This window comes from Oncorhynchus gorbuscha, linkage group LG18, assembly GCF_021184085.1.
Source record: "Oncorhynchus gorbuscha isolate QuinsamMale2020 ecotype Even-year linkage group LG18, OgorEven_v1.0, whole genome shotgun sequence".
Lineage (NCBI taxonomy): Eukaryota > Metazoa > Chordata > Actinopteri > Salmoniformes > Salmonidae > Oncorhynchus > Oncorhynchus gorbuscha.
The window spans coordinates 81,608,587-81,746,072 of record NC_060190.1 but is presented as its reverse complement, the minus strand read 5'-3'; the positions used below and the strand labels follow the sequence as shown (position 1 = coordinate 81,746,072).

Here is a 137,486-nt window from a genome sequence, read left to right as displayed (position 1 = left end):
CAAGCTGTTTAAAGGCACAGTCAACTTAGTGTATGTCAACTTCTGACCCACTGGAATTGTGATACAGTGAATTATAAGTGAAATAATCTGTCTGTAAAAAATTGTTGGAAAAATGACTTGTGTCATGCACACAGTAGATGTCCTAACCGACTTGCCAAAACTATAGTTTGTTAACAAGAAATTTGTGGACTGGTTGAAAAACGAGTTTTAATGACTCCAACCTATGTGTTAGTAAACTTCCGACTTCAACTGTATATATACATAATATGACATTTGAAATGTCTTTATTATTTTGGACCTTCTGTGAGTGTAGTGTTTACTGTTTATTTCTATTGTATTATGTACTTCCTTTGCTTTGGCAATGTTAATGTTTCCCATCACAATAAAGTGCCTTGAATTGAGAGAGAGAGAGAGAGAGAGAGAGAGAGAGAGAGAGAGAGAGAGAGAGAGAGAGAGAGAGAGAGAGAAAGAGAGAGAGAGAGAGAGAGAGAGAGAGAGAGAGAGAGAGAGAGAGAGAGAGAGAGAACCAGAAGAGAGAGAGAGAGAGAGAGAGAGAGAGAGAGAGAGAGAGAGAGAGAGAACCAGAAAGAGAGAGAGAGAGAGAGAGAGAGAGAGAGAGAGAGAGAGAGAGAGAGAGAGAGAGAGAGAGAGAGAGAGAGAGAGAGAGAGAGAGAGAGAGAGAGAGAGAGAACCAGAAAGAGAGAGAGAGAGAGAGAGAGAGAGAGAGAGAGAGAGAGAGAGAGAGAGAGAGAGAGAGAGAGAGAGAGAGAGAGAGAGAGAGAGAGAGAGAGAGAGAGAGAGAGAGAGAGAGAGAGAGAGAGAGAGCGAGAGAGAGAGAGAGAGAGAGAGAGAGAGAGAGAGAACCAGAAAGAGAGAGAGAGAGAGAGAGAGAGAGAGAGAGAGAGAGAGAGAGAGAACCAGAAAGAGAGAGAGAGAGAGAGAGAGAGAGAGAGAGAGAGAGAGAGAGAGAGAGAGAGAGAGAGAGAGAGAGAGAGAGAGAGAGAGAGAGAGAGAGAAGAGAGAGAGAGAGAGAGAGAGAGAGAGAGAGAGAGAGAGAGAGAACCAGAAAGAGAGAGAGAGAGAGAGAGAGAGAGAGAGAGAGAACCAGAAAGAGAGAAAGTGAAGAACAAACGCCATTATAAATACAACTAATTGTTATGTTTATTTATTTATTTTTATTTTTATTTATTTTTTATTTCCTTTTCGTACTTTAACCATTTGCACATCATTACAACACTGTACAGTTGAAGTCGGAAGTTTACATAAACCTTAGCCAAGTACATTTGAAATCAGTTTTTACAATTCCTGACAATAAATCCTAGTAACAAGCTGGTGTAACTGAGTCAGGTTTGTAGGCCTCCTTGCTCGCATGCTTTTTTCAGTTCTGCCCAAAAATTTTCTATGGGATTGAGGTCAGGGCTTTGTGATGGCCACTCCAATACCTTGACCTTTTTGCCACAACTTTGGAAGTATGCTTGGGGTCATTGTCCATTTGGAAGACCCATTTGCAACCAAGCTTTAACTTCCTGACTGATGTCTTGAGATGTTGCTTCAATATATCCACATCATTTTCTTTCCTCATGATGCCATCTATTTTGTGAAGTACACCAGACCCTCCTGCAGCAAAGCACCCCCACAACATGATGCTGCCACCCCTGTTCTTCATGGTTGGAGTATGGTGTCTTCGGGCTTGCAAGCCTCCCCCTTTTTCCTCCAAACATAACGATGATCATTATGGCCAAACAGCTCTATTTTTGTTTCATCAGACCAGAGGACATTTCTCCAAAAAGTACTATCTTTGTCCCCATGTTCAGTTGCAAACTAGTCTGGCTTGTTTACGACTGTTTTGGAGCAGTGACTTCTACCTTGCTGAGTGGCCTTTCAGGTTATGTTGATATAGCAGTGACTTCTACCTTGCTGAGTGGCCTTTCAGGTTATGTTGATATAGCAGTGACTTCTACCTTGCTGAGCGGCCTTTCAGGTTATGTCGATATAGGACTCGTTTTACTGTGGATAGTGATCATTTTGATTCTGTTTCCTCCAGCATCTTCACAGGGTCCTTTGCTGTTATTCTGGGACTGATTTGCACTTTTTGCACCAAAGTACATTCATCTCTAGGAGACAGAACGCGTCTCCTTCCTGAGTGGTATGACGGCTGCGTAGTCCCATGGTGTTAATACTTGCTTACTATTGTTTGTACAGATAAACGTGATACCTTCAGGCATTTGGAAATTGATCCCAAGGATGAACCAGACTTGTGGAGATCTACAATTACTTTTTTGAGGTGTTGGCTGATTTCTTTTGATTTTCCCATGATGTCAAGCAAAGAGGCACTGAGTTTGAAGGTAGGCCTTGAAATACATGCACAGGTACACCTCCAATTGACTCAAATTATGTCCATTAGCCTATCAGAGGCTTCTAAAGCCATGACATAATTTTCTGGAATTTTCCAAGCTGTTTAAAGGCACAGTCAACTTAGTGTATGTCAACTTCTGACCCACTGGAATTGTGATACAGTGAATTATAAGTGAAATAATCTGTCTGTAAAAAATTGTTGGAAAAATGACTTGTGTCATGCACAAAGTAGATGTCCTAACCGACTTGCCAAAACTATAGTTTGTTAACAAGAAATTTGTGGACTGGTTGAAAAACGAGTTTTAATGACTCCAACCTATGTGTTAGTAAACTTCCGACTTCAACTGTATATATACATAATATGACATTTGAAATGTCTTTATTATTTTGGACCTTCTGTGAGTGTAGTGTTTACTGTTTATTTCTATTGTATTATGTACTTCCTTTGCTTTGGCAATGTTAATGTTTCCCATCACAATAAAGTGCCTTGAATTGAGAGAGAGAGAGAGAGAGAGAGAGAGAGAGAGAGAGAGAGAGAGAGAGAGAGAGAGAGAGAGAGAGAGAGAGAGAGAGAGAGAGAGAGAGAGAGAGAGAGAGAGAGAGAGAGAGAGAGAGAGAGAGAGAGAGAGAGAACCAGAAAGAGAGAGAGAGAGAGAGAGAGAGAGAGAGAGAGAGAGAGAGAGAGAGAGAGAGAGAGAGAGAGAGAGAGAGAGAGAGAGAGAGAGAGAGAGAGAGACCAGAAAGAGAGAGAGAGAGAGAGAGAGAGAGAGAGAGAGAGAGAGAGAGAGAGAGAGAGAGAGAGAGAGAGAGAGAGAGAGAGAGAGAGAGAGAGAGAGAGAGAGAGAGAGAACCAGAAAGAGAGAGAGAGAGAGAGAGAGAGAGAGAGAGAGAGAGAGAGAGAGAGAGAGAGAACCAGAAAGAGAGAGAGAGAGAGAGAGAGAGAGAGAGAGAGAGAGAGAGAGAGAGAGAGAGAGAGAGAGAGAGAGAGAGAACCAGAAAGAGAGAGAGAGAGAGAGAGAGAGAGAGAGAGAGAGAGAGAGAGAGAGAGAGAGAGAGAGAGAGAGAGAGAGAGAACCAGAAAGAGAGAGAGAGAGAGAGAGAGAGAGAGAGAGAGAGAGAGAGAGAGAGAGAGAACCAGAAAGAGAGAAAGTGAAGAACAAACGCCATTATAAATACAACTAATTGTTATGTTTATTTATTTATTTTTATTTTTATTTATTTTTTATTTCCTTTTCGTACTTTAACCATTTGCACATCATTACAACACTGTACAGTTGAAGTCGGAAGTTTACATAAACCTTAGCCAAGTACATTTGAAATCAGTTTTTACAATTCCTGACAATAAATCCTAGTAACAAGCTGGTGTAACTGAGTCAGGTTTGTAGGCCTCCTTGCTCGCACATGCTTTTTCAGTTCTGCCCAAAAATTTTCTATGGGATTGAGGTCAGGGCTTTGTGATGGCCACTCCAATACCTTGACCTTTTTGCCACAACTTTGGAAGTATGCTTGGGGTCATTGTCCATTTGGAAGACCCATTTGCAACCAAGCTTTAACTTCCTGACTGATGTCTTGAGATGTTGCTTCAATATATCCACATCATTTTCTTTCCTCATGATGCCATCTATTTTGTGAAGTACACCACACCCTCCTGCAGCAAAGCACCCCCACAACATGATGCTGCCACCCCTGTTCTTCATGGTTGGAGTATGGTGTCTTCGGGCTTGCAAGCCTCCCCCTTTTTCCTCCAAACATAACGATGATCATTATGGCCAAACAGCTCTATTTTTGTTTCATCAGACCAGAGGACATTTCTCCAAAAAGTACTATCTTTGTCCCCATGTTCAGTTGCAAACTAGTCTGGCTTGTTTACGACTGTTTTGGAGCAGTGACTTCTACCTTGCTGAGTGGCCTTTCAGGTTATGTTGATATAGCAGTGACTTCTACCTTGCTGAGTGGCCTTTCAGGTTATGTTGATATAGCAGTGACTTCTACCTTGCTGAGCGGCCTTTCAGGTTATGTCGATATAGGACTCGTTTTACTGTGGATAGTGATCATTTTGATTCTGTTTCCTCCAGCATCTTCACAGGGTCCTTTGCTGTTATTCTGGGACTGATTTGCACTTTTTGCACCAAAGTACGTTCATCTCTAGGAGACAGAACGCGTCTCCTTCCTGAGTGGTATGACGGCTGCGTAGTCCCATGGTGTTAATACTTGCTTACTATTGTTTGTACAGATAAACGTGATACCTTCAGGCATTTGGAAATTGATCCCAAGGATGAACCAGACTTGTGGAGATCTACAATTACTTTTTTGAGGTGTTGGCTGATTTCTTTTGATTTTCCCATGATGTCAAGCAAAGAGGCACTGAGTTTGAAGGTAGGCCTTGAAATACATGCACAGGTACACCTCCAATTGACTCAAATTATGTCCATTAGCCTATCAGAGGCTTCTAAAGCCATGACATAATTTTCTGGAATTTTCCAAGCTGTTTAAAGGCACAGTCAACTTAGTGTATGTCAACTTCTGACCCACTGGAATTGTGATACAGTGAATTATAAGTGAAATAATCTGTCTGTAAAAAATTGTTGGAAAAATGACTTGTGTCATGCACACAGTAGATGTCCTAACCGACTTGCCAAAACTATAGTTTGTTAACAAGAAATTTGTGGACTGGTTGAAAAACGAGTTTTAATGACTCCAACCTATGTGTTAGTAAACTTCCGACTTCAACTGTATATATACATAATATGACATTTGAAATGTCTTTATTATTTTGGACCTTCTGTGAGTGTAGTGTTTACTGTTTATTTCTATTGTATTATGTACTTCCTTTGCTTTGGCAATGTTAATGTTTCCCATCACAATAAAGTGCCTTGAATTGAGAGAGAGAGAGAGAGAGAGAGAGAGAGAGAGAGAGAGAGAGAGAGAGAGAGAGAGAGAGAGAGAGAGAGAGAGAGAGAGAGAGAGAGAGAGAGAGAGAGAGAGAGAGAGAAGAGAGAGAGAGAGAGAGAGAGAGAGAGAGAGAGAGAGAGAGAGAGAGAGAGAGAGAACCAGAAAGAGAGAGAGAGAGAGAGAGAGAGAGAGAGAGAGAGAGAGAGAGAGAGAGAGAGAGAGAGAGAGAGAGAGAGAGAGAGAGAGAGAGAGAGAGAGAGAGAGAGAGAGAGAGAGAGAACCAGAAAGAGAGAGAGAGAGAGAGAGAGAGAGAGAGAGAGAGAGAGAGAGAGAGAGAGAGAGAGAGAGAGAGAGAGAGAGAGAGAGAGAGAGAGAGAGAGAGAGAACCAGAAAGAGAGAGAGAGAGAGAGAGAGAGAGAGAGAGAGAGAGAGAGAGAGAGAGAGAACCAGAAAGAGAGAGAGAGAGAACCAGAAAGAGAGAAAGTGAAGAACAAAACGCCATTATAAATACAACTAATTGTTATGTTTATTTATTTATTTTTATTTTTATTTATTTTTTATTTCCTTTTCGTACTTTAACCATTTGCACATCATTACAACACTGTACAGTTGAAGTCGGAAGTTTACATAAACCTTAGCCAAGTACATTTGAAATCAGTTTTTTACAATTCCTGACAATAAATCCTAGTAACAAGCTGGTGTAACTGAGTCAGGTTTGTAGGCCTCCTTGCTCGCACATGCTTTTTCAGTTCTGCCCAAAAATTTTCTATGGGATTGAGGTCAGGGCTTTGTGATGGCCACTCCAATACCTTGACCTTTTTGCCACAACTTTGGAAGTATGCTTGGGGTCATTGTCCATTTGGAAGACCCATTTGCAACCAAGCTTTAACTTCCTGACTGATGTCTTGAGATGTTGCTTCAATATATCCACATCATTTTCTTTCCTCATGATGCCATCTATTTTGTGAAGTACACCAGACCCTCCTGCAGCAAAGCACCCCCACAACATGATGCTGCCACCCCTGTTCTTCATGGTTGGAGTATGGTGTCTTCGGGCTTGCAAGCCTCCCCCTTTTTCCTCCAAACATAACGATGATCATTATGGCCAAACAGCTCTATTTTTGTTTCATCAGACCAGAGGACATTTCTCCAAAAAGTACTATCTTTGTCCCCATGTTCAGTTGCAAACTAGTCTGGCTTGTTTACGACTGTTTTGGAGCAGTGACTTCTACCTTGCTGAGTGGCCTTTCAGGTTATGTTGATATAGCAGTGACTTCTACCTTGCTGAGTGGCCTTTCAGGTTATGTTGATATAGCAGTGACTTCTACCTTGCTGAGCGGCCTTTCAGGTTATGTCGATATAGGACTCGTTTTACTGTGGATAGTGATCATTTTGATTCTGTTTCCTCCAGCATCTTCACAGGGTCCTTTGCTGTTATTCTGGGACTGATTTGCACTTTTTGCACCAAAGTACGTTCATCTCTAGGAGACAGAACGCGTCTCCTTCCTGAGTGGTATGACGGCTGCGTAGTCCCATGGTGTTAATACTTGCTTACTATTGTTTGTACAGATAAACGTGATACCTTCAGGCATTTGGAAATTTCTCCCAAGGATGAACCAGACTTGTGGAGATCTACAATTACTTTTTTGAGGTGTTGGCTGATTTCTTTTGATTTTCCCATGATATCAAGCAAAGAGGCACTGAGTTTGAAGGTAGGCCTTGAAATACATGCACAGGTATCCTCCAATTGACTCAAATTATGTCCATTAGCCTATCAGAGGCTTCCCATGACATAATTTTCTGGAATTTTCCAAGCTGTTTAAAGGCACAGTCAACTTAGTGTATGTAAACTTCTGACCCACTGGAATTGTGATACAGTGAATTATAAGTGAAATAATCTGTCTGTAAAAAATTGTTGGAAAAATGACTTGTGTCCTGCAGAAAGTAGATGTCCTAACCGACTTGCCAAAACTATAGTTTGTTAACAAGAAATGTGTAGAGTAGTTGAAATCACTCCAACCTAAGTGTATGTAAACAAAAACACAGAGCAAACTAGAATGCTATTTGGTCCTAAACAGCGAGTACACAGTGGCCACTCTGACCACTCTGACTGACCCAAACTTAAGGAAAGCTTTGACTATGTACAGATTATAACTGACTAGGTATCCCACTTTACAACGGACTAAGTATCCCACTTTACAACTGACTAGGTATCCCCCTTTACAACGGACTAGGTATCCCCCTTTACAACTGACTAGGTATCCCACTTTACAACGGACTAGGTATCCCCCTTTACAACTGACTAGGTATCCCACTTTACAACGGACTAGGTATCCCACTTTACAACGGACTAGGTATCCCACTTTACAACGGACTAGGTATCCCACTTTACAACTGACTAGGTATCCCCCTTTACAACGGACTAGGTATCCTCCTTTACAACGGACTAGGTATCCTCCTTTACAACGGACTAGGTATCCTCCTTAACAACGGACTAGGTATCCCCCTTAACAACGGACTAGGTATCCCCCTTAACAACAGACTAGGTATCCCCCTTAACAACGGACTAGGTATCCCCCTTAACAACGGACTAGGTATCCCCCTTAACAACGGACTAGGTATCCCCCTTTACAACTGACTAGGTATCCCCTTTAACAACGGACTAGGTATCCCCCTTAACAACGGACTAGGTATCCCCCTTAACAATGGACTAGGTATCCCCTTTTACAACGGACTAGGTATCCCCCTTAACAACGGACTAGGTATCCCCCTTAACAACGGACTAGGTATCCCCCTTAACAACGGACTAGGTATCCTCCTTAACAACGGACTAGGTATCCCCCTTAACAACTGACTAGGTATCCCCCTTAACAACAGACTAGGTATCCCCCTTTACAACGGACTAGGTATCCCCCTTAACAACTGACTAGGTATCCCCCTTTACAACGGACTAGGTATCCCCTTTCCCCTTCTTCCACTGTATAATCTCTGTTTAGGTCCAAATTGCATTCTAGTCTGCTCTGTCTTTGGTTTTCATTCCAATGTGTCAAGTAATTATATTCTTTCTTTCTCTCTTGTTCTCTTTCACTTTCTCTGTGTCTTTGTCTTTCCCCATCCCTCTCCTCTGGCTCCTAACTCAATTGCTTTGCAATCAGATACTTGGGTAACAGTAGCTAGCCAGGTTAAACCCGTCTAGATATTGTTACATGTTATGGGAGGACACATCAGAGGCCAAATGAGGCAACCAGAAGAGGAATAATGTTCACAGGAAGCAGTGTCCGTTTTCAGGTCATTAGGCCTAGTAATAATATGACTAATAGACGTTTATTTAAACCATACACATCACACTCACATTACATCAAACCAAAATCACCTCTATTTCACATCGGGTATTTCTACAAAGACATAGTTCCTTTTTTTCGTTGTTTTAAAGAGATGTTGAAGCAACCTTGAAACTGTAACCTTACACAATGTTAACCATCAGAGATGAAGGAAGTTAAGCCATCTCCTGGTTTGACACTGTGGTGCCCTAATCCAGCACGTTTCAGATATCCAGTATTTGAATTGAGCCTGGTGAGTTTCCCTGCATTTCAACACGGTGTTCTCTCAACATTTAAACACCCCAATTCAGCTTCTTATCTACTTAAACAGTTGTATTGTTAATAGCCTTGTTAATTCAGTCCAGTGCTTGTGTTATGTTTGTGAGCCAGATCATGGAGGCCAGACAGACAGGTCGTGGAGGACAGACAGATAGGTAGTGGAGGACAGACAGATAGGTAGTGGAGGACAGACAGACAGACAGACAGGTCGTGGAGGACAGACAGACAGGTAGCGGAGGACAGACAGACAGGTAGTGGAGGACAGACAGACAGGTCGTGGAGGACAGACAGACAGGTCGTGGAGGACAGACAGACAGGTAGCGGAGGACAGACAGACAGGTAGCGGAGGACAGACAGACAGGTAGCGGAGGACAGACAGACAGGTAGTGGAGGACAGACAGACGGGTAGTGGAGGACGGACAGACAGGTAGCGGAGGACAGACAGGTAGTGGAGGACAGACAGACAGGTAGTGGAGGACAGACAGACAGACAGGTAGTGGAGGACAGACAGACAGGTCGTGGAGGACAGACAGACAGGTAGTGGAGGACAGACAGACAGGTAGCGGAGGACAGACAGACAGGTAGTGGAGGACAGACAGACAGACAGACAGGTAGCGGAGGACAGACAGACAGGTAGTGGAGGACAGACAGACAGACAGGTAGTGGAGGACAGACAGACAGGTCGTGGAGGACAGACAAACAGGTCATGGAGGACGACAGACAGACAGGTCGTGGAGGACAGACAGACAGGTTGTGGAGGACGACAGACAGACAGGTCGTGGAGGACAGACAGACAGGAGGACAGACAGACAGGTAGCGGAGGACAGACAGACGGGTAGTGGAGGACATACAGACAGACAGGTAGTGGAGGACAGACAGACAGACAGGTCATGGAGGACAGACAGGTAGTGGAGGACAGACAGACAGGTAGCGGAGGACAGACAGACGGGTAGTGGAGGATAGACAGACAGACAGACAGGTAGTGGAAGACAGACAGACAGGTAGTGGAGGACAGACAGACAGACAGACAGACAGACAGACAGACAGACAGACAGACAGACAGACAGACAGACAGACAGACAGACAGACAGACAGACAGACAGGTAGCGGAGGACATACAGACAGGTACTGGAGGACAGACAGACAGACAGACAGGTAGTGGAGGACAGACAGACAGGTAGCAGAGGAGGACAGACAGACAGGTAGCAGAGGACAGACAGACAGACAGACAGACAGACAGACAGACAGACAGACAGACAGACAGACAGACAGACAGACAGACAGACAGACAGACAGACAGGTAGTGGAGGACAGACAGACAGGTAGTGGAGGACAGACAGACAGACAGACAGACAGACAGACAGACAGACAGACAGACAGACAGACAGACAGACAGACAGACAGACAGACAGACAGACAGACAGACAGACAGACAGACAGACAGACAGACAGACAGACAGACAGACAGACAGACAGACAGACAGACAGACAGGTCGTGGATCCCTTTCAGAGACAGTAGAGCTGCCAAGCCAGGCAGCATTTCTGGTATGATGAACACACTCCACCAATGGCTGTGTTTTGATACACAGTTCATTAAGAAGCTGCCCTACATTTCAGACTGAGAACTGTTTTTTATGGTGTGATATTGCTGTTGTGTAAAGGTGGTGTTGTGTTGATTCTGGCCCACTATGTTTTCACTTTGAATCTGGGTCATCTTATATATCAGGGGTTGGCAGAATGGCCTAGTGGTTAGAGTGTAGAGGTGATAGGTAGCCTAGTGGTTAGAGTGTAGAGGTGATAGGTAGCCTAGTGGTTAGAGTGTAGAGGTGATAGGTAGCCTAGTGGTTAGAGTGTAGAGGAGGCAGTTAGCCTAGTGGTTAGAGTGTAGAGGAGGCAGGTAGCCTAGTGGTTAGAGTGTAGAGGTGGCAGTTAGCCTAGTGGTTAGAGTGTAGAGGTGGCAGGTAGCCTAGTGGTTAGAGTGTGGAGGTGGCAGGTAGCCTAGTGGTTAGAGTGTAGAGGAGGCAGGTAGCCTAGTGGTTAGAGTGTAGAGGTGATAGGTAGCTTAGTGGTTAGAGTGTAGAGGTGATAGGTAGCCTAGTGGTTAGAGCGTTGGACTAGTAACCGGAAGGTTGTTGGATCAAATCCCTGAGCTGACAAGGTAAAAATCTGTCGTTCTGCCCCTGAACAAGGCAGTTAACACACTGTTCCCCTGTGGTCTGTCATTGTAAATAAGAATTTGTTCTTAACTGACATGCCTAGTTAAATGAAGGTCTGTGTCAATTACATATATTCTGTGCTTCATTAGTTGAGTAAACTCTCTCCCTAGAAACAGGCTTCTTGGTCAGTATCACCAATAGAACATGGTGGAAAACCAGTGTCTCCTGTTCTTCAGCTATATACTGTCAGAATAAGGCCGGAACCTCCGGTTCCAGTAATGGTCCACGGCCCAATCCCTGAGCCCAGTCCACAAGCGCCCAGTCCGGGCACGGCCGGATCCGCGGTCTCATTGAAATAAGGGTCCTGCGTCCTGCACCGGAACCGACGCTAGTTTCCCACCTAACCCTCCCCATCTAGTTTCAGGTTTTGTGGTCAGTCTGCACCTTTTTGGGGGGGGGGGTTACTGTCACGCCCTGACCATAGAGTTGGAGAATACATAGAGAATACCTCGGGGTGTTTTTCAGTGCCTATGTGCGTTATGTATTTCAGAAATATCTTTGTTGTTTTGGAACTCTATAGCTGCGCCTTGGTCCAATTATTTAGATGTCTCACTGTCTAGTCAGCTAAGCCCCCACTGTCAGTTAAGGTTCTTCTGGTCATCTTGACTTGCTTCTATTCTAACAGACAGAGCACCTCTCCAGATTGTCCCAGTGTGTGTGATGATTGGTCTCTCAGCATCCCCAGGCTTAGAGGAAATTTGAAGCACCGTGGTCTCCTAGCAACAGGTCGTTGAACAGATCCTAGTTCCTGTTTCTCCAGGTCCCCAAGGAGGGTTAAGCAACAACCTCAACCACCTGATTCGAGCCCAGACATCTGCTTCGTCTCGGGGTTTCAGATAAACAAAGACTGGTTCAGCGATGTGAATGGAACATGGACAAATCTGGAAGTTGTCTAGGAGACGGGCAGTTTTCAACTAGAACTGAATGGAGGACAAAGCAGGAATTCCTCATTTTTCAGGACAAATCACATCCCTGATTTGTAAAGCCAAGTCAATAGACTTGAAGGGTTAAACATAATTCCCTGGGCCCCATTTTGCTTGTTATTTGGTACTGACCCAGTGTTCCAGAGATGATGTCCATCTTGTGCATGATGCCGTCTCGCTCCCGATACCTGACTCCCCTGGCGCCGTACAGCCCCACCGCATGCACCTCGTCAACAAACGTGATGGCTCCAAACTCATGGGCCACATCACACAACTCATCCAGAGGACACCTCCAAGAAACAAACCATTAATATCATATAATCCTTTCATAGAGGTTGGAATGTATAGAACAACATTATCTAAACAAGGCAGTGTTCATTTGGGAACAAGTTTTAGTCTTAAAATATATAAACTCAGCAAAAAAAGAAACGTCCCTGAACCTCCAGCGGCTTTAAGGACCCTGTCTTTCAGAGGTAATTAGTCTAAACCCAAATAACTTCACAGATCTTCATTGTAAGGGTTTAAACACTGTTTCCCATGCTTGTTCAATGAACCATAAACAATTAATGAACATGCACCTGTGGAACAGTCCGTTAAGACACTCAGCTTACAGACGGTATGCAATTAAGGTCACAGTTATGAACACTTAGGACACTAAAGAGACCTTTCTACAGACTCTGAAAAAACATCAAAAGAAAGATGCCCAGGGTCCCTGCTCATCTGCGTGACTGTGCATTAGGCATGATGCAAGGAGGCATGAGGACTGCAGATGTGGCCAGGGCAATACATTCCAATGTCCGTACTGTGAGACGCCTCGCAGTGGCAGACCACATGTAACAACACCTGCACAGGATCGGTACATCCGAACATCACACCTGCGGGACAGGTACAGGATGGCAACAACAACTGCCCGAGTTACACCAGGAACACACAATCCCTCCATCAGTGCTCAGACTGTCCACAATAGGCTGAGAGAGAGTGGACTGAGGGCTTGTAGGCCTGTTGTAAGGCAGGTCCTCACCAGACATCACCGACAACAATGTCGCCTATGGACACAAACCCACCGTTGCTGGACCAGACAGGACTGGAAAAAAGTGCTCTTCACTGATGAATCGCAGTTTTGTCTCACCAGGGGTGATGGTCGGATTCGCGTTTATCGTCAAAGGAATGAGCATTACACCGAGGCCTGTACTCTGGAGCGGGATCGGTTTGGAGGTGAAGGGTCCGTCATGGTCTGGGGCGGTGTGTCACAGCATCATCGAACTGAGCTTGTTGTCATTGCAGGCAATCTCAACGCTGTGCGTTACAGGGAAGACATCTTCCTCCCTCATGTGGTACCCTTCCTGCAGGCTCATCCTGACATGACCCTCCAGCATGACAATGCCACCAGCCATACAAATCTGTGTGTGATTTCCTGCAAGACAGGAATGTCAGTGTTCTGCCATGGCCAGTGAAGAGCCCGGATCTCAATCCCATTGAGCACGTCTGGGACCTGTTGGAATGGAGGGTGAGGGCTAGGGCCATTCAGAAATGTCCGGGAACTTGCAGGTGCCTTGGTGGAAGAGTGGGGTAACATCTCATAGCAAGATCTGGCAAATCTGGTGCAGTCCATGAGGAGATGCAGCTGGTGGCCACACCAGATACTGACTGTTACTTTTGATGTTGACCCCCCATTGCTCAGTGACACATTATTCAATTTCTGTTAGTCACATGTCTGTGGAACTTGTTCAGTTTATGTCTGTTGAATCTTATGTTCATACAAATATTTACACATGTTAAGTTTGCAGAGTTTTTTATATAGATTGCTCAAAAAATTTAAGGGAACACTTCAACACAATGACACAGCAAACCTTTTCAAAGCTCGCATTGATGTACCATCCTGGATGAGCTGCACTACCTGAGTGAAAGCACCGCCAGTATTCAAAAGTGACCAAAACATCAGCCAGGAAGCATAGGAACTGAGAAGTGGTCTGTGGTCCCCACCTGCAGAACCACTCCTTTATTGCTAATTGCCTATAATTTCCACCTGTTGTCTAACCATTTGCACAACAGCATGTGAAATTTGGCCATCAGTGTTGCTTCCTACGTGGACAGTTTGATTTCACAGAAGTGTGATTGACTTGGAGTTACATTTTGTTGTTTAAGTGTTGCCTTTATTTTTTTTGAGCAGTATATTTATTCCATGTCAGATTATATTTTATATAACAAAATCGAACTGTTATATTTATACAAAGAGAACAGTGTAGACAGTGCACACAGTCTTACCGGGCACGATCTGCTTTGACCCTTTTATTTAACCTTTAACGAGGAGTCAGTTAAGAACACATTCTTATTTACAATGACGGCCTAGGAACAGTGGGTTAACTGCCTTGTTCAGGAGCAGAACGGCCTAGGAACAGTGAGTTAACTGGCCTAGGAACAGTAGGTTAACTGGCCTAGGAACAGTGGGTTAACTGGTCTAGGAACAGTGGGTTAACTGGCCTAGGAACAGTGGGTTAACTGGTCTAGGAACAGTGGGTTAACTGGTCTAGGAACAGTGGGTTAACTGGTCTAGGAACAGTGGGTTAACGGGTCTAGGAACAGTGGGTTAACTGGCCTAGGAACAGTAGGTTAACTGGCCTAGGAACAGTGGGTTAACTGGTCTAGGAACAGTGGGTTAACTGGCCTAGGAACAGTGGGTTAACTGGTCTAGGAACAGTGGGTTAACTGGTCTAGGAACAGTGGGTTAACGGGTCTAGGAACAGTGGGTTAACTGGTCTGGGAACGGTGGGTTAACTGGCCTGGGAACGGTGGGTTAACTGGTCTGGGAACGATGGGTTAACTGGTCTGGGAACGGTGGGTTAACTGGTCTGGGAACGGTGGGTTAACTGGCCTGGGAACGGTGGGTTAACTGGCCTGGGAACGGTGGGTTAACTGGCCTGGGAACGGTGGGTTAACTGGCCTGGGAACGGTGGGTTAACTGGTCTGGGAACGGTGGGTTAACTGGCCTAGGAACAGTGGGTTAACTGGTCTAGGAACAGTGGGTTAACTGGTCTAGGAACAGTGGGTTAACTGGGTCTAGGAACAGTGGGTTAACTGGTCTAACGGAACTGGTCTGGGAACGGTGGGTTAACTGGTCTGGGAACGGTGGGTTAACTGGTCTGGGAACGGTGGGTTAACTGGCCTGGGAACGGTGGGTTAACTGGCCTGGGAACGGAACTGGCCTGGGAACGTGGGTTAACTGGCCTGGGAACAGTGGGTTAACTGGTCTGGGAACAGTGGGTTAACTGGCCTAGGAACAGTGGGTTAACTGGTCTAGGAACAGTGGGTTAACTGGCCTAGGAACAGTGGGTTAACTGGTCTAGGAACAGTGGGTTAACTGGCCTAGGAACAGTGGGTTAACTGGCCTAGGAACAGTGGGTTAACTGGCCTAGGAACAGTGGGTTAACTGGCCTAGGAACAGGAAGTGGGTTAACAGTGGGTTAACTGGCCTAGGAACAGTGGGTTAACTGGCCTAGGAACAGTGGGTTAACTGGCCTAGGAACAGTGGGTTAACTGGCCTAGGAACAGTGGATTAACTGGCCTAGGAACAGTGGGTTACCTGCCCTAGGAACACTGCCTTGTTCAGGGGAACAGTGGGTTAACTGCCTTGTTCAGGGGAACAGTGGGTTAACTGCCTTGTTCAGGGGAACAGTGGGTTAACTGCCTTGTTCAGGGGAACAGTGGGTTAACTGCCTTGTTCAGGGGAACAGTGGGTTAACTGCCTTGTTCAGGGGAACAGTGGGTTAACTGCCTTGTTCAGGGGAACAGTGGGTTAACTGCCTTGTTCAGGGGAACAGTGGGTTAACTGCCTTGTTCAGGGGAACAGTGGGTTAACTGCCTTGTTCAGGGGAACAGTGGGTTAAATGCCTTGTTCAGGGGCAGAACGACAGATTGTTTATCAGCTCGGGGATTTGATCTAGCAACCCAACTCAGTACTGCTATCCCTTTCATATAGCCGAGTTATTAAACAATGTGTATGTATTATTACGTGGTTTAATTGATTATTGCTCTAGTTTCTCTCTGCATTGGGAAGGTCTCGTAAGTAAGCATTTCACTGTTACTCTACACCAGTTTAAAGCCTGCGACTAACAATTTGTTTTTCATTCATTGGATGCATTTAGACAGGCAGTCCAATTCATATTTTTCCTCACTAAATTGGTATTTTGACCAGTGCATTGGACAGACAAATTCAGTGCCAAGGAGTTGGCACTAAAGTACTAAGACTGGTACTCTGGTTAAGCATATAGGACACTATTGGTTATAGCCTCCTCATTGGGGTGGACTTATGTTCAAACCAAACAACCTTAAAAATGTGACAATAACACAACAGGAAAACATTAAAGTTATATTTATTTTGACAATCTAGTGCCCATGGAATACTCAATAATAAGTTATGACACTTATAAAATACAAATATACAGTCTATGATGTCACAAACGGTACCCTCTTCCCTTGCTAGTGTGCTACTTTAGACGAGAGCCCTACTACGACCCCGTGGTGGATAAAATAGCGCACTAGCAAGGTAATAAAAAAGGTGCCAGTGACCGTGACGGAGGAATGGGGTGTCGTGTATTCCCAGGTGTCATCATGCGTGAGCCGAGATGGGGTGGCTCAGGCCTCTGAAGTAAGACTGTTCTCCCTCAGTCATCAGCTCAAAGTGCAGCGGCTGCCGACAGAAGTTACACCCTGCCGAAGATCGGGACTTCAGAGGTAGACCGGACTCCTTCCACGTCTGAACCAACTTCTCTGAAAGAGGGGGGGACAATATTGTTTTTAAAAGGGATGTACTTGGCCATTTCAGTAGGTTTCATGCTTACTGAAAACCACCAAGGGGTTTTACAAAACATCAAGTTTATCTTTTACTACCGGGGTCTTCGAAACAAATATTATTTGTCCAGCCACAGAAGTATACTTTAATTGTATATCTGGATAAACATGTTGTTAAAGTGAGAGTTGATCCATTGACAACCCCCTAATACTGAACACGGCTAGAGGTTCACAACAAAAACAACGTTTTGAGAAACCATTGACCGCAGTCACTTCCTGTTTACTTGCCAGCTAGACCGAACATGTCTCTTACCAACAAAATAGCTCATCATCTGAGGGGTGTGGTGTGGCGTGGGGGCGATGCGAAGCAGCTCCTCCCCCCTGGCGACCGTGGGATAGTTGATGGCCTGGACGTAGATGTTGTAACGACTCATCATGATGTCAGAGATCTCCGTGTTCTTCTCCGCGTCGGACACCTGCAATAAATCAACCCGTCCATGTGAGACCACGTTGAGTACGTCCAGAGTAACAATGTTGAGGTCTATCAACATTAATAATAATAATAACAATAATAATGGTGTTTCAGGTCAAAGTGTCGTAACGCTGAAGTTGTCAATAAACAGTGACAAGGCTGATGGAGAACACTATGCTCTCTAGGTGTGAGAATATGCAGGGCCAGGAGTTCTGGTCCGGGATAACTCTGGGCTCTAGCCAGGGATAACTCTAGCGTTTACCGTGAGTCTCAATGAAAGGGGAAACATTGCCTTTAAAATGTCATTCACGCTATAGTGCTGAACCCTAAGATGTAGTGATTCTCACCCTGACAGGGATGATGTGAGAGGGACAGTGGACGACGGGCAGTCCGGAGTCCATGAGCATCTGTCTCAGCAGCTTGACGTTGCGCTGGTGTTTCCTCCGGAGGGCGCGGCCCTCCTCCCCTTTAAGGGTCTGGATGGACTCGCGGGCGCCCGCCAGCAGCATGGGGGGCAGAGACGTGGTGAATATGAAGCCTGCAGCGTAACTACGCACCGTGTCCACCAGGGCGTCGGTACTGGCGATGTAGCCTCCAACACAGCCATACGCCTTGCCTGGAAGAAAATAGCAATAACACTAATTAGGACAAAATAAGTAATTAAACACGTTTTGGGGGGCGTTAAAGGAGACTTTCTAGTCCTTTAGAAAGCCCCCAGCGTGGTGTTCACCAGCTGTTCTGTCTGGTCATCTTGACTTGCTTCTATTCTAACAGACAAAGCACCTCCAGATTGTCCCAGTGTGTGTGATGATTGGTCTCTCAGCAGTCCCCAGGCTTAGAGGAAATTTAAGAAGCACCGTGGTCTCCTAGCAACAGGTCGTGAACAGATCCTAGTTCCTGTTTCTCCAGGGCCCCAAGGAGGGTTAAGCAACAACCTCAACCACCTGTATTCGAGCCCAGACATCTGCTTCGTCTCGGGGTTTCAGATAAACAAAGACTGGTTCAGCGATGTGAATGGAACATGGACAAATCTGGAAGTTGTCTAGGAGACGGGGCAGTTTTCAACTAGAACTGAATGGAGGACAAAGCAGGAATTCCTCATTTTTCAGGACAAATCACATCCCTGATTTGTAAAGCCAAGTCAATAGACTTGAAGGTTTAAACATAATTCCCTGGGGCCCATTTTGCTTGTTATTTGAGTACTGACCCAGTGTTCCAGAGATGATGTCCATCTTGTGCATGATGCAGTCTCGCTCCCCGATACCTCCTCCCCTGGCGCCGTACAGCCCCACTGCATGCACCTCGTCAACAAACGTGATGGCTCCAAACTCATGGGCCACATCACACAACTCATCCAGAGGACACACCGCTCCTTTAAGACAAGATATTATATTTCAACAGGAGGCATTTTAAACAAGATTACAGTAGAACACACCGCTCCTTTAACAAACAAATGATTAAAATCATATAATCCGTTTCATAGAGGTTGGAAAAATATACAAAAATATTTTCAGCTGGTGAATACATACATATAATTTTTTTGTTAATGGAAGCATAGAATACACATAAAAACATGTCTACCACTTCTTAGACCTGGTTTCAATTAGAAAGAGATCTACATAACCCATTCCTATGTTAGTTTGGTCAGGTCAAATGTGTTCCAAATGTCAACCTATATAATGCACTACTTTTGACCAGAGACCTATGGGGTAGAAGTAGGGCACTATATAGGGAATAGGGTACCCTTTGGGGCACATTACAAGAACTACACTCACCATCCATGGAGTGGACCGTCTCGAAGGCCACGATCTTCGGAGAGGAGGGGTCTGATTTCAGCAGCAGCTCTCTCAAGTGTTCGGGGTCATTGTGACGGAAGATGAACTTCTTGGCTCCACTGTTCCTGATGCCTTGGATCATGGAGGCGTGATTACCTGCATCAGAGTAGATCTCACATCCTGGAGAGAGAGGAGAATAAACAGGCTGTTCGGTACCATAACCCAGATTAACTCTCAAATGTACAAACTCTGCTCACCTGGGCGACACAAAAAAAAACATTAACTAGCCCATTGTTATCTGGAAGTACAGTTTATGGTGCAAGAGAAGGTGAGTAATGGGGTTACCTGGCATCATCTTGGCCAGGGTGAACAAGGTGGAGTCATTGGCTACGAAGCAGGAAGTGAAGAGGAGCGCAGCGTCCTTCCTGTGGAGGTCTGCTAGTTCCTGTTCCAGCTCCACGTGGAACTTACTGGTCCCAGAGATGTTCCTGGTTCCTCCAGCCCCACTGCCATGCTTACGCAACGTCTCCCTGGAAACAACAGTGGGTCAAGTCAACAGCTGCCCCGGATACCATGATACCATGATCCCCCAGATACCATGATCCCCCCCAGATACCATGATCCACCCCCGATACCATGATCACCCCCAGATACCATGATCACCCCCAGATACCATGATCCACCCCCCAGATACCATGATCACCCCAACGTCTGACAACACCACAGGTAAACAAGCCAATTAACAAGCTCACACCTACATGGAGTCATGACCAGACCGCCCTTTGTGGGTATCCACATACAACCCAAGAGATATTTGATTGGTCCTCAGGGGGGGGGGAACAGTGAAACAGTGTCTGTTCTGTCATCTCCCCTCAGGGATCAATTAAGCTTCTGCTTGTTTCCATGGCTGTGTTCAGTAGGTAGCATGAGAGAAAAAAACATGTTCTGAAATTGAATGAAATGAGGGAGGTTGCCAATTACTAATCTGGGGAAAAGAAATGCAATTTGTGTGTTTCAAATGAGTTTTCCTACTGTGTGTTCTACTAAACACAACCCATCAAACCACCGGTCTTGTTCACCTCATTTATCGATTCAGCCAACTAGCCACTCATCGCCAGTTGTCCGGCTACTTACGTGATGGAGTTGACGACCCGCGGGTGTCTGCTCATGCCCAGGTAGTCATTGGAGCACCACACAGACACGTCTCTCCTGTCGCTAAGGGAATCGGTGTAGTCGTCACCCATGGGGAAGTCCGTGGCTCGCCGGTTTACCGTCTTAAAGACACGGTAAGTGTGATCACTCTTCTTCTCCTCAATCTTCCTCTCAAAGAACTCATCGTAGCGGAAGTTAGAGACTGTAGGGAGAGGAAGGAAACATGATTACAAGGTAAAAGATAGTTTCCCGTTTCAGCAAAAATGGAACATTTCGAAACTTAAGTATCCCGTCAACTTTATATCTGCAAGGCAGATGGTTTTATTTCCTCCAACCAACCAGGCCATGATTGGGGTAATTTAAAAGTCCTGACAACCCCTCAGTATGCCTCACCTTTTAACTTCCCAGCTCTAATTAAATGAACATATTGTCATTATGAAAAAGTACGAACACAAAAACAGCAGTCTGTATTAACATGTCATCAGCCTGGTCCAAAATAAAAACATTACATGCTCTATTTATTTATTTTTTACACCAAAAAGGTGTCTTTAAAATGTATTTAGGATTTATGTCAATCTAGCAAGCCAGGCAACTTAAAGCAACTTTTCAGAGACAAAGATGTGGTTTGTTAGTTAACAGGCTCATTAATAATAACTAGAACAACTCTAAACATTTTGTTCAACACTTTAAAAAAAATCACCATAAATGGAAAACACATTTTTTTCTTAAAGGGTAATGATTACATCTATGGCGATGATTACATCTATGGCGATGATTACATAATAATAATAAGAAGAAGAAATTAAACGCAACGTCACCATGACATCGATCGCAACCCGTTCAAAGTGTAACGCCACTTGGGACGAGCGAGGCGATATTTAAAAAAAAGACTAACGCTGACAAGAATGGTTAACATAGTCGTTGGAAAAAGGAACCATAAACATTAACCAATTCTTTTCTTCAAGACACACAATACAAGTCCAATGAAAAACAGCCTTATATGCTTCAGGCTGCACAATTAACTTCCCCCATGGGGACAATAACAGTTTGAACGGGCCGATCTCAGGTGACTCACAACTGGGCATGTTCTCCTGCAGCAGTTGGGTCATCCTGGTTGGACGTTGCTTCAGCAGCTTCTTCATCAGATTGGAGGTGTTGACCGCACCAGAAGAGCTGGCCAGGACCTGGGCTGGAGTCACATCTGGGAGAAACACCGTGATTAGCAATGACTGAATAAAGACAAAAGTTTATTTTGTTATTTCTATGGGCTGGATCTGACAGACAAGGTCACGGCTAGACCATAGATGTACCCTACATGACCAGAAGTATGTGGACACTGTACAAAAGTATAAGCTCGTCAGACATCTCATTCTAAAATCATGGGCATTAATATAGAGTTGGTCCCCCCTTTGCTGCTATAACAGCCTCCACTCTTCTGGGAAGGCTTTCCACTAGATGTTGGAACATTGCTGCTCTAACAGCCTCCACTCTTCTGGGAAGGCTTTCCACTAGATGTTGGAACATTGCTGCTCTAACAGCCTCCACTCTTCTGGGGAGGCTTTAATATAGAGTTGGTCCCCCCCTTTGCTGCTATAACAGCCTCCACTCTTCTGGGGAGGCTTTAATATAGAGTTGGTCCCCCCTTTGCTGCTTTAACAGCCTCCACTATTCTGGGAAGGCATTAATATGGAGTTGGTCCCCCCTTTGCTGCTATAACAGCCTCCACTATTCTGGGAAGGCATTAATATGGAGTTGGTCCCCCCCTTTACTGCCATAACAGCCTCCAGCTTTCTTCTAGGATGTTGGAACATTGCTTCCATTCAGGTACAAAGTACCTGTAGACTATTAGTGAGTTCAGGCACTGATGTTGGCCAAGTCAGCCTGGCTTACAGATGAGGAAGGACATTCAAAAAAAGACAATGAAAAACATGGTATTTATTTTGTATGGCTTTAAATGACCTACATCTGTATTGGTCAAATAATATCAGCTTCCAGGTTATTAGGACTGTCCTGTACCTCTGAATAATAAAGCAGAATAACCTGTATTAAAGGTTATTAGGACTGTTATGTACCTCTGAATAATAGAGTAGAATAACCTGTAGTAAAGGTTATTAGGACTGTCCTATACCTCTGAATAATAAAGTAGAATAACCTGTAGTAAAGGTTATTAGGACTGTCCTGTACCTCTGAACAAAAAGTAGAATAACCTGTAGTAAAGGTTATTAGAACTGTCCTATACCTCTGAATAAAGTAGAATAACCTGTAGTAAAGGTTATTAGAACTGTCCTGTACCTCTGAATAATAAAGTAGAATAACCTGTAGTAAAGGTTATTAGAACTGTCCTGTACCTCTGAATAAAGTAGAATAACCTGTAGTAATAAAGCCTATGATCCATCTGTATTAGTAGCAAAAGGGAATATGACTCCAGGTGGTTTAACCCCTCGTTTACCTTTCTGGATGGTGCGGACCTCCTGCACGTCCTCCTGCAGCTGGAGGCTGGCCTGGCGCACCACACCGCTGTTCTGGCCCATCTCAGCCGCCAGGAAGGGGCACTTGGAGGCCCCAGAGGCCTGGCCAAAGGGGGGCATTGGGTGGCTCTGAGGCAACTTGGTGGTAGTGCCCCCATTGGCTCCTAAAAAAAAGAACAAAAGACACTAGGGTAAGGAGATGAAGAGCAACACACAGCGGATTTAAATAATTACAGCTTTTGACGAGTTGGTTATTGGAATCGAGAGTTTCTTGCCATGAGATATAACTGTACTCCTATAGACTGTTGTAACGGCACAGAAGACAAAAACCCATGTCCCTCCTGGGCAAGAGTTTTCCCCTGATCGTGTGATCTGACCACCATGAAAACTCCTGCCTCTACATAACCCAGCAAGGTTCAGTGTTAGATTGATATCCACGCCCCTCACCTGGTGTCTGGGCTGAAGTCACGTTGTCCTCAGCCTTCTGGAAGCTAGCTGAGGAGGAGCAGAGAGCGCGGGCCAGAGGCTTAGAGGCCAGGTTCATCATCACAGGACATTTCTGGGCATAGACCACCAGGGATTTCCGGGCCTGCTGGAGGAAGGTCTGGGGCACGCGGGACAGGAACGGGCAGCGGCGAGTTAAAGTCTCCATCCTTACAGTGATTGTCAAAGCCTTGAGGGGAAACAAAAAGGTGACGGTTAGGATTGACAACATTTATTTTAGAGCCCAACCTATAGCCAGTCAGCCGTGTATCAGCAGATATGGGCCTTTTAGCGCTATGCATTGTATCGGCCGATAAGGGATACTTGATAAATGGGATGAAAAGGGGAACGTCATGGTGATCTGAACACTAGTCTCACGGATGTCCTTGGACAGTCTTCTGGATTGCAATTTATGAGAATTCAGGGTGGAAGCGTGACTCATTTCCCCGCTGTAAAACAGCGACAGATATATTGGTGTCAGAACCAAATCAACATATCGTTGGGGCTTTAATCTCCTTTGAGTCAGACTTTACAAGTTAAAAAATGTAAATAAATTAGAAATTGTGCTACTAATGCACATGGCACAAACACATCAACTTTCATAGAAAGTCATGTTTCTGTTTGGTTAGCGTTTGGCAAATTTTAAATTTAAAAAAAATTCCTTCTTTAGAAGTTCCAGCTAGGCAGGCTAATATTAGCCTATTTATTTTCTAGCTATCATACAGTAGGCCAATATTCATAATTATATATTTAATGTAAGTAGACATGCAATCACAAGTGACTTTAGCGCAAATAAACCCACAAACTACCAGTGGCTGAAAACACAATCATTGCGGAACGAACGAGTGACGAATTACCAGACAAGGGCGGTCCATTTACAATTCCTCCCTTCCTCGCCCTGCAAGTGTGTACTCATCAAATGGCATCTGACGTGGCCACCTAATTTGCGGGTGTGGCTTTTAGGTGTTTGGAATGCAGTCCACGTTTTCCTAGTCAGCCTCCCTTTCTTGGAAACACTGTTGGTACAGTTGGGAGGGAGAAGGAAACGTTGAAAAAGCAGTCTCGTCTAGGACCGTATTGTTCCAGTAGAGAGTGTAAACATTCAGGTAGCTCACAGACACTAATGAAGCTCTAAATGTAACGGATGTGAAACGGCTAGCTTAGTTAGCGGTGTGCGCTAAATAGCGTTTCAATCGGTTACGTCACTTGCTCTGAGACCTTGAAGTAGTGGTTCCCCTTGCTCTGCAAGGGCCGCGGCTTTTGTGGAGCGATGGGTAACGATGCTTCGAGGGTGACTGTTGTCGATGTGTGCAGAAGGTCCCTGGTTCGCGCCCGGGTATGGGCGAGGGGACGGTTTAAAATTATACTGTTACATAAACAGCCTCCAGCTAAAATTGTGTTTGAGATATTTTAACCAGTTAATTACAGCTTTACTCGTTTTTCCAAAACTATACACATTAATATGGAGTTGGTCTCCCCTTTGCTGCTATAACAGTCTCCACTCTTCTGGGAAGGATTTCCACTAGATGTTGGAACATTGCTGCTATAACAGCCTCCACTCTTCAGGGAAGGCTTTCCATTAGATGTTGGAACATTGCTGCTATAACAGCCTCCACTCTTCAGGGAAGGCTTTCCACTAGATGTTGGAACATTGCTGCTATAACAGCCTCCACTCTTCTGGGAAGGCTTTCCACTAGATGTTGGAACATTGCTGCTATAACAGTCTCCACTCTTCTGGGAAGGCTTTCCACTAGATGATGGAACATTGCTGCTATAACAGCCTCCACTCTTCTGGGAAGGCTTTCCACTAGATGTAGGAACATTGCTGCTATAACAACCTCCACTCTTCAGGGAAGGATTTCCACTAGATGTTGGAACATTTGTAGCTGAATGGAACTAGAGCATTAGTGAGGTCAGGCACGGATGTTGGGCAATTAGGCCTGGCTTGCAGTCATTGAAATAAGTGTAGCAACCAAGGACAGATTTTTTTTTTTACAAGCTTCAGCACTCGGCACTCCCTTTGTGTGAGCTTGCGTGGCCTTCATGGTTGTGCCATTGTTGATGCTTGACAATGCCACTTCACAATAACAGCACTTACAGTTGACCCAGGGCAGCTCTAGCAGGGCAGAAATTTGACAAACTGACTTGTTGGACAGTTGTATAATTTGTTTGAATCTAGTTGATAGAACCCTTTTTTTAAAGTACTAATTTAACAAAATAAAAGTAATATGAACAACTGTGACACATGTAATTGATAATCCCTTTACACCCCAAAATATTGTATTTTCAACTTGTGTACAAAACATAATGTAAGAGACCAACGAAACGGAAAGAATAGCACAGAACACATCTACCTCTTCTTAGACTCAATGAGAATGATCTATGGGAATTTCGTCTGGTCGCCCAAGTAGTTACATATTGCAGATGTTATTTTATTTTTAAAGTCTAAACTACCGACAGAGCCAAAAAACGTGCAGATGTATTTAGATTTTAACGAGTGAAGTGAAAATGAGTTCGTCCTGCCTTCCAGTCCATATGATTTTTTTTTTTAATCAAGGCAAAAACATTTGACATTTAAAAAGTATTTAGATTAGTTAAATTACATTGCGGTGTAATCTGACATGCCAAATTAAGTCAAGGGAGCCTAAAATACCAGCAGTGAGTTGTGAATCAAGTCAAGGGAAACATTTCATATCTACCGGGTTAAGTAGCTACACTTACATTTTAGATGTCATAACTCGCATGCTGACCACACCGTTTTACTTTTCCCTTACAAAATACATTTACATGTTATTTAATCACTGCACCCACACTTCAAAAGAGCGTCTGCGTAGCCAAATGACTTATTCAATAGTTTTCGACCTGTCCGACCCAAATGAAGTTGGTTTTGATCGCGTCTGGTGTGGAGACAAAATACGCACACGCCCGGTCCAATCAGCATGTTACCCAATTAATCACATTAGCTAAAATAGTATTTTTTTTACATTATAAAATAATAAAAGATGCATAAAAATATATTTTCACATGATCCGGAATGTTCGTCCGAAGAATCCCGGATAACACGGACAACATAATCAACGGCCCCGGTTAGAACTGGAGCTGAATTATCCCGATGCTCTATACATTCATTCGCTACATACTTCCTCGCGGATAAGAAACGTACATCCGTGAGCGTGATGTAACGTTAACATTTGACCGGATAGCCATGCAAGGTTAACCCCACTAACTAACGAAACCGGATAAATTAAAGACGAATGGCTTGTTTTCGTTTGCTTACCTCGCTCGGTGTGTTTCGGGTCACCCTCTCACGAATGATTAAAGAAATTAAAATATAACTTGGCAAGATCTTAACGCCGTTTCGGTGTAAATATATTACGATAATGCTTGGTTATCCTACACTGAGGACGAACTACAGGACCGGGATACGCAACCGGCTTATAACATCGACTGCGACTATTAAGTATCGCGAGAAGATGAGTGTGTACGTCATAGCACCCATTCCCAGATAGTCCTGGTCAGCGTCACTAATTACCACAGCCACAAAGGTTTTCAAACGTAACCTTCATTTAACTAGGCAAGTCAGTTAATTAAGAACAAATCTTATTTACAATGACGGCCAACCGGGGAACAGTAGGTTAAATAACTGCCCTTTTCAAATTTTTACCTTGTCAGCAAAGGGATTTGATCCGACACCCTTTCGGTTACTGGCCCAACGCTCTAACCTGCCCCAACGCTACCTGCCATCCCAAACGTGATTGTAAACCTACCCTTAAACCACATTGCTAACCTTAAATTATGACCAAAAAGCTCATTTTAGTTTTCATTATTTTTTAAAACAATATAGCCAATTTATATTTTGTGGCTGTGGTGACTAGTGGAAACCGCAGTCCCCCCTTGCCCTCAGATAATGTTCCATTATTTCAAAATCAACATGTATGACTCACTCATATCCTCTTGTCACCTTTTTCTATAAACAATTAGCCTACATGTAGCTAAATATTAATTTATGAAGTCTGCATGTCATTTAGAGTTTGTAAGTTAGTTTTTTTTGTAATTGATGTCTTGGGAAATACAATAACTTTATTGAAAGAGAATGGTCATATGCTGTATTTGGTAATACAGTTTAAATTGAATTGAATACACACAATTTTGACCTTCCATTGTTGGTAAGATTCAGAGAGCGTCAACTGTGTTACTGAAGATGTGGAAGTGCTGAAACAAAAAGCTTGACTATGATTTGTTGTGCGAGTGCTCCCTTTAGTGTCAGAGCTGCAACATAGCAACACTGCGTCGTGTCCTTATTTCAGCTCGATCAAATCAATTAGGCGAATGACATTCTGGATTAAGTGAAGCGTCTTTCCGTTCCACAATTTTCTGTAAATGATGTCTGTAATTTGAAGCAGAGAACTTGTGTGTTGAATGTTAAGAATGTTTAAATGCCCCCTGGGACAACCCCTGCAGTCAACAGAACAGTTTTTGTTTATATTTGTGTTTACAGCCATTATATTTGTGTTTACAGCCATTATATTTATGTTTACAGCCATTATATTTATGTTTACAGCCATTATATTTATGTTTACAGCCATTATATTTATGTTTACAGCCATTATATTTATGTTTACAGCCATTATATTTATGTTTACAGCCATTATATTTATGTTTACAGCCATTATATTTGTGTTTACAGCCATTATATTTATGTTTACAGCCATTATATTTATGTTTACAGCCATTATATTTGTGTTTACAGCCATTATATTTATGTTTACAGCCATTATATTTGTGTTTACAGCCATTATATTTATGTTTACAGCCATTATATTTATGTTTACAGCCATTATATTTATGTTTACAGCCATTATATTTATGTTTACAGCCATTATATTTATGTTTACAGCCATTATATTTGTGTTTACAGCCATTATATTTATGTTTACAGCCATTATATTTATGTTTACAGCCATTATATTTGTGTTTACAGCCATTATATTTATGTTTACAGCCATTATATTTATGTTTACAGCCATTATATTTATGTTTACAGCCATTATATTTATGTTTACAGCCATTATATTTATGTTTACAGCCATTATATTTATGTTTACAGCCATTATATTTGTGTTTACAGCCATTATATTTATGTTTACAGCCATTATATTTATGTTTACAGCCATTATATTTGTGTTTACAGCCATTATATTTATGTTTACAGCCATTATATTTATGTTTACAGCCATTATATTTGTGTTTACAGCCATTATATTTATGTTTACAGCCATTATATTTATGTTTACAGCCATTATATTTATGTTTACAGCCATTATATTTATGTTTACAGCCATTATATTTATGTTTACAGCCATTATATTTATGTTTACAGCCATTATATTTGTGTTTACAGCCATTATATTTGTGTTTACAGCCATTATATTTATGTTTACAGCCATTATATTTATGTTTACAGCCATTATATTTGTGTTTACAGCCATTATATTTATGTTTACAGCCATTATATTTATGTTTACAGCCATTATATTTATGTGAAATATTCAAAAGCAATACGCTCACATCAACTACTTACAGCTGGATTTAATGACAAGACCACCACTTACAGCTGCCACTTCTTCTGTGGATTTTTTAAATGGCACTTTAAGGTGCATTACCACCACCAACTAAACATACAACAGGTCTCCTACACGGAGGGTCAGGGTTATACAACTGGTCTCCTACACGGAGGGTCAGGGTTATACAACAGGTCTCCTACACGGAGGGTCAGGGTTATACAACAGGTCTCCTACACGGAGGGTCAGGGCTATACAACAGGTCTCCTACACGGAGGGTCAGGGTTATACAACTGGTCTCCTACACGGAGGGCCAGGGTTATACAACAGGTCTCCTACACGGAGGGTCAGGGCTATACAACAGGTCTCCTACACGGAGGGTCAGGGTTATACAAGAGATCTCCTACACGGAGGGTCAGGGCTATACAACAGGTCTCCTACATGGAGGGTCAGGGTTATACAACAGGTCTCCTACATGGAGGGTCAGGGCTATACAACAGGTCTCCTACACGGAGGGTCAGGGCTATACAACTGGTCTCCTACACGGAGGGTCAGGGTTATACAACAGGTCTCCTACACGGAGGGTCAGGGTTATACAACAGGTCTCCTACACGGAGGGTCAGGGTTATACAACAGGTCTCCTACACGGAGGGTCAGGGTTATACAACAGGTCTCCTACACGGAGGCACGTGAAAGAGTTAAAGGAGCGAGGGGAGCAGAATATCTGGTTGTAGAGGCAGACTGTTGAGATTCGGTGTTGTTCAACAGTTGAGGAAAACTGATATGTTGAAATAAATGTTATTTTCGTGACAAATCACCAATTGGCAACCCATTCCTAATGGGATTAATTGACACATAAACAGACATTACAATAATTCACTGTGGTAATTCAATGATAATTCTTCTTCTGGTGTTTTCTGTAATGCGTATCACGTTAAGAGTGAAACAAATTTAAGGTAAAAATCAATACATAACAGTAAATAAGGTTATCCAAACAATAATTATATCCCTAGAACAGTAAAATAATATACATGCACATATACACACTGTATATATACACATACTTATAAACATACAGTTGAAGTCGGAAGTTTACATACACTCAGATTGGAGTCACTAAAACTTGTTTTTCAACCACTCCACACATTTCTTGTTAACAAACTATAGTTTTGGCAAGTCGGTTAGGACATCTACTTTGTGCATTACACAAGTAATTTTTCCAACAATTGTTTACAGACAGATTATTTCACTTATAATGCAGTGTATCACAATTCCAGTGGGTCAGAGGTTTACATACACTAAGTTGACTGTGCCTTTAAACAGCTTGGAAAATTCCAGAAAATTATGTCATGACTTTAGAAGCTTCTGATAGAATAATGGACATCATTTGAGTCAATTGGAGGTGTACCTGTGGATGTATTTCAAGGCCTACCTTCAAACTCAGTGCCTCTTTGCTTGACACCATGGGAAAATCAAAAGAAATCAGCCAAAACCTCCACAAGTTTGGTTCATCCTTGGGAGCAATTTCCATATACCTGAAGGTACCACGTTCATATGTACAAACAATAGTACGCAAGTATAAAACCATGGGACCACGCAGCCGTCATACCACCCAGGAAGGAGACGCGTTCTGTCTCCTAGAGATGAAAGTACTTTGGTTGTAAACCATAATCTGAAAGGCCGCTCAGCAAGGAAGAAGCCACTGCTCCAAAACCACCATAAAAACGCCAGACTACGGTTTGCAACTGCACATGGGGACAAAGATGGTACTTTTTGGAGAAATGTCGTCTGGTCTGATGAAACAAAAATAGAGCTGTTTGGCCATAATGACCATCGTTATGTTTGGAGGAAAAAAGGGGGAGGCTTGCAAGCCGAAGAACACCATCCCAACCGTGAAGCACGGGGGTGGCAGCATCATGTTGTGGGGGTGCTTTGCTGCAGGAGGGACTGGTGCACTTCACAAATTAAATGGCATCATGAGGTAGGGAAATTATATGGATATATTGAACAACATCTCAAGACATCAGTCAGGAAGTTAGAGCTTGGTCACAAATGGGTCTTCCAAATGGACAATGACCCCAAGCATACTTCCAAAGTTAAGGCAATATTGATTAAGGACAACAAAGTCAAGGTATTGGAGTGGCCATCACAAAACCCTGACCTCAATCCTACAGAACATTTGTGGGCAGAACTGAAAAAGTGTGTGTGAGCAAGGAGGCCTACAAACCTGACTCAGTTACACCAGCTCTGTCAGGAGGAATGGGCCAAAATTCACCCAACTTTTTGTGGGATGCTTGTGGAAGGCTACCCGAAACATTTGACCCAAGTCAAAAAGAATTAAGGCAATGCTACCAATTACAAATTGAGTGTATGTAAACTTCTGGCCCACTGGGAATGTGATGAAAGAAACAAAAGCTTAAATAAACAATTCTCTCGACTATTATTCTGACATTTCACATTCTTAAAATAAAGTGGGGATCCTAACTGACCTAAAACAGGGACTTTTTTCCTTTAACTAAATGTCAGGAATTGTGAAAAACTGAGTTTAAATGTATTTGGTAAAGGTGTATGTAAACTTCCAAATTCAACTATACACACGTACCATTTAGCACATAGAAGATAAATATTTTTACCATTTAATTATAGTTTGCTCTTTTTTTCTTTGATTCCTTCTTGTACATTTTTATAAATACCCAAATGGACAAAAAACCATTTCAGTTTCTCCTCATCGCTGAACCACATAATACCAGGGTATATCTGGTGGTCTGTGTCCTCATCACTTAGCCACATAATACCAGGGTATATCTAGTGGTCTGTGTCCTCATCACTACATAATACCAGGGTATATCTGGTGTGCTTTCTGGAATAAGGGCTAGTGTATATCGTGGTAGAAAAGGCAGTAGAGGATACAATTAGTTCCATTCTCTATTTATTCGAGTTTACAATAGTTACATAGGCTTTCCTCTTCCATTTCACCACAATACCTGTTTCAATACACAGAGACAATATCCCTGATCTGACCTGTTTCAATACGCAGAGACAATATCCCTGATCTGACCTGTTTCAATACACAGAGAAAATATCCCTGATCTGACCTGTTTCAACACTCAGAGGCAATAACCCTGATCTGACCTGTTTCAATACACAGAGGCAATATCCCTGATCTGACCTGTTTCAATATCCCTGATCTGACCTGTGTCAACACTCAGAGGCAATAACCCTGATCTGACCTGTTTCAATACACAGAGGCAATATCCCTGATCTGACCTGTTTCAATATCCCTGATCTGACCTGTTTCAACACTCAGAGACAATATCCCTGATCTGACCTGTTTCAATATCCCTGATCTGACCTGTTTCAACACTCAGAGACAATATCCCTGATCTGACCTGTTTCAATATCCCTGATCGTACCTGTTTCAACACTCAGAGACAATATCCCTGATCTGACCCGTGCACATAACTATCTCTTGCTTTTAGTTAGGTTATACATAATATATCTCTCACACACCAGTTCACCCTGAATCAAACAAAAGTTTCTCAATGTGGGTTTATGATTAATCCCCTCCACCCACCCCCCCATATTGCATCAACAGTTGTTTTAAATCATATTTATGTCTCCCTTCATTTGGTTTTCGTACAGATGTTCACAGCCAGACTGTTGAAAAAGGTCAGGCATTTCAGTTGCCCAGGCTCCCCCTATGGACAGATCCCATTGAAAAACTGTCCTAGCTATTCTGGCTATTGGCTTATCCAACAGTCTGAGTGTGAAGAAGGTGGATTTTATGGTATTTATCACACATGTGATTAATTGTACTGCACAAACAAACAACAAGTCCAAGAAACAGGACATGATAGTGTCTGTTGCTGAAAGGTTTTTGGGTTTCCAGGAATTCACTACCAAAACATTGCAAAGAATACTGTCCAAAGCTACTCTTCATTCTCAGGCCCCAGAGCCTGTAGGGATGGGCGTTGGCAGTTGAATCTGAATGATGAATACATCGAATTTGGTTTTTGTTTATTTTTATTGTGTTAAATGTTTGGGCTGATATACAGCCTAAAACAGTAAATGGAGGCATTGACATATACCATTTGTTTGCTGAGCACCATAATAATCAAAGTAGACCCTGTACACTAGGTGGCGGTAGAACACCTATAGGTGTAGTCTGACATAAAACTTTAAGGAAGAAGAAGAAGAAGGATAGAAGGGGGAGGAGCTAGACAGCCTGCGGTGCCGCTTTGTGGACAACAACTCCCATTGTTGGGGCGGAGAGAGACAAGTTAGTCCTGTTGGTATATCCATTATCTTGGTTTTGAAAAGCGCGTCTGCACATTGTATCGGATTAGTATGCGTTGAATACTGCATCTTTCTCCCATCACTAGTTGGTTTGTCATTTTTAGTAGGGACTTAGAAAGTAGCTATCGTACCGGGGTTCGTGTTAAGCATCGGAATTAACGGGAGCCATGGCGAAAAGTCTGTGCCTTGTTACTGTCGTTTTGTGTGGGACTCTGATCCCCTTCGTGACAGGTGAGTTTGGCAAATCTTTACAACTTTATATCAGTCTGATATTTGTTTCCAGGAGCTAGCCTAGCTAACTAAGTGAAATGACATCATCTGCCGTTTGCATTGCTCAATGTCTGAGGTGGGGCCGAGTTTGTCTTAACTTAACACGCCGAGGACATAAATTATGACTAGTTATGGCATGACTTTTCCTTTGGAAATGTTTGAACTAAAGTGCTTTTCAGACGTCCAGTGAAATATGTACCCCGCCAAGTGCAGCACTGGTCTCTAGTCAAAGCGGCTGGTGTCCCAAAGGCGCTCCGTGGTAAATCTGAGGTCTGCATTGGCCGTATTTCCGGTGATACGGCCTCTGCAGAAGTCAGGACATGCACACTTCCTGTGCTTTCCTGGGCATGGCGGAGTTGTTGTCAAGGATGTGAGTTTGTTTTTATACAGGACCTCCAGCTATCACCTACCGTCAAAAAAACCAATCACGTCAATGCTCAGTCCTCCGCATTTTGCGTCACACCATCTGGGCGCCTCTGACCACATTTACAGATGGTTTTTATTTTTTATTTCACCTTTATTTAACCTGTGTGTGTGTGTGTGTGTGTGTGTGTGTGTGTGTGTGTGTGTGTGTGTGTGTGTGTGTGTGTGTGTGTGTGTGTGTGTGTGTGTGTGTGTGTGTGTGTGTGTGTGTGTGTGATGACAATTACAGCAATACTGAATGACCAATGAACACTTTTATTTTAACTTAATAAAATACACCAATCAAATCAATTTAGTCTCAAATAAATAATGACACATGTTCAATTTGGTTTAAATAATGGAAAAACAAAGTGTTGGAGAAGAAAGTAAAAGTGCAATATGTGCCATGTAAGAAAAGCTAACGTTTAAGTTCCTTGCTCAGAACATGAGAACATATGAAAGCTGGTGGTTCCTTTTAACATGAGTCTTCAATATTCCCAGGTAAGAAGTTTTAGGTTGTAGTTATTATAGGAATTATAGGACTATTCCTCTCTATACCATTTCTATTTCATTAACCTTTGACCATTGGATGTTCTTATAGGCACTTTAGTATTGCCAGTGTAACAGTATAGCTTCCGTCCCTCTCCTCGCTCCTCCCTGGGCTCGAACCAGCAACACAACGACAACAGCCACCCTCGAAGCAGCGTTACCCATGCAGAGCAAGGGGAACAACTACTCCAAGTCTCAGAGCGAGTGACGTTTGAAACGCTATTAGCGTGCACCCCCGCTAACTAGCTAGCCATTTCCCTTCGGTTATACCAGCCTAATCTCAGGAGTTGATAGGCTTGAAGTCATAAACAGCTCAATGCTTGAAGCACAGCGAAGAGCTTCTGGCAAAACGCATGAAAGTGCTGTTTGAATGAATGCTTACGAGCCTGCTGCTCCTACCACCGCTCAGTCAGACTGTTCTATCATATTGTAGACTTAATTATAACTTAATTATAACATAATAACACACTGAAATACGAGCCTTTGGTCATTAATATGGTCAAATCCGGAAACTATGATTTCGAAAACAAAATGTTTATTATTTCAGTGAAATACGGAACCGTTCTGTATTTTATCAGACGGGCGGCATCCATAAGTCTAAATATTGCTGTTACATTGCTGTTACATCTTCAATGTTATGTCATAATTACGTAAAATTCTGGCAAATTAGTTCGCAACGAGCCTGACGGCCCAAACTGTTGCATATACCCTGACTCTGCATGAACACAAGAGAAGTGACAATTTCCCTAGTTTAATATTGCCTGCTAACATAAAAGAAGTTCAACTAAATATGTAGGTTTAAAAATATATACTGTTGTGTATTGGTTTTAAGAAAGGAACTGATGTTTAGGGTTAGGAACATTCGTGCAACGATTGTGCTTTTTTTCGCAAATGCGCTTTTGTTAAATCATCCCCCGTTTGGCGGAGTTGGCTGTCTTTGTTAAGAAGAAATAGTCTTCACACAGTTCGCAACGAGCCAGGTGGCCCAAACTGCTGCATACACCCTGACTCTGTTGTACAGAACGCAAGAGAAGTGACACAATTTCCCTGGTTAAAAGAAATTCATGTTAGCAGGCAATATTAACTAAATATGCAGGTTTAAAAATATATACTTGTGTAGCTCGTCTTTGGTTCTTAATGGACAGAAGTTGGCATATGAGAGCAATTTTTAAGTGATATATTTGATCAAAAGTGTTGCTCCTACAAACGTATTCAGTCCGGAAGGTGGCAGGTGTTAACTGGTCTAGGAACAGTGGGTTAACGGGTCTAGGAACAGTGGGTTAACGGGTCTAGGAACAGTGGGTTAACGGGTCTAGGAACAGTGGGTTAACGGGTCTAGGAACAGTGGGTTAACGGGTCTAGGAACAGTGGGTTAACTGGTCTAGGAACAGTGGGTTAACTGGTCTAGGAACAGTGGGTTAACTGGTCTAGGAACAGTGGGTTAACTGGTCTAGGAACAGTGGGTTAACTGGTCTAGGAACAGTGGGTTAACTGGCCTAGGAACAGTGGGTTAACTGGCCTAGGAACAGTGGGTTAACTGGCCTAGGAACAGTGGGTTAACTGGCCTAGGAACAGTGGGTTAACTGGCCTAGGAACAGTGGGTTAACTGGCCTAGGAACAGTGGGTTAACTGGCCTAGGAACAGTGGGTTAACTGGCCTAGGAACAGTGGGTTAACTGGCCTAGGAACAGTGGGTTAACTGGCCTAGGAACAGTGGGTTAACTGGTCTAGGAACAGTGGGTTAACTGGTCTAGGAACAGTGGGTTAACTGGTCTAGGAACAGTGGGTTAACTGGTCTAGGAACAGTGGGTTAACTGGTCTAGGAACAGTGGGTTAACTGGTCTAGGAACAGTGGGTTAACTGGTCTAGGAACAGTGGGTTAACTGGTCTAGGAACAGTGGGTTAACTGGTCTAGGAACAGTGGGTTAACTGGTCTAGGAACAGTGGGTTAACTGGTCTAGGAACAGTGGGTTAACTGGTCTAGGAACAGTGGGTTAACTGGTCTAGGAACAGTGGGTTAACTGGTGTAGGAACAGTGGGTTAACTGGTGTAGGAACAGTGGGTTGACTGGTGTAGGAACAGTGGGTTGACTGGTGTAGGAACAGTGGGTTAACTGGTGTAGGAACAGTGGGTTAACTGGTGTAGGAACAGTGGGTTAACTGGTGTAGGAACAGTGGGTTAACTGGTGTAGGAACAGTGGGTTAACTGGTGTAGGAACAGTGGGTTAACTGGTGTAGGAACAGTGGGTTAACTGGTCTAGGAACAGTGGGTTAACTGGTGTAATGGACAGTCTTTAAGATGTGGCCCTAGTCCTAAGGACTCTGTGGTCCCAGTAGGTTAACTGGCCTAGGAACAGCGGGTTAACGGGTCTAGGAACAGCGGGTTAACGGGTCTAGGAACAGTGGGTTAACGGGTCTAGGAACAGTGGGTTAACGGGTCTAGGAACAGTGGGTTAACGGGTCTAGGAACAGTGGGTTAACGGGTCTAGGAACAGTGGGTTCACTGGTCTAGGAACAGTGGGTTCACTGGTCTAGGAACAGTGGGTTCACTGGTCTAGGAACAGTGGGTTCACTGGTCTAGGAACAGTGGGTTCACTGGTCTAGGAACAGTGGGTTCACTGGTCTAGGAACAGCGGCTTCACTGGTCTAGGAACTGCGGCTTCACTGGCCTAGGAACAGTGGGTTAACTGCCTTGTTCAGGGGCAGAATGACTGCCTACCGGGGAACAGTGGGTTAACTGCCTTGTTCAGGGGCAGAATGACGGCCTACCGGGGAACAGTGGGTTAACTGCCTTGTTCAGGGGAACAGTGGGTTAACTGCCTTGTTCAGGGGCAGAACGACAGCCCGGGGATTCGATATAGCAACCTTTTGGTTACTGGCCCAACGCTCTAACCACTAGGCTACCTGCCGCCTCTCCCCTCTAACCACCAGGCTACCTACTGCCTCTCCCCTCTAACCACCAGGCTACCTACCGCCTCTACACTCTAACCACCAGGCTACCTACCGCCTCTACACTCTAACCACTAGGCTACCTACCGCCTCTACACTCTAACCACTAGGCTACCTACCGCCTCTACACTCTAACCACTAGGCTACCTACCGCCTCTACACTCTAACTACTAGGCTACCTACCGCCTCTGCACTCTAACCACTAGGCTACCTACCGCCTCTACACTAACAGTATAACTTTAGACCGTCCCCTCGCCCATACCCGGGCGCGAACCAGGGACCCTCTGCACACATCAACAACTGACACCCACGAAGCATCGTTACCCATCGCTCCACAAAAGCCACGGCCCTTTCAGAGCAAGGGGAACTACTACTTCAAGCTGCACCACCGCTAACTAAGCTAGCCGTTTCACATCCGTTACACATCCATGTCCTATTTATATATATATATATATTCATATATTCATAGCTTTCACCCCATTCCTGGGTTGTGTAATGTTTAAACGATTACATTATTAAATCTGCGTATTGTGAGGACATTTAGTCACGAGAGTTACCCTTTTTTACAGCTGTCTTTCAGCTATTCTTCTGCCCGCCACCTCATGACGTCACCGTGTCCTCTGGTGGCTGTATGAGCATCAACCTCCATTTTTAGGCTTCAGATCATCTCCAAGCAGATCTTCTCCAACTTTTCTAAAAGCCAACTAATATCGAACTTGTCAATCCATCATCAGCCTGGGTTCCAGTCTATTTTGTGCCACTTTGCTCCTCTTTGGCATGGCAAGGAGTGGAATGATGGCACAAATGTACCTGGCATCAGGCTACATTCACCCACACCAATAACTCTGTTATTCTATTGTTCTATACGTGTCGATATTGTTGTTGCTGTTGTCTTTGCTGGGTGTCTTTGCTGTGTGTCTTTTGAACACAACTCCTACCTATAATGTATTTTCTACTCGGCTGTTTCCAACTCCCAACCTATAATGTATTTTCTACTCAGCTGTGTCCAACTCCTACCTATAATGTCTTTTCTACCCAGCTGTGTCCAACTCCTACCTATGTCTTTTCTACCCAGCTGTGTCCAACTCCTACCTATAATGTCTTTTCTACACAGCTGTGTCCAAGTCCTACCTATAATGTCTTTCTCTTTTCTACCCAGCTGGAGAGGACTGTGAAGCCTACCTAAATGCCTTCAGCCATTACAAAGCCAAACTGGACTGCAGTACATTTCAGTGGTGCTGTGGAACGTGTGAGAATAGATACTGCTGCAGCAGCCAATCTCTCAGGCTGACTGAGTCTGAACAGGAAAACTGCATATACAGGTAGGAGGACAAAAACGATGTCCCAAATCAAATGGCACCCTATGCCCCATAGGGCTCTTGTTAAAAGTAGTGCACTATGTAGGAATCGGGTGCCATTTGGGACTTACTCAAGATAAGAACCACTGACCAGGTAGTTCAGTGGACTGGGTTTATGTGATTACTAACCTTGTCCGAGACCTGAAGAACATTGACAGTCTCTGTATCGCTCTAAAGCTGAAACCCCCCGAGCCACCAACACATTAGCATGGTTGTGTTTTGACATTCTGTTATGGTGTCAACCTCAACAACACCCCACCCCCCCCCCCTTCCCTCTTTCCAACCAAGCTGAGTTCAGATCAGTGCAACAATGAAACACCGCTTGGAGTAGATGTGGGCTCTTTCAAAACCTCAGTAGAATAGAAACACACGTCGACTAGACCGCCCTCGTCAACACCACAGATGAGTTAGGACCCTAGGACTGAACACCTCTCTCTGAGACTGGATCCTGGACTTCATGACGGGCCGACCCAAGGTGGTGAGGGTAGGCAATATCACCTCTGCCAGGCTGACCCTTAACATGGGGGGGCCCCACAGGTGTGTGTGCTTAGTCCCCTGCTGTACTCCCTGTTAATCCACATCGATGAGGCTGCAGTGGTGAGGATCTAGAGCTTCCAAATACCTCGGTGTCCAAATCGGTAAGTAATTAAAATGGTCCACATTACGCGCACAGTCGTTGACGAGGTTGAAAAGGTTTCAAACCCTCAAAGTTCTACGGCTGCACCATTGAGAGGATATTGACTGGCTGCATCACCACTTGGTACGGCAACAGCGCCGTCCTTGATCGCATGGCACTACAGCGTATGGACTCTATGGCTTGTGTGGCTGGAGTCGTAACTATTTTCCAGCCCTTCATTTCACGCTGCCTGATAGAGATCCTGGATGGCAGAGAGCTCGGGGCCCAGTGGTGTACTGGGCTGCAGACTGTTCTCTCTGCTTTCACACGGCAGGCGGTACCAGAGCATCAAGTCTGACACCAACAGGCTCCTGAACTGCTTCTAACCCCAAGCTGTAAGACTGTTAAATACAGTATATCACAAAAGTGAGTACACCCCCTCACATTTTTGTAAATATTTGAGTATATCTTTTCATGTGACAACACTGAAGAAATTACACTTTGCTACAATGTAAAGTATAACAGTGTAAATTTGCTGTCCCCTCAAAATAACTCAACACCCAGCCATTTAATGTCTAAACCGCTGGGAAAAAGAGTGAGTACACCCCTAAGTGAAAATATCCAAATTGGGCCCAGAGTGTCAATTTTAAAGGACTTTTTACTAACTCTTCTCCATCCTTCACTGAGGCAGATGTCACATTCATAACAAAACCCTCTGATATTTGCCAACTTAGGCATGCCATGCAAACAAAAAATCCAGAGCCTTCATAATCATGCATGTTCCTAGGCTGTCATTGTAAATATGAATTTGTTCTTAACTGAGTTGCCTAGTTAAATAAAGGTAAAATACATAAAAATAAAAAAAGCATCATGGACTAAATTATGATAGAGCATTGTAGATATGAATTCTGCAAAGTTAGTGTGGAAAAGGTGAACAAATGATTGCTATCTAGAAATAAATATCTATAAATAACAAACCACCTGGAAGCGACAACCTAGATTGCAAAATACTGAAGATGTGGCAAATAGGAGTCACAATCTAAGCCTGGAATATAGTGTGCCCTCAGGCCTGGAAGGAGGCGAAGGTCATTCCGCTGCCCAAGTTTAGCAAAGCACATTTGTAATGGTTGAAACAGCCGACCAATCAGCCTGTTAGCAAACATTTTTGAAAAAATGGTGTTCAACCAAGTACAATGTCATGTTACAGAAAACAAACTTAAAAACAGACTTTCAGCATGCTCATAGGGAAGGGCAATCAACATCCTCAGCACAAATGACTGATGATTGGCTGAAAGAAAGTGATTGAAGATTGACCAGCTGCGTGAGTGCTTGCTTAACCTGTCTTTCAATTCCCAGACTGTTAACCCGACAACACGCCCATAAGGAAGAATCCCTGTGAGTGTTTTGTTAGACTTCAGTGCCGCCTTGGACAGTTGCCTATCCAATAGAACAGATGGTTTTCTTTAACGGAAGCTTCTCTAAATGCAAATTTGTTTGTGTTTTGTGGTGTACCGCAGGGCAGCAGGCTTGGACCATTTTGTTTTTTGTTTCTACAAATGATCTTCCACTGACCTTGAATAAAGCCTGTGTTCATGAATGCTGACGACTCAACAGTACACGTTGGCTGCAACAGTAAAATAAATAACTGACACCCATTAATATAGATAAGTCAGATTCTGAATGGGTAACTAGAAATAGGCTGGTGCTAAATATCTCAAACTAAAATCATAATTTTTGGGATCATAATCACTTGCTCAACACCTAAACCTCATCTGGATCTATTATTGAACCGTGTGGCTATTGAGCATGTTGAAGAGCCTAAACTGCTAGATAGCAAGCTAAAATATGACTGTTTTTTCTCCTCAATCTACAAACCTATCCCCAACCAAGCTGCACAGCGCCATCTAACCCGGACGACGCTAGGCCAAAGCAAAACATTTTTTTTTTAAATGCTTGCAAATGTATACAAAAATAATCAACTGAAATATCACATTTAAGGCCATTAAGTTAGTACTTTTTTGTTGTTGAATTTTACCCCTTTTTCTCCCCAATTTCGTGGTATCCAATTGTTTTTAGTTTTTAGTAGCGATCTTGTCTCATCGGGCTCGGGAGAGACAAAGGTTGAAAGTCATGCATCCTCCGATACACAACCCAACCAAGCTGCACAGCGCCATCCAACCCGGAAGCCAGCCGCACCAATGTGTCGGAGGAAACACCGTGCACCTGGCAACCTTTGTTAGCGCGCACTGCGCCCGGCCCGCCACAGGAGGCGCTGGGGACACAAGGATTTCCCTACCGGCCAAACCCTCCCTAACCTGGACGACGCTGGGCCAATTTTGCGTCGCCCCACGGACCTCCCGGTCGTGGCCAGTTACGACAGAGCCTGGGCGCGAACCCAAGGTCTCTAAAAATACTTATGTAAATAATAGGTTTCCAAAAACCTGTTTTTTGTTTTGTCATTATGGGGTATTGTGATGTCATTATGGGGTATTGTGATGTCATTATGGCGTATTGTGATGTCATTATGGGGTATTGTGATGTCATTATGGGGTATTGTGTGTAGATTGAGGCTTTAAAAAAAAAATGTAAATAGATTTAAGAATAAGGCTGTAATGTAACAAAATGTGGAGAAGGGGAAGGGGTTTGAATACTTCCCGAATGCTCTGTATTTTTCACTGCCTGATGTTATGTCTCTCTGTTCCAGTGGCAATATGAGCACTTTGACCATCACGTCATTCGTAGTGACAGCTGTCATCTTCACCATCAGTTTAATCTGTTGCTGTGTGTGTCCCTGCTGTTGCCTGTACAAAATGTGCCGGAAGTCCAGACGTAAGTCTCCTTGCACCGTCACAACATGAATACTGTCATGTTAACTCCAAGACTGATTTACATGTAAAAAAAAATAGTATATGCTTTACTTGTTTTTCTCCAGTGTGTGTGTCAATTCCACGCCTCCTGTAGCGTCTGGGGGTCAGTTCAGACTGTAGTATCTGTGTGTGTCCTTTCCACGCCTCCTGTAGTAGTCTGGGGGTCAGTTCTGACTGTAGTATCTGGGGGTCAGTTCTGACTGTAGTATCTGTGTGTAGTCTGGGGGTCAGTTCTGACTGTAGTATCTGTGTGTAGTCTGGGGGTCAGTTCTGACTGTAGCATCTGTGTGTAGTCTGGGGGTCAGTTCTGACTGTAGTATCTGTGTGTAGTCTGGGGGTCAGTTCTGACTGTAGTATCTGTGTGTAGTCTGGGGGTCAGTTCTGACTGTAGTATCTGTGTGTAGTCTGGGGGTCAGTTCTGACTGTAGTATCTGTGTGTAGTCTGGGGGTCAGTTCTGACTGTAGCATCTGTGTGTAGTCTGGGGGTCAGTTCAGACTGTAGCATCTGTGTGTAGTCTGGGGGTCAGTTCAGACTGTAGTATCTGTGTGTGTCCTTTCCATCTGCCTCCTGTAGTAGTCTGGGGGTCAGTTCTGACTGTAGCATCTGTGTGTAGTCTGGGGGTCAGTTCTGACTGTAGTATCTGTGTGTAGTCTGGGGGTCAGTTCAGACTGTAGCATCTGTGTGTAGTCTGGGGGTCAGTTCTGACTGTAGCATCTGTGTGTAGTCTGGGGGTCAGTTCTGACTGTAGTATCTGTGTGTAGTCTGGGGGTCAGTTCAGACTGTAGCATCTGTGTGTAGTCTGGGGGTCAGTTCTGACTGTAGTATCTGTGTGTAGTCTGGGGGTCAGTTCAGACTGTAGTGTCTGGGGGTCAGTTCAGACTGTAGTGTCTGTGTGTAGTCTGGGGGTCAGTTCAGACTGTAGTGTCTGTGTGTAGTCTGGGGGTCAGTTCAGACTGTAGTGTCTGTGTGTAGTCTGGGGGTCAGTTCAGACTGTAGTGTCTGTGTGTAGTCTGGGGGTCAGTTCAGACTGTAGTGTCTGTGTGTAGTCTGGGGGTCAGTTCAGACTGTAGTGTCTGTGTAGTCTGGGGGTCAGTTCAGACTGTAGTGTCTGTGTAGTCTGGGGGTCAGTTCAGACTGTAGTGTCTGTGTGTAGTCTGGGGTCAGTTCAGACTGTAGTGTCTGTGTGTAGTCTGGGGGTCAGTTCAGACTGTAGTATCTGTGTGTAGTCTGGGGGTCAGTTCAGACTGTAGTCTGGGGTCAGTTCAGACTGTAGTCTGGGGTCAGTTCAGACTGTAGTCTGGGTAGTCTGGGGTCAGTTCAGACTGTAGTCTGGGGGGGGTCAGTTCAGACTGTAGTCTGGGGGTCAGTTCAGACTGTAGTCTGGGGGTCAGTTCAGACTGTAGTCTGGGGGTCAGTTCAGACTGTAGTCTGGGGTCAGTTCAGACTGTAGTATCTGGGGTCAGTTCTGACTGTAGTATCTGTGTGTAGTCTGGGGGTCAGTTCAGACTGTAGTATCTGTGTGTAGTCTGGGGGTCAGTTCAGACTGTAGTCTGGGGTCAGTTCAGACTGTAGTCTGGGGGTCAGTTCTGACTGTAGTATCTGTGTGTAGTCTGGGGGTCAGTTCTGACTGTAGCATCTGTGTGTAGTCTGGGGGTCAGTTCAGACTGTAGCATCTGTGTGTAGTCTGGGGGTCAGTTCAGACTGTAGTCTGGGGTCAGTTCAGACTGTAGTCTGGGGGTCAGTTCAGACTGTAGTCTGGGGGTCAGTTCAGACTGTAGTCTGGGGGTCAGTTCTGACTGTAGCATCTGTGTGTAGTCTGGGGGTCAGTTCAGACTGTGGTATCTGTGTGTAGTCTGGGGGTCAGTTCAGACTGTAGTATCTGGGGGTCAGTTCTGACTGTAGTATCTGGGGGTCAGTTCTGACTGTAGTATCTGTGTGTAGTCTGGGGGTCAGTTCAGACTGTGGTATCTGTGTGTAGTCTGGGGGTCAGTTCTGACTGTAGCATCTGTGTGTAGTCTGGGGGTCAGTTCAGACTGTAGCATCTGTGTGTAGTCTGGGGGTCAGTTCAGACTGTAGTGTCTGTGTGTAGTCTGGGGGTCAGTTCAGACTGTAGTATCTGTGTGTAGTCTGGGGGTCAGTTCAGACTGTAGTCTGGGGGTCAGTTCAGACTGTAGTCTGGGGGTCAGTTCAGACTGTAGTGTCTGGGGGTCAGTTCAGACTGTAGTATCTGGGGGTCAGTTCTGACTGTAGTATCTCTGACCCTGTGTTATAAGCACTGTGTGACTATATAAGCACATCTGCTGATGTGAAAAGGGCTTCAATTAGATGTGATGATACAGGAAGTGGTTTGACCACTCCCACTTTGATCCCTGCCAGTAGGCTGTGTGTCCCAAATGTCAACCTATTCCTTTTGTAGTGCACTACCCTGATCAGAACTAGGGCACTACCCTGATCAGAACTAGGGCACTACCCTGATCAGAACTAGGGCACTACCCTGATCAGAACTAGGGCACTACCCTGATCAGAACTAGGGCACTACCCTGATCAGAACTAGGGCACTACCCTGATCAGAACTAGGGCACTACCCTGATCAGAACCAGGGCACTACCCTGATCAGAACCAGGGCACTACCCTGATCAGAACTAGGGCACTACCCTGATTAGAACTAGGGCACTACCCTGATCAGAACTAGGGCACTACCCTGATCAGAACTAGGGCACTACCCTGATCAGAACTAGGGCACTACCCTGATCAGAACTAGGGCACTACCCTGATCAGAACCAGGGCACTACCCTGATCAGAACCAGGGCACTACCCTGATCAGAACCAGGGCACTACCCTGATCAGAACTAGGGCACTACCCTGATTAGAACTAGGGCACTACCCTGAACAGAACTAGGGCACTACCCTGAACAAAACTAGGGCACTACCCTGATCAAAACTAGGGCACTACCCTGATCAAAACTAGGGCACTACCCTGATCAGAACTAGGGCACTACCCTGATCAGAACTAGGGCACTACCCTGATCAGAACTAGGGCACTACCCTGATCAGAACTAGGGCACTACCCTGATCAGAACTAGGGCACTACCCTGATCAGAACTAGGGCACTACCCTGATCAGAACTAGGGCACTACCCTGATCAGAACTAGGGCACTATATAGGGAATAGTGACATTTGGGACGCACAGGCCCAGCTGAGCTCTCCATGGAGTGGGTTGGGACATAAGGGTTGATTTTTCAAACAACACCCAATTGTGTAAACCACTTCCTCCTTACAAATGGAACAGAAATCCACTGTCAGTAACCAAACCTGGAACAAAACAGCTCTTCCTCATTTTTGAGTTCTGGAAAAAAAACTCTGTTTTCTCAACAATGCAAAAACACAGATTTCTACACTTCCTAAACATTTCTGATTCATCCAACCGAATGATTCAACAAGACATCACCAGACTGTTTTCATTTAACCTTTTATTTTGAAATGAAACACAAAGATTGGCGTAGGTACATTTGGAAACTGGCAGCATTGAGTAACAGGGTAATGGTACCAGGTTGGTTGGTAACATATATTTTTTTAAATCAATGAAACCCGCTCTATAAATGTGTGTAAGCCTGTGGCATTATGGAACAGACATCCTTCTGAAAACGGATGCTGTGCTGACGAGTTTCTCACCTCTCTTTGTGATCGTCAGGCTGTGTTGCTGCTGCCTACGTATTGCCCCTGTGTACACACACACACACACACACTCTCTCTACTGCTAGCTCCTGTCACTTGAGTATGACATGTATCTGTCAGACCTCTGCTTCCACCTACACTCTACGGTTAACACTGAGGTGTTCCAAACACACTGGGACTCGTCCGCCTCCACCAGTGAACCATAAATAAAGGAGACGTGAACTGTCTTGAGGGCGAAGGTCTGGATTTAAACTAACGTCTCTAATAGCCTGCTTGGCTGACACGTATTCCTAAAAGTTTTGTTCTAATGATTTCCCTTTTACCATCAACTACCCTGAGATCAACCCAGGTGTTCCTTTTACAGGGTACCCTATACAAGCCCAACCCTACAGGGTACCCTATACAAGCCCAGCCCTACAGGGTACCCTATACAAGCCCAGCCCTACAGGGTACCCTACAAGCCCGCCCTACAGGGTACCCTATACAAGCCCGGCCCTACAGGGTACCCTATACAAGCCCGGCCCTACAGGGTACCCGGCCCGGCCCTACAGGGTACCCTATACAAGCCCGGCCCTACAGGGTACCCAAGCCCGGCCCTACAGGGTACCCTATACAAGCCCGGCCCTACAGGGTGCCCTATACAAGCCCAGCCCTACAGGGTGCCCTATACAAGCCCAGCCCTACAGGGTACCCTATACAAGCCCTACAGGGTACCCTATACACTCCCAGCCCTACAGGGTACCCTATACACTCCCAGCCCTACAGGGTACCCTATACAGGCAGGGTACCCTGTACGAGCCTGCAGGCCCTGCAGGGCCCGGCCCTGCAGGGTACCCTGTACGAGCCCGGCCCTGCAGGGTACCCTGTACGAGCCCGGCCCTACATGCATGTATGTGATGTGTATGTGCTGTGGTGTATGATTGTAATGTCTGTCAGAATGAACCGCGTGTAATTTACTCAGAATAGGGAATGTCTGTCAGAATAGGGAACCGGTTTTACTCATTGCATTTCTATGTACCCCCCCCCCCGGTGTATCTCTCCTCCCCAGCGGTGATAGCTACGACCGCCCACACAACGGTGGTGAATACTCACTACCCCCAGCAGCCCGTCCAGCCCTACCAGGGGGCCCCCCAGTACCCTGCCTACCAGACCGTACCGGTCCAGCCTGGGTATGGGGTTCAGCCTCAACCCGGCTATGGAGGTGGCCAGCCCATACCCACAGCACCAGGCTACCAGGGACAGCCGTTCCAGCCAGGACCACCCCCTCCTTACCAAGAGACTGGTAAGTGTCAGTCTGTCGTCAGGATCGTGTTTAGTGGGGCACGCCGAAGCAAAACGTTTTACAACAGAAAATGGCACGTTATGACCATGATAGTATTAGATGTATTACTTAGTTGTGTGGTATTACTTAGTTGTGTGGTATTACTTAGTTGTGTGGTATTACTTAGTTGTGTGGTATTACTTAGTTGTGTGGTATTACTTAGTTGTGTGGTATTACTTAGTTGTGTGGTATTACTTAGTTGTGTGGTATTACTTAGTTGTGTGGTATTACTTAGTTGTGTGGTATTACTTAGTTGTGTGGTATTACTTAGTTGTGTGGTATTACTTAGTTGTGTGGTATTACTTAGTTGTGTGGTATTACTTAGTTGTGTGGTATTACTTAGTCGTGTGGTATTACTTAGTTGTGTGGTATTACTTAGTTGTGTGGTATTACTTAGTTGTGTGGTATTACTTAGTTGTGTGGTATTACTTAGTTGTGTGGTATTACTTAGTTGTACTTAGTTGTGTGGTATTACTTAGTTGTGTGGTATTACTTAGTCGTGTGGTATTACTTAGTTGTGTGGTATTACTTAGTTGTGTGGTATTACTTAGTTGTGTGGTATTACTTAGTTGTGTGGTATTACTTAGTCGTGTGGTATTACTTAGTCGTGTGGTATTACTTAGTCGTGTGGTATTACTTAGTCGTGTGGTATTACTTAGTTGTGTGGTATTACTTAGTTGTGTGGTATTACTTAGTTGTGTGGTATTACTTAGTTGTGTGGTATTACTTAGTTGTGTGGTATTACTTAGTTGTGTGGTATTACTTAGTCGTGTGGTATTACTTAGTTGTGTGGTATTACTTAGTTGTGTGGTATTACTTAGTTGTGTGGTATTACTTAGTTGTGTGGTATTACTTAGTTGTGTGGTATTACTTAGTTGTGTGGTATTACTTAGTTGTGTGGTATTACTTAGTTGTGTGGTATTACTTAGTTGTATTACTTAGTTGTGTGGTATTACTTAGTCGTGTGGTATTACTTAGTTGTGTGGTATTACTTAGTTGTGTGGTATTACTTAGTCGTGTGGTATTACTTAGTTGTGTGGTATTACTTAGTCGTGTGGTATTACTTAGTTGTGTGGTATTACTTAGTTGTGTGGTATTACTTAGTTGTGTGGTATTACTTAGTTGTGTGGTAATGTATTAATATTAGTTGAAAACAAACAGAGGAGGTGGAAAGTGAAGCTTATTTGTAAGTGAAAAGAGGAGGATCCCGATGGCAGGAACCGTCTGGTCTCGGTGTCTCTGGTGTGGTGTGTTTAATGTCCTCTCTCTCGCTCTACCAGGTCCAGCCTATCCTCCTGCTATCCCAGTGTCTTATAGTCAGGCTGGGTTCAGTCCAGGACAGCTATCTTACCCCCTCCAGGCTCCAGCCCAGCCCAGCTACCCAGCCCAGCCTCAGCCAGCCTATCCCTGTGCACCTCCCGCCCAGCCCGACTTCCTTTCTGCCCAGCCTGCTTACAACCCTGCCTTCATGGAGCCCCAGCCTCCCAAGACTGGCAACTGAAGCAGCTCCTCCCCTCCCATTCTCCATCCACCCGCTCTCATGGGAGACAGACAAACAGACGGACGGGTGTGATAGAAACTGACTGACTGACTGACTGACTGACTGACTGACTGACTGACTGACTGACTGACTGACTGACTGACTGACTGACTGACTGACTGACTGACTGACTGACTGACTGACTGACTGACTGGTGGGATAGAAACTGACTGACTGACTGACTGACTGGTGGGATAGAAACTGACTGACTGACTGACTGACTGACTGACTGACTGACTGGTGGGATAGAAACTGACTGACTGACTGACTGGTGGGATAGAAACTGACTGACTGCCTGACTGGTGCCATACATAGTCATGATCTGGTCAATTCCCTAACCTGTTCTCACCTTATCAATATGACTCCAACCTGTTCTCACCTTATCAATATGACTCCAACCTGTTCTCACACGTGGGATTGAACTGAACCATGTGTATCCGAAATGGCACCCTGTACGGTGCACTACCCTGGTCAAAAGTAGTGCACTACATAGGGAATAAGGTGCAATTTGGGACTTATCCTGTGTGTTCACTTTGTTTTAGGGCCAGGAGTTTTTCTGATTGCCTCGTAACCTGGCCAGGAGTCTTTGGTCCAGGGTATGTTTAGGACCTGGTCAAGCCTTGGGTTTCATCTCAAATGGTACCTTATTCCCTATAAAGGGCACTACTTTTAACCAGGGCCTGTGGTTGTGGTCTAAAGTGGTGCACTACATAGGGAATATGGTGCCATTTGGGAATAACTCTGGGCCCCTATGTTAAAGGTAACGTCTCATGTTGTTGGTGTTCTTGTTAGAGTATGTTCATTACAAACCACACGGAAGAAAACTACCTTGGTTTCTGTTGCAAAGCGTTTTTTCTGATGAACACAACCCAGGATAAAATGAAACCTCTTGTCATAAAGCGTTTTTTCTGATGAACACAACCCAGGATAAAATTAAACCTCTTGTCAATTCCATTAAGTTACTTTTCTTTTTACCAGCGCTTTATTTACCAGAGTAATGATGTTAAAAACTGTTTCACAGGCCGTTGTTGCTTATGTTTGTAACCTGACGGTGAAAGAACAGCGGTCCCCATCTGCTACCAGTCTTTCGTGGGCAAACCACCGGTGTTGTCAGATAAACAAAGTCATATTCTGATTTTTATTTATTTATTAAACAACAGATTTTGCACTTGTCGATAACAGCCAGAAATGAAATGTCTGAATAATACGTAAATGTAGTTTAGTGGAAAAACGTTCTATGAAAACGTCTCCTATCAAGTCCCAAAGCGGCTAAAGAAATTGAATGCAAGAAACTGGTGCCTTTTTTTAACCACAGATTCTTCACCAAATATGAGAATTGTTTTTATTTAATTTAAATTAAACGATCAGTTTTGATCTTTCTTTCTCTCTTATCTCTCATTTCCATGTCGGTTGTATTTGGACGTTAAATCAGTGTTGACCGTTATGGCTGTGTCCCTAAAGGGCACCCTAATCCCTACAAAGGGCACCCTAATCCCTACAAAGGGCACCCTAATCCCTACCAAGGGCACCCTAATCCCTACCAAGGGCACCCTAATCCCTACCAAGGGCACCCTAATCCCTACCAAGGGCACCCTAATCCCTACCAAGGGCACCCTAATCCCTACCAAGGGCACCCTAATCCCTACCAAGGGCACCGTAATCCCTACCAAGGGCACCGTAATCCCTACCAAGGGCACCGTAATCCCTACCAAGGGCACCGTAATCCCTACCGTAATCCCTACCAAATCAGGATGAAGGAATCAACGAATTTTGTTAAATCTTCACAATAAACAACCAATATGTTCACTGAAATGTTTCAGTATAGGGTGTAGTATCAGGGTAACGTTTGACACCGTTTTTAGGAATGTTAAACGTCCACTATGATCTGCCTTGTGGCTAACACTTCACACCCAGAGTCATAACACGTTGTGACATTTGTCATAACCATGTCATAACGGTTGACATGACCTGTCATAACGGTTGACATGACCTGTCATAACGGTTGACATGACCTGTCATGACGGTTGACATGACCTGTCATAACGGTTGACATGACCTGTCATAACGGTTGACATGACCTGTCATAACGGTTGACATGACCTGTCATAACGGTTGACATGACCTGTCATAACGGTTGACATGACCTGTCATAACGGTTGACATGACCTGTCATAACGGTTGACATGACCTGTCATAACCATGTCATAACATGTTCATAACACTGTCGGGACATATTTAGACCTGTTGTGACATATATTGTTTATTTTATGGCTGGTTATAACACCTACATAAGAGTTAACCTACAACACAAGGCAAAGCATTCCATCACGCCTACTGGTCAACATTGTTTGTTATATATATATATACTTTTTAAATGACAATGCTCTGCTTCTGATGACTGGGATGACTGCAGGAGCAGGACAACACCCCCCCCCCCCTCCCCTCCCCCAATGCTCTGTTTCTGATGACTGGGATGACTGCAGGAGCAGGACAACCCCCCCCCCCCCAATGCTCTGTTTCTGATGACTGGGATGACTGCAGGAGCAGGACAACCCCCCCCCCAATGCTCTGTTTCTGATGACTGGGATGAATGCAGGAGCAAGACCCCTCTAGGACAAGACCCCCTCTATGTGACTGATGACTGCAGGAACAGGACAAGACCCCCTCTATGTGACTGATGACTGCAGGAGCAGGACAAGACCCCCTCTATGTGACTGATGACTGCAGGAGCAGGACAAGACCCCCTCTATGTGACTGATGACTGCAGGAACAGGACAAGACCCCCTCTATGTGACTGATGACTGCAGGAACAGGACAAGACCCCCTCTATGTGACTGATGACTGCAGGAACAGGACAAGACCCCCTCTATGTGACTGATGACTGCAGGAACAGGACAAGACCCCCTCTATGTGACTGATGACTGCAGGAACAGGACAAGACCCCAAGACTCTATGTGACTGATGACTGCAGGAACAGGACAAGACCCCCTCTATGTGACAGATGACTGCAGATGACTGCAGGAGCGGGACAAGACCCCCTATGTGACAGATGACTGCAGGAGCGGGACAAGACCCCCCTATGTGACAGATGACTGCAGGAGCGGGACAAGACCCCCCTATGTGACTGATGACTGCAGGAGCAGGACAAGACCCCCCTATGTGACAGATGACTGCAGGAGCGGGACAAGACCCCCCTATGTGACAGATGACTGCAGGACAAGACCCCCCCCCCTATGTGACAGATGACTGACATAAGGTCATGTAGCTGATAGGCCCATCTGGCTGATATGATGATGGTGGTCGTAATGCTTCTTACCAGTGTCATAAAGAGTATTTTCTACAAGTTATTTAAAATATTTTTAAAAATGACATTAAAGCAATTCATTACAACAACAACAAAAGATTTAAGAAATGAACTTTCAAATGAAATAACTTTTTGTCAGGAAAAAAAAAACGAATTTTGAATGTGTTTTTTAACACAACTATGTAGGTGTTATAACCAGCCATAAAATAACACAATATATTTCACAACGGGACAGTGTTGTGACAGCTGTTATGGACATGTTATGACAGCTGTTATGGACATGTTATGACAGCTGTTATGGACATGTTATGACAGCTGTTATGGACATGTTATGAACATGTTATGACAGCTGTTATGAACATGTTATGACAGCTGTTATGAACATGTTATGACAGCTGTTATGAACATGTTATGACAGCTGTTATGAACATGTTATGAACATGTTATGACAGTTTTATGAACATGTTATGACAGTTTTATGAACATGTTATGACAGCTGTTAGGACAGTTTTATGAACATGTTATGACAGCTGTTATGAACATGTTATGACAGTTTTATGAACATGTTATGACAGCTGTTATGAACATGTTATGAACATGTTATGACAGTTTTATGAACATGTTATGACAGCTGTTAGGACATATGACGTGGTCATGATGTATTATGACACTGGGTGTCAAGTGAAGCGCCAGCACCTTGTGTTTCCACTGATGCTGTGAGATCATTCGACATCATTCTGCTCCAAGCCTTTACAGCTGAACTGAGCTGAATGACATTCCTTCAGATCTATTTCTATAAGAGACCTCTTCTACTTCGTTCTGCTCCAAGCCTTTACAGCTGAACCGAGCTGAATGACATTCCTTCAGATCTATTTCTATAAGAGACCTCTTCTACTTCGTTCTGCTCCAAGCCTTTACAGCTGAACCGAGCTGAATGACATGCCTTCAAATCTATTTCTATAAGAGACCTCTTCCCTTCTGCTTCTTTGTCTGTGTCGCCGCAGTCAATTTTCATGTCCCGAATGGAAACCTATTCCCTATATAGTGCACTACTTTTGACCAGGGTCCTAGTAGTGCTCTAAATGGGGAATAGGGTGCCAGTGACAAGTCAGGGGTTCTGTCCAGGAAGGAACAGTCAGATAGGGGCAAGTCAGGGGTTCTGTCCAGGAAGGAACAGTCAGATAGGGACAAGTCAGGGGTTCTGTCCAGGAAGGAACAGTCAGATAAGGACAAGTCAGGGGTTCTGTCCAGGAAGGAACAGTCAGATAAGGACAAGTCAGGGGTTCTGTCCAGGAAGGAACAGTCAGATAGGGACAAGTCAGGGGTTCCGTCCAGGAAGGAACAGTCAGATAGGGACAAGTCAGGGGTTCTGTCCAGGAAGGAACAGTCAGATAGGGACAAGTCAGGGGTTCTGTCCAGGAAGGAACAGTCAGATAGGGACAAGTCAGGGGTTCTGTCCAGGAAGGAACAGTCAGATAGGGACAAGTCAGGGGTTCTGTCCAGGAAGGAACAGTCAGATAGGGACAAGTCAGGGGTTCTGTCCAGGAAGGAACAGTCAGATAGGGACAAGTCAGGGGTTCTGTCCAGGAAGGAACTGTCAGATAGGGACAAGTCAGGGGTTCTGTCCAGGAAGGAACAGTCAGATAGTGACAAGTCAGGGGTTCTGTCCAGGAAGGAACAGTCAGTTAGTGACAAGTCAGGGGTTCTGTCCAGGAAGGAACAGTCAGATAAAGACAAGTCAGGGGTTCTGTCCAGGAAGGAACAGTCAGATAGGGACAAGTCAGGGGTTCTGTCCAGGAAGGAAAGTTTAATAGAAATATGGTGTATAGAACAGACATGTTGAGGAAATAATCATGTCATCTCCAATTGATTGCATTTCTATCTGTGTTCAATATGTTGCACTTTTTTTGAACACAACTCTCTTATTGTTGGAACTTGTTGCCCAGGATTGTTTTTGGCTGCATGTTAAATGGACCCTATTCCTATGGAGTGGTAATAGTCCACTACTGGCCTCTGGTTAAATGTAGTAGCATTATGCAGGGAAGGGTTTACCTGTCTCGGGCCTCTGGTTAAATGTAGTAGCATTATGCAGGGAAGGGTTTACCTGTCTCGGGCCTCTGGTTAAATGTAGTAGCATTATGCAGGGAAGGGTTTACCTGTCTCGGGCCTCTGGTTAAATGTAGTAGCATTATGCATGGAAGGGTTTACCTGTCTCGGACCTCGTTTTTGTTTTTGCCCTGACACCACACAGCTGATTTCAAAGCTTGATGATTTAGTTGATTCTTTGAGTTAGCTGTGTGGGTGTCAGGGCAGGAAACTAAAAGGTGCACCTCTTGGGGTCTCCAGGACCAAGTTTGGCAAAAACCCCTGCTGTTGGGATTAAGGTGCCGTTTGGCTTGTAGCCTTTGTCTGTTCACGTGACTTCAGGGTGTGAGCACCTTGTCAGCCATATTACATTTGTGTCTGCTTGTTTGACTATGAAATGAGTACATGCCTTCTGTATGTAGTTGAAAAGTGATTTTCTATCAGGAATAAATACCAGTCTGTTCTAATGGCAAATACATACTTTTTTTCCACCCCCCCCAAGCCTGTCACGATGGTACTTTTATGTAGCCTGGTCCTAGATCTGTTTGTGCTCTTGTCAACTCGATCTCATTGTCAAGCCAATGGCAAGACAAGGAGTTGGCATGATGGCACGAACAGACTGGCATTCAGGCTAGTATAATGAGAATTGTTGTTTGCTCTAAGAGGTTGTTGTTTTGTTTTGTTAGAATATATTGATGTCAATGTGATAATGTAATTTAATGGGTTGGACACAGTCAAGTAAAAACTCACTGAGAGAAATGTAATCATAGGAAAGCAACTGTTGAAAAATCACTTCTTTTTTACAGAATATGCCAACATCAAGAAAGGGTTTTCCTTCGTCAACATTCACAGAAAGTATGAAAAAAGATGTTTCCCAAATGGGACCCTATTCCTCATTTAGGACATCTTTGACCAGGGCTCTTTAGTGCCCTAAATATATGAATATGTTGAAATTTGGAACACAAACAATAGCTGTACATATAGTATAACCCCTGACCCCAACTCTCCTACCATACGACCCCTGACCCCAACTCTCCTACCATACGACCCCTGACCCCAACTCTCCTACCATACGACCCCTGACCCCAACTCTCCTACCATACGACCCCTGACCCCAACTCTCCTGACATTCAGTAAATTCTGAAAGTATCCAGACCCCTTGACTTCATCCACATTTTGTTACGTTACAGCCTCATTATAAAATTAAATAAATTGTTCATTTTCCTCATCAATACCCCATAATGACAGCAAAAACGGGTGTATTTATTTTTTTGCAAATGTATTAAATATAAAAAACTATCATATTTACATAAGTATTCAGACCCTTTGTTAAAGCAGTGATTACAGCCTCGAGTCTTCTTGGGTATGACGCTACCAGCTTGGCACACCTGTATTTGGGGAGTTTCTCCCATTCATCTCTGCAGATCCTCTCAAGCTCTGTCAGGTTGGATGGGGAGCGTCGCTGCACAGCTATGTTCAGATCTCTCCAGAGATGTTTGATCGGGTTCAAGACCGGGCCCTGACTGGGCCACTCAAGGACATTCAGAGAGCCACTCCTACATTGTCTTGGCTACTCTCCTAGTTCCTGCCGCTGAACCCCCCCCCCCCAAAGCATGATGCTACCACCACCATGCTTCACCGTAGGGATGGTGCCAGGTTTCCTCCAGACGTGACACTTGCTATTCAGGCTAAAGAGTTAAGTCTTGGTTTCATCAGACCAGAAAATCTTGTTTCTCATGGTCAGAGTCCTTTCGGTGCCTTTTGGCAAACTCCAAGTGGGCTGTCATGTGCCTTTTTACTAAGGAGTGGCTTCTGTCTGGCCACTCTACCATAAAGGCCTGATTGGTGGAGTGCTGCAGAGATGCTTGTCCTTCTGGAAGGTTCTCCCATCTCCACAGAGGAGCTCTGTCAGTAACCATCTTGGTCACCTCCCTGACCAAGGACCTTCTCCGCCGATTGCTCAGCTTGGCCGAGTCTTGAACCATGGCTGGTAACCAGTATGCCCAAACCATGACTGACCTCTTCAGCAAATGGGTGATTGCTGAACCCTTGGAGTACAAATCGGGAACTGAGATCACTTCAATAGTGACCAACAAACTTCTTGATTTTGGACAACGTCACTGACCGGGGAAACGAGTTTGCAAACGATGTACGTAGTCTTACGGTCACTGATGTCAAACATTGGTCATAAAAACAAATCAAATTATAACCATGCAAGTCTGTCACTTACGTTTCAGCTCAACAGATCCATATTTATATACACAAGGTTTGCCCAGCTGGAAACAGAAACTGAGCTAGTAGACCAAAGATGTGAATAAACAAATATATTAGAAGTGTAGTAATGTCTGTAATGTAAACATCTCTCGTACACCACTGAAACATTATCTCTCAATAAGTGAAAACACTTCCTGTGTATGCATTCGTATCCTGGTTACCCAGTTGGACCAACAGCGGACATGTCCTGGTTACCCAGTTGGACCAACAGCGGACATGTTCATGAAGGTGTCCTGTCTTGTTACCTGAAGGAATGAAATGCAGATTGACTTTACTGTCCTCTCCTGATTTGATATTTTGTCATTTATTTGTGAGGGTACTTAAATCCTTCTCAACTTATCAACCCAAACAGGATGTTCAGAGAGACAGTTAATCTCCCTTGCTGTGTGAGCTGATTCTGAGAAAGGGAACTATCCTTTAGGTGCGTGTCCACGTAATGATATACAGTGAGGAGAACAAGTATTTGATACACTGACGATTTTGCAGGTTTTCCTACTTACAAAGCATGTAGAGGTCTGTAATTTTTATCATAGGTACACTTCAACTGTGAGAGACTGAATCTAAAACAAAAATCACATTGTATGATTTTTAAGTAATTCATTTGCATTATACCTGCTCCAGCAGGTATATCTCACTGGTCATCCCCAAAGCCAATTGCTCCTTTGGTCGTCTTTCTTTCCAGTTCTCTGCTGCCCATGACTGGAACGAACTGCAAAAATCTCTGAAGCTGGAGACTCATATCTCCCTCACTAGCTTGAAGCACCAGCTGTCAGAGCAGCTCACAGATCACTGCACCTGAACATAGCCCATCTGTAAACAGCCCATCTACCTACCTCATCCCCATACTGTATTTATTTATTTATATTGCTCCTTTGCACACCAGTATCTCTACTTGCACATTCACCTCCTGCACATCTACCATTCCAGTGTTTAATTGCTAAATTGTAAATACTTCTCCACCATGGCCTATTTATTTCCTTAACTTACCTCATTTGCACTCACTGTATATAGACTTTTTGTTTTCTTTTGTTCTACTGTACTATTGACTATGTTTTGTTTATTCCATGTGTAACCCTGGCCAAGATAAAGCATAGCAGTGTGACACACAAACAACAGTTACACATGGAATAAACAAAACAGTCAATAATACAATAGAAACATCTATATACAGTGTGTGCAAATGTAGTGAGATGAGGGAGGTAAATAAAGGTAAAATAAATCAAAGGCAATAAATAAACCATAGTGGCGAAATAATTACAATGTAGCAATTTAACACTGGAGTGATAGATGTGCAGAAGCTGCATGTGCAAGTAGGCCAACATTCCATGAGACTATTGGGAAGCAAAACCTGCCGGGCTTGACATTAATAACCTGTTTCTCCACGTGTCCTTCAGACAAGGAGGTGACTGAACATGTTTGGTGAAAGAAAATATTTTACAAAATACAATGCATTCTTATTGAGAATCAGACATGATGCTAAGACCTACTGACAATGCATTATTACAGAGAATCAGACATGATGCTAAGACCTACTGACAATGCATTATTACAGAGAATCAGACATGATGCTAAGACCTACTGACAATGCATTATTACAGAGAATCAGACATGATGCTAAGACCTACTGACAATGCATTATTACAGAGAATCAGACATGATGCTAAGACCTACTGACAATGCATTATTACAGAGAATCAGACATGATGCTAAGACCTACTGACAATGCATTATTACAGAGAATCAGACATGATGCTAAGACCTACTGACAATGCATTATTACAGAGAATCAGACATGATGCTAAGACCTACTGACAATGCATTATTACAGAGAATCAGACATGATGCTAAGACCTACTGACAATGCATTATTATTCCCATACCATTATTACAGAGAATCAGACATGATGCTAAGACCTACTGACAATGCATTATTACAGAGAATCAGACATGATGCTAAGACCTACTGACAATGCATTATTACAGAGAATCAGACATGATGCTAAGACCTACTGACAATGCATTATTACAGGGAATCAGACATGATGCTAAGACCTACTGACAATGCATTATTATTCCCATACCATTATTACAGAGAATCAGACATGATGCTAAGACCTACTGACAATGCATTATTACAGAGAATCAGACATGATGCTAAGACCTACTGACAATGCATTATTATTCCCATACCATTATTACAGAGAATCAGACATGATGCTAAGACCTACTGACAATGCATTATTACAGGGAATCAGACATGATGCTAAGACCTACTGACAATGCATTATTATTCCCATACCATTATTACAGAGAATCAGACATGATGCTAAGACCTACTGACAATGCATTATTACAGAGAATCAGACATGATGCTAAGACCTACTGACAATGCATTATTACAGGGAATCAGACATGATGCTAAGACCTACTGACAATGCATTATTACAGAGAATCAGACATGATGCTAAGACCTACTGACAATGCATTATTACAGAGAATCAGACACGATGCTAAGACCTACTGACAATGCATTATTACAGAGAATCAGACATGATGCTAAGACCTACTGACAATGCATTATTACAGAGAATCAGACACGATGCTAAGACCTACTGACAATGCATTATTACAGAGAATCAGACACGATGCTAAGACCTACTGACAATGCATTATTACAGAGAATCACACATGATGCTAAGACCTACTGACAATGCATTATTACAGAGAATCAGACATGATGCTAAGACCTACTGATAATGCATTATTACAGAGAATCAGACATGATGCTAAGACCTACTGACAATGCATTATTATTCCCATACCATTATTACAGAGGAAACTCCAGAAAGTTGAGTGAAGTTGAATTTCGTGCTTCTCTGCGCTAAAAAGTCTTCTGGATGCAGTTTACAGGGAACATGTTCTGTGTGTTGCAGGTTCTGAACTAAGATGTTCAACTCAATCATATTGTTGATGATGTATTAGAGATGCTCAACTCCATCATATTGTTGCGGATGTATTAGAGATGTTCAACTCCATCATATTGTTGCGGATGTATTAGAGATGTTCAACTCCATCATATTGTTGCTGATGTATTAGAGATGTTCAACTCCATCATATTGTTGCGGATGTATTAGAGATGTTCAACTCCATCATATTGTTGATGATGTATTAGAGATGCTCAACTCCATCATATTGTTGATGATGTATTAGAGATGCTCAACGCCATCATATTGTTGCGGATGTATGAGAGATGTTCAACTCCATCATATTGTTGCGGATGTATTAGAGATGTTCAACTCCATCATATTGTTGCTGATGTATTAGAGATGTTCAACTCCATCATATTGTTGCGGATGTATTAGAGATGTTCAACTCCATCATATTGTTGCGGATGTATTAGAGATGTTCAACTCCATCATATTGTTGCGGATGTATTAGAGATGTTCAACTCCTTCATATTGTTGCGGATGTATTAGAGATGTTCAACTCCATCATATTGTTGCGGATGTATTAGAGATGTTCAACTCCATCATATTGTTGCGGATGTATTAGAGATGTTCAACTCCATCATATTGTTGCGGATGTATTAGAGATGTTCAACTCCATCATATTGTTGCGGATGTATTAGAGATGTTCAACTCCATCATATTGTTGCGGATGTATTAGAGATGTTCAACTCCATCATATTGTTGCGGATGTATTAGAGATGCTCAACTCCTTCATATTGTTGCGGATGTATTAGAGATGTTCAACTCCATCATATTGTTGCGGATGTATTAGAGATGTTCAACTCCATCATATTGTTGCGGATGTATTAGAGATGTTCAACTCCATCATATTGTTGCGGATGTATTAGAGATGTTCAACTCCATCATATTGTTGCGGATGTATTAGAGATGCTCAACTCCATCATATTGTTGCGGATGTATTAGAGATGTTCAACTCCATCATATTGTTGCTGATGTATTAGAGATGTTCAACTCCATCATATTGTTGCTGATGTATTAGAGATGTTCAACTCCATCATATTGTTGCTGATGTATTAGAGATGTTCAACTCCATCATATTGTTGCGGATGTATTAGAGATGTTCAACTCCATCATATTGTTGCGGATGTATTAGAGATGTTCAACTCCATCATATTGTTGCGGATGTATTAGAGATGGCAGAACTGGAGGTTCACCGCCTTGTGGTGGAGACACAGGAACAGCATTGTGGCATCTTCGTCGATACCATGCCGCGTTTCTGGCAGGGTATGTGGTGACGGACATGACCGGTATGTAATTGGAGTCCACCTCATAGTTGGTGCAATTGGAATATGTTTGATTATAAAAAATGAACTTTTTTTCCCCATTTTTCTTTTTCAATGTCACAGAACATTTGCTCTCTACTGCCACCTGGTTGTTGATGCCCTCACTGACGAAGGCATTGAGGTCATTTTCTTGTCTAAAGAAATTGATTGTCTTGACGAGTCTCTCAACTTCAATTAGCTTACAATTCACATGACTAATAATAACCTTCCACTTAACTATTCAATTGCATACCGAGAGCTTTTCGACGGCACAGTCACACACGACCGGATGAGCCAAGTGGCTGGATCCTCCAGGAACGTCCAGGGTGAGACCAGAAGGCTTCAGTTTGTTCCTCCTGCAGCCAACTTCCACTTTATCGCAGCGGTGGTGTTCTGTGAAGTAATGAACTGGGGTATTGAATGCTTTTGTGCGTTTTATAGGAGTATACATTTATCAGTCAACACACCATCATCCAGGTTAGTGTAGATTGTTCAGACGCATGAGGGGATCAGTTGGGCCAAGCTGTACTTTGGTTATCCTCACACACAGAACTTTATTCTATTTCACTCTTTGGTTGCATCTGCATGTTCAGTTGAGAGGCAGAGTCTAAGGGGTTAAACGGGTCATATCTGCGCTAGCCAACATTCTGCCTTGTCAGATGGACATTGTGTTCCACATCCTCAGTGTGGTTAGTTAGGTTCAACCGAAGACATGTCGTTTCTGTATTACATGGAAGTCCATGTATCTAGATAAGTATTGAATCATCTTGAAAGATAATGTCACGTCCTGACCTTAGACATCACTGTTTTCTTTATATTTTGGTTAGGTCAGGGTGTGACTAGGGTGGGTACGCTAGTTTTTGTATTGTCTAGGGGTTTTTCAGGTCTAGGTAATATGTAGGTCTATGGTGGCCTGATATGGTTCCCAATCAGAGGCAGCTGTTTATCGTTGTCTCTGATTGGGGATCATATTTAGGTTGTCATTTCCTTTTGGTGTTTTGTGGGATGTTGTCTAGGTGTAGTTGCCTGTCAATACTCGTTTGTATAGCTTCACGTTTCGCTTCGTTAGTTTGTTCAGTGTTTCGTTCTTTAAATAAGTAAGAATCCTTATAACGAACGTGACAGATAAAGTTATTCCTCCCTATTAACACGTCTGCCATTTGTTTTGTATGTATGCAAATGTCATCATCGTATTGTAATACCAGCTTTTTATTTTGTATGTATGCAATGTCGCCATCGTATTGTATCACTAGCACACCGTTCTGCACACCGTCGCTCATCATGTCAACTAAATCTCATCCGTGTGTTATTGTTGCACATAGGATTTATAACTTTGTTTCTCTTCATTAGTCTACATTTCTTATTGTTTTCTTATTGAGGTCTGCTTCTACTGAACAAAATATAAGCGCAACACGTGCGCCTCTCAAACAGGCTCCTTATCGATATGATTGGTTAACCGTGGGTGAGCAGGACGTCTCGTGTAAACAAACACAAGCTCACTTCCTTCACAACACCTCTGCGCTGCTCGGCGAACCGCAAGAAGTATGCATTTTAACCAGATAAGTTGACTGAGAGCACATTCTCATTTACAGCAACGACCTGGACCACAGTTACAGTGGAGTTGAACGAGCAAATTGGAAGCTAGTAGGAGGACTTAGGCACTCTTCATATAATTGATTAAAATGCCTTTATTACTGCTACTTTATTATTACTAATAAATGCATTTTAATTAATTATATGAAGAGTGCCTTGGTCCTCTTTTCTTTTTGATGACCAATTCACCCTTTTTACCAAAGAGCCCCTTCTGTCTACCAGAATGTACTATTGTGTCCTTTAGTAGTGCTTGCCTTCCTCCTCTCTACTAGTATGAGAACTATTTGTGTTTTAGTAATGTCACGTGTATACTACAGTCACGTTAACATGGAATGCCCCACAATGCAACCATAGTACATACACATGAATGCCAATAGGTGGGGATGTTGTCCCACTAACAGGTAAAATATTCCCTGTAACAAGGATCCAATTGGGAATTGAGCCGGAACACCAAGGTAAACACCCCTACTCTTACAATAAGTGCCATAGAATCTTTAGTGATTTATCTGAAGACAGCACCCTGGGGATTTTTTATTTTAGACCAGAGGGGAGAGTGCCTCCCTACTGGCCCTCCAACACAACTTCCAGCAGCATCTGGTCTCCCATCCAGAGTCTGGCAAGGACCAACCCTGCTTAGCTTCAGAGGCAAACCAGTAGTGTGATGCAGAGTGGTATGTTGCTGGCCAAGGGACAGAGGAGCAGGCGAGGAAGAGCGGATCGGAGCAGACAGTCAGAACAGTGTGCATAGGCTATAAGTTGGTCATATGTATCGAGCAATGTCTTGACTATCAATGCCTCGTAAATTCACCAAAAGTATAATCAAGTTTTTTTTAGGCGATCAATGAGTATGGCTAAGCTTTTCTTCATTGTGCCAGTGAATAGAAGTTGAATATTGACAATTGCATCAGTTTAATTTTGCCCAAATGTGCAATAAAAAGCATTGCCTACAGTTTATTTAATGAAACCTTGGCTGGCTGTTGGTGTCCTACGTCAGGGCTCTCCAACCCTGTTCCTGGAGAGCTTACTTCCTGTTGGTTTTTGCACCAACCCCAGTTGTAATTAACCTTATTAATTAACCTGAATCGGATGCGCTAGATTAGGGTTGGAGTGAAAACCTACAGGATGGTAGCTCTCCACAAACAGGGTTGGAGTGAAAACCTACAGGATGGTAGCTCTCCACAAACAGGGTTGGAGTGAACCTACAGGATGGTAGCTCTCCACAAACAGGGTTGGAGTGAAAACCTACAGGATGGTAGCTCTCCACGAACAGGGTTGGAGTGAAAACCTACAGGAGGGTAGCTCTCCACAAACAGGGTTGGAGTGAAAACCTACAGGAGGGTAGCTCTCCACAAACAGGGTTGGAGTGAAAACCTACAGGATGGTAGCTCTCCACGAACAGGGTTGGAGTGAAAACCTACAGGATGGTAGCTCTCCACGAACAGGGTTGGAGTGAAAACCTACAGGAGGGTAGCTCTCCACGAACAGGGTTGGAGTGAAAACCTACAGGATGGTAGCTCTCCACGAACAGGGTTGGAGTGAACCTACAGGAGGGTAGCTCTCCACGAACAGGGTTGGAGTGAACCTACAGGATGGTAAGCTCTCCACGAACAGGGTTGGAGTGAAAACCTACAGGATGGTAGCTCTCCACGAACAGGGTTGGAGTGAAAACCTACAGGATGGTAGCTCTCCACGAACAGGGTTGGAGTGAACCTACAGGATGGTAGCTCTCCACGAACAGGGTTGGAGTGAAAACCTACAGGATGGTAGCTCTCCATGAACAGGGTTGGAGTGAACCTACAGGAGGGTAGCTCTCCACGAACAGGGTTGGAGTGAACCTACAGGAGGGTAGCTCTCCACGAACAGGGTTGGAGTGAACCTACAGGAGGGTAGCTCTCCACGAACAGGGTTGGAGTGAACCTACAGGAGGGTAGCTCTCCACGAACAGGGTTGGAGTGAACCTACAGGAGGGTAGCTCTCCACGAACAGGGTTGGAGTGAACCTACAGGAGGGTAGCTCTCCACAAACAGGGTTGGAGTGAACCTACAGGAGGGTAGCTCTCCACAAACAGGGTTGGAGTGAACCTACAGGAGGGTAGCTCTCCACAAACAGGGTTGGAGTGAAAACCTACAGGATGGTAGCTCTCCACGAACAGGGTTGGAGTGAACCTACAGGAGGGTAGCTCTCCACGAACAGGGTTGGAGTGAACCTACAGGAGGGTAGCTCTCCACGAACAGGGTTGGAGTGAACCTACAGGAGGGTAGCTCTCCACGAACAGGGTTGGAGTGAACCTACAGGATGGTAGCTCTCCACGAACAGGGTTGGAGTGAACCTACAGGATGGTAGCTCTCCACGAACAGGGTTGGAGTGAAAACCTACAGGAGGGTAGCTCTCCACAAACAGGGTTGGAGTGAACCTACAGGAGGGTAGCTCTCCACAAACAGGGTTGGAGTGAACCTACAGGAGGGTAGCTCTCCACGAACAGGGTTGGAGTGAACCTACAGGAGGGTAGCTCTCCACGAACAGGGTTGGAGTGAACCTACAGGAGGGTAGCTCTCCACGAACAGGGTTGGAGTGAACCTACAGGAGGGTAGCTCTCCACGAACAGGGTTGGAGTGAACCTACAGGAGGGTAGCTCTCCACGAACAGGGTTGGAGTGAACCTACAGGAGGGTAGCTCTCCACGAACAGGGTTGGAGTGAACCTACAGGAGGGTAGCTCTCCACGAACAGGGTTGGAGTGAACCTACAGGATGGTAGCTCTCCACGAACAGGGTTGGAGTGAACCTACAGGATGGTAGCTCTCCACAAACAGGGTTGGAGTGAACCTACAGGAGGGTAGCTCTCCACAAACAGGGTTGGAGTGAACCTACAGGAGGGTAGCTCTCCACGAACAGGGTTGGAGTGAACCTACAGGAGGGTAGCTCTCCACGAACAGGGTTGGAGTGAACCTACAGGAGGGTAGCTCTCCACAAACAGGGTTGGAGTGAACCTACAGGAGGGTAGCTCTCCACGAACAGGGTTGGAGTGAACCTACAGGAGGGTAGCTCTCCACGAACAGGGTTGGAGTGAACCTACAGGAGGGTAGCTCTCCACGAACAGGGTTGGAGTGAACCTACAGGAGGGTAGCTCTCCACGAACAGGGTTGGAGTGAACCTACAGGAGGGTAGCTCTCCACAAACAGGGTTGGAGTGAACCTACAGGAGGGTAGCTCTCCACAAACAGGGTTGGAGTGAACCTACAGGAGGGTAGCTCTCCACAAACAGGGTTGGAGTGAACCTACAGGAGGGTAGCTCTCCACGAACAGGGTTGGAGTGAACCTACAGGAGGGTAGCTCTCCACGAACAGGGTTGGAGTGAACCTACAGGAGGGTAGCTCTCCACAAACAGGGTTGGAGTGAACCTACAGGATGGTAGCTCTCCACGAACAGGGTTGGAGTGAACCTACAGGATGGTAGCTCTCCACGAACAGGGTTGGAGTGAACCTACAGGATGGTAGCTCTCCACAAACAGGGTTGGAGTGAACCTACAGGAGGGTAGCTCTCCACGAACAGGGTTGGAGTGAACCTACAGGAGGGTAGCTCTCCACGAACAGGGTTGGAGTGAACCTACAGGATGGTAGCTCTCCACGAACAGGGTTGGAGTGAACCTACAGGATGGTAGCTCTCCACAAACAGGGTTGGAGTGAACCTACAGGATGGTAGCTCTCCACGAACAGGGTTGGAGTGAACCTACAGGATGGTAGCTCTCCACAAACAGGGTTGGAGTGAACCTACAGGAAGGTAGCTCTCCACGAACAGGGTTGGAGTGAACCTACAGGAGGGTAGCTCTCCACGAACAGGGTTGGAGTGAACCTACAGGAGGGTAGCTCTCCACGAACAGGGTTGGAGTGAACCTACAGGAGGGTAGCTCTCCACGAACAGGGTTGGAGAGCCCTGTTTTAGGCAATAGATCTCAAAGCACAATCACTGCTAAACTTATTGGAAATGGTTCTCTTTCTCATCCATAAACACAGTCCAGTGTAACTATGGTTCTGTAGCTCAAATCAGCTGGATGAGTGGTATTGTTATCAGGAAGGACGTCTAGCATGGACGGATCGCTGAAATAATGATTAGGATCACACTTCATCAATTTAAATATTGTGGGAACACCATCTGGCAGCCAAACACAAGTTATCAGTGCAGCGTCTAGACATGACCGAAATATCTTCACGCCTACATGGGAAAAACCTCCAAGCTTCCGTCATAAGTGTCAATTCAATTTGAAAATAGTTTGGAGAGACTAACTAATCCTGTGTGAATAGTCCTGTGGAATAACGTGCGTGCTTCGTTAGTCATTACAAAACCAACGTCTCTAGTAATACCCGTCCGAATAGGGCAATAACATGGCATAGAATAGGTTTATCAGCACAGAAGTATCACTGAAATATTGTACACTGAACAAAAATATAAATGCAACATGCAACAATTTCAATAGTACCTAATCTATGGATTTCACATGAATGGATATGCATCTGTTTGCACCTTTAAAAAAAGAAGAAGGTAAGTGTGTGGATCAGAAAACCAGTCAGTATCTGGTGTGACAAACCATTTACCTCATGCAGCACGACACATCTCCTACACATAGATTTCATCAGGCTGGTGAATGTGGTCTGTAGAATGTTGTCCCACTCATCTTCAATGGCTGTGCGAAGTTGCTGGATACTGGCGGGAACTGGAACACGCTGTCATACACGTCGATCCAGAGCATCCCGAACATGCTCAATGTGTGACATGGCTGGTGAGTATGCAGGCCATGGAAGAACTGGGACATTTTCAGCTTTCAGGAATTGTTTACAGATCCTTGTGACATGGGGCCGTGCATTATCATGCTGAAACATGAGATGATGGCGGCGGATGAATGGCACGACAATGGGCCTCGATCTCATCACGGTATCTCTGTGCTGATTAAATTTTGCTTTACCTCACTAAACTAGACATTAGCTGGCATCCTGAAAGAATATGAGACTGTCCTGAACAAAAAGAGATGAAATAACAGCACTTACAGTTGACCGGGGCAGCCCACACTAGAACCCATGTGAGTTCAGGACTCCACACTAGAACCCATGTGAGTTCAGGCCCCCACACCTCCACACTTACAGTTGACCGGGGCAGCTCTTGCAGGGCAGAAATTTGACAAACTAACTTGTTGGAAAGGTGACTATGAGTAAATGAATAGATGACATTCACTGCTATAAAGTAATGTTAGGATATATGAGTTATGCTGTTAGAGTTTTGTGCCCAATCCACTGCGGTGTTCTAGGTGCTGTCATGACGTTGGCCTGGGGGGATAGGTTTATGACAGTCATAAATACCTCTCCCCCTTTTTCCTCTCTCTACCCTACTGATGTTACATGTGCAAACCCCTTGGTTAACATAGTGGCTAGAGATTTGAGTCAGTATGTTGGCAGCATCCAGTCAACGTTAGTGATGGCGGTTTAACAGTCTGATGGCCTTGAGATAGAAGCTGTTTTTCAGTCTCTCGGTCCCAGCTTTGATGCACCTGTACTGACCTTACCTTCTGGATGATAGCGGGGTGAACAGGCAGTGGCTCGGGTGGTTTTTGTCCTTGATGATCTTTATGGCCTTCCTGTGACATCGGGTGGTGTAGGTGTCCTGGAGGCCAGGTAGTTTGCCCCCGGTGATGCGTTGTGCAGACCACACCACGCCTTATGGTTGTGGGCGGAGTGGTTGCCATACCAGGTGGTGATACAGGCCGAACAGATTTCAGACCATTTCAGTTTGTTGCAGAAGATCGGAGGTGTCCTGTGCGAGAGAGGCAGGTTGAGGTGGCCATGGTCAGAGTAGTACAGAAGGTGTTGTACTGTATGCTGAGGCATTGACCAAAGTAAGAGGAGGATGGATCAACGGTGAGGTATTCTGAGAGGATCCCGGTGAATATAAAATCTGTTCCAGAACTGAGGGCCTCAGTAAGGTTGGCTTACTGTATGGTGTTCATAGCAATGGTTATCAACTGTACCACAGAGGTTGAGCGTAAGTCACAGAAAATGGATGATGTGGTGGCAGCTGCAGAGAAGTACTTGGGAGTATGAAATTTAACTTCAGATGATTTACAGGGTGTGTTGAGGGGTGTCCTGTCCTCTCAGGTCATTGGCCTGGGGTATGATCAGATCGGGTTAAAGTAGTAGAATAAGGTGATGAGATTTAATGAGTATAGGGTTAGTTGGAAGGGTAATTAAAAATAAATGTATATTTTTATTGTATTCATGTCAAAATTATCAATCCGGCTCTCCTATACCATGTTGTATCACTAAGTGTAATGCACTATACCTCATTTGGGGGCGGTAATGAACCCGCCGTTAAACCTCACCGAAGAAGAAGAAGACATATGTGGGCGGGACTTCCTCCAGAAATCCGTCGTTGCAGCAAATCTTTTTTTTTTTTTTTGTAAAGTAATTAACCATCTGTGTTGTCACTGTCTTGGTGTCAGTAGCTGAAGTAATTGTTACAGCATTGGAACTTGTGGTGGTGTTGTTGTTGGCCTTGGAAAGTTGTTGGAGTTTATACACAGATACATTTTTTAGGACATCGCACAGTTGTGTTATGGAACTGGATAAAATGGACGAGAACGACTGGAAATACCACGGCGAGGGCAACAAAAGCCTAGTGGTTTCTCATGTCCAGGTGAGCTAGTTAGCAACAGTAGCATATGCAGCTAACTAGCTAACATTAGTAAGCTAATAGCTAATAACTAGCTGGACAAGTTGTCTGGCGCCGTCCATGTCTAACAGTGGAAAGTTAAATATTGTTTGCTTTATTTGCTACAAGATAGTTTCCCTAGAAGTCATCTAATTCTTGTACTTTTCCACACCAGTTGCTAACTTAGCTGACAAGCTAGCCAGTTAACTCAACTTAGCTGCATGTCTGTGATGCCTTGGAAGTCAAAACGAGCCAGTTATCTATCTAACCTTGCTGAGTTATCAAGTGGGTTTCAGCAAATACATTTTTTTACTCCACCTTATTTATAAATAAGATTCACAATGTTGTTGTATCTAACAACTCTCTCTTTCCTATCTAGCACGCCAGAGTCCTTCGGCTACTGAAGTATTCCACAGAAGATGCTGAAAACTCGCCTAAGGTGAGTAAAAGTTGTCCCATTGGTATGTAAGACTTGGTAACTTGCATAGTAACAAATGTACTACCATATGTCTTGGACTGGTTTATTCTGGGAAACGTTTAGTGTGTTTATGTTTATGGTTAATCAACAACTCAATTGGGCTCCCGAGTGGCGCAGTGGTCTAAGACACTGTAGTCCCTGGTTCGAATCCAGGCTGTATCACATCTGGCCGTGGATGGGAATCCCGTAGGGCTGCGCACAATTGGCCCAGTGTTGTCCGGGTTTGACCAGGGTGAAAATAATTGGTTCATAACTGATTTTCCTAGTTAAAGGTTGGCTAAATAAATGAATAAACTCCTTGTGATAATTTCTAAGGAATGTGATATACATTTGGGTTTTGGAAATCAGCACTGGTGGGAGCCAGGCTAGGGTGAAGTTGGCCCTAGATGCTGATCCTGGGTCAGTTTTACATTTCATCCTCTAATGGGGAAAGGGAAGCTGATCCAAGATATTTATCTTAACAAGGCCCGAAGGTCCAACTTGGGAGTTAAAGGCTTTCATTGACTGCTTGGATCAACCAAGCAAACACTAGTATGCATAGACTCGGGATGTCACATCAACTTCATTTCTCTTGACGGTCTGTTTCTTCTCTTCCAGACAACAGATCAAGCTTTCCGCCACATACAGAACATAGTTGACTATAGTCAAAATGTCATGAAGCCACTGCTGGGGGAGAAATTCGTCCACAATGGAGTAAGATAACCATATTGTTGCAAACAGCATGTTGCCTTTTCCCCCATTTGTTAACAGACTCCTGTAATGCCATTAGCATGTTAGTGGTGTCATGTCATGTAATACCATTAGCATGTTAGCGGTGTCATGTCATGTAATGCCATTAGCATGTTAGCGGTGTCATGTAATGCCATTAGCATGTTAGCGGTGTCATGTAATGCCATTAGCATGTTAGCGGTGTCATGTCATGTAATACCATTAGCATGTTAGCGGTGTAATGTCATGTAATGCCGTTAGCGGTGTCATGTAATGCCATTAGCATGTTAGTGATGTCATGTAATACCATTAGCATGTTAGCGATGTCATGTAATACCATTAGCATGTTAGCGATGTCATGTAATACCATTAGCATGTTAGCGATGTCATGTAATACCATTAGCATGTTAGCGGTGTCATGTCATGCCATTAGCATGTTAGCGGTGTCATGTGATGCCATTAGCATGTTAGCGGTGTCATGTAATGCCATTAGCATGTTAGCGGTGTCATGTAATGCCATTAGCATGTTAGCGGTGTCATGTAATGCCATTAGCATGTTAGCGGTGTCATGTAATGCCATTAGCATGTTAGCGGTGTCATGTGATGCCATTAGCATGTTAGCGGTGTCATGTGATGCCATTAGCATGGTAGCGGTGTCATGTGATGCCATTAGCATGGTAGCGGTGTCATGTGATGCCATTAGCATGGTAGCGCTGTCATGTGATGCCATTAGCATTATTATTATATTATTAGCATGGTAGCGCTGTCATGTGATGCCATTAGCATGGTAGCGCTGTCATGTGATGCCATTAGCATTATTTTCTATGACGGCTTAGGAACAGTGGGTTAACTGCCTGTTCAGGGGCAGAAGGACAGATGTGTACCTTGTCAGCTCAGAGATTCAAAACTGCAACCTTTCGGTTACAAGTCCAACACTAACCACTAGGCTACCCTACCATTAGCGTGGTAGCGGTGTCGCGTCACGCCGTTAGCGTGGTAGCGGTAGCTGTTTGTTGAAATGGAAGTACTTTATTATGGCAGTCAGTTTAAACTTGAGGTTATCGTCAGTTCTTATTTTCCCTGATATAGGTTCATGATATAGATGAATTAATCAGTTATTCGATCATGTTGCAGGAGGCTGTGAAGCTCCCATTAGACTTTGTCCGCCAGCTGTCATTGAAGGTCCAGCAGGAAAGGCCAGGTACCTGTTTTCTTTACTTTACTATCAGGGTTTGACATATTTCGGGTTTTATCATGAAATTTAATTTCCTCCTTCACTGTGTTGTGGAATATGTCATTTCCTCCACTGTGTTGCGGAATATGTCATTTCCTCCTCCACTGTGTTGCGGAATATGTCGCTAAATGACTTAAATGAAATGAAATGAATTTCCTCCTCCACTGTGTTGTAGAATATGTCATTTCCTCCTCCACTGTGTTGCGGAATATGTCGCTAAATGACTTAAATGAAATGAAATGAATTTCCTCCTCCACTGTGTTGTAGAATATGTCATTTCCTCCTCCACTGTGTTGCGGAATATGTCGTTGATTGAGCCAGGAGAAAGGACTGCCTCCTTTGCGACTGTAGAATGTTTTTCAGTTGATGACTATGCGTATGTCTATAATGTGGAGGTTTCAGCGCTTTGTTCTACAGTCGCAAGAAGGCAGTCCTTTCTTCTGGCTCATTCAATCAAAAGCAGTGTACGAAGAACGAAATAAGGTTCTGTTTTGGGACGCAGACTGTTTCCACAACACAGTGGAGGAGGAAATGACATATTCCGCAACACAGTGGAGGAGGAAATGACATATTCCGCAACACAGTGGAGGAGGAAATGACATATTCCGCAACACAGTGGCGGAGGAAATGACATATTCCGCAACACAGTGGCGGAGGAAATGACATATTCCGCAACACAGTGGCGGAGGAAATGACATATTCCGCAACACAGTGGAGGAGGAAATGACATATTCCGCAACACAGTGGCGGAGGAAATGACATATTCCGCAACACAGTGGCGGAGGAAATGACATATTCCGCAACACAGTGGCGGAGGAAATGACATATTCCGCAACACAGTGGCGGAGGAAATGACATATTCCGCAACACAGTGGCGGAGGAAATGACATATTCCGCAACACAGTGGCGGAGGAAATGACATATTCCGCAACACAGTGGCGGAGGAAATGACATATTCTGCAACACAGTGGAGGAGGAAATGACATTCTGCATTGAGTTTAATTTTATGTCCACAGCCAGGCTAAATGGGAGCCTGGTAAACCCGCCCCTAATGTCTCTGACTGTACATTTGTGTTTATAGAATGTTGTCTCCAAAGCCCGTGTGTTATGACTGTGTTATAACAACCCATCTGTCTGTGTGTTCCATGTCATGGCAGAGTCTCGCTGTGACAAAGTGATGGATACGTTGAGTGGATGTGCCTTGTGTCTGCCTAACCTCACCCAGCTCTCCTCCTGCTGCTGCTGCAGAGAACACAGACCTCCTCTCTGTATAGAGATTAAGGTACAGTCTCGGTCCTCTCCCTATAGAGATTAAGGTACAGTCTCGGTCCTCTCCCTATAGAGATTAAGGTACAGTCTCGGTCCTCTCCCTATAGAGATTAAGGTACAGTCTCGGTCCTCTCTGTATAGAGATTAAGGTACAGTCTCGGTCCTCTCCCTATAGAGATTAAGGTACAGTCTCGGTCCTCTCCCTATAGAGATTAAGGTACAGTCTCGGTCCTCTCCCTATAGAGATTAAGGTACAGTCTCTGTCCTCTCCCTATAGAGATTAAGGTACAGTCTCGGTCCTCTCCCTATAGAGATTAAGGTACAGTCTCGGTCCTCTCCCTATAGAGATTAAGGTACAGTCTCGGTCCTCTCCCTATAGAGATTAAGGTAGTCTCTGTCCTCTCTGTATAGAGATTAATGTACTGTCTCTGTCCTCTCCCTATAGAGATTAAGGTACTGTCTCGGTCCTCTCGGTACAGTCACAGTCCTCTCATCTCTGTATAGAGATTAAGGTAGTCTCGGTCCTCTCCCTATAGAGATTAAGGTACAGTCTCGGTCCTCTGTATAGAGATTAAGGTACAGTCTCGGTCCTCTCGGTACAGTCACAGTCCTCTCATCTCTGTATAGAGATTAAGGTAGTCTCGGTCCTCTCCCTATAGAGATTAAGGTGTAGTCTCGGTCCTCTCCCTATAGAGATTAAGGTACAGTCTCGGTCCTCTCCCTATAGAGATTAAGGTAGTCTCTGTCCTCTCTGTATAGAGATTAAGGTACTGTCTCTGTCCTCTCCCTATAGAGATTAAGGTACTGTCTCGGTCCTCTCTGTATAGAGATTAAGGTACAGTCTCGGTCCTCTCGGTACAGTCACAGTCCTCTCATCTCTGTATAGAGATTAAGGTACCGTATCAGTCCTCTCTGTGTAGAGTGTTAGGTACAGGTCCTCTACTTCAAGACTCTTGGAAAAGCATTCCAGGTGAAGCTGGTTGAGAGAATGCCCAGAGTGTGCAAAGCTGTCATATAAAGGCAAAGGTTGGCTCTTGAAAAATCTCAAATATATTTTATATTTTGATTTGTTTAACACTTACATAGTTCTCATGTCTTCACTATTTATTCTACAATTTAGAAAAAAGTACAAATAAAGAAAAACCCTGGAATGAGTCGGTGTAAACTGTGTATGTCTATCAAACCCAGGTGGCTGTATTGGCATGGGAAACGTATGATAGCGTTGCCAAAACAAGGGGAAGTTGATAATACTCAAAAGTGAAATAAACTGAACATTACACTCACAGAAGTTTCCTAAAGAATAAAGACATTTCAAATGTCATTATGAGTGTGTGTGTGTATGTATATATATATATTACACAGTGTTGTAACTATTTCTATCAAACACAACCTTCGCAGAGTATTCCTACCCCTTTATCTCTTGTTTTTGTTTTTCAGGGGGTGATCAGCTTTAATATTGTGGCTCGAATGTAGCTTCTATCAATGTAATTGTCTGCATCATTTCCAATCCCCGATATAGTTTTGGTGTGTGTGTGTGAATATAAACTTTAAAAAAAAAAAAAAAAGAATATACCTTTATTATTCCCCAAACCCTACCACCCTTCCCCCAATTGGAGTAAACTAATACAAGATAACACTTAGGCTTCTACCTTCAGATTTTACAGACTCCATTTATTTTACAGTAGTTATTTTTTGTTTTTAGTCATTCCTCTATTTCTGATGTCCATACAGTTGATTTCTATTTTTAACTGTGCTATTTCACAATTGCTGAAACTATATACATTTTACAGATCTGTATGTTTTACATTTCTTATTTCTCCCACCCTTCATCCTCATTCAACCCCTCCCATCTATCTCTCAACACCCTCCAGTCCCTTCAGCTCCATTCAACCCCTCCAGTCCCTTCAGCTCCATTCAACCCCTCCAGTCCCTTCAGCTCCATTCAACCCCTCCCATCTATCTCTCAACACCCTCCAGTCCCTTCAGCTCCATTCAACCCATCCAGTCCCTTCATCCTCATTCAACCCCTCCAGTCCCTTCATCCTCATTCAACCCCTCCAGTCCCTTCATCCTCATTCAACCCCTCCAGTCCCTTCATCCTCATTCAACCCCTCCAGTCCCTTCATCCTCATTCAACCCCTCCAGTCCCTTCATCCTCATTCAACCCCTCCAGTCCCTTCATCCTCATTCAACCCCTCCAGTCCCTTCATCCTCATTCAACCCCTCCAGTCCCTTCATCCTCATTCAACCCCTCCCATCTATCTCTCAACACCCTCCAGTCCCTTCAGCTCCATTCAACCCCTCCAGTCCCTTCAGCTCCATTCAACCCCTCCAGTCCCTTCAGCTCCATTCAACCCCTCCCATCTATCTCTCAACACCATCCAGTCCCACCCTTCATCCTCATTCAACCCCTCCCATCTATCTCTCAACACCATCCAGTCCCACCCTTCATCCTCATTCAACCCCTCCCATCTATCTCTCAACACCCTCCAGTCCCTTCAGCTCCATTCAACCCCTCCAGTCCCTTCAGCTCCATTCAACCCCTCCAGTCCCTTCAGCTCCATTCAACCCCTCCCATCTATCTCTCAACACCATCCAGTCCCACCCTTCATCCTCATTCAACCCCTCCCATCTATCTCTCAACACCATCCAGTCCCACCCTTCATCCTCATTCAACCCCTCCCATCTATCTCTCAACACCCTCCAGTCCCTTCAGCTCCATTCAACCCCTCCAGTCCCTTCAGCTCCATTCAACCCCTCCAGTCCCTTCAGCTCCATTCAACCCCTCCAGTCCCTTCAGCTCCATTCAACCCCTCCAGTCCCTTCAGCTCCATTCAACCCCTCCAGTCCCTTCAGCTCCATTCAACCCTCCCATCTATCTCTCAACACCATCCAGTCCCACCCTTCATCCTCATTCAACCCCTCCCATCTATCTCTCAACACCATCCAGTCCCACCCTTCATCCTCATTCAACCCCTCCCATCTATCTCTCAACACCCTCCAGTCCCTTCAGCTCCATTCAACCCCTCCAGTCCCTTCAGCTCCATTCAACCCCTCCAGTCCCTTCAGCTCCATTCAACCCCTCCAGTCCCTTCAGCTCCATTCAACCCCTCCAGTCCCTTCAGCTCCATTCAACCCCTCCAGTCCCTTCAGCTCCATTCAACCCCTCCAGTCCCTTCAGCTCCATTCAACCCCTCCAGTCCCTTCAGCTCCATTCAACCCCTCCAGTCCCTTCAGCTCCATTCAAGCCCCTCCCATCCCCTCCAGTCCCTTCAGCTCCATTCAACCCCTCCAGTCCCTTCAGCTCCATTCAACCCCTCCAGTCCCTTCAGCTCCATTCAACCCCTCCAGTCCCTTCAGCTCCATTCAACCCCTCCAGTCCCTTCAGCTCCATTCAACCCCTCCAGTCCCTTCAGCTCCATTCAACCCCTCCAGTCCCTTCAGCTCCATTCAACCCCTCCAGTCCCTTCAGCTCCATTCAACCCCTCCAGTCCCTTCAGCTCCATTCAACCCCTCCAGTCCCTTCAGCTCCATTCAACCCCTCCAGTCCCTTCAGCTCCATTCAACCCCTCCAGTCCCTTCAGCTCCATTCAACCCCTCCAGTCCCTTCAGCTCCATTCAACCCCTCCAGTCCCTTCAGCTCCATTCAACCCCTCCAGTCCCTTCAGCTCCATTCAACCCCTCCAGTCCCTTCAGCTCCATTCAACCCCTCCAGTCCCTTCAGCTCCATTCAACCCCTCCAGTCCCTTCAGCTCCATTCAACCCCTCCAGTCCCTTCAGCTCCATTCAACCCCTCCAGTCCCTTCAGCTCCATTCAACCCCTCCAGTCCCTTCAGCTCCATTCAACCCCTCCAGTCCCTTCAGCTCCATTCAACCCCTCCAGTCCGCTCAGCTCCATTCAACCCCTCCAGTCGCTCAGCTCCATTCAACCCCTCCCATCTGTCTCTCAGCTCCATTCAACCCCTCCCATCTGTCTCTCAACACCATCCAGTCCCACCCTTCAGCTCCATTCAACCCCTCCAGTCGCTCAGCTCCATTCAACCCCTCCCATCTGTCTCTCAACACCATCCAGTCCCACCCTTCAGCTCCATTCAACCCCTCCCATCTGTCTCTCAACACCATCCAGTCCCTCAGCTCCATTCAACCCCTCCCATCTGTCTCTCAACACCATCCAGTCCCACCCTTCAGCTCCATTCAACCCCTCCCATCTGTCTCTCAGCACCATCCAGTCCCACCCTTCAGCTCCATTCAACCCCTCCCATCTGTCTCTCAACACCATCCAGTCCCACCCTTCAGCTCCATTCAACCCCTCCCATCTGTCTCTCAGCACCATCCAGTCCCACCCTTCAGCTCCATTCAACCCCTCCCATCTGTCTCTCAACACCATCCAGTCCCACCCTTCAGCTCCATTCAACCCCTCCCATCTGTCTCTCAACACCATCCAGTCCCACCCTTCAGCTCCATTCAACCCCTCCCATCTGTCTCTCAGCACCATCCAGTCCCACCCTTCAGCTCCATTCAACCCCTCCCATCTGTCTCTCAACACCATCCAGTCCCTTCAGCTCCATTCAACCCCTCCCATCTGTCTCTCTACACCATCCAGTCCCTTCAGCTCCATTCAACCCCTCCCATCTGTCTCTCAACACCATCCAGTCCCTTCAGCTCCATTCAACCCCTCCCATCTGTCTCTCAACACCATCCAGTCCCTTCAGCTCCACTCAACCCCTCCCATCTGTCTCTCAACACCATCCAGTCCCACCCTTCAGCTCCATTCAACCTCTCCCATCTGTCTCTCAGCACCATCCAGTCCCTTCAGCTCCATTCAACCTCTCCCATCTGTCTCTCAGCACCATCCAGTCCCTTCAGCTCCATTCAACCCCTCCCATCTGTCTCTCAACACCATCCAGTCCCTTCAGCTCCATTCAACCCCTCCCATCTGTCTCTCAACACCATCCAGTCCCACCCTTCAGCTCCATTCAACCCCTCCCATCTGTCTCTCAACACCATCCAGTTTGGATTTCTATTGGCCATATATTTTAATTGTGTTGTGATGCTTCACAAATGTAGTGAACCTTTCTATTCTCATAGCTTCTACAGATTATAAATTAAATAATATTTTTTGTTAAAATAATTTTTATATTATTGATAGATTGACTATAACTTCTCTAATCACATAGTATTGCTATCTTCAGCGTTAGTTCCAAGTAAATGTTGCAATTCTTCATCCATTCCTGGACCTGTGACCATAAACAATCTACATATGGACAGCACCATAATAAATTATCTAATGACTGTCTCTTCGCAGCAAAATCTGCAGAGCTGGGAAGGTTGTGTCCACCATTTATATAACATTATATTGGTTGCAAGAATTTTGTATAGTAATTTAAATAAAACGTTTTGAATCCGGTGTGGTTTTGCGTGTCAATTCATAAACCCATGGAATCGGTTCATCAGTCTCTTCCCAACTACTTTGTCATTTATATGGCTGTTAGTTTTGTTGGTCCTTAGATGAAATTGGTACACCACCGTTTAAAAGTTTGGGGTCACTTAGAAATGTCCTTGTTTCAATAAATAATCACTTTATTTGTCCATTTAAAATATCATTAAATGTAGACATTGTCAATGTTGTAAATGACTGTTGTAGCTGGAAACCAGTGATTTAAAATGGAATATCTACATAGGCGTACAGAGGCCCATTATCAGCAACCATCACTCCTGTGTTCCAATGGCACGTTGTGTTAGCTAATCCAAGTTTATCATTTAAAAAAGGCTAATTGATCATTAGAAAACCCTTTTGCAATTATGTCAGCACAGCTGAAAACTGTTGTATTGATTATAGAAGCAATTAAACTGGCCTTTAGACTAGTTGAGTATCTGGAGCATCTGCATTTGTGGTTTCGATTACAGGCTCAAAATGGCCAGAAACAAAGGACTTTCTTCTGAAACTCGTCAGTCTATTCTTGTTCTGACAAAATGAAATCCATACAATTTGCTTCTTTTAGTGGAGTTGGAGACTGAAATCAAAATATCGTTGGGTGAATCATGCTCCATTTGTAACAAGTTTCAATACACTTTTTCTTTAGTAAATCAAAATCAAATCAAATTTATTTATATAGCCCTTCGTACATCAGCTGATATCTCAAAGTGCTGTACAGAAACCCAGCCCTAAACCCCAAACAGCAAGCAATGCAGATAGTAGAATTTCTGTTGACGATTGAAAAATAATTTGCATTTTTTTTTCACATCTTCCATCCAGTTCACTTTATTTTAACCTTTTTTTTGAATAAGTTCCTCCATTTCTTTTCTTTGTCCTCGGGCTTATTTAGTGCCCTTTAACACAATGGGGCGGCAGGGTAGCCTAGTGGTTAGAGCGTTGGACTAGTAACCGGAATGTTGCAAGTTCAAACCCCCGAGCTGACAACGTACAAATCTGTCATTCTGCCCTTGAACAGGCAGTTAACCCACTTCCTAGGGGGTTATTGAAAATAAGAATTTGTTCTTAACTGACTTCCATGGTTAAATAAGGTCAAATAAAATGTAAAAAATAATGACATTGGGAAATTTTTGCAAATTGATTAAAAACAGAATTACCTTATTTCCATAAGTATTCAGACCCTTTGATATGAGATTTGAAATTGAGCTCCGGTGCCTCCTGTTTCCATTGATCATCCTTGCTGTTTCTACAACTTGATTGGAGTCCACTTGTGGTAAATTAAATTGATTGGACATGATTTGGAAAGGCACACATCTGTCTATAAGGTCCCACAGTTGACAGTACATGCCAGAGCAAAAACCAAGCCATGAGGTCGAAGGAATTGTCCGTAGCGCTCCGAGACAGGATTGTGTCGAGGCACATATCTTGGGAAGGGTACCAAAAAATGTCTGCAGCATTGAAGGTCACTAAGAACACAGTGGCCTCCATCATTCTTAAATGGAGGAAGTTTAAAACCACCAAGACTCTTAGTAGAGCTGGCCGCCCAGCCAAACTGAGCAATCGGGGGGAGAAGGACCTTGGTCAGGGAGGTGACCAAGAACCACCCGATGGACACTGACAGAGCTCCAGAGTTCCTCTGGAGATGGTTGTCCTTCTGGAAGGTTCTCCCATCTTTGCAACACCAATGTTTTACAATTTTAATGAAACCTTTTAAGTAGGCAAGTCAATTATGCCTTTTAATAAGAAATTTGGCATTTTTGCTAGCAAGTCTTAAGTAAAATGCTCGTGACCGCCCGCTTGGAGTTTGCCATGTGGCATGTGAAGGCCAAAGATTGAACTCTTTGTCCTGAATGCCAAGCGTCACATCTGGAGGAAACCTGGCACCATCCTTATGGTGTTGGCAGGCAGCATCACGCTGTGGGGATGTTGTTCAGCGACTGGGAGACAAGTCAGGATCGAGGGAAAGAACGGAGCCAAGGACAGAGATCCTTGATGAAAACCTGCTCCAGAGCACTCAGGACCTCCGACTGGGGTGAAGGTTCACCTTCCAACAGGACAACGACCCCATGTAACTTAACAAAATGTGAACCGTCAAGCGGTCTGATTTACTTTAAGGTATAAGGCACGGTATATTGTCTATAGGTGAGGTGTCTGTCCTCTGATATATTAATGTCTATTGGGTGAGGTGTCTGTCCTCTGATATATTCATGTCTATTGGGTGAGGTGTCTGTCCTCTGATATATTAATGTCTATTGGGTGAGGTGTCTGTCCTCTGATATATTCATGTCTATTGGGTGAGGTGTCTGTCCTCTGATATATTCATGTCTATTGGGTGAGGTGTCTGTCCTCTGATATATTAATGTCTATTGGGTGAGGTGTCTGTCCTCTGATATATTCATGTCTATTGGGTGAGGTGTCTGTCCTCTGATATATTCATGTCTATTGGGTGAGGTGTCTGTCCTCTGATATATTCATGTCTATTGGGTGAGGTGTCTGTCCTCTGATATATTCATGTCTATTGGGTGAGGTGTCTGTCCTCTGATATATTCATGTCTATTGGGTGAGGTGTCTGTCCTCTGATATATTCATGTCTATTGGGTGAGGTGTCTGTCCTCTGATATATTCATGTCTATTGGGTGAGGTGTCTGTCCTCTGATATATTCATGTCTATTGGGTGAGGTGTCTGTCCTCTGATATATTCATGTCTATTGGGTGAGGTGTCTGTCCTCTGATATATTCATGTCTATTGGGTGAGGTGTCTGTCCTCTGATATATTCATGTCTATTGGGTGAGGTGTCTGTCCTCTGATATATTCATGTCTATTGGGTGAGGTGTCTGTCCTCTCTGTATAGGGATAATAAGGTCCTCTATAGATGAGGTGGTTTGTTAACATGACATCAGAGGATTTTGTTTCTGTTATGAATCACCAGCTGTCCTCACCTCATAGCCACACAATGGCTGACGGAAAATGTCATTAACAACAGTCATTTTAAAAGTAGGATTTTACTGATCAGCGAGTCAAAACATAGAACTGGTTCTCAAATCAATTGACATTTCCTGTGTAAACTAACTTGACAGAGTATTTCAAAGACAAATACCTGATGATACTCCTAGTATAATGAATAGGTACGGCCCTGGGTTACTGAAAACAGGCTATAAGGGAAGGGTGAGTCTGGGAGCGTGGGGGTTTGGAAGTCTTAAGAAATGGATGATTGTGTTGAGCTTGAAAAGAGACGTTTTGGTTGGATAACGATTAATCAAATCAACTCATCCACCAGCCACCGTTGACTCACTTTTGCTTATTCATTCTTGTCTTGTGTTTTACAGCCCAAATGTGGATTTCTACCAGCCTCTAGACACATTACGAAAGACATCAAGAGGAAGGTGAGTTGATATTGTTTTGTATGACACTCAACTGGTTTCATCAGTAGAAATGACACTGGATGTTCCTGATATTGTTTCATCAGTAGAAATGACACTGGATGTTCCTGTTCTACTGGTTGGGGTTCTTCATCAGTAGAAATGACACTGGATGTTCCTGTTCTACTGGTTGGGGTTCTTCATCAGTAGAAATGACACTGGATGTTCCTGTTCTACTGGTTGGGGGTTCTTCATCAGTAGAAATGACACTGGATGTTCCTGTTCTACTGGTTGGGGGTTCTTCATCAGTAGAAATGACACTGGATGTTCCTGTTCTACTGGTTGGGGGTTCTTCATCAGTAGAAATGACACTGGATGTTCCTGTTCTACTGGTTGGGGGTTCTTCATCAGTAGAAATGACACTGGATGTTCCTGTTCTACTGGTTGGGGTTCTTCATCAGTAGAAATGACACTGGATGTTCCTGTTCTACTGGTTGGGGTTCTTCATCAGTAGAAATGACACTGGATGTTCCTGTTCTACTGGTTGGGGGTTCTTCATCAGTAGAAATGACACTGGATGTTCCTGTTCTACTGGTTGGGGGTTCTTCATCAGTAGAAATGACACTGGATGTTCCTGTTCTACTGGTTGGGGGTTCTTCATCAGTAGAAATGACATGTCCATTTTAATAATGAATGGAACAAGAGCATCTATATAGAACGACATGGAATCACTGGTCACTTTAATGTTTACATACTGCTTTACTCATCTTACATGTATATACTGTATTCTATTACATTTACATTTAAGTCATTTAGCAGACACTCTTATCCAGAGCGACTTACAAATTGGTGCATTCACCTTATGACATCCAGTAGAACAGACACTTTACAATAGTGCATCTAAATCTTAAACCGGGGGGGGGGGGTTGAGAGGGATTACTTATCCTATCCTAGGTATTCCTTAAAGAGGTGGGGTTTCAGGTGTCTCCGTAAGGTGGTGATTGACTCCGCTGTCCTGGCGTCGTGAGGGAGTTTGTTCCACCATTGGGGGGCCAGAGCAGCGAACAGTTTTGACTGGGCTGAGCGGGAACTGTACTTCCTCAGTGGTAGGGAAGCGAGCAGGCCAGAGGTGGATGAACGCAGTGCCCTTGTTTGGGTGTAGGGCCTGATCAGAGCCTGGAGGTACTGAGGTGCCGTTCCCCTCACAGCTCCGTAGGCAAGCACCATGGTCTTGTAGCGGATGCGAGCTTCAACTGGAAGCCAGTGGAGAGAGCGGAGGAGCGGGGTGAGAGCGGGGTGACGTGAGAGAACTTGGGAAGGTTGAACACCAGAAGGGCTGCGGCGTTCTGGATGAGTTGTAGGGGTTTAATGGCACAGGCAGGGAGCCCAGCCAACAGCGAGTTGCAGTAATCCAGACGGGAGATGACAAGTGCTAGGACCTGCGCCGCTTCCTGTGTGAGGCAGGGTCGTACTCTGCGGATGTTGTAGAGCATGAACCTACAGGAACGGGCCACCGCCTTGATGTTAGTTGAGAACGACAGGGTGTTGTCCAGGATCACGCCAAGGTTCTTAGCGCTCTGGGAGGAGGACACAATGGAGTTGTCAACCGTGATGGCGAGATCATGGAACGGGCAGTCCTTCCCCGGGAGGAAGAGCAGCTCCGTCTTGCCGAGGTTCAGCTTGAGGTGGTGATCCGTCATCCACACTGATATGTCTGCCAGACATGCAGAGATGCGATTCGCCACCTGGTCATCAGAAGGGGGAAAGGAGAAGATTAATTGTGTGTCGTCTGCATAGCAATGATAGGAGAGACCATGTGAGGTTATGACAGAGCCAAGTGACTTGGTGTATAGCGAGAATAGGAGAGGGCCTAGAACAAAGCCCTGGGGGACACCAGTGGTGAGAGCGCATGGTGAGGAGACAGATTCTCGCCACGCCACCTGGTAGGAGCGACCTGTCAGGTAGGACGCAATCCAAGCGTGGGCCGCGCCGGAGATGCCCAACTCGGAGAGGGTGGAGAGGAGGATCTGATGGTTCACAGTATCGAAGGCAGCCGATGGGTCTAGAAGGATGAGAGCAGAGGAGAGAAAGTTAGCTTTAGCAGTGCGGAGCGCCTCCATGATACAGAGAAGAGCAGTCTCAGTTGAATGACTAGTCTTGAAACCTGACTGATTTGGATCAAGAAGGTCATTCAGAGAGAGATAGCGGGAGAGCTGGCCAAGGACGGCACGTTCAAGAGTTTTGGAGAGAAAAGAAAGAAGGGATACTGGTCTGTAGTTGTTGACATCGGAGGGATCGAGTGTAGGTTTTATATTCTACTGTATTCTACTGTATTTACTAACTAGTCACTTTAATAATGTTTACATACTGCTTTACTCATCTCATATGTGTATATACTACATTCTACTGTATTCTAGTCAATGCCACTCAGACATAGCTCATCCTAATATTTACACATTTAGATTTGTGTGTGTATATGTTGTGAATTGTTAGATATTACTGCACTGTTGGAGCTAGGAACACAAGCATTTCTCTACACCCACAATAACATCTGCTAAACATGTCTGTGACAAATAAAAATGTATTATTTTGCATATATGTTTAATGTTACCGCTTGTTTTGACGACACCAAACAATAGAAATGGGTTTGAAATATTCTAGTAGGCATTTGTTGTGGAAGTTGACTGTTCTGGTGTAATCGGTATCTGCCCCCTGGTGGTGGGATTGTAGAATTGCACCTGATGGAGATTGACTGACTGTTGTGGTCTTCTCTCTAAATAAACAGTTAGCCAATGGAAAGTGGAAACGGCTGAGCCGGTACTGTCCCTTGGACCTGTTCTCAGGGTAAGTAACAGTACCCTTCACCCCCCCCAGTTATCACTGTCCCTTTGACCTGTCCTCAGGGTAAGTAACAGTACCCTTCATTCATATTCACTGAGTGGTTTAATAGACCAGGTCATATTCACTGAGGGTTTAATAGACCAGGTCATATTCACTGAGGGGTTTAATAGACCAGGTCATATTCCACTGAGGGGTTTAATAGACCAGGTCATATCCACTGAGGGGTTTAATAGACCAGGTCATATCCACTGAGGGGTTTAATAGACCAGGTCATATCCACTGAGGGGTTTAATAGACCAGGTCATATCCACTGAGGGGTTTAATAGACCAGGTCATATTCACTGAGGGGTTTAATAGACCAGGTCATATTCACTGAGGGGTTTAATAGACCAGGTCATATTCATATCCACTGAGTGGTTTAATAGACCAGGTCATATCCACTGAGGGGTTTAATAGACCAGGTCATATCCACTGAGGGGTTTAATAGACCAGGTCATATCCACTGAGTGGTTTAATAGACCAGGTCATATTCATATCCACTGAGTGGTTTAATAGACCAGGTCATATTCACTGAGGGGTTTAATAGACCAGGTCATATTCACTGAGGGGTTTAATAGACCAGGTCATATTCACTGAGGGGTTTAATAGACCAGGTCATATTCACTGAGGGGTTTAATAGACCAGGTCATATCCACTGAGGGGTTTAATAGACCAGGTCATATCCACTGAGGGGTTTAATAGACCAGGTCATATCCACTGAGGGGTTTAATAGACCAGGTCATATCCACTGAGGGGTTTAATAGACCAGGTCATATCCACTGAGGGGTTTAATAGACCAGGTCATATTCACTGAGGGGTTTAATAGACCAGGTCATATTCATATCCACTGAGGGGTTTAATAGACCAGGTCATATTCATATCCACTGAGGGGTTTAATAGACCAGGTCATATTCACTGAGGGGTTTAATAGACCAGGTCATATTCACTGAGGGGTTTAATAGACCAGGTCATATTCACTGAGGGGTTTAATAGACCAGGTCATATTCACTGAGGGGTTTAATAGACCAGGTCATATTCACTGAGGGGTTTAATAGACCAGGTCATATCCACTGAGGGGTTTAATAGACCAGGTCATATTCACTGAGGGGTTTAATAGACCAGGTCATATCATATTCACTGAGGGGACCAGGTCATATTCACTGAAATAGACCAGGTCATATTCACTGAGGGGTTTAATAGACCAGGTCATATCCACTGAGGGGTTTAATAGACCAGGTCATATCCACTGAGGGTTTAATTTAATAGACCAGGTCATATTCACTGAGGGTTTAATAGACCAGGTCATATTCACTGAGGGGTTTAATAGACCAGGTCATATCCACTGAGGGGTTTAATAGACCAGGTCATATTCACTGAGGGGACCAGGTTTAATTTAGACCAGGTCATATCCACTGACTGGTCATATTCACTGAGGGTTTAATAGACCAGGTCATATTCACTGAGGGGTTTAATAGACCAGGTCATATCCACTGAGGGGTTTAATAGACCAGGTCATATCCACTGAGGGGTTTAATAGACCAGACCAGGTCATATTCACTGAGGGGTTTAATAGACCAGGTCATATCCACTGAGGGGTTTAATAGACCAGGTCATATCCACTGAGGGGTTTAATAGACCAGGTCATATTCACTGAGGGGTTTAATAGACCAGGTCATATTCACTGAGGGGTTTAATAGACCAGGTCATATCCACTGAGGGGTTTAATAGACCAGGTCATATCCACTGAGGGGTTAATAGACCAGGTCATATTCATATCCACTGAGGGGTTTAATAGACCAGGTCATATCCACTGAGGGGTTTAATAGACCAGGTCATATCCACTGAGGGGTTTAATAGACCAGGTCATATTCATATCCACTAAGGGGTTTAATAGACCAGGTCATATCCACTGAGGGGTTTAATAGACCAGGTCATATCCACTGAGGGTTTAATAGACCAGGTCATATCCACTGAGGGGTTTAATAGACCAGGTCATATTCACTGAGGGGTTTAATAGACCAGGTCATATTCACTGAGGGTTTAATAGACCAGGTCATGAGGGGTTTAATAGACCAGGTCATATTCACTGAGGGGTTTAATAGACCAGGTTTAATAGACCAGGTCATATTCACTGAGGGGTTTAATAGACCAGGTCATATTCACTGAGGGTTTAATAGACCAGGTCATATTCACTGAGGGGTTTAATAGACCAGGTCATATTCACTGAGGGGTTTAATAGACCAGGTCATATTCACTGAGGGGTTTAATAGACCAGGTCATATTCACTGAGGGGTTTAATAGACCAGGTCATATCCACTGAGGGGTTTAATAGACCAGGTCATATCCACTGAGGGGTTTAATAGACCAGGTCATATTCATATCCACTGAGTGGTTTAATAGACCAGGTCATATTCACTGAGGGGTTTAATAGACCAGGTCATATCCACTGAGGGGTTTAATAGACCAGGTCATATTCATATCCACTGAGTGGTTTAATAGACCAGGTCATATCCACTGAGGGGTTTAATAGACCAGGTCATATTCACTGAGGGGTTTAATAGACCAGGTCATATCCACTGAGGGGTTTAATAGACCAGGTCATATCCACTGAGGGGTTTAATAGACCAGGTCATATTCACTGAGGGGTTTAATAGACCAGGTCATATTCACTGAGGGGTTTAATAGACCAGGTCATATTCACTGAGGGGTTTAATAGACCAGGTCATATCCACTGAGGGGTTTAATAGACCAGGTCATATCCACTGAGGGGTTTAATAGACCAGGTCATATTCACTGAGGGGTTTAATAGACCAGGTCATATTCACTGAGGGGTTTAATAGACCAGGTCATATTCACTGAGGGGTTTAATAGACCAGGTCATATTCACTGAGGGTTTAATAGACCAGGTCATATTCACTGAGGGGTTTAATAGACCAGGTCATATCCACTGAGGGGTTTAATAGACCAGGTCATATCCACTGATTTAATAGACCAGGTCATATCCACTGAGGGGTTTAATAGACCAGGTCATATCCACTGAGGGGTTTAATAGACCAGGTCATATCCACTGAGGGTTTAATAGACCAGGTCATATCCACTGAGGGTTTAATAGACCAGGTCATATTCACTGAGGGGTTTAATAGACCAGGTCATATTCATCCACTGAGGGGACCAGGTTTAATAGACCAGGTCATATCCACTGAGGGGTTTAATAGACCAGGTCATATTCATATTCACTGAGGGGTTTAATAGACCAGGTCATATCCACTGAGGGTTTAATAGACCAGGTCATATCCACTGAGGGGTTTAATAGACCAGGTCATATCCACTGAGGGGTTTAATAGACCAGGTCATATCCACTGAGGGGTTTAATAGACCAGGTCATATCCACTGAGGGGTTTAATAGACCAGGTCATATCCACTGAGGGGTTTAATAGACCAGGTCATATTCATATCCACTGAGGGGTTTAATAGACCAGGTCATATTCACTGAGGGGTTTAATAGACCAGGTCATATCCACTGAGGGGTTTAATAGACCAGGTCATATTCACTGAGGGTTTAATAGACCAGGTCATATCCACTGAGGGGTTTAATAGACCAGGTCATATTCACTGAGGGGTTTAATAGACCAGGTCATATTCACTGAGGGGTTTAATAGACCAGGTCATATTCACTGAGGGGTTTAATAGACCAGGTCATATCCACTGAGGGGTTTAATAGACCAGGTCATATTCATATCCACTGAGGGGTTTAATAGACCAGGTCATATCCACTGAGGGTTTAATAGACCAGGTCATATCCACTCATATATCCACTGAGGGGTTTAATAGACCAGGTCATATCACTGAGGGGTTTAATAGACCAGGTCATATCCACTGAGGGGTTTAATAGACCAGGTTTCCAGGTCATATTCACTGAGGGGTTTAATAGACCAGGTCATATCCACTGAGGGTTTAATAGACCAGGTCATATCCACTGAGGGTTTAATAGACCAGGTCATATTCACTGAGGGGTTTAATAGACCAGGTCATATCCACTGAGGGGTTTAATAGACCAGGTCATATCCACTGAGGGTTTAATAGACCAGGTCATATTCACTGAGGGGTTTAATCCACTATCCACTGGGGTTTAATAGACCAGGTCATATCCACTGAGGGGTTTAATAGACCATATCCACTGGTCAGGTCATATCCACTGAGGGGTTTAATAGACCAGGTCATATCCACTGAGGGGTTTAATAGACCAGGTCATATTCATATCCACTGAGGGTTTAATAGACCAGGTCATATTCACTGAGGGGTTTAATAGACCAGGTCATATTCACTGAGGGTTTAATAGACCAGGTCATATCACTGAGGGGTTTAATAGACCAGGTCATATCCACTGAGGGTTTAATAGACCAGGTCATATTCACTGAGGGTTTAATAGACCAGGTCATATTCACTGAGGGGTTTAATAGACCAGGTCATATTCACTGAGGGGTTTAATAGACCAGGTCATATTCACTGAGGGTTTAATAGACCAGGTCATATTCACTGAGGGTTTAATAGACCAGGTCATATTCACTGAGGGGTTTAATAGACCAGGTCATATTCACTGAGGGTTTAATAGACCAGGTCATATCCACTGAGGGTTTAATAGACCATCATATCCACTGAGGGGTTTAATAGACCAGGTCATATCCACTGAGGGTTTAATAGACCAGGTCATATCCACTGAGGGGTTTAATAGACCAGGTCATATTCCCACTGAGGGGTTTAATAGACCAGGTCATATTCACTGAGGGGTTTAATAGACCAGGTCATATTCACTGAGGGGTTTAATAGACCAGGTCATATCCACTGAGGGTTTAATAGACCAGGTCATATTCATATCCACTGAGGGGTTTAATAGACCAGGTCATATTCCAGGTCATATTCACTGAGGGGTTTAATAGACCAGGTCATATTCACTGAGGGTTTAATAGACCAGGTCATATTCACTGAGGGGTTTAATAGACCAGGTCATATCCACTGAGGGGTTTAATAGACCAGGTCATATTCACTGACTGGGGTTTAATAGACCAGGTCATATTCACTATAGACCAGGTCATATTCACTGAGGGGTTTAATAGACCAGGTCATATTCACTGAGGGGTTTAATAGACCAGGTCATATTCACTGAGGGTTTAATAGACCAGGTCATATTCACTGAGGGGTTTAATAGACCAGGTCATATATCACTGAGGGTTTAATAGACCAGGTCATATCCACTGAGGGGTTTAATAGACCAGGTCATATCCACTGAGGGGTTTAATAGACCAGGTCATATCATATCCACTGAGGGTTTAATAGACCAGGTCATATTCACTGAGGGGTTTAATAGACCAGGTCATATTCCACTGAGGGGTTTAATAGACCAGGTCATATCCACTGAGGGTTTAATAGACCAGGTCATATTCACTGAGGGGTTTAATAGACCAGGTCATATCCACTGAGGGGTTTAATAGACCAGGTCATATCCACTGAGGGTTTAATAGACCAGGTCATATCCACTGAGGGGTTTAATAGACCAGGTCATATCCACTGAGGGGTTTAATAGACCAGGTCATATTCACTGAGGTCATATTCACTGAGGGGTTTAATAGACCAGGTCATATTCATATCCACTATCCACTGAGGGGTTTAATAGACCAGGTCATATTCACTGAGGGGTTTAATAGACCAGGTCATATTCACTGAGGGGACCAGGTCATATTCACTGAGGGGTTTAATAGACCAGGTCATATTCACTGAGGGGTTTAATAGACCAGGTCATATTCACTGAGGGGTTTAATAGACCAGGTCATATTCACTGAGGGTTTATAGACCAGGTCATATTCACTGAGGGGTTTACTGAGGGGTTTAATAGACCAGGTCATATTCACTGAGGGTTTAATAGACCAGGTCATATTCACTGAGGGTTTAATAGACCAGGTCATATTCACTGAGGGGTTTAATAGACCAGGTCATATCCACTGAGGGTTTAATAGACCAGGTCATATCCACTGAGGGTTTAATAGACCAGGTCATATTCATATCCACTGAGGGGTTTAATAGACCAGGTCATATTCACTGAGGGGTTAATAGACCAGGTCATATTCACTGAGGGGTTTAATAGACCAGGTCATATTCACTGAGGGGTTTAATAGACCAGGTCATATCCACTGAGGGGTTTTCTGAGGGGTTTAATAGACCAGGTCATATTCACTGAGGGGTTTAATAGACCAGGTCATATCCACTGAGGGGTTTAATAGACCAGGAGGGGTTTAATAGACCAGGTCATATTCACTGAGGGGTTTAATAGACCAGGTCATATTCACTGACCAGGTCATATTCACTGAGGGGTTTAATAGACCAGGTCATATCCACTGAGGGGTTTAATAGACCAGGTCATATCCACTGAGGGGTTTAATAGACCATCATATCACTGAGGGGTTTAATAGACCAGGTCATATCCACTGAGGGGTTTAATAGACCAGGTCATATCCACTGAGGGGTTTAATAGACCAGGTCATATCCACTGAGGGGTTTAATAGACCAGGTCATATCCACTGAGGGGTTTAATAGACCAGGTCATATCCACTGAGGGGTTTAATAGACCAGGTCATATCCACTGAGGGGTTTAATAGACCAGGTCATATTCATATCCACTGAGTGGTTTAATAGACCAGGTCATATCCACTGAGGGGTTTAATAGACCAGGTCATATTCATATCCACTGAGTGGTTTAATAGACCAGGTCATATTCATATCCACTGAGGGTTTAATAGACCAGGTCATATCCACTGAGGGGTTTAATAGACCAGGTCATATCCACTGAGGGGTTTAATAGACCAGGTCATATTCCACTGAGGGGTTTAATAGACCAGGTCATATCCACTGAGGGGTTTAATAGACCAGGTCATATTCACTGAGGGGTTTAATAGACCAGGTCATATTCACTGAGGGGTTTAATAGACCAGGTCATATCCACTGAGGGGTTTAATAGACCAGGTCATATATCACTGAGGGGTTTAATAGACCAGGTCATATTCCACTGAGGGGTTTAATAGACCAGGTCATATTCACTGAGGGTTTAATAGACCAGGTCATATCACTGATTTAATAGACCAGGTCATATCCACTGAGGGGTTTAATAGACCAGGTCATATCCACTGAGGGGTTTAATAGACCAGGTCATATTCATATCCACTGAGGGGTTTAATAGACCAGGTCATATTCACTGAGGGGTTTAATAGACCAGGTCATATCCACTGAGGGGTTTAATAGACCAGGTCATATCCACTGAGGGGTTTAATAGACCAGGTCATATTCACTGAGGGGTTTAATAGACCAGGTCATATTCACTGAGGGGTTTAATAGACCAGGTCATATTCACTGAGGGGTTTAATAGACCAGGTCATATCCACTGAGGGGTTTAATAGACCAGGCCATATTCACTGAGGGGTTTAATAGACCAGGTCATATTCACTGAGGGGACCAGGTCATTAATAGACCAGGTCATATTCACTGAGGGTTTAATAGACCAGGTCATATTCACTGAGTGGTTTAATAGACCAGGTCATATTCACTGAGGGGTTTAATAGACCAGGCCATATTCACTGAGGGGTTTAATAGACCAGGTCATATTCACTGAGGGTTTAATAGACCAGGTCATATCCACTGAGGGGTTTAATAGACCAGGTCATATTCACTGAGGGTTTAATAGACCAGGTCATATCCACTGAGGGGTTTAATAGACCAGGTCATATCCACTGAGGGGTTTAATAGACACTGAGGGGTTTAATAGACCAGGTCATATTCACTGAGTGGTTTAATAGACCAGGTCATATCCACTGAGGGGTTTAATAGACCAGGTCATATCCACTGAGGGTTTAATAGACCAGGTCATATTCATATCCACTGAGTGGTTTAATAGACCAGGTCATATTCACTGAGTGGTTTAATAGACCAGGTCATATCCACTGAGGGTTTAATAGACCAGGTCATATCCACTGAGGGGTTTAATAGACCAGGTCATATTCATATCCACTGAGTGGTTTAATAGACCAGGTCATATTCACTGAGGGGTTTAATAGACCAGGTCATATCCACTGAGGGGTTTAATAGACCAGGTCATATTCACTGAGGGGTTTAATAGACCAGGTCATATCCACTGAGGGGTTTAATAGACCAGGTCATATTCACTGAGGGGTTTAATAGACCAGGTCATATTCACTGAGGGGTTTACTGACCAGGTCATATCCACTGTTTAATAGACCAGGTCATATTCCACTGAGGGGTTTAATAGGGTCATATCCACTGAGGGTTTAATAGACCAGGTCATATCCACTGAGGGGTTTAATAGACCAGGTCATATTCACTGAGGGGTTTAATAGACCAGGTCATATTCATATCCACTGAGGGGTTTAATAGACCAGGTCATATTCACTGAGGGGTTTAATAGACCAGGTCATATTCACTGAGGGGTTTAATAGACCAGGTCATATTCATATCCACTGAGGGGTTTAATAGACCAGGTCATATTCACTGAGGGTTTAATAGACCAGGTCATATTCACCAGGTCATATCCACTGAGGGGTTTAATAGACCAGGTCATATCCACTGAATAGACCAGGTCATATCCACTGGGGGTTTAATAGACCAGGTCATATTATCACTGAGGGTTTAATAGACCAGGTCATATTCACTGAGGGGTTTATATAGACCACTGAGGGGTTTAATAGACCAGGTCATATTCACTGAGTGGTTTAATAGACCAGGTCATATCCACTGAGGGGTTTAATAGACCAGGCCATATTCACTGAGGGGTTTAATAGACCAGGTCATATCCACTGAGGGTTTAATAGACCAGGTCATATTCACTGAGGGTTTAATAGACCAGGTCATATCCACTGAGGGGTTTAATAGACCAGGTCATATTCATATCCACTGAGGGTTTAATAGACCAGGTCATATCCACTGAGGGGTTTAATAGACCAGGTCATATTCACTGAGGGGTTTAATAGACCAGGTCATATTCACTGAGGGGTTTAATAGACCAGGTCATATTCACTGATTTAATAGACCAGGTCATATTCACTGAGGGTTTAATAGACCAGGTCATATCCACTGAGGGTTTAATAGACCAGGTCATATCCACTGAGGGGTTTAATAGACCAGGTCATATTCACTGAGGGGTTTAATAGACCAGGTCATATCCACTGAGGGGTTTAATAGACCAGGTCATATCCACTGAGGGTTTAATAGACCAGGTCATATTCATATCCACTGAGGGGTTTAATAGACCAGGTCATATCATATCCACTGAGGGGTTTAATAGACCAGGTCATATCCACTGAGGGTTTAATAGACCAGGTCATATCCACTGAGGGTTTAATAGACCAGGTCATATCCACTGAGGGGTTTAATAGACCAGGTCATATCCACTGAGGGTTTAATAGACCAGGTCATATTCACTGAGGGGTTTAATAGACCAGGTCATATTCACTGAGGGGTTTAATAGACCAGGTCATATCCACTGAGGGGTTTAATAGACCAGGTCATATTCATATCCACTGAGGGGTTTAATAGACCAGGTCATATCCACTGAGGGGTTTAATAGACCAGGTCATATTCACTGAGGGGTTTAATAGACCAGGTCATATCCACTGAGGGTTTAATAGACCAGGTCATATCCACTGAGGGGTTTAATAGACCAGGTCATATCCACTGAGGGTTTAATAGACCAGGTCATATTCATATCCACTGAGTGGTTTAATAGACCAGGTCATATTCACTGAGGGGTTTAATAGACCAGGTCATATCCACTGAGGGGTTTAATAGACCAGGTCATATCCACTGAGGGGTTTAATAGACCAGGTCATATTCACTGAGGGGTTTAATAGACCAGGTCATATTCACTGAGGGTTTAATAGACCAGGTCATATCCACTGAGGGTTTAATAGACCAGGTCATATTCATATAGACCAGGCCATATTCACTGAGGGGTTTAATAGACCAGGTCATATTCACTGAGGGTTTAATAGACCAGGTCATATTCACTGAGGGGTTTAATAGACCAGGTCATATCCACTGAGGGGTTTAATAGACCAGGTCATATCCACTGAGGGGTTTAATAGACCAGGTCATATCCACTGAGGGGAGTTTAATAGACCAGGTCATATTCACTGAGGGGTTTAATAGACCAGGTCATATCCACTGAGGGGTTTAATAGACCAGGTCATATTCACTGAGGGGTTTAATAGACCAGGTCATATCCACTGAGGGGTTTAATAGACCAGGTCATATCCACTGAGGGGTTTAATAGACAGGTATCCACTGAGGGGTTTAATAGACCAGGTCATATCCACTGAGGGGTTTAATAGACCAGGTCATATCCACTGAGGGGTTTAATAGACCAGGTCATATCCACTGAGGGGTTTAATAGACCAGGTCATATCCACTGAGGGGTTTAATAGACCAGGTCATATCCACTGAGGGGTTTAATAGACCAGGTCATATTCACTGAGGGGTTTAATAGACCAGGTCATATTCACTGAGGGGTTTAATAGACCAGGTCATATCCACTGAGGGGTTTAATAGACCAGGTCATATCCACTGAGGGGTTTAATAGACCAGGTCATATTCACTGAGGGGTTTAATAGACCAGGTCATATCCACTGAGGGGTTTAATAGACCAGGTCATATCCACTGAGGGGTTTAATAGACCAGGTCATATCCACTGAGGGGTTTAATAGACCAGGTCATATCCACTGAGGGGGTTTAATAGACCAGGTCATATCCACTGAGGGGTTTAATAGACCAGGTCATATCCACTGAGGGGTTTAATAGACCAGGTCATATCCACTGAGTGGTTTAATAGACCAGGTCATATCCACTGAGGGGTTTAATAGACCAGGTCATATTCATATCCACTGAGGGGTTTAATAGACCAGGTCATATTCATATTCACTGAGGGGTTTAATAGACCAGGTCATATTCACTGAGTCATATCATATTCACTGAGGGGTTTAATAGACCAGGTCATATCCACTGAGGGGTTTAATAGACCAGGTCATATCCACTGAGGGTTTAATAGACCAGGTCATATTCACTGAGGGTTTAATAGACCAGGTCATATCCACTGAGGGGTTTAATAGACCAGGTCATATCCACTGAGGGGTTTAATAGACCAGGTCATATCCACTGAGGGGTTTAATAGACCAGGTCATATCCACTGAGGGGTTTAATAGACCAGGTCATATCCACTGAGGGTTTAATAGACCAGGTCATATCCACTGAGGGGTTTAATAGACCAGGTCAGGGTTTAATAGACCAGGTCATATCCACTGAGGGGTTTAATAGACCAGGTCATATTCACTGAGGGGTTTAATAGACCAGGTCATATTCATATCCACTGAGGGGTTTAATAGACCAGGTCATATTCACTGAGGGGTTTAATAGACCAGGTCATATTCATATCCACTGAGGGGTTTAATAGACCAGGTCATATCCACTGAGGGGTTTAATAGACCAGGTCATATTCACTGAGGGGTTTAATAGACCAGGTCATATTCACTGAGGGGTTTAATAGACCAGGTCATATTCATATCCACTGAGGGTTTAATAGACCAGGTCATATTCACTGAGGGTTTAATAGACCAGGTCATATTCACTGAGGGGTTTAATAGACCAGGTCATATCCACTGAGGGGTTTAATAGACCAGGTCATATCCACTGAGGGGTTTAATAGACCAGGTCATATTCATATCCACTGAGGGGTTTAATAGACCAGGTCATATCCACTGAGGGGTTTAATAGACCAGGTCATATCCACTGAGGGGTTTAATAGACCAGGTCATATCCACTGAGGGGTTTAATATCATATCCACTGAGGGGTTTAATAGACCAGGTCATATCCACTGAGGGGTTTAATAGACCAGGTCATATTCACTGAGGGGTTTAATAGACCAGGTCATATTCACTGAGGGGTTTAATAGACCAGGTCATATCCACTGAGGGGTTTAATAGACCAGGTCCAGGTCATATTCATATCCACTGAGGGGTTTAATAGACCAGGTCATATCCACTGAGGGGTTTAATAGACCAGGTCATATTCACTGAGGGGTTTAATAGACCAGGTCATATCCACTGAGGGTTTAATAGACCAGGTCATATCCACTGAGGGGTTTAATAGACCAGGTCATATCCACTGAGGGTTTAATAGACCAGGTCATATTCACTATCCAGGTCATATTCTGAGGGGTTTAATAGACCAGGTCATATCCACTGAGGGGTTTAATAGACCAGGTCATATTCATATCCACTGAGGGGTTTAATAGACCAGGTCATATCCACTGAGGGGTTTAATAGACCAGGTCATATTCACTGAGGGGTTTAATAGACCAGGTCATATCCACTGAGGGGTTTAATAGACCAGGTCATATCCACTGAGGGGTTTAATAGACCAGGTCATATCCACTGAGGGGTTTAATAGACCAGGTCATATTCATATCCACTGAGTGGTTTAATAGACCAGGTCATATCCACTGAGGGGTTTAATAGACCAGGTCATATCCACTGAGGGGTTTAATAGACCAGGTCATATTCACTGAGGGGTTTAATAGACCAGGTCATATTCACTGAGGGGTTTAATAGACCAGGTCATATTCACTGAGGGGTTTAATAGACCAGGTCATATTCACTGAGGGGTTTAATAGACCAGGTCATATCCACTGAGGGGTTTAATAGACCAGGTCATATCCACTGATTTACTGACCAGGGTTTCCACTGAATAATAGACCAGGTCATATCCACTGAGGGGTTTAATAGACCAGGTCATATTCACTGAGGGTTTAATAGACCAGGTCATATCCACTGAGGGGTTTAATAGACCAGGTCATATCCACTGAGGGGTTTAATAGACCAGGTCATATCCACTGAGGGGTTTAATAGACCAGGTCATATCCACTGAGGGGTTTAATAGACCAGGTCATATCCACTGAGGGGTTTAATAGACCAGGTCATATCCACTGAGGGGTTTAATAGACCAGGTCATATTCACTGAGGGGTTTAATAGACCAGGTCATATTCACTGAGGGGTTTAATAGACCAGGTCATATCCACTGAGGGGTTTAATAGACCAGGTCATATTCACTGAGGGGTTTAATAGACCAGGTCATATTCACTGAGGGGTTTAATAGACCAGGTCATATTCACTGAGGGTTTAATAGACCAGGTCATATTCACTGAGGGGGTTTAATAGACCAGGTCATATCCACTGAGGGGTTTAATAGACCAGGTCATATCCACTGAGGGGTTTAATAGACCAGGTCATATCCACTGAGGGGTTTAATAGACCAGGTCATATCCACTGAGGGGTTTAATAGACCAGGTCATATCCACTGAGGGGTTTAATAGACCAGGTCATATCCACTGAGGGGTTTAATAGACCAGGTCATATCCACTGAGGGGTTTAATAGACCAGGTCATATTCACTGAGGGGTTTAATAGACCAGGTCATATTCACTGAGGGATTTAATAGACCAGGTCAGAATTCATATCCACTGAGGGGTTTAATAGACCAGGTCATATTCACTGAGGGGTTTAATAGACCAGGTCATATTCACTGAGGGGTTTAATAGACCAGGTCATATCCACTGAGGGGTTTAATAGACCAGGTCATATCCACTGAGGGGTTTAATAGACCAGGTCATATCCACTGAGGGGTTTAATAGACCAGGTCATATCCACTGAGGGGTTTAATAGACCAGGTCATATCCACTGAGGGTTTAATAGACCAGGTCATATCCACTGAGGGGTTTAATAGACCAGGTCATATTCCACGGAGGGGTTTAATAGACCAGGTCATATCACTGAGGGGTTTAATAGACCAGGTCATATCCACTGAGGGGTTTAATAGACCAGGTCATATTCATATCCACTGAGGGGTTTAATAGACCAGGTCATATTCACTGAGGGGTTTAATAGACCAGGTCATATTCACTGAGGGGTTTAATAGACCAGGTCATATTCACTGAGGGGTTTAATAGACCAGGTCATATCCACTGAGGGGTTTAATAGACCAGGTCATATCCACTGAGGGTTTAATAGACCAGGTCATATCCACTGAGGGTTTAATAGACCAGGTCATATCCACTGAGGGGTTTAATAGACCAGGTCATATCACTGAGGGTTTAATAGACCAGGTCATATCCACTGAGGGGTTTAATAGACCAGGTCATATCCACTGAGGGGTTTAATAGACCAGGTCATATTCATATTCACTGAGGGGTTTAATAGACCAGGTCATATCCACTGAGGGGTTTAATAGACCAGGTCATATCCACTGAGGGGTTTAATAGACCAGGTCATATCCACTGAGGGGTTTAATAGACCAGGTCATATCCACTGAGGGGTTTAATAGACCAGGTCATATCCACTGAGTGGTTTAATAGACCAGGTCATATTCACTGAGGGTTTAATAGACCAGGTCATATTCACTGAGGGGTTTAATAGACCAGGTCATATTCACTGAGGGGTTTAATAGACCAGGTCATATTCACTGAGGGGTTTAATAGACCAGGTCATATCCACTGAGGGGTTTAATAGACCAGGTCATATTCACTGAGGGGTTTAATAGACCAGGTCATATTCACTGAGGGGTTTAATAGACCAGGTCATATCCACTGAGGGGTTTAATAGACCAGGTCATATTCACTGAGGGGTTTAATAGACCAGGTCATATTCACTGAGGGGTTTAATAGACCAGGTCATATCCACTGAGGGGTTTAATAGACCAGGTCATATTCACTGAGGGGTTTAATAGACCAGGTCATATCCACTGAGGGGTTTGATACAACAGTCAGACAGATCCTGGAGTGTCCTCCAATACCTTTCAGCTATTGGCCCAGATCATCCAAACTATATTTTCTGATATATTTTTCACCGCTTTGCTGAGACTGTTGGCTCTGTCTACATTGTTCTCTTGCTTTGTGTAAATATAACAGTTCGATTATGTAAAGAAATAATTATGGTTTTGTACATGTCCAATCGGACAAACTGTATTCTATATTCTGGTTGTCTGACCTTTTTGCTTTTTTGACTTGCCTCGTTTATGTAGACCGATATCAATCCCTGTTCAGAGTAGAGCCTGGTGCTCTTCAGTACATCCAGTTGGTGTTTGATTCCACAGCAATAAAGAAACATGAATACTCACCCTGAATCTCTCTGCCCAGGAACAAACAGAGAATGTCCCTCGCCATCAAGAACTTGATAGAAGAACCACAGAATAACTTCAACATTTTCAAGGTATGTCAGAGCCTTCACCAGGTCTGCTGTTATCCGAATGCCAACAAGCATTTCGCTACACTCGCAATATTATCTGCTAACCGTGACCAGTAAAATGTGATTTATCCTGTGCCCCGGTCTTGGTAACCAAGATCTAGTTTCATTTCTGTTATATAGGATAGACCCTTCAGACCAGGGGGGGGGGGCAGTGATTGGCTTGTAGTGAGGGTGGAGAAATCGACTGTTGCATATCGGGATATTATTGTTGACGATATATCACACTATTATTTTTCTCTAATATTTTTGCCATAGTTGGTTGTACCTGCACCAAAACTCCAGTATTTTTCCATCATAGCTTGTTCTCTGTCTTTTTTAATTAGTGAGCCAACATGTTTTCAGCACTTATTTTATTTCCATTTCCATGACTGATCAAAATGTGTTTTCTCATGGCTCTCGCTTATCACTCTGCAGCAGACATATGGTGAGCAATATGTTTGGAAAATCGAATCCACAAAATCCCAATACATATAGAATCTGCATCTTAAGTATTGTGATATCGTTTGGTCCCTGGCATTTCCCAGACCTTTTGGCTTGACGAATCAGTTACAGCGCCCTTTTCATTATTTTATTTTTTTACATCTTTCCTTACTCTGTCTATCCAGGGTGGAGAGTGTATCTACAGCTGTAATGATGATGCCGACGTGTTGCAGGACCTGGATGAATTGGCTCAGCATCTACGACCATACTTCCTCCCTAGTGGCAGCCTTCTCAACAGGCAGCAGTCTAGTAAAGTTGGTATCCAAACGAGACATCCGCATATTAGTGTTTCACTTTCCTTTTTAATGTTGGTTGTTGTGGGTTTCTGGTTATCCTGTATATTTATATTTCCTCTGTCAACACACAATACAGGATATTTGAGTAATAGGTCTAATATGTCCTCTTAACCTGTAACTTTTGTTTCTGCCCCAGGTGGTTCTGCATGAGTTGATTCAGGTGATCGTGAGCGCCCTGTTGAGCTCCTGGGACTGTCCTCGGTCAGGGCAGCTCAGGAAGACACACCTGTCTGAGGGCAGAGTGACGTGTGAGGCCAGCCTGCTGCACCGGGACCTGCTACGCAACGGTGAGACTTGACAGGGAGACTTGGCTCTAGGCTGCTCTGGGGCACAGGACCTGCTACGCAATGGTGAGACTTGACAGGGAGACTTGGCTCTAGGCTGCTCTGGGGCACAGGACCTGCTACGCAATGGTGAGACTTGGCTCTGGGCTGCTCTGGGGCACAGGACCTGCTTCACTGCAGTGTTTCTAATGACGTCACAGATGTGTTTCGTCTGTTATGCCTTCATCAGGGCGTGAATGGGGGATGTCAACAAATGGGCCGCTTTAACTCTTAAGTGGCTCAAATCCCGTTGATCAATTTGACAACATCCGGGAAATGGCAGAGCACCAAATTCAAAAAGAAATATAACAAATATTTGACTTTCATACATTCACAAGTGCAAACCACACCCCCACACCAAACCACACCCCCACACCAAACCACACCCCCACACCAAACCAGACACCAAATTGAAGCTGAACTTCTTGTTAATCCATCCACAGTGTCAGATTTCAAAAAGGCTTTACGGTGAAAGCAAACCATGCTGTTATCTGAGGACAGCACCCCATCATACAAACACATGACAATCATATTTCAACCTGCCAGGCGCGACACAACTCAGAAATAAAGATATATTTCATGCCTTACCTTTGGAGTGCCAACAGAAGAGCTTCAATATGTCCCATAAACATCACAAACCGTCCTTTTGTTCAATAAATTCCGTCATTTTATCTCCAAAATGTCAATTTATTTGGGGCATTTGATTTTAAAAAATAAAAAAAACACTGGTTCCAACTCGCGCAACATGACTACAAAATATCTAATAAATTACCTGTAATCTTGCGCCAAACATTTCAAACAACTTTCCTAATACAACTTTAGGTATTGTTTTTTAACGTAAATAATCGATCAAATTTAAGACGGGATAAACTGTGTTCGGAGGAAAACAATGAAAGCGCGTTCCAGGTTGTGCTCATCAAAACATTAGAGAGCCCTACGCAGGAACCTGGTTCTGGACAGCCATACTTCTTCATTTCTCTAAAGAAAAACATCAACCAATTTCTGAAGACTGTTGACATCTAGTGGAAGCTATAGGAACTGCAAGCATATTTCTTTTAAAACGGGCTTACCATAGAAACCAATGGAAAACAGATAGACCTAAAAAAAAAAATCCATGGATGGCTTGTGCTCTGGGTGTCGCCTGCCAAATCAGTTCTGTTATACTGGGGCGGCAGCGTAGCCTAGTGGTTAGAGTGTAGAGGCGGCAGGGTAGCCTAGTGGTTAGAGTGTAGAGGCGGCAGGGTAGCCTAGTGGTTAGAGTGTAGAGGCGGCAGGGTAGCCTAGTGGTTAGAGTGTAGAGGCGGCAGGGTAGCCTAGTGGTTAGAGTGTAGAGGCGGCAGGGTAGCCTAGCGGTTAGAGTGTAGAGGCGGCAGGGTAGCCTAGTGGTTAGAGTGTAGAGGCGGCAGGGTAGCCTAGTGGTTAGAGTGTAGAGGCGGCAGGGTAGCCTAGTGGTTAGAGTGTAGAGGCGGCAGGGTAGCCTAGTGGTTAGAGTGTAGAGGCGGCAGGGTAGCCTAGTGGTTAGAGTGTAGAGGCGGCAGGGTAGCCTAGTGGTTAGAGTGTAGAGGCGGCAGGGTAGCCTAGTGGTTAGAGTGTAGAGGCGGCAGGGTAGCCTAGTGGTTAGAGTGTAGAGGCGGCAGGGTAGCCTAGTGGTTAGAGTGTAGAGGCGGCAGGGTAGCCTAGTGGTTAGAGTGTAGAGGCGGCAGGGTAGCCTAGTGGTTAGAGTGTAGAGGCGGCAGGGTAGCCTAGTGGTTAGAGTGTAGAGGCGGCAGGGTAGCCTAGTGGTTAGAGTGTAGAGGCGGCAGGGTAGCCTAGTGGTTAGAGTGTAGAGGCGGCAGGGTAGCCTAGTGGTTAGAGTGTAGAGGCGGCAGGGTAGCCTAGTGGTTAGAGTGTAGAGGCGGCAGGGTAGCCTAGTGGTTAGAGTGTAGAGGCGGCAGGGTAGCCTAGTGGTTAGAGTGTAGAGGCGGCAGGGTAGCCTAGTGGTTAGAGTGTAGAGGCGGCAGGGTAGCCTAGTGGTTAGAGTGTAGAGGCGGCAGGGTAGCCTAGTGGTTAGAGTGTAGAGGCGGCAGGGTAGCCTAGTGGTTAGAGTGTAGAGGCGGCAGGGTAGCCTAGTGGTTAGAGTGTAGAGGCGGCAGGGTAGCCTAGTGGTTAGAGTGTAGAGGCGGCAGGGTAGCCTAGTGGTTAGAGTGTAGAGGCGGCAGGGTAGCCTAGTGGTTAGAGTGTAGAGGCGGCAGGGTAGCCTAGTGGTTAGAGTGTAGAGGCGGCAGGGTAGCCTAGTGGTTAGAGTGTAGAGGCGGCAGGGTAGCCTAGTGGTTAGAGTGTAGAGGCGGCAGGGTAGCCTAGTGGTTAGAGTGTAGAGGCGGCAGGGTAGCCTAGTGGTTAGAGTGTAGAGGCGGCAGGGTAGCCTAGTGGTTAGAGTGTAGAGGCGGCAGGGTAGCCTAGTGGTTAGAGTGTAGAGGCGGCAGGGTAGCCTAGTGGTTAGAGTGTAGAGGCGGCAGGGTAGCCTAGTGGTTAGAGTGTAGAGGCGGCAGGGTAGCCTAGTGGTTAGAGTGTAGAGGCGGCAGGGTAGCCTAGTGGTTAGAGTGTAGAGGCGGCAGGGTAGCCTAGTGGTTAGAGTGTAGAGGCGGCAGGGTAGCCTAGTGGTTAGAGTGTAGAGGCGGCAGGGTAGCCTAGTGGTTAGAGTGTAGAGGCGGCAGGGTAGCCTAGTGGTTAGAGTGTAGAGGCGGCAGGGTAGCCTAGTGGTTAGAGTGTAGAGGCGGCAGGGTAGCCTAGTGGTTAGAGTGTAGAGGCGGCAGGGTAGCCTAGTGGTTAGAGTGTAGAGGCGGCAGGGTAGCCTAGTGGTTAGAGTGTAGAGGCGGCAGGGTAGCCTAGTGGTTAGAGTGTAGAGGCGGCAGGGTAGCCTAGTGGTTAGAGTGTAGAGGCGGCAGGGTAGCCTAGTGGTTAGAGTGTAGAGGCGGCAGGGTAGCCTAGTGGTTAGAGTGTAGAGGCGGCAGGGTAGCCTAGTGGTTAGAGTGTAGAGGCGGCAGGGTAGCCTAGTGGTTAGAGTGTAGAGGCGGCAGGGTAGCCTAGTGGTTAGAGTGTAGAGGCGGCAGGGTAGCCTAGTGGTTAGAGTGTAGAGGCGGCAGGGTAGCCTAGTGGTTAGAGTGTAGAGGCGGCAGGGTAGCCTAGTGGTTAGAGTGTAGAGGCGGCAGGGTAGCCTAGTGGTTAGAGCGTTGGACTAGTAACCGGAAGGTTGCAAGTTCAAACCCGGCTGACAAGGTACAAATATGTCGTTCTGCCCCTGAACAGGCAGTTAACCCACTGTTCCCAGGCCGTCATTGAAAATAAGAATTTGTTCTTAACTGATCTTGCCTAGTTAAATAAAGGTAAAATAAAAAATAAAATAAATAAATACTCAGACATCAATCAAACAGTTTTAGAAACTTTAGAGTGTTTTCTATCCAAGTCTACCAATTATATGCATATCCTAGCTTCTGGGCCTGAGTAGTAGGCTGTTTACTCTGGGCACACTTTTCATCCGGATGTGAAAATAGAGCCCCTAAGCCTAGAGTTATATGTGTGATCCAGTGGGCACACGATCACCAACATTGGACAAATGAGCAGTGGAAAAACATTGTCTGGTCCAACGAATCCCGGTTCCTGTTACGTCATTCTGATTGCAGAGTCAGGATTCGGCGTAAATGGCATCCGTCCATGACCCCGTCCTGCCTGGTGTCAACGGTACAGGCTGGTGGTGTAATGGCGCGGGGAATGTTTTCCTGGCACATTAGGTCCCTTGTTACCAATTGAGCAATGTTTCCATGCGCAGAAGAATTCAGGCTGTTGTTGAATTAGTTAGATTACTTGTTGGTTATCACTGCATTGTCGGAACTAGAAGCACAAGCATTTCGCTACACTCGCATTAACATCTGCTAACCATGTGTATGTGACAAATAAAAATTTGATTTGATTTGAAGCATAAAGGTGTCTGACTCAGTACTAGATAATAATAAATTAACTGGTCACTGAGTATCGTTTTTGAGTCTAATCCATTTTTATTTTTCAGGTAACCACTGCCTACCCAAAGATTGTGTCTTGGACAAAATCCTGGGGACTCAGATGTTGGATAATTTAGACATTGAGGGTTTGAGCCCCCTTCTTAAACGAGTGGAACAGCATCTACAAATGTTCCCCAAAGAGAGGTGAGAGCCTGAACCAGATGAATGACCACTGTTCCATCATGGACCGGCGGCCATATTGAGTTTACCATAACTATAGTGTTGGATGGTGTTTGTACTGGAATCATGATCTGATTGGTGTTTCTGGTCGTCTATACTGGAATCATGATCTGATTGGTGCTACTGGTGGTCATACTGGACAATCTGATTGGTGCAGGTGGTCTATGGAAAAACATTGATCTGATTGGTACTACTGGTGGTCTAACTGGAATCATGATCCTGGTTCCTGTTACGTCATTCTGATTGATTGGTGCTACTGGTCGTCTATACTGGAATCATGATCTGATTGGTGGTTCTGGTCGTCTAACGGCATCTGATTGGTGCTACTGGTGGTCTATGGAATCATGATCTGATTGGTGGTGGTCTATACTGGAATCAGGATCTGATTGGTGTGCTACTGGTGGTCTACTGGAATCATGATCTGATTGGTGGTCGTCTATACTGGAATCATGATCTGATTGGTGCTACTGGTCGTCTATACTGGAATCATGATCTGATTGGTGCTACTTGGTCTATACTGGAATCATGAGCTGATTGTTTCTATGTCGTCTATACTGGAATCATGCTGTTGTGGTTCTTAGTTAGAATTGATCTGATTGGTGCTCACTGGTTGTCTAACTGGAATCATGATCTGATTGGTGCTACTGGTGGTTAACATCATGATCTGATTGGGTGGTTCTGGTGACAAACTGGAATCATGATCTGATTGGTGAAGCTGGTCGTCTATACTGGAATCATGATCTATTGATAATAATGGTGTGATTAACTGGTCACTGATTGGTGGTTCTAGTCGTCTTACTGGAATCATGATCTGATTGGTTTTTTTTCATACTGGAATCATGATCTGATTGGTGCTACTGGTGGTCTATACTGGAATCATGATCTGATTGGTGCTACTGGTGGTCTATACTGGAATCATGATGATTGGGTTTCTAGTCGTCTTACTGGAATCATGATCTGATTGGTGCTACTGGTGGAATCATGCATCTGATTGGTGCTACTGGTGGTCTATACTGGAATCATGATCTGATTGGTGCTACTGGTGGTCTATACTGGAATCATGATCTGATTGGTGGTTCTAGTGGATACTGGAATCATGATCTGATTGGTGTACCATGGTCTATACTGGAATCATGATCTGATTGGTGCTACTGGTGGTCTATACTGGAATCATGATCTGATTGGTGGTTCTGGTGGTCTATACTGGAATCATGATCTGATTGGTGCTACTGGTGGTCTATACTGGAATCATGATCTGATTGGTGCTACTGGTGGTCTATACTGGAATCATGATCTGATTGGTGCTACTGGTGGTCTATACTGGAATCATGATCTGATTGGTGGTTCTGGTCGTATTCACTGAGGGGTTTAATATTAAACCCCTCAGTGGATATGACCTGGAATCATGATCTGATTGGTGCTACTGGTGGTCTATACTGGAATCATGATCTGATTGGTGTTTCTGGTAGTCTATACTGGAATCATGATCTGATTGGTGCTACTGGTGGTCTATACTGGAATCATGATCTGATTGGTGGTTCTAGTGGTCTATACTGGAATCATGATCTGATTGGTGGTTCTAGTCGTCTATACTGGAATCATGATCTGATTGGTGCTACTGGTGGTCTATACTGGAATCATGATCTGATTGGTGCTACTGGTGGTCTATACTGGAATCATGATCTGATTGGGTGGTTCTGGTGGTCTATACTGGAATCATGATCTGATTGGTGCTACTGGTGGTCTATACTGGAATCATGATCTGATTGGGTGGTTCTAGTCGTCTATACTGGAATCATGATCTGATTGGTGCTACTGGTGGTCTATACTGGAATCATGATCTGATTGGTGGTTCTGGTGGTCTATACTGGAATCATGACTTCAAGTCTCTTAATGGCTGTGACTGACATGTCCAACATTCATTTAAATGATCAAAAGCTGATTTCAAATATCACAGAGTGGCCCTTTTACAGACGGTGACTGACCCTCTCTCCTCCAGATGCAGGCTTCAGATGGACGGGCCGTACAATGCCAGCTTCCTGGAGAAGGTCCAGAACTGTCCCGTTGAAGACGACGGTTCCCTGGAATACGCTGTCGGGAAGGTGAGAATCTCTTGATGTGACGTAACGATGAAAACCGACAGTATTGAAACAAACAGGTTCTTTACAGAAGACTGTTTAAATATCAGTCGAATTGATGAGGGCCCTTTTGGGATTAGTGTTTTCCATTTAGATGCAATTATATTTTAATACATTTTTCCTATGAAATGTTAATGTGTACAATATGATACATGCAGTTTAATGTAATATCATGTTGTATATTTTATTTATTTTTTATTTTACCTTTATTTAACCAGGCAAGTCAGTTAAGAACAAATTCTTATTTTCAATGACGGCCTATGAACAGTGGGTTAACTGCCTGTTCAGGGGCAGAACGACATATTTGTACCTTGTCAGCTCGGGGGTTTGAACTTGCAACCTTCCAACCATATGATACATGCAGTTTAATGTAATATCATGTTGTATCTGATACATGCAGTTTAATGTAATATCATGTTGTATCTGATACACGCAGTTTAATGTAATATCATGTTGTATCTGATACACGCAGTTTAATGTCATATCATGTTGTATATCATACATGCAGTTTAAATGTAATATCATGTTGTATAATATGGCTGCTTCCCATCAGGTCCACCAGTACAGAGTTGCCATGACAGCCAAGGACTGCTCCATCATGGTCGCCATAGCAACCTGTGGGGAAGACGACGGGTGAGAGCACTCTTACTGCTGGGCTGGAACAACACCCTGCACGCACACCCAGACACTTTTTATATATGTGGCAAAAGGTCGAAGTTCAAGGGGGCGGAATACTTTCCGAAAGTATATATATATATATATATATATATACAGTGCCTTTCGAAAGTATTCGGCCCCCTTGAACTTCGACCTTTTGCCACATTTCAGGCTTCAAACATAAAGATATAAAACTGTATTTTTTTGTGAAGAATTAACAAGTGGGACACAATCATGAAGTGGAACAACATTTATTGGATATTTCAAACTTTTTTAACAAATCAAAAACTGAAAAATTGGGCGTGCAAAATTATTCAGCCCCCTTAAGTTAATGCTTTGTAGCGCCACCTTTTGCTGCGATTACAGCTGTAAGTCGCTTGGGGTATGTCTCTATCAGTTTTGCACATCGAGTGACTGACATTTTTTCCCATTCCCCCTTGCAAAACAGCTCGAGCTCAGTGAGGTTGGATGGAGAGCATTTGTGAACAGCAGTTTTCAGTTCTTTCCACAGATTCTCGATTGGATTCAGGTCTGGACTTTGACTTGGCCATTCTAACACCTGGATATGTTTATTTTTGAACCATTCCATTGTAGATTTTGCTTTATGTTTTGGATCATTGTCTTGTTGGAAGACAAATCTCCGTCCCAGTCTCAGGTCTTTTGCAGACTCCATCAGGTTTTCTTCCAGAAGGGTCCTGTATTTGGCTCCATCAATCTTCCCATCAATTTTAACCATCTTCCCTGTCCTTGCTGAAGAAAAGCAGGCCCAAACCATGATGCTGCCACCACCATGTTTGACAGTGGGGATGGTGTGTTCAGGGTGATAAGCTGTGTTGCTTTTACGCCAAACATAACGTTTTGCATTGTTGCCAAAAAGTTCCATTTTGGTTTCATCTGACCAGAGCACCTTCTTCCACATGTTTGATGTGTCTCCCAGGTGGCTTGTGGCAAACTTTAAACAACACTTTTTCTGGATATCTTTAAGAAATGGCTTTCTTCTTGCCACTCTTCCATAAAGGCCAGATTTGTGCAATATACGACTGATTGTTGTCCTATGGACAGAGTCTCCCACCTCAGCTGTAGATCTCTGCAGTTCATCCAGAGTGATCATGGGCCTCTTGGCTGCATCTCTGATCAGTCTTCTCCTTGTATGAGCTGAAAGTTTAGAGGGACGGCCAGGTCTTGGTAGATTTGCAGTGGTCTGATACTCCTTCCATTTCAATATTATCGCTTGCACAGTGCTCCTTGGGATGTTTAAAGCTTGGGAAATATTTTTGTATCCAAATCCGGCTTTAAACTTCTTCACAACAGTATATCGGACCTGCCTGGTGTGTTCCTTGTTCTTCATGATGCTCTCTGCGCTTTTAACGGACCTCTGAGACTATCACAGTGCAGGTGCATTTATACGGAGACTTGATTACACACAGGTGGATTGTATTTATCATCATTAGTCATTTAGGTCAACATTGGATCATTCAGAGATCCTCACTGAACTTCTGGAGAGAGTTGCTGCACTGAAAGTAAAGGGGCTGAATAATTTTGCACGCCCAATTTTTCCGTTTTTGATTTGTTAAAAAAGTTTGAAATATCCAATAAATGTCGTTCCACTTCATGATTGTGTCCCACTTGTTGTTGATTCTTCACAAAAAAATACAGTTCAAGGGGGCCGAATACCTTATATATAATATATATATAATTGTCCAACCATGCTTTGTAGGTTGGACGAGAGCCTGGAGATCCAGACTACGAAGCCTCGTTTCACATGCTCCGTGTCCATCCTAGACCTGGACCCTAAACCCTACGAGAGCATCTCTCACCAGAGCAGACTGGACTCCAAGATAGTCAACCACTACCTGAGGAGGACACAGCCCAACAACCAGGAACTAGACAACCTGGAGGAACTGGCCAATCAGAGCCTGTTCCTGGGCCGGGACAGAGACGGAGAGGATTGTACTCTGGTGTTCCATCCTGTATAGCAACTCCCTCCGCTGCCTGGCCTTGTGCTGTCTGGCTGTTACCCCCTCCCCTGTACCCGGACCCTAACCCCCACCTCGTACCCCCAGACCAACCGCTGCTGTGGAACTGAAATAATGATTTGAATGAACTGAGAAACTTATCCTTATTTTGGATTTGTGTTTTCTCTTTAAAAACTAAACATAGTATGGCATATGTTTTTGTTTTTCTAGACCTGGTAAAAAATGATTTTATGACTACCGCTAGCTGCAACAGAATACCATCCCGATACCATGTTTGTCTCTGCTGCCAGTATGAAGGAGGTCAGAGGTCGTTTCACAAGTCAACTAATTAAATGATTTTATGACTACCGCTAGCTGCAACAGAAAACCATCCCGATACCATGTTTGTCTCTGCTGCCAGTATGAAGGAGGTCAGGAACAGTTGGTATGCTAGCTGTTCCTGTTAATCTGACGACTAAAGTCAATAGACTGTTAGTTTACATGTCCTCTTGCAATTAAATGTAGATAGTTTAATTATTTTGAATGGTCTACCAAATCTAATAATTTTAAAATGTTGATTTTACTTCTGCTTGCTATTTATTATTTACGTGATGATACAAGACGTGACTTTTCAATGTTTTTGCTAACATATGATGGGTGTCCCTTTTTGTCGCTGGTTTGCCTGGGTCATGGGTTTGCCCGGGTCATGGGTTTGCCTGGGTCATGGGTTTGCCTGGGTCATGGGTTTGCCTGGGGTTTGCCTGGGCGGGGGTCCCTGGGTCATGGGTTTGCCCGGGTGGGGGGTCCCTGGGTCATGGGTTTGCCCGGGTGGGGGGTCCCTGGGTCATGGGTTTGCCTGGGTGGGGGGTCCCTTGCCCCGGGTGGGGGGTCCCTGGGTCATGGGTTTGCCTGGGCGGGGGTCCCTGGGTCATGGGTTTGCCTGGGCGGGGGTCCCTGGGTCATGGGCTTGCCTGGGCGGGGGTCTCTGGGTCATGGGTTTGCCTGGGCGGGGGTCTCTGGATCATGGGTTTGCCTGGATGGGGGGGATCATGGGTTTGCCTGGATGGGGGGGGGTCTCTGTGTTTGCGTGGGCTGTAACAGCAGAACTGTCTTCAATGGCCCACTATTCACTACAGGACACTAGTGGCCAAGGCCCCCTATTAACCACAGGACACTAGTGGCCAAGGCCCCCTATTAACCACAGGACACTAGTGGCCAGGGCCCCCTATTAACCACAGGACACTAGTGGCCAGGGCCCCCTATTAACCACAGGACACTAGTGGCCAAGGCCCCCTTATTAACCACAGGACACTAGTGGCCAAGGCCCCCTATTAACCACAGGACACTAGTGGCCAAGGCCCCCTTATTAACCACAGGACACTAGTGGCCAAGGCCCCCTATTAACCACAGGACACTAGTGGCCAAGGCCCCCTATTAACCACAGGACACTAGTGGCCAGGGCCCCCTATTAACCACAGGACACTAGTGGCCAAGGCCCCCTATTAACCACAGGACACTAGTGGCCAGGGCCCCCTATTAACCACAGGACACTAGTGGCCAGGGCCCCCTATTAACCACAGGACACTAGTGGCCAGGGCCCCCTATTAACCACAGGACACTAGTGGCCAGGGCCCCCTATTAACCACAGGACACTAGTGGCCAGGGCCCCCTATTAACCACAGGACACTAGTGGCCAGGGCCCCCTATTAACCACAGGACACTAGTGGCCAGGGCCCCCTATTAACCACAGGACACTAGTGGCCAGGGCCCGTAGAGCACTAGACGGACCGTTTCAGGACAGATCCAGGAACAGGCGGATGGAGAAGCAAACCACTGATCTGATTAGTAACTTTGTCAGAATGACTGGATTCACCAACATGTGGCTCTGAAATGGAACCCTATTCCCTATATAGTGCTCTGCTTTTTGACGCTGTAGTGCCTTATCTAGGGAATAGGGTGCCATTTTTGATGCGCGCTTCGAAACATAAGATATAACAGTTGCGTGTGTGTACAGTATAAATACAAAGAAAGAGAACTATTTTAAAATAGATAGGACATTGCTGTTTAGCATTTTCTATTTAAGTTATATATTTTTTTAGATATCGTACTAATGCTATATTGACATGCATATATAGATGTGTACATGTGGCATTAACAGATATTTCGGTAACACTCTACCCCCAGCGTCATAGCATGTTATGACACTGTCATAACTGTTGTCACAACACTCAAATGTATATTTACAAATGTGACATTTTGTTAGTTTATGGCTGGTTATGACACCTGCCAGAAGTGTCCAAACCAACATTTATTAAAATGTGTTTTCCCTGCCAAGAAGTTTCCTCTCGTTTCAACGTTTGTTTCTTAAGTCCTTTGTTGTAATGAAGTCTTTAGTCATTTATTGTTATGTTAAATACCTTGTAGAAAATATACTGTATAACACTATTATGAAGTATTATGTCTCTTTATAACACTATCATGAAGTATTATGTCTATAACACTATCATGAAGTATTATGTCTCTTTATAACACTATCATGAAGTATTATGTCTATAACACTATCATGAAGTATTATGTCTATAACACTATCATGAAGTATTATGTCTATAACACTATCATGAAGTATTATGTCTATAACACTATCATGAAGTATTATGTCTATAACACTATCATGAAGTATTATGTCTCTTTATGACACTCATGAAGTATTATGTCTCTTTATAACACTATCATGAAGTATTATGTCTCTTTATAACACTATCATGAAGCATTATGTCTATAACACTATCATGAAGTATTATGTCTATAACACTATCATGAAGTATTATGTCTATAACACTATCATGAAGTATTATGTCTATAACACTATCATGAAGTATTATGTCTATTACACTATCATGAAGTATTATGTCTCTTTATAACACTATCATGAAGTATTATGTCTCTTTATAACACTATCATGAAGTATTATGTCTATAACACTATCATGAAGTATTATGTCTCTTTATAACACTATCATGAAGTATTATGTCTCTTTATAACACTATCATGAAGTATTATGTCTCTTTATGACACTATCATGAAGAATTATGTCTCTTTATAACACTATCATGAAGAATTATGTCTCTTTATGACACTATCATGAAGAATTATGTCTCTTTATGACACTCATGAAGTATTATGTCTCTTTATAACACTATCATGAAGTATTATGTCTCTTTATAACACTATCATGAAGTATCATGTCTATTACACTATCATGAAGTATTATGTCTCTTTATGACACTCATGAAGTATTATGTCTCTTTATAACACTATCATGAAGTATTATGTCTCTTTATAACACTATCATGAAGTATCATGTCTATTACACTATCATGAAGTATTATGTCTCTTTATAACACTATCATGAAGTATTATGTCTCTTTATAACACTATCATGAAGTATTATGTCTATAACACTATCATGAAGTATTATGTCTCTTTATAACACTATCATGAAGTATTATGTCTCTTTATAACACTATCATGAAGTATTATGTCTCTTTATGACACTATCATGAAGAATTATGTCTCTTTATAACACTATCATGAAGAATTATGTCTCTTTATGACACTATCATGAAGAATTATGTCTCTTTATAACACTATCATGAAGTATTATGTCTCTTTATGACACTATCATGAAGAATTATGTCTCTTTATAACACTATCATGAAGTATTATGTCTCTTTATAACACTATCATGAAGTATTATGTCTCTTTATAACACTATCATGAAGTATTATGTCTATAACACTATCATGAAGTATTATGTCTATAACACTATCATGAAGTATTATGTCTATAACACTATCATGAAGTATTATGTCTAACACTATCATGAAGTATTATGTCTATAACACTATCATGAAGTATTATGTCTATAACACTATCATGAAGTATTATGTCTATAACACTATCATGAAGTATTATGTCTATAACACTATCATGAAGTATTATGTCTATAACACTATCATGAAGTATTATGTCTCTTTATAACACTATCATGAAGTATTATGTCTATAACACTATCATGAAGTATCATGTCTATAACACTATCATGAAGTATTATGTCTCTTTATAACACTATCATGAAGTATTATGTCTCTTTATAACACTATCATGAAGTATTATGTCTCTTTATAACACTATCATGAAGTATTGTCTCTTTATAACACTATCATGAAGTATTATGTCTAACACTATCATGAAGTATTATGTCTCTTTATAACACTATCATGAAGTATTATGTCTATAACACTATCATGAAGTATTATGTCTAACACTATCATGAAGTATTATGTCTAACACTATCATGAAGTATTATGTCTAACACTATCATGAAGTATTATGTCTCTTTATAACACTATCATGAAGTATTATGTCTATAACACTATCATGAAGTATTATGTCTATAACACTATCATGAAGTATTATGTCTAACACTATCATGAAGTATTATGTCTAACACTATCATGAAGTATTATGTCTAACACTATCATGAAGCATTATGTCTCTTTATAACACTATCATGAAGCATTATGTCTATGACACTATCATGAAGTATTATGTCTATGACACTATCATGAAGCGTTATGTCTATGACACTATCATGAAGTATTATGTCTATGACACTATCATGAAGTATTATGTCTATGACACTATCATGAAGTATTATGTCTATGACACTATCATGAAGCGTTATGTCTATATTATGAACTATCATGAAGCGTTATGTCTATGACACTATCATGAAGTATTATGTCTATGACACTATCATGAAGTATTATGTCTATGACACTATCATGAAGCGTTATGTCTATGACACTATCATGAAGCGTTATGTCTATATTATGAACTATCATGAAGCGTTATGTCTATATTATGAACTATCATGAAGCGTTATGTCTATGACACTATCATGAAGTATTATGTCTATGACACTATCATGAAGTATTGTCTATGACACTATCATGAAGCGTTATGTCTATATTATGAACTATCATGAAGCGTTATGTCTATGACACTATCATGAAGTATTATGTCTATGACACTATCATGAAGTATTGTCTATGACACTATCATGAAGCATTATGTCTATATTATGAACTATCATGAAGCGTTATGTCTATGACACTATCATGAAGCGTTATGTCTATATTATGAACTATCATGAAGCGTTATGTCTATATTATGAACTATCATGAAGCGTTATGTCTATATTATGAACTATCATGAAGCGTTATGTCTATATTATGAACTATCATGAAGCGTTATGTCTATGACACTATCATGAAGCGTTATGTCTATATTATGAACTATCATGAAGCGTTATGTCTATGACACTATCATGAAGCGTTATGTCTATATTATGAACTATCATGAAGCGTTATGTCTATGACACTATCATGAAGCGTTATGTCTATAACACTATCATGAAGCATTATGTCTATATTATGAACTATCATGAAGCGTTATGTCTATGACACTATCATGAAGTATTATGTCTATGACACTATCATGAAGTATTATGTCTATATTATGAACTATCATGAAGCGTTATGTCTATATTATGAACTATCATGAAGCGTTATGTCTATGACACTATCATGAAGCGTTATGTCTATATTATGAACTATCATGAAGCGTTATGTCTATATTATGAACTATCATGAAGCGTTATGTCTATGACACTATCATGAAGCGTTATGTCTATGACACTATCATGAAGCGTTATGTCTATAACACTCATGAAGTATTATGTCTCTTTATAACACTATCATGAAGTATTATGTCTCTTTATGACACTATCATGAAGTATTATGTCTAACACTATCATGAAGTATTATGTCTAACACTATCATGAAGTATTATGTCTATGACACTATCATGAAGTATTATGTCTAACACTATCATGAAGTATTATGTCTAACACTATCATGAAGTATTATGTCTAACACTATCATGAAGTATTATGTCTATAACACTATCATGAAGCATTATGTCTCTTTATAACACTATCATGAAGTATTATGTCTCTTTATGACACTATCATGAAGTATTATGTCTCTTTATAACACTATCACGAAGTATTATGTCTCTTTATAACACTATCATGAAGTATTATGTCTATAACACTATCATGAAGTATTATGTCTCTTTATAACACTATCATGAAGTATTATGTCTAACACTATCACGAAGTATTATGTCTCTTTATAACACTATCATGAAGTATTATGTCTAACACTATCATGAAGTATTATGTCTATAACACTATCATGAAGTATTATGTCTATAACACTATCATGAAGTATTATGTCTCTTTATAACACTATCATGAAGTATTATGTCTCTTTATGACACTATCATGAAGTATTATGTCTAACACTATCATGAAGTATTATGTCTAACACTATCATGAAGTATTATGTCTCTTTATAACACTATCATGAAGTATTATGTCTATAACACTATCATGAAGTATTATGTCTATAACACTATCATGAAGTATTATGTCTCTTTATGACACTATCATGAAGTATTATGTCTAACACTATCATGAAGTATTATGTCTAACACTATCATGAAGTATTATGTCTATGACACTATCATGAAGTATTATGTCTAACACTATCATGAAGTATTATGTCTAACACTATCATGAAGTATTATGTCTAACACTATCATGAAGTATTATGTCTAACACTATCATGAAGTATTATGTCTATAACACTATCATGAAGTATTATGTCTCTTTATGACACTATCATGAAGTATTATGTCTCTTTATAACACTATCACGAAGTATTATGTCTCTTTATAACACTATCATGAAGTATTATGTCTATAACACTATCACGAAGTATTATGTCTCTTTATAACACTATCATGAAGTATTATGTCTAACACTATCACGAAGTATTATGTCTCTTTATAACACTATCATGAAGTATTATGTCTCTAACACTATCACGAAGTATTATGTCTCTTTATAACACTATCATGAAGTATTATGTCTATAACACTATCATGAAGTATTATGTCTATAACACTATCATGAAGTATTATGTCTCTAACACTATCATGAAGTATTATGTCTCTAACACTATCATGAAGTATTATGTCTAACACTATCATGAAGCATTATGTCTATAACACTATCATGAAGTATTATGTCTATAACACTATCATGGCGTATTATGTCTATAACACCATCATGAAGTATTATGTCTCTTTATAACACTATCATGAAGCATTATGTCTAACACTATCATGAAGTATTATGTCTATAACACTATCATGAAGTATTATGTCTATAACACTATCATGAAGCGTTATGTCTATAACACTATCATGAAGTATTATGTCTCTTTATAACACTATCATGAAGTATTATGTCTCTTTATAACACTATCATGAAGTATTATGTCTATATTATGAACTATCATGAAGCATTATGTCTATGACACTATCATGAAGTATTATGTCTATAACACTATCATGAAGCGTTATGTCTATAACACTATCATGAAGCGTTATGTCTATAACACTATCATGAAGCGTTATGTCTATAACACTATCATGAAGCGTTATGTCTATAACACTATCATGAAGTATTATGTCTCTTTATAACACTATCATGAAGTATTATGTCTCTTTATAACACTATCATGAAGTATTATGTCTATATTATGAACTATCATGAAGCATTATGTCTATGACACTATCATGAAGTATTATGTCTATAACACTATCATGAAGCGTTATGTCTATAACACTATCATGAAGCGTTATGTCTATGACACTATCATGAAGCGTTATGTCTATGACACTATCATGAAGCATTATGTCTATGACACTATCATGAAGCGTTATGTCTATATTATGAACTATCATGAAGCGTTATGTCTATGACACTATCATGAAGCGTTATGTCTATGACACTATCATGAAGCATTATGTCTATGACACTATCATGAAGCATTATGTCTATGACACTATCATGAAGCATTATGTCTCTTTATAACACTATCATGAAGTATTATGTCTATAACACTATCATGAAGTATTATGTCTAACACTATCATGAAGTATTATGTCTAACACTATCATGAAGTATTATGTCTATGACACTATCATGAAGTATTATGTCTGACACTATCATGAAGTATTATGTCTAACACTATCATGAAGTATTATGTCTAACACTATCATGAAGTATTATGTCTAACACTATCATGAAGTATTATGTCTATAACACTATCATGAAGCATTATGTCTCTTTATAACACTATCATGAAGTATTATGTCTCTTTATGACACTATCATGAAGTATTATGTCTATAACACTATCATGAAGTATTATGTCTCTTTATGACACTATCATGAAGTATTATGTCTATAACACTATCACGAAGTATTATGTCTCTTTATAACACTATCATGAAGTATTATGTCTATAACACTATCATGAAGTATTATGTCTAACACTATCATGAAGTATTATGTCTATAACACTATCATGAAGTATTATGTCTAACACTATCATGAAGTATTATGTCTCTAACACTATCATGAAGCATTATGTCTATAACACTATCATGAAGTATTATGTCTCTAACACTATCATGAAGTATTATGTCTATAACACTATCATGAAGCATTATGTCTCTTTATAACACTATCATGGCGTATTATGTCTATAACACCATCATGAAGTATTATGTCTCTTTATAACACTATCATGAAGCATTATGTCTAACACTATCATGAAGTATTATGTCTATAACACTATCATGAAGTATTATGTCTAACACTATCATGAAGTATCCTGTCTAGTCACAGTCATCATGAAGCATTATGTCCATATTATGAACTATCATGAAGTATTATGTCTATAACACTATCATGAAGCGTTATGTCTATAACACTATCATGAAGCGTTATGTCTATAACACTATCATGAAGTATTATGTCTATATTATGAACTATCATGAAGTATTATGTCTATAACACTATCATGAAGTATTATGTCTATAACACTATCATGAAGTATTATGTCTATAACACTATCATGAAGTATTGTCTATGACACTATCATGAAGTATTATGTCTATAACACTATCATGAAGTATTATGTCTATAACACTATCATGAAGTATTATGTCTATAACTGCTAGTCATGAAGTCATTATGTCTATAACACTATCATGAAGTATCATGTCTAGTCACATCATGAAGGGTCTTGTAACCTATCATGAAGTATTATGTCTATAACACTATCATGAAGTATTATGTCTATAACACTATCATGAAGTATTATGTCTATGACACTATCATATCAGCCAGATGGGCCTATCAGCTACATGACCTTAGGCCACATAGGGGGGGTCTTGTCCTGCTCCTGCAGTCATCAGTCACATAGAGGGGGTCTTGTCCTGCTCCTGCAGTCATCAGTCACATAGAGGGGGTCTTGTCCTGCTCCTGCAGTCATCAGTCACATAGAGGGGTCTTGTCCTGCTCCTGCAGTCATCAGTCACAGAGGGGGTCTTGTCCTGCTCCTGCAGTCATCAGTCACATAGAGGGGGTCTTGTCCTGCTCCTGCAGTCATCAGTCACATAGAGGGGGTCTTGTCCTGCTCCTGCAGTCATCAGTCACATAGAGGGGTCTTGTCCTGCTCCTGCAGTCATCAGTCACATAGAGGGGGTCTTGTCCTGTTCCTGCAGTCATCAGTCACATAGAGGGGGTCTTGTCCTGTTCCTGCAGTCATCAGTCACATAGAGGGGGTCTTGTCCTGCTCCTGCAGTCATCAGTCACATAGAGGGGGTCTTGTCCTGCTCCTGCATTCATCCCAGTCATCAGTCACATAGAGGGGTAGGTAGGTAGGTGCATGTCTGACATCAATGTGTACGAGATTACAATGATTAATTTAATACGGTCAATCTAAGAAAATGCTATGTCACATTTAACATACTGTTGACCAGTAGGCTGATGGAATGGAATGCTTTTCCTTGTTCGTTTGGACCCTTGTGGAGGTGTTAAAACCAGCCATAAAATAACACAATATGTCACAACGGTGTTATTGACATGTTATGACACTGGGTGTCAAGTGAAGTGTTATCGATATTTCTAAATAGGTGATTGGAAATAGGTGTTTAATATTGAATAAAATGACACCACTGTCGGGGGTGTGTTCATTAGGCGACGCCGACTTGCGCAACGGGAAGTGTGTTCATTAGGCGACGCCGACTTGCGCAACTGGAAGTGTGTTCACTAGGCGACGCCGACTTGCGCAACTGGAAGTGTGTTCATTAGGCGACGCCGACTTGCGCAACTGGAAGTGTGTTCATTAGGCCGTTTCTTTTAAGGAGACAGGCCAGCGGAGCACAAGGAAAGGTGAAGGGGATAACCTAGTCAGTTGTACAACTCAATGTCTTCTGCGTTTAACCCAACCCGTCTGAATCAGAGAGGTGCGGAGGGCTGACATGCTCGCGTATTGCGCAAGAGACGGGAGGGGAACATTACAATCATTATGCATAACCCATAATGAATTAGTTAAATATAAGTCTAATATTGCATTGAATTTATTTGAAAGAGGAAGGCTAGGACGTCTGTATATCAATCTAGAACAGGATTTTCTCTGTTGGATGCAATTTGAATGGAGTTGATGGAGAGAGAAAGACGGTGCTTGTGAGTGCACTGATTTTAATGCAATGATATTTGAGTGATCGTGTTTTAAATCTCTGCAGCTGCAATTTAAAAAAAAAATCTTTACAATTAAAAAAACAAGGTGACCCCACGAAGGCCGAATGGAGAAATTAGACCGCATTCGATCTTCACACTTTACCCTGCCTTCATGTACATACAGTGCATTCGGAAGGTATTCAGACCCCTTGACCCTTTCCACATTTTGTTACGTTACATTTATTATACAATTAATTAAATTGTTTCTTTCCGTTATCAATCTACACACAACACCCCATAATGACAAAGCTAAAACACGTTTTTAGAAATCTTAGAATTTATAAAAAAATGTAACACAAATATTCAGACATTTTACTCAGTACTTTGTTGAAGCACCTTTGACAGCGATTACAGCCTTGAGTCTTCTTGGGTATTACACTACAAGCTTGGCACACCTGTATTTGGGGAGTTTCTCCCATTCTCTGGTTGGATAGGGAGCGTTGCTTCACAGCTATTTTCATGTCTCTCCAGAGATGGTCGATCAAGCTCAAGTCCGGGCTCTGGCTTGGCCGCTCAAGAACATTCAGAGACTTGTCCCGAAGCCACTCCTGCATTGACTTGGCTGTATGCTTGGGGTCGTTGTCCTGTTGGAAGGTAAACCTTCAGCCCAGTCTGAGGTCCTGAGTGCTCTGGAGCAGGTTTTCATCAAGGATCTCTCTGTATTTTTCTCTGTTCATCTTTCCCTCGATCCTGACTAGTCTCCCAGTCCCTGCCGTTGAATAACATCCCCACAGCATGATGCTGCCACCACCATGCTTCACCGTGGGGATGGTGCCCAAAAAGTTATATCTTGGTTTCATCAGAGCAAAGAATCTTGTTTATCATGGTCAGAGTCCTTTAGGTGTCTTTTGGCATCCTCCAAACCGGCTGTCATCTGCCTTTTTCCCGAGGAATGGCTTCCTTCTGGCCACTCTAACATAAAGGCTGGATTGGTGAAGTGCTGCAGAGATGGGAGAACCTCCCAGAAAGAACAACCATCTCCACAGAGAAACCGTTTGAGCAGACACATGAACATTTGTGATCTGCTGGAGGTCATTTTGCAGGGCTCTGGCAGTGCTCCTCCTGCTCCTACTTGCACAAAGGCAGAGGTAGCGATCCTGCTGCTGGGTTGTTGCCCTCCTACGGCCTCCTCCACGTCTCCTGATGTACTGGCCTGTCTCCTGGTAGCGCCTCCATGCTCTGGACACTACGCTGACAGACACAGCAAACCTTCTTGCCACAGCTCGCATTGATGTCCCATCCTGGATGAGCTGCACTACCTGAGCCACTTGTGTGGGTTGTCGACTCTGTCTCATGCTACCACTAGAGTGAAAGCACCGCCAGCATTCAAAAGTGACCAAAACATCAGCCAGGAAGCATAGGAACTGAGAAGTGGTCTTTGGTCACCACCTGCAGAACCACTCCTTTATTGGGGGTGTCTTGCTAAATGCCTATCATTTCCACCTGTTGTGTATTCCATTTGCACAACAGCATGTGAAATATATTGTCAATCAGTGTTGCTTCCTAAGTGGACAGTTTGATTTCACAGAAGTGTGATTGACTTGGAGTTACATTGTGTTGTTTAAGTGTTGCCTTTATTGTTTTGAGCAGTGTATATATATATATATATATATATATATATATATATATATATATATATATATATATATATATATATATATATATGGAGCGTTTAATGCCTAAAATATATGTAAAAAACATGTTTCCTGTTCTTTCTTCTTCTCTCAGATATAGAACAGACATTTCAGAACAAACTTCCTTTTTTGGGGGGGGAGGCCTATCTGTTATTCATTTATATTGGCAGTAATGCCAAATTCCATGTTCCGCCAAATTCCATGTTCCACCCAATTCATTTATTTTTTGATACCTTAATGCTTAAGGGGTCTTAAAATTCTAAATGAAATAGTTAAATGACCATCTGAAAACAATTCCATGTGTTAGTTTAAAACCCCCAGCTTAGGCTCTTGAGGGTTAAACATTAGAACCGGGTCTGATGCATGTAAATCCTTACAATCCCTATGTCAATATACCCCGGCAGTAGGGCAGCTAGGTAACTGGTATGTCCTGGCCCTGCTCCATGGAGGGTTGTCAAGATCAACGAGTTGCTCCAGGCCCTCGCTGCCGTAAAATGAAACAATTGCAGTAAAAAACAGGATGAGGAAAATCCGAACGCGTTGTGGACCCGGGCGTACCAGATGGCCTCCTGGGCCTCTGACACCTGGCGAGGGCGCCCACCTCTTCCCTAAGATACAGAAAGTCTCTAGCTCAATGGGACGTGTTTATAGGAGAGACAAGTTGTCTTTTCCATGTAGGGGGGAGTGGGGGGTTGCCAGTGATCCATGGGAACCTGTCCTCCCATAGAATGGGGGAGTTGAATCAGGGTTCCCCCTGCCTTGTTGTATAGAGTAGCAGGGCGGAGCGGGAGTGTCTAAACACAGCCCAACCTTCCCACTGCTGTGGAACTCTGAGAGGGGAAGGAGTAGCAGCAGTTACACCCAAAGAGAGAGAGGGTAAGGGCAGGGAGCCGTAGGTTCTGGCTGGTCCTTGCTGCCACGTATGACTGCTTCCCTGCAGGTTTGGCCTGATTCAGGGGCCTGCTGCATCAACTCAGTCCCCCAAGGCCAGCTTGTCTCCAATGGGCTGCCATGGGGCCTGCATCGTGGCAATTATTTTGTTGCGGTTGGCTATTTGAAAATAGAACCCAGTAGAAAATGTATGATTTCATAACGAACTGAAGCTTGCATCCCCTCGTAATAGACAGCCAATCCTTAGGGAGTAACTGTGTATGCTTTTTCATTCTCCGCTATGAGAAGCCAGATGTCTCTCGTTCCCCCGAGGTAGAGTAACACTCTGGTGGCTTCACAGGGAGCCACCTTTTATTGGAATAACACATCCCTGGTTTAAAGGGGCCAGAGTGATATATCTGGAGGCAAAGAGCTGTAGGCTCTCTCAGTCCTGTCTGATACAGCTGTAGGCTCTCACAGTCCTGTCTGATACAGCTGTAGGGGCTCTCAGTCCTGTCTGATACAGCTGTAGGGGCTCTCACAGTCCCATCTGATACAGCTGTAGGCTCTCTCAGTCCCGTCTGATTCAGCTGTAGTGGGCTCTCTCAGTCCTGTCTGATACAGCTGTAGGCTCTCACAGTCCCATCTGATACAGCTGTAGTGGGCTCTCAGTCCTGTCTGATACAGCTGTAGGCTCTCTCAGTCCCATCTGGTACAGCTGTAGTGGGCTCTCAGTCCCGTCTGATTCAGTTGTAGTGGGCTCTCTCAGTCCCATCTGGTACAGCTGTAGGCTCTCACAGTCCCATCTGATACAGCTGTAGTGGGCTCTCAGTCCTGTCTGATACAGCTGTAGGCTCTCTCAGTCCCATCTGGTACAGCTGTAGTGGGCTCTCAGTCCCGTCTGATACAGCTGTAGTGGGCTCTCTCAGTCCCGTCTGATACAGCTGTAGTGGGCTCTCAGTCCCGTCTGATACAGCTGTAGTGGGCTCTCACAGTCCCGTCTGATACAGCTGTAGTGGGCTCTCACAGTCCCGTCTGATACAGCTGTAGTGGGCTCTCACAGTCCCGTCTGATACAGCTGTAGTGGGCTCTCACAGTCCCGTCTGATACAGCTGTAGTGGGCTCTCTCAGTCCCGTCTGATACAGCTGTAGTGGGCTGTAGTGGGCTCTCACAGTCCCGTCTGATTCAGCTGTAGTGGGCTCTCACAGTCTCGTCTGATACAGCTGTAGTGGGCTCTCACAGTCCCGTCTGATACAGCTGTAGTGGGCTCTCACAGTCCCGTCTGATACAGCTGTAGTGGGCTCTCACAGTCCCGTCTGATACAGCTGTAGGCTCTCTCAGTCCCGTCTGATACAGCTTTAGTGGGCTCTCTCAGTCCCGTCTGATACAGCTGTAGGCTCTCTCAGTCCCGTCTGATACAGCTTTAGTGGGCTCTCTCAGTCCCGTCTGATACAGCTGTAGTGGGCTCTCTCAGTCCTACATCCAAAAACTGACCACATCTTGGATACTTCTCCCGGTAGACTGACCACACCTTGGATACTTCTCCCGGTAGACTGACCACACCTTGGATACTTCTCCCGGTAGACTGACCACACCTTGGATACTTCTCCCGGTAGACTGACCACACCTTGGATACCTCTTCCGGTAGACTGACCACACCTTGGATACCTCTTCCGGTAGACTGACCACACCTTGGATACTTCTCTAGGTAGACTGACCACACCTTGGATACTTCTCTAGGTAGACTGACCACACCTTGGATACTTCTCTAGGTAGACTGACCACACCTTGGATACTTCTCTAGGTAGACTGACCACACCTTGGATACTTCTCTAGGTAGACTGACCACACCTTGGATACTTCTCTAGGTAGACTGACCACATCTTGGATACTTCTCCCGGTAGACTGACCACACCTTGGATACTTCTCCCGGTAGACTGACAACACCTTGGACAGCTTGGTTGACACCTCTGAGACCAAACTTCTTTATTGTTCTATCTAAAACACGATGTAGAAATTATCATGTAACTATATATTTTCAAATAAGTGCCCTTTTTTTTCAGGCCCGTAAATTGATCTTGACAAATAAATGGGTCCAACAGCAATATGTGCGGCCATCCGTTGAGTTTCCCGAACCCTGATGTGACCGTGGAGCTCCAAAAGGTGTCCACCCTGGGCATAATTCTCTTCTCTGTGTCCCTGTAGACCTGCAGACCACGGTCAACAGTCAGTCAGGTAGTGGTTAGACCTGCAGACCACGGTCAACAGTCAGTCAGGTAGTGGTTAGACCTGCAGACCTCGGTCAACAGTCAGTCAGGTAGTGGTTAGACCTGCAGACCACGGTCAACAGTCAGTCAGGTAGTGGTTAGACCTGCAGACCACGGTCAACAGTCAGTCAGGTAGTGGTTAGACCTGCAGACCACGGTCAACAGTCAGTCAGGTAGTGGTTAGACCTGCAGACCACGGTCAACAGTCAGTCAGGTAGTGGTTAGACCTGCAGACCACGGTCAACAGTCAGTCAGGTAGAGGTTAGACCTGCAGACCACGGTCAACAGTCAGTCAGGTAGTGGTTAGACCTGCAGACCACGGTCAACAGTCAGTCAGGTAGTGGTTAGACCTGCAGACCACGGTCAACAGTCAGTCAGGTAGTGGTTCGACCTGCAGACCACGGTCAACAGTCAGTCAGGTAGTGGTTAAACAGAGGTTAGAAGACCATACCGTCGGCATCTACAGCCTGTTGTAAGTAACCTCTCTCTCTCTAACCCATTACACTGTCTAGTCTAGTAAGTAACCTCTCTCTCTAACCCATTACTCTGTCTAGTCTAGTAAGTAATCTCTCTCTCTCTAACCCATTACTCTGTCTAGTCTAGTAAGTAATCTCTCTCTCTAACCCATTACTCTGTCTAGTCTAGTAAGTAACTCTCTCTCTAACCCATTACACTGTCTAGTAAGTAACCTCTCTCTCTAACCCATTACACTGTCTAGTAAGTAACCTCTCTCTCTAACCCATTAAACTGTCTAGTCTAGAAAGTAACCTCTCTCTCTAACCCAGTACACTGTCTAGTAAGTAAGCTCTCTCTCTAACCCATTACACTGTCTAGTAAGTAACCTCTCTCTCTAACCCATTACACTGTCTAGTCTAGTAAGTAACCTCTCTCTCTAACCCATTAAACTGTCTAGTCTAGTAAGTAACCTCTCTCTCTAACCCATTACACTGTCTAGTCTAGTAAGTAACCTCTCTCTCTAACCCATTACACTGTCTAGTCTAGTAAGTAACCTCTCTCTCTAACCCATTACACTGTCTAGTATAGTAAGTAACCTCTCTCTCTAACCCATTACTCTGTCTAGTAACCTCTCTCTCTAACCCATTAAACTGTCTAGTCTAGTAAGTAACCTCTCTCTCTAACCCATTACACTGTCTAGTAAGTAACCTCTCTCTCTAACCCATTAAACTGTCTAGTAACCTCTCTCTCTAACCCATTACACTGTCTAGTAACCTCTCTCTCTAACCCATTACACTGTCTAGTAACCTCTCTCTCTAACCCATTACACTGTCTAGTAACCTCTCTCTCTAACCCATTACACTGTCTAGTCTAGTAAGTAACCTCTCTCTCTAACCCATTACACTGTCTAGTAAGTAACTCTCTCTCTAACCCATTACACTGTCTAGTAACCTCTCTCTCTAACCCATTACACTGTCTAGTAAGTAACCTCTCTCTCTAACCCATTAAAATGTCTAGTAAGTAACCTCTCTCTCTAACCCATTAAAATGTCTAGTAAGTAACCTCTCTCTCTAACCCATTACACTGTCTAGTCTAGTAAGTAACCTCTCTCTCTCTAACCCATTAAACTGTCTAGTCTAGTAAGTAACCTCTCTCTCTAACCCATTAAACTGTCTTGTAAGTATTACCTCTCTCTCTAACCCATTAAAATGTCTAGTAAGTAACCTCTCTCTCTAACCCATTACACTGTCTAGTCTAGCAAGTAACCTCTCTCTCTAACCCATTACACTGTCTAGTCTAGTAAGTAACCTCTCTCTCTAACCCATTAAACTGTCTAGTAAGTAACCTCTCTCTCTAACCCATTACACTGTCTAGTATGTAACTCTCTCTCTAACCCATTACACTGTCTAGTAACCTCTCTAACCCATTACACTGTCTAGTAAACTCCCTCTCTAACCCATTAAACTGTCTAGTAAGTAACTCTCTCTCTAACCCATTACACTGTCTAGTAATCTCTCTCTCTAACCCATTACTCTGTATAGTAAGTAACCTCTCTAACCCATTACACTGTCTAGTAAGTAACCTCTCTCTCTAACCCATTACACTGTCTAGTAAGTAACCTCTCTCTCTAACCCATTACACTGTCTAGTAAGTAACCTCTCTCTCTAACCCATTACACTGTCTAGTAAGTAACCTCTCTCTAACCCATTACACTGTCTAGTAAGTAACCTCTCTCTAACCCATTACACTGTCTAGTCTAGTAAGTAACCTCTCTCTCTAACCCATTAAACTGTCTAGTCTAGTAAGTAACCTCTCTCTCTAACCCATTAAACTGTCTAGTAAGTAACCTCTCTCTGTAACCCAGTAAACTGTCTAGTCTAGTAAGTAACCTCTCTCTCTAACCCATTACACTGTCTAGTTAGTTAACTCTCTCTCTCTAACCCATTAAACTGTCTAGTCTAGTAAGTAATCTCTCTCTCTAACCCATTACACTGTCTAACCCATTACACTGTCTAGTAAGTAACCTCTCTCTCTAACCCATTGCACTGTCTAGTATAGTAAGTAACCTCTCTCTATAACCCATTACACTGTCTAGTAAGTAACTCTCTCTCTAACCCATTAAACTGTCTAGTAAGTAACCTCTCTCTCTAACCCATTACACTGTCTAGTCTAGTAAGTAACCTCTCTCTCTAACCCATTACACTGTCTAGTAAGTAACTCTCTCTCTAACCCATTACACTGTCTAGTAAGCTCTCTAACCCATTACACTGTCTAGTAACCCTCTCTCTCTAACCCATTACACTGTCTAGTAAGTAACCTCTCTCTAACCCATTACACTGTCTAGTCTAACCCATTACACTGTCTAGTAACCTCTCTCTCTCACTGTCATTAACCCATTACACTGTCTAGTAAGTAACCTCTCTCTAACCCATTACACTGTCTAGTAACCTCTCTCTCTAACCCATTACACTGTCTAACCCATTACACTGTCTAGTAAACCTCTCTCTCTAACCCATTACACTGTCTAGTAAGTAACCTCTCTCTAACCCATTACACTGTCTAGTAAGTAACTGTCTAGTAAGTAACCTCTCTCTCTAACCCATTACACTGTCTAGTAAAGTAACCTCTCTCTCTAACCCATTACACTGTCTAGTCTAGTAAGTAACCTCTCTCTCTAACCCATTACACTGTCTAGTAAGTAACCTCTCTCTCTAACCCATTAAACTGTCTAGTAAGTAACCTCTCTCTCTAACCCATTACACTGTCTAGTAAGTAACTCTCTCTCTAACCCATTACACTGTCTAGTAACCTCTCTCTCTAACCCATTAAACTGTCTAGTCTAGTAAGTAACCTCTCTCTCTAACCCATTACACTGTCTAGTAACCCATTAAACTGTCTAGTAAGTAACCTCTCTCTCTAACCCATTACACTGTCTAGTAAGTAACCTCTCTCTCTCTCTAACCCATTACACTGTCTAGTAATCTCTCTCTCTAACCCATTACACTGTCTAGTAAGTAACCTGTCTCTCTCTAACCCATTACACTGTCTAGTAAGTAACCTCTCTCTCTAACCCATTACACTGTCTAGTAAGTAACTCTCTCTCTAACCCATTACACTGTCTAGTAACCTCTCTCTCTAACCCATTACACTGTCTAGTAACCTCTCTCTAACCCATTACACTGTCTAGTAACCTCCCTCTCTAACCCATTAAACTGTCTAGTAAGTAACCTCTCTCTCTAACCCATTACACTGTCTAGTAACCTCTCTCTCTAACCCATTACACTGTCTAGTCTAGTAAGTAACCTCTCTCTCTAACCCATTACACTGTCTAGTAAGTAACTCTCTCTCTCTCTAACCCATTACACTGTCTAGTAACCTCTCTCTCTAACCCATTACACTGTCTAGTCTAGTAAGTAACCTCTCTCTCTAACCCATTACACTGTCTAGTAAGTAACCTCTCTCTCTAACTAACCCATTACACTGTCTAGTAAGTAACCTCTCTCTCTAACCCATTAAACTGTCTAGTAAGTAACCTCTCTCTCTAACCCATTAAACTGTCTTGTAAGTAACCTCTCTCTCTAACCCATTAAACTGTCTTGTAAGTAACCCCTCTCTCTAACCCATTAAACTGTCTTGTAAGTAACCTCTCTCTCTAACCCATTACACTGTCTAGTAACCTCCCTCTCTAACCCATTAAACTGTCTAGTAAGTAACCTCTCTCTCTAACCCATTCCACTGTCTAGTAACCTCTCTCTCTAACCCATTACACTGTCTAGTAAGTAACCTCTCTCTCTCTAACCCATTAAACTGTCTAGTAAGTAACCTCTCTCCCTAACCCATTACACTGTCTAGTAACCTCTCTCTCTAACCCATTACACTGTCTAGTAAGTAACCTCTCTCTCTAACCCATTACACTGTCTAGTAACCTCTCTCTCTAACCCATTACACTGTCTAGTCTAGTAAGTAACCTCTCTCTCTAACCCATTACACTGTCTAGTCTAGTAAGTAACCTCTCTCTCTAACCCATTACACTGTCTAGTAAGTAACCTCTCTCTCTCTAACCCATTAAACTGTCTAGTCTAGTAAGTAACCTCTCTCTGTAACCCATTACACTGTCTAGTAAGTAACCTCTCTCTCTCTAACCCATTAAACTGTCTAGTCTAGTAAGTAACCTCTCTCTGTAACCCATTACACTGTCTAGTCTAGTAAGTAACCTCTCTCTCTAACCCATTACACTGTCTAGTAACCTCTCTGTCTAACCCATTACACTGTCTAGTAACCTCTCTCCCCATTACACGGTATAGTTTAGTAAGTAACACTCTCTCTCTAACCCATTACACTGTCTAGTAACTAACCTCTCTCTCTAACCCATTACACTGTCTAGTCTAGTAAGTAACCTCTCTCTCTAACCCATTAAACTGTCTAGTCTAGTAAGTAACCTCTCTCTGTAACCCATTACACGGTATAGTTTAGTAAGTAACACTCTCTCTCTCTAACCCATTAAACTGTCTAGTCTAGTAAGTAACCTCTCTCTCTAACCCATTACACTGTCTAGTAACCTCTCTCTCTAACCCATTACACTGTCTAGTAACCTCTCTCTCTAACCCATTACACGTTATAGTTTAGTAAGTAACACTCTCTCTCTAACCCATTAAACTGTCTAGTCTAGTAAGTAACCTCTCTCTGTAACCCATTACACGGTATAGTTTAGTAAGTAACACTCTCTCTCTCTAACCCATTACACTGTCTAGTAAGTAACACTCTCTCTCTCTAACCCATTACACTGTCTAGTAAGTAACTTCTCTCTCTAACCCATTACACTGTCTAGTAAGTAACTTCTCTCTCTAACCCATTACACTGTCTAGTAAGTAATCTCTCTCTAACCCATTACACTGTCTAGTAAGTAACCTCTCTAACCCATTACACTGTCTAGTAAGTAACTTCTCTCTCTAACCCATTACACTGTCTAGTAAGTAACCTCTCTCTCTCTAACCCATTACACTGTCTAGTAAGTAACCTCTCTCTCTCTAACCCATTACACTGTCTTTTAACCTCTCTCTATCTAACCCATTAAACGGTCTAGTCTAGTAAGTAACCTCTATCTCTCTAACCCATTACACTGTCTAGTCTTGCAAGTAACCTCTCTCTCTAACCCATTACACTGTCTAGTAAGTAACCTCTCTCTCTCTAACTCATTACACTGTCTAGTAACCTCTCTCTCTAACCCATTACACTGTCTTGTAACCTCTCTCTCGAACCCATTACTCTGCCTGGTCTTGTAAGTAACCTCTCTAACCCATTACACTGTCTAGTAAGTAACCTCTCTCTCTCTAACTCATTACACTGTCTAGTAACCTCTCTCTCTAACCCATTACACTGTCTTGTCTAGTTAGTAACCTCTCTCTCTAACCCATTAAACTGTCTAGTAGGTAACCTCTCTCTCTCTAACCCATTACACTGTCTAGTAACCTCTCTCTCTAACCCATTACTCTGCCTGGTCTTGTAAGTAACCTCTCTAACCCATTACACTGTCTAGTAAGTAACCTCTCTCTCTAACCCATTACACTGTCTTGTCTAGTTAGTAACCTCTCTCTCTCTCTCTAACCCATTAAACTGTCTTGTAAGTAACCTCTCTCTCTAACCCATTAAACTGTCTATTAAGTAACCTCTCTCTCTAACCCATTACACTGTCTAGTCTATTAAGTTACCTCTCTCTCTAACCCATTACACTGTCTAGTAAGTAACCTCTCTCTCTAACCCATTAAACTGTCTAGTCTTGTAAGTAACCTCTCTCTCTAACCCATTACACTGTCTAGTCTAGCAAGTAACCTCTCTCTAACCCATTACACTGTCTAGTAAGTAACCTCTCTCTAACCCATTACACTGTCTAGTAAGTAACCTCGCTCTCACCCATTACACTGTCTAGTTTAGTAAGTAACCTCTCTCTCGAACCCATTACACTGTCTAGTAAGTAACCTCTCTCTCAAACCCATTAAACTGTCTAGTCTAGTAAGTAACTCTCTCTCTAACCCATTACACTGTCTAGTCTAGTAAGTAACCTCTCTCTCTAACCCATTAAACTGTCTAGTCTAGTAAGTAACTCTCTCTCTAACCCATTACTCTGTCTAGCAAGTAACCTCTCTCTCTAACCCATTACACTGTCTAGTCTAGTAAGTAACCTCTCTCTCTCTCTAACCCATTACTCTGTCTAGTAAGTAACCTCTCTCTCTCACCCATTACACAGTCTAGTCTAGTAAGTAACCTCTCTCTCTCACCCATTACACTGTCTAGTCTAGTAAGTAACCTCTCTCTCTAACCCATTACACTGTCTAGTCTAGTAAGTAACCTCTCTCTCTAACCCATTACACTGTCTAGTAAGTAACCTCTCTCTCTCTAACCCATTACACTGTCTAGTCTAGTAAGTAACCCCTCTCTCTCTAACCCATTACACTGTCTAGTAAGTAACCTCTCTCTCTCTAACCCATTACACTGTCTAGTAAGTAACCTCTCTCTCTCTAACCCATTACACTGTCTAGTAAGTAACTTCTCTCTCTAACCCATTACACTGTCTAGTAAGTAACCTCTCTCTAACCCATTACACTGTCTAGTAAGTAACTTCTCTCTCTAACCCATTACACTGTCTAGTAAGTAACCTCTCTCTAACCCATTACACTGTCTAGTAAGTAACTTCTCTCTCTAACCCATTACACTGTCTAGTAAGTAACCTCTCTCTCTAACCCATTACACTGTCTAGTAAGTAACCTCTCTCTAACCCATTACACTGTCTAGTAACTTCTCTCTCTAACCCATTACACTGTCTAGTAAGTAACCTCTCTCTCTCTAACCCATTACACTGTCTAGTAAGTAACTTCTCTCTCTAACCCATTACACTGTCTAGTAAGTAACCTCTCTCTAACCCATTACACTGTCTAGTAAGTAACTTCTCTCTCTAACCCATTACTCTGTCTAGTAAGTAACCTCTCTCTCTCACCCATTACACAGTCTAGTCTAGTAAGTAACCCCTCTCTCTCTCTAACCCATTACACTGTCTAGTCTAGTAAGTAACCTCTCTCTCTAACCCATTACACTGTCTAGTCTAGTAAGTAACCTCTCTCTCTAACCCATTACTCTGTCTAGTAAGTAACCTCTCTCTCTAACCCATTACTCTGTCTAGTAAGTAACCTCTCTCTCTCTAACCCATTACACTGTCTAGTCTAGTAAGTAACCTCTCTCTCTAACCCATTACACTGTCTAGTCTAGTAAGTAACCTCTCTCTCTAACCCATTACACTGTCTAGTAAGTAACCTCTCTCTCTCTAACCCATTACACTGTCTAGTCTAGTAAGTAACCTCTCTCTCTCTAACCCATTACACTGTCTAGTAAGTAACCTCTCTCTCTAACCCATTACACTGTCTAGTAAGTAACTTCTCTCTCTAACCCATTACACTGTCTAGTAAGTAACCTCTCTCTAACCCATTACACTGTCTAGTAAGTAACTTCTCTCTCTAACCCATTACACTGTCTAGTAAGTAACTTCTCTCTCTAACCCATTACTCTGTCTAGTAAGTAACCTCTCTCTCTCACCCATTACACAGTCTAGTCTAGTAAGTAACCCCTCTCTCTCTCTAACCCATTACACTGTCTAGTCTAGTAAGTAACCTCTCTCTCTCTCTAACCCATTACACTGTCTAGTCTAGTAAGTAACCTCTCTCTCTAACCCATTACTCTGTCTAGTAAGTAACCTCTCTCTCTAACCCATTACTCTGTCTAGTAAGTAACCTCTCTCTCTCACCCATTACACAGTCTAGTCTAGTAAGTAACCTCTCTCTCTAACCCATTACACTGTCTAGTCTAGTAAGTAACCTCTCTCTCTAACCCATTACACTGTCTAGTAAGTAACCTCTCTCTCTCTAACCCATTACACTGTCTAGTCTAGTAAGTAACCCCTCTCTCTCTCTAACCCATTACACTGTCTAGTAAGTAACTTCTCTCTCTAACCCATTACACTGTCTAGTAAGTAACCTCTCTCTAACCCATTACACTGTCTAGTAAGTAACTTCTCTCTCTAACCCATTACACTGTCTAGTAAGTAACCTCTCTCTAACCCATTACACTGTCTAGTAAGTAACCTCTCTCTAACCCATTACACTGTCTAGTAAGTAACTTCTCTCTCTAACCCATTACACTGTCTAGTAAGTAACCTCTCTCTCTAACCCATTACACTGTCTAGTAAGTAACCTCTCTCTAACCCATTACACTGTCTAGTAAGTAACTTCTCTCTCTAACCCATTACACTGTCTAGTAAGTAACCTCTCTCTCTCTAACCCATTACACTGTCTAGTAAGTAACTTCTCTCTCTAACCCATTACACTGTCTAGTAAGTAACTTCTCTCTCTAACCCATTACACTGTCTAGTAAGTAACCTCTCTCTAACCCATTACACTGTCTAGTAAGTAACCTCTCTCTAACCCATTACACTGTCTAGTAAGTAACCTCTCTCTAACCCATTACACTGTCTAGTAAGTAATCTCTCTCTCTCTCTAACCCATTACACTGTCTTTTAACCTCTCTCTATCTAACCCATTAAACGGTCTAGTCTAGTAAGTAACCTCTATCTCTCTAACCCATTACACTGTCTAGTCTTGCAAGTAACCTCTCTCTCTAACCCATTACACTGTCTAGTAAGTAACCTCTCTCTCTCTAACTCATTACACTGTCTAGTAACCTCTCTCTCTAACCCATTACACTGTCTTGTATGTAACCTCTCTCTCTCTAACCCATTACACTGTCTTGTCTAGTTAGTAACATCTCTCTCTCTAACCCATTACACTGTCTAGTAAGTAACCTCTCTCTCTCTAACTCATTACACTGTCTAGTAACCTCTCTCTCTAACCCATTACACTGTCTTGTAACCTCTCTCTCGAACCCATTACTCTGCCTGGTCTTGTAAGTAACCTCTCTAACCCATTACACTGTCTAGTAAGTAACCTCTCTCTCTAACCCATTACACTGTCTTGTCTAGTAAGTAACCTCTCTCTCTAACCCATTAAACTGTCTAGTAAGTAACCTCTCTCTCTCTAACCCATTACACTGTCTAGTAATCTCTCTCTCTAACCCATTACTCTGTCTAGTAAGTAACCTCTCTCTCTCACCCATTACACAGTCTAGTCTAGTAAGTAACCTCTCTCTCTCTCTAACCCATTACACTGTCTAGTAATCTCTCTCTCTAACCCATTACTCTGTCTAGTAAGTAACCTCTCTCTCTCACCCATTACACAGTCTAGTCTAGTAAGTAACCCCTCTCTCTCTCTAACCCATTACACTGTCTAGTCTAGTAAGTAACCTCTCTCTCTCTCTAACCCATTACACCGTCTAGTCTAGTAAGTAACCTCTCTCTCTCTCTAACCCATTACACTGTCTAGTCTAGTAAGTAACCTCTCTCTCTCTCTAACCATTACACCGTCTAGTCTAGTAAGTAACCTCTCTCTCTAACCCATTACTCTGTCTAGTAAGTAACCTCTCTCTCTCACCCATTACACAGTCTAGTCTAGTAAGTAACCTCTCTCTCTAACCCATTACACTGTCTAGTCTAGTAAGTAACCTCTCTCTCTAACCCATTACACTGTCTAGTCTAGTAAGTAACCTCTCTCTCTAACCCATTACACTGTCTAGTCTAGTAAGTAACCTCTCTCTCTCTAACCCATTACACTGTCTAGTAAGTAACCTCTCTCTCTCTAACCCATTACACTGTCTAGTCTAGTAAGTAACCTCTCTCTCTCACCCATTACACTGTCTAGTCTAGTAAGTAACCTCTCTCTCTAACCCATTACACTGTCTAGTTTAGTAAGTAACACTCTCTCTCTCTCTAACCCATTACACTGTCTTGTAACCTCTCTCTCTCTAACCCATTACACTGTCTAGTAAGTAACCTCTCTCTCTAACCCATTACACTGTCTTGTCTAGTTAGTAACCTCTCTCTCTCTAACCCATTACACTGTCTTGTCTAGTTAGTAACATCTCTCTCTCTAACCCATTACACTGTCTAGTAGGTAACCTCTCTCTCTCTCTAACCCATTACACTGTCTAGTAACCTCTCTCTCTAACCCATTACACTGTCTTGTAACCTCTCTCTCGAACCCATTACTCTGCCTGGTCTTGTAAGTAACCTCTCTAACCCATTACACTGTCTAGTAAGTAACCTCTCTCTCTAACCCATTACACTGTCTTGTCTAGTTAGTAACCTCTCTCTCTCTAACCCATTAAACTGTCTAGTAAGTAACCTCTCTCTCTCTCTAACCCATTACACTGTCTAGTAAGTAACTCTCTCTCTAACCCATTACACTGTCTAGTAAGTAACCTCTCTCTCTAACCCATTACACTGTCTAGTCTAGTAAGTAACCTCTCTCTCTAACCCATTACACTGTCTAGTAATCTCTCTCTCTAACCCATTAAGTAACCTCTCTCTCTAACCCATTACACTGTCTAGTCTAGTAAGTAACCTCTCTCTCTAACCCATTACACTGTCTAGTCTAGTAAGTAACCTCTCTCTCTCTAACCCATTACACTGTCTAGTCTAGTAAGTAACCTCTTACTCTAACCCATTACCCACACTGTCTAAGTAACCTCTCTCTCTAACCCATTACACTGTCTAGTAGTAAGTAACCTCTCTCTCTAACCCATTACACTGTCTAGTCTAGTAAGTAACCTCTCTCTCTAACCCATTACACTGTCTAGTCTAGTAAGTAACTCTCTCTAACCCATTACACTGTCTAGTCTAGTAAGTAACCTCTCTCTCTCCCATTACACTGTCTATCTCTCTCTCTAACCCATTACACTGTCTAGTCTAGTAAGTAACCTCTCTCTCTAACCCATTACACTGTCTAGTCTAGTAAGTAACCTCTCTCTCTCTAACCCATTACACTGTCTAGTCTAGTAAGTAACCTCTCTCTAACCCATTACACTGTCTAGTCTAGTAAGTAACCTCTCTCTCTAACCCATTACACTGTCTAGTTTAGTAACTCTCTCTCTCTCTAACCCATTACACTGTCTAGTGTAAGTAACCTCTCTCTCTCTAACCCATTACACTGTCTAGTTTAGTAAGTAACACTCTCCCATTACACTGTCTTCTAACCCATTACACTGTCTAGTTTAGTAAGTAACACTCTCTCTCCCATTACACTAACCCATTACACTGTCTTGTAACCTCTCTCTCTCTAACCCATTACACTGTCTTGTAACCTCTCTCTCTCTAACCCATTACACTGTCTAGTTTAGTAAGTAACACTCTCTCTCTCTCTCTAACCCAGTACACTGTCTAGTTTAGTAAGTAACACTCTCTCTCTCTCTCTAACCCAGTACACTGTCTAGTTTAGTAAGTAACACTCTCTCTCTCTCTCTAACCCATTACACTGTCTAGTTTAGTAAGTAACACTCTCTCTCTCTCTCTAACCCATTACACTGTCTTGTAACCTCTCTCTCTCTAACCCATTACACTGTCTTGTAACCTCTCTCTCTCTAACCCATTACACTGTCTAGTTTAGTAAGTAACACTCTCTCTCTCTCTAACCCATTACACTGTCTAGTTTAGTAAGTAACACTCTCTCTCTCTCTCTCTAACCCATTACACTGTCTTGTAACCTCTCTCTCTCTAACCCATTACACTGTCTTGTAACCTCTCTCTCTCTAACCCATTACACTGTCTAGTTTAGTAAGTAACACTCTCTCTCTCTAACCCATTAAACTGTCTAGTTTAGTAAGTAACACTCTCTCTCTCTCTCTCTAACCCATTACACTGTCTTGTAACCTCTCTCTCTCTAACCCATTACACGGTCTAGTTTAGTAAGTAACCTCTCTCTCTAACCCATTACACGGTCTAGTTTAGTAAGTAACACTCTCTCTCTAACCCATTACACGGTCTAGTTTAGTAAGTAA

The 137,486-nt window shown here is 43.4% G+C and overlaps 3 protein-coding genes and 1 long non-coding RNA gene across 6 annotated transcripts; 3 read left to right on the top strand and 1 right to left on the bottom strand.

Annotated features, from left to right (window-relative positions):
• Positions 1-16,339: 16,339 nt before the first annotated feature.
• On the bottom strand, positions 16,340-26,557 carry LOC124003594 (5-aminolevulinate synthase, nonspecific, mitochondrial-like). 3 transcript variants are annotated; one of them, XM_046311970.1, is made up of 11 exons: positions 26,401-26,557; positions 23,088-23,313; positions 22,622-22,804; positions 21,248-21,373; positions 20,155-20,374; positions 19,366-19,550; positions 19,021-19,200; positions 18,453-18,617; positions 17,593-17,861; positions 17,087-17,249; positions 16,340-16,752 (listed from the first exon to the last, which is right to left on the bottom strand). In XM_046311970.1, the coding sequence occupies exons 2-11, from the start codon at positions 23,290-23,292 to the stop codon at positions 16,592-16,594; spliced, it is 1,857 nt and encodes a 618-aa protein (XP_046167926.1). In that variant the 5' UTR covers positions 23,293-23,313; positions 26,401-26,557; the 3' UTR covers positions 16,340-16,591. The 3 variants fall into 3 exon arrangements, with proteins under 3 accessions (XP_046167926.1, XP_046167925.1, XP_046167927.1); XM_046311969.1 differs by lacking the exon at positions 26,401-26,557 and adding an exon at positions 26,148-26,285; XM_046311971.1 differs by lacking the exon at positions 26,401-26,557 and adding an exon at positions 25,845-26,076.
• A 6,346-nt stretch (positions 26,558-32,903) lies between these two features.
• LOC124003416 (protein shisa-4-like) lies at positions 32,904-48,655 on the top strand. The gene is made up of 5 exons (XM_046311664.1): positions 32,904-33,211; positions 38,308-38,470; positions 41,827-41,951; positions 46,714-46,947; positions 48,267-48,655. The coding sequence occupies exons 1-5, from the start codon at positions 33,148-33,150 to the stop codon at positions 48,485-48,487; spliced, it is 807 nt and encodes a 268-aa protein (XP_046167620.1). The 5' UTR covers positions 32,904-33,147; the 3' UTR covers positions 48,488-48,655.
• A 19,840-nt stretch (positions 48,656-68,495) lies between these two features.
• Positions 68,496-109,961, top strand: LOC124004218 (inositol-pentakisphosphate 2-kinase-like). Its single transcript, XM_046312981.1, has 14 exons — positions 68,496-68,750; positions 69,145-69,204; positions 69,841-69,936; positions 71,086-71,152; positions 72,343-72,467; positions 81,216-81,272; positions 84,007-84,092; positions 99,368-99,440; positions 100,082-100,210; positions 100,389-100,539; positions 104,618-104,753; positions 106,789-106,891; positions 107,481-107,560; positions 109,302-109,961. The coding sequence occupies exons 1-14, from the start codon at positions 68,670-68,672 to the stop codon at positions 109,558-109,560; spliced, it is 1,503 nt and encodes a 500-aa protein (XP_046168937.1). The 5' UTR covers positions 68,496-68,669; the 3' UTR covers positions 109,561-109,961.
• LOC124002361 lies at positions 72,787-73,775 on the top strand. The gene is made up of 2 exons (XR_006832993.1): positions 72,787-73,255; positions 73,290-73,775. It is a non-coding gene; the product is annotated as an uncharacterized LOC124002361 (long non-coding RNA).
• Positions 109,962-137,486: the final 27,525 nt, after the last annotated feature.

Excerpts from the sequence above, each read along its gene's own strand:
- LOC124004218 (XM_046312981.1), top strand. The coding sequence starts at position 68,670 with ATGGAACTGGATAAAATGGACGAGAACGACTGGAAATACCACGGCGAG. Across the intron at positions 68,751-69,144 it reads TAGTGGTTTCTCATGTCCAG|CACGCCAGAGTCCTTCGGCT; the intron begins GTGAGCTAGTTA and ends TTTCCTATCTAG. Across the intron at positions 69,937-71,085 it reads AGAAATTCGTCCACAATGGA|GAGGCTGTGAAGCTCCCATT; the intron begins GTAAGATAACCA and ends ATCATGTTGCAG.
- LOC124003594 (XM_046311969.1), bottom strand. The coding sequence starts at position 26,195 with ATGTTGTCCGTGTTATCCGGGATTCTTCGGACGAACATTCCGGATCAT. Across the intron at positions 22,805-23,087 it reads GACTTCAGCCCAGACACCAG|GAGCCAATGGGGGCACTACC; the intron begins GTGAGGGGCGTG and ends TCTTTTTTTTAG. Across the intron at positions 21,374-22,621 it reads GGTCCGCACCATCCAGAAAG|ATGTGACTCCAGCCCAGGTC; the intron begins GTAAACGAGGGG and ends TGTTTCTCCCAG.
- LOC124003416 (XM_046311664.1), top strand. The coding sequence starts at position 33,148 with ATGGCGAAAAGTCTGTGCCTTGTTACTGTCGTTTTGTGTGGGACTCTG. Across the intron at positions 33,212-38,307 it reads TCTGATCCCCTTCGTGACAG|CTGGAGAGGACTGTGAAGCC; the intron begins GTGAGTTTGGCA and ends TTTTCTACCCAG. Across the intron at positions 38,471-41,826 it reads CAGGAAAACTGCATATACAG|TGGCAATATGAGCACTTTGA; the intron begins GTAGGAGGACAA and ends TCTCTGTTCCAG.